Source organism: Cynocephalus volans, chromosome 2 (assembly GCF_027409185.1).
Source record: "Cynocephalus volans isolate mCynVol1 chromosome 2, mCynVol1.pri, whole genome shotgun sequence".
Lineage (NCBI taxonomy): Eukaryota > Metazoa > Chordata > Mammalia > Dermoptera > Cynocephalidae > Cynocephalus > Cynocephalus volans.
Window position 1 is genome coordinate 111,302,142 of NC_084461.1, and position 144,179 is coordinate 111,446,320.

The 144,179-nt window shown below is 40.3% G+C and overlaps 3 protein-coding genes across 3 annotated transcripts; 2 read left to right on the plus strand and 1 right to left on the minus strand.

The window, feature by feature from the left end:
- Nucleotides 1-33,065: 33,065 nt before the first annotated feature.
- ALDH7A1 (aldehyde dehydrogenase 7 family member A1) lies at nt 33,066-71,206 on the minus strand. Its single transcript, XM_063086653.1, has 19 exons — nt 70,966-71,206; nt 69,606-69,659; nt 68,992-69,057; nt 62,570-62,650; nt 62,132-62,255; nt 58,859-58,991; nt 56,754-56,798; nt 53,838-53,915; nt 51,504-51,601; nt 50,416-50,457; nt 48,363-48,457; nt 46,247-46,331; nt 44,869-44,975; nt 40,942-41,058; nt 39,603-39,700; nt 39,313-39,386; nt 36,460-36,535; nt 34,952-35,008; nt 33,066-33,227 (listed from the first exon to the last, which is right to left on the minus strand). The coding sequence occupies exons 1-18, from the start codon at nt 71,155-71,157 to the stop codon at nt 34,954-34,956; spliced, it is 1,620 nt and encodes a 539-aa protein (XP_062942723.1). The 5' UTR covers nt 71,158-71,206; the 3' UTR covers nt 33,066-33,227; nt 34,952-34,953.
- Nucleotides 71,207-76,080: 4,874 nt separating this feature from the next.
- Nucleotides 76,081-89,546, plus strand: PHAX (phosphorylated adaptor for RNA export). The gene is made up of 5 exons (XM_063086975.1): nt 76,081-76,178; nt 77,735-78,336; nt 78,921-79,041; nt 84,550-84,633; nt 88,217-89,546. Exons 1-5 carry the CDS (start codon nt 76,083-76,085, stop codon nt 88,484-88,486), a joined length of 1,173 nt encoding a protein of 390 aa, XP_062943045.1. The 5' UTR covers nt 76,081-76,082; the 3' UTR covers nt 88,487-89,546.
- Nucleotides 89,547-96,068: 6,522 nt separating this feature from the next.
- SPMIP10 (sperm microtubule inner protein 10) lies at nt 96,069-99,020 on the plus strand. Its single transcript, XM_063085429.1, has 3 exons — nt 96,069-96,154; nt 96,685-96,793; nt 98,811-99,020. Exons 1-3 carry the CDS (start codon nt 96,069-96,071, stop codon nt 99,018-99,020), a joined length of 405 nt encoding a protein of 134 aa, XP_062941499.1.
- The last annotated feature ends 45,159 nt before the right edge of the window (nt 99,021-144,179 follow it).

The window sequence follows — 144,179 nt, forward strand, 5'->3', positions numbered from 1 at the left end:
ATCTGGTGCAGGTGAATCTGAAGGTGAAGCCCAGGTCAGGTGCCTGCGTATTAATTACAAAGCATGGGAAAGTGAGCATCTGGGGCTTTTCAGCCTCTACCACCTTAATACAAATGTAGGGAATTCTCGTAACATAGAAAGGGGTTTCAGACGCTAAGTGGCTAAAATAATGGCAAATGTCCACCATATACCTTGCCCTCAAAAATTTGGGTATTACCTTTCCAGAGTCAGAAAAAATAATAATAAAAAGATTATCAGTTGTAATGCTATTTCTGTGCATTCTAACATTTTAATCAATGATTCAATATATACTATTCTGGTGAACAGAAATTACCAATCTTCCATAAACTGGAAATACGATTATAATTGTTGACCTCTCAAGCTTTGTGAACATTGAAGATGCCTTCCTACATATACTCACAATACTGTAAGGTATTTCCCAGGTTTTCATTTATGCAATTCTTTGAAACCATCCCAGACACACTTTTAAGATGTTTTTTCTTGCCTTCTACAACTCATCCTATTTCATAAATTCATGGAGTCAAACCAAAAAAATTCTGACTTAAATGTGAATTGTCTTCCATGCTGTTTTGATTTATGTATCCTAACAATGGTGAAATTCAGATGATGGTTCCTTGTTTATCTTTTTGTTACTGGTGATCCAAAGGACGTGGACGCTAATATGTCATACATAGCCCAGGTGATTTTGCTCTCAAGCATTTTTTTAAAAGTCAAAATTCTACACATCAGATAGTTATACTGTCAAAGGAGCCCAGTGATGTAATATTCCTTTCATGAGCTTCTTTTAAGCCTGTCTCTGCTAATGATGATGATGTTACCAGATTCTTGCCTTAAGAAAATAAACAAATAAAAATTAAGAAATAAATCAGAGTCATTGAATGAAGCATCTTTGACCACCGAATTTCTAGCACTTCTTTGTGTGCAGATGCTAAGCCCTTCTCTAATTTGAAATAAACTGAAGACCTGTTTACCTCTTGCAGTTTCTTTTATCTCAATGTTCCTAACCACTTTATGTAGTGTCTCTCTCTTTTTCTGTCTACACACACGCTCACTCACAGAGCACCCACCATACCAATAATTGCAGTATGTGGTAATGAAGAGCAGGAGGGAAAGATGACCCTTGCTTCCCACAGACAAGGCCACTATCTCAATGCGTATTGATAAACCATGCAACTGATTCTCCTCAGGTCTCTAAGAATACTTCCAGGAAGACTCACTTTGTTCTTTCTGAAAATGACCTTGATTATGAAAAGCCTTCTGATACGTGGAAGTGAGAGAGCATGGCACACAGAGAAGCATGCATCCCTCTATCCCTCTGTCCCTGCCACCACCACACCTTTTTTCTTCTTTTTTTGTTTTTTTGTTTGTTTGTTTGTTTTATTTTTTTGCAGAGAGCTCTGCCCCTATTTTTCAGCATATTATAGACATAAGCATGCCTCCTGTCCCCAAAAAAGTATAATTATGCATTGAGAATGTTGCTTGCTCCATTTCTGATTGCCCCTAGGCTACACGTGCATACATAATTTTAGCCATATATTTTGCTTTGTTTTCATCCCCCACCGCACATGATAATGGGGTGACAGAATGGCCAATACTCTCTGGACCCAAGCGAGTGTAGGCTCTTGCCCTCCCTCATTCTTGATCAGGCAGTAATCCCACTACCCCTTCACCCCCTCTCCATTTGAGGATTATGGCTGTGAACGTTATTACTTCCTGTCTGCACACATAAGGGCCACAGTAGGAAATAACACAAATCTTTCCCAAGACCTAGAGCTGGGGGTTGCTTGCCCCAGGATGAAAGCTCCCACCTGAGCATGGAGTCCAAAGCCAGAGATGCAGGAGCAAAGTAGGTTCGTTAGCTGCTGAAAGGAATATTTGTGCAGTTTTGTCTAAATAGCATTATCCTAACAGCATTCTGATTTGTTTTTAATTTTTAGCACCTTTATTGGTATATAACCTATATACATTAAACTACACGTGTTTAAAATGTATGATTTTGGAATTAACATGAGGCTGAATTAAGCTCAGTACCAGACAATAAGTTTGGAAAATAAAAACAAAACAAAAAATAAATAAATAAAATGTATGATTTGATTAAGTTTGACATAGGTATATATTCGTGAAACCATCACCACAACGAAGATAATAAACCTATCCATCACCCCCCAAAGTAATCCCTTTGCAATCCCTTTCTCATGCCCCTCCCTATACTTCCAACCCAAGCAACCGCTGGTCTGCTTTCTGTCTCTGTAGATTTGTTTGCTTTTTCTAGAATTTTATATAAATGGAAATACATACATGTACTCTTTTTTGTCTTGGTTCTTTCACTTAGTACAATTATTTTTAAATTTATCTATTTTTTGCCTATTTCAAGAGCTCATTATTAGTTTTCATTGCTCAATTGTATTCTATTGTATGAATATACCACAAATTGTTTATCCATCCGTCTGTGGATGGACATTTGGTTGTTTCTAGTTTTTGTTTATTGCAAATAAAGCTGCTATGACCATTCTGGTACAGGTCTTTGCATAAACATGTGCCGGAGACCAGCTCCGCAGGATTCGTTGGACCTGAATAGGTGGTGTGGATGGGATGAGGAAAAAAGAAAAAGGCAGACTACAAGTGTCTAGTCCAAGTGTGAACAACGACCACATGAATCTTGCTTTATTTTCATTTTTTACTTAACCTTTTACATGATGATTTATCTTTTAATCAAAACATTTATTATTTTATCTCTATAGAAAAAGAAAAATCAGAATGGTCCAAAGCACCCATGCTGTGATAAAAGCACCCTCTCACGCATCAATAGTTCACCCCAAAGCCTGTGGCTTGTGGCCAGGAAACTATACAATAGCAGCATGCTTGGCATTAAAGACCGTCAGACTTTTAGTTTAAACTATAATTCTTAACCTTCTTAACTTACAATTTAACCCTTTTTTTAATCTTACTTATACTTGCTACTCTTAATTTTAATAACATTGATTAGTTATGGTTAACAATTCAATATTGCTTATACCCTATATTGATCATTTTAATTTATAATCAAAATCACAATGTTTATACCTTTTATTTCCCTGCCAATAGACTCCAGGAACAGCACAGAGGACAAAGTGAAAAGTTAAATGATCCTACTCAAACTAACAAAAACACACTATATCATTCTTATTATTACTAAGGAAAGAACATGTTCTTGGTAAATCAAGTGAAACTGTGCGAGTGGGGAGAAACAAAGAAATCTGTAACTGGTTGATGATCAATTAGTTATAAACATTACTGCACCCAGACCCACCGTCTCCCTGGGGGAATGTGGATAGAAATCCAACGTAATAACTTCATTCCATACATACAAGAGCATGACCACAGCCACAATGGGTTAATGCACATATCACTAACAAGGAAGATTAATAACAAAATTAAATGGAGCCAACCCATACCGGGAACATGCATCAAAAACACCTTTAGTACTGACAATGCCTTTTTAAATAAACCAATTAATTTTGATGTATTATTAACATGTCCTTTGAGTAACTCCAGGGAATTTCCCAAAGCCATACTAAGCCAAAAGGTTAGGCTGTTTAATTCTGGGAAGCCTTGTCAAGCAACCAAAGGTGAACAAACAAGAACTTCCATGGAGCCGTGCCACACACATGGGACCCCCTTTTAGCCTGCAGAACAAGGGGTATCACTCCTCAGCCTCCCATGCCATTCCCTATAGCAGGATGGCTCACGGCAAACATGGGTTTTCATTTTTCTTGGGTAACTATCCAGGAGTGGAATGGCTGGATCCTATGGTACATATATGTTTAACTTTTTAAGAAACTGCCAAACTGTTTTTCCAAAGTGTACCATTTTGCATTCCCACCAGAAGTCTATGAGAGTACCAGTTTCTCCATGTCCTCACCAACACATTATATGACCAGTCTTTTCAACTTTAGACATTCTGCCAGCGGTGTGTTGTGGTATCTCCTTGTGGTTTTAATTTGCATATCCCTAATGACTATTGATGTTGAGCATCTCTTCATGTGCTTATTTGCTGACTATTATATCTTCTTTGGTGAAGGGTCTTGATAGAGTTTGGATGTATTGTCCTCCCAGAACTCATGTGGAAACCTGATCCCCAATGAGGCAGTGTTGGGAGCTGTTTGAGTCATGGGGACAGATTCCTCATGAATGGATTAATGCTCTCCCTGGGGGTGGGGCTAGTGAGTGAGTTCTCGCTTTATTAGTTCCCACGAACCAGGTTGTTTAAGAAGACCCTGGCACCTCCCCCTCTCTCTCTCTTGCTTCCTCTCACCATGTGATCTGCTTGTACCTGCGGCTGCCACTTTCCACCATGAGTAGAAGCAGCCTGAGGCATGCACCAGATGCAGCTGTCCCAGAATCATAAGCCAAATAAACCTCTGTTCTTTATAAATTACCCAGTCTCAGGTATTCTGTCATAGCCACACAAAACAGATTAATACAGGTCTATTTAAATCTTTTGCCCATTTTTTACTGGAGTGTTTCCTTTTTATTTAGCTTTGAAAGTTCCTTATCTATTCTGGATAAAAGTCCTTTATCAGATATTCCATTTGCAAATATTTTCTCCCAGATCATGGCTTTTCTTTTCATTCTCTTTATGTCTTTCAAAGAGAGGTTCTCTCCTCTCCAATGCTCTGCTCTGCAAATTCCAGCCAACCAGCTTACCACCCCCTCAATTTCTGCAGCTCAAGGAGACCCCTGGGCTCTGCCTGGGCTCCCCTCCCTGCACCGCAGCCTGAAAACTCTCTCAAGGTGGTAAGCAGGCAATCACAGGGCTCAGCTCAATAATTTCCCTTCTCTTGGCATCTCTGTGCTTCATTAGCTGAATCCAGTGTCTTGAACACCATTGTTTCATATATTTTGTCTGGATGTTTCTTTTGTTTCAGGTGAGAAGTTAAATCCAGCCCCTGTTACTACATCTTGGGTGAAAATGGAAGTCCCACACCAGAAAAAATTTCACATCCAGAATTGTGAACCAAGTAGAAAGAATTGTTAGCTTGGTAACAGAAAAGGAAAACAGCAGTAAGATAGCGTGGAGGTGGCGAAACTAGGTTTGGGGTACCAAGAGGGAAGTGGTAGAAACCATCAAAGCTTAGAAGAAGGGGCAGAGCCAGGTGGTGCTAGTGTCTGGGGCTGATTGGGTATAATGAGGCTGCTTTTGCAAATGCTGGGGACACTGCAAACTGGATTCAGCTTACACTGGAATAGGAAGAAGTCAAGAAGTTCTTAGGAAGCAAACAGGGTGGAGCAATTTTTCACCCTCCAGCCTCCCAGGCTCTCACTCTAGCGCTCCCTATTGGCAGAATCTAACAGGGAGCGGCTGGCAAAATGGAAATACGGTTTGAAGAATCTCAGCATTAGCCTTACAAATTGGAGTCTGTTGGGAAAATAGATCAATTTAATCAGGCCCTCTCGCCTTGGGGCAGGTTGGGGGTGGTACAGCGCATTCTTTGTGAATAGGTTGTGTGTGGATGGAGTTAGAGTGCGCCTACGCAGCACTGCCACTTTTGCTGGCATTAACTGCCTTGGGCGGCTGCCGCACATGCAGCCATGCTTTCCAACCTACGGTTTCCAGGGACCTGTTTGCCAGTTACCTAGCTCATAGACCTGTGTGTAAAGGGTCTGGTGACCCAGTCTGGCATATGAAGGGTTTGTGACCGAGTCTGGAACCAGCTTGAGGGGTCTGTGAGCTCCAGACCCAGCCCTAGCTCAACAATTGGCCCAGTCAGGGCAGGATTACAGGCAGGTAAAAGAGCACCACAACTGGCGTAGCCATGTAGCTTTACAATTGGCATCATGAACAGGATTAAGAGCTTTACAATTGGCGATGTCGGCAGGATTCTGACATTAGTCAGAGCACTACAAGTCATACAGAGGGTGGGCTTGGAGCTAAGAGATAATAATTTAGATTAATGACTGGCTATCATCCAACCTTTTGGCTACTCAGCACCCACACACATCCTTTTACACATATGAGGGGTCCTCAAAAGGTTCATGGAAAGATTCATATTATCTTTTGATTCTATTTTTCCATAAACTTTTTGAAGCATTCTCATGTTTGAACAAGAAACACAAACTCTATGTTTCTGCCTAACAAGATGCAACTATCCTTCATACAAAGGAAAATAGTCTCACTCTCTCCTCAAAATGACGAGAGGCGGAGTCCCAACATGTATTATATTCACTGAAGGCAGTCACACTATCCATCTCTGCGCTGTGTTGATTATTCCTCAAATTTGTGCTATCTGAATATTCTGTTTCCTAATGACTGAAATTTTAAGTTAGCCTCCAATAAAATTTGTATAAAATATTGAAAGTAGTTAATATACATATATTTATAATATATATACCATATATGCACTCATGTGCACCCACACACACGTGTGTGTGTACAAGTGCACATGCACAAGGAAAAGAAGAAAATACGCACAGCTGCTACAGTCCTCACTTCTGTAAATAGTCCTAAAGAAATGAGTTCCTTTTTCCATGTTCCTTCTTCCACTACCCATTTCATCTTCTCTTTGCCCTCAGACAGAACCTCAGTTGGTCATGATTATTTACTTAATGGGAGTCACCCAAACCTTTATTCCTTAAGGGTCTGAATTCTCAATAGTTCAGTCTTTCAGTTTTTCTTTCTTTCCTTCTCTCCTTTTTAAAATTTTTTTTTTATTGTTCTTTGTTGTTACTGTAGTTATTGGTTGCCTGTTGGTTCAACAGCATTGGTAAAGCAAAATGGATATCTAGCAGTCTTAGTTTCCAATTCAAAGGAAACATTTTCGTGTCCCCTCATGGAAGCATTCCTCCCTTGGGAACCAAAACCTTCAAACTAGCAGAGCTCAAAATGGCAGGAATGGGATGCAAGAATTCTGCAAATGGGTTATTAGTGGTAATAGTGAGAACAGTCATTCCTACCTCCAACCTTGACTCGTGGCTCCATGTTTTTGGTCTGTAGAAAAGGCACCCAATATTGGTTTCTGCTTCATATTACCTGCTGCATCCTGTAAGATACAGCCCCATGCCTTCAGGATGTGTCTCCTGACAGCCTAACAGAGTCTTCAGGAGGCCATGCCACTGTCCTAATAAGCCAGCAGCTTCTGGGTGATGGAGTATGTGGTAAAACTAATGAATTCCATGCACACGAGTCCACTGTTGCATTTCTTTTGTTGTGCAAATGAGTTACTTTATCAGAAGCAATATGGTGTGGAGTGAAGTCACCATGATGGTGAATAAGGCAGAAACATTACAGGCAAGGAAGGCAGATCAATATCAAGAACACATGTCTATTCCAAAGAAGACAAATCTCTTTCCCCTCCATGCTGGAAGAGGTCCAATGTAACCACCTTGTCGCCAGGTGCCTGGCTAGTTTGCAGGGAAATGGCACCGTACCAGAGGTTCAGTGACCATGTCTGCTGTTGCCAGGTTAGACACGCAGACAGGTCAGCCTTAGTGAGAGGAAGTCAGAGTGGTTAAATGCAGAACAAAACTTCATAATAATCTATATTCATTCTCTATTGAAAGGTTAACATTTGAACGGGTTATTTTAGATTGAACACAAAGTAAGAACTCTATTCCTTACAACCACACTTCTCAAAAAATCGAGATAGTCACAGTTTCTGGTCTACCTCTCCATCAGAATTAAACTTGTTAAAAAGCCATTTTTTTAGTGAATGCTCAAACAGGAAGTCAGTCAGAGCCAGTCAGAAGTCTGGGGGGTGAAAACATTTCCTAGATTGCTAAGCCTTAAATGGTTATGCTTACTCCTTCAGGAGAGAACAGAGGTGAATGCACAGTCTGCATTTTCTCTCCTGCACACTCCTTCATTTTTAAGGCCGTAGCAAATTTTCACTCAAGGGTTAAACTCACTCATGGGAAATTAAGCCATTTCTTGCTAAACTAAGAAATAAGAATAGCAGTCACAGGGTGTTGCTGGGGCTCTGACAAGGTTGATCTGGGTAAAATTGCGTGGAGGATCTGACGTGCTGTCGGCTTTAAGACAAGCATGTTGTGACCCAATTTGTTTGCCAGGAAATGGTTCCAGAGAGGTAGTTTACCAGAAGAAAATTGAAGGCAGAGTACTGATTGCACGATCAAAGCCGAGTGGCTGCTGAACTGAATAAAATGCTGTGCAAATTGTGAAGTCACAATGGAGAAAAGAAAGTTAAACAGGGAAGAAGGGAGATTAACCTGGCAATGAAACACAAGGTGACTGCTACCTGCCTCTCCCTGTCCAGCACTGACCTAGTGTGCCAAGCCCATAAATTGGTGTCCATCCAGTCTCAAAAGACTCCCCATGAGCAGAATCCTATTGGCAATCTTGGTCAAGGAAGTGAATAAGCTTTGGGTCAGCATACACATCCTTTTGTTTTCATTATTTTTAACTCTTGAGAAACCTTAAAAGATATTGCTAATTGCATTTTATACCCTTTCATATGATCAGTGAGTAGTACAGGATACTGACACTTTCCTGTAACACTGCAACATGAAATTAAGCTTGAGGCAGGTCTGTCTTGCATGCTTGTGACTGTATTGATCCTACTGCCCGAATGGATTTTTCTCTTTTTTTCTTTTTCTTTTTTTTTCAGTGGATGGCTGGTATAGGGATCCAAACGCTTTACCATGGTGTTATAACACCATGCCCTAATGAAGTAAGCTAACTGCCAGGCTATGAATGGATTTATGAACAAAGTTTTATAAGAAAATAATACTATATACAGACTCTGAGGGGCTTCAGTCCCCTTAAGGCTACTGATCTCTTCCTTCTACTTCGAATGTCAGGAATAATCATTAATTTCGAAGAACAAATGACATGAAAGTATGTCTCTGAAAATGAAATGAATTTGGTGGTCATTTGGAGCAATTCTAAAACCCTCTTGAGCAATTGATCCATTTCTCCTTGTGAGGGGCAAAATATTAAACTGGGTGGGAATCCAAACTCTATATCAAATTGTGGCCTCAAGAAGAAGGATTTTGGAAATATGCCCTCCCCTGATTTAGCCAGGGAAGGAAAGAACATGACAGAACCAAATCAGTATAGATCTTCCATTTTATGTGGAACCTAAAAGTTTGCTAAATTTTGTCTGCGGAAATGATGATGAGTATGAAATGAGGACAGCTGTAAAGCCCTTCAAACATAAAACTGTAATATGGTGATGGCACCGAGATAGCCGGTACTATATTTTCTCTGAGATAAGTAACCACAACGGCTTAAAAAGATCTGTGTGAAAGGCTGCCAGCTTTCTATTTGGTTCTCCTCCAGGTAAATATTTCCATATGTTCACACCTGCTACTGAAGTGGATGCATAAAACCAAGTACATTGTCTTCCTGGAAAAATTGGAGGTTGACTTATTTCTAAATCAATATTTTTATGGACTTTCGTTCCGGTAACTTCAGGCTTTTTATATGTGGAAGATTTCCTGACATTTGGGTAAAATCTGATAAATCAGCCCATGACATTTACAAAGGACAAAATATGTCACTCCCATCCTCTGCTTCCAACTTCACAAACAGCAAAGTTAAATAATTTTCTGGAGGCCAAGCAGCCAGGTTCAACCAATGGGGACTGACTTCAGCTTCCTTTTAAACCTGGAAGCTCTAAAAAAAACCAAAAAAAGAAAATAAATAAATAAATCTGGAAGCTCATCATGTGGGTGTTTATATTCATACACACATGTACTATCTAAACCCTGGCTCGAGGAAACGAACAAGCATGGGACTGAACTTTTCCTCCCATGAATTTGGTTTTCATTAAATATTTAGGCTCAGTAAGTAACTAGGCACTGCAATTCCCTGATGAGACCCTAATGTAATCAGCTAGAACAAATTTTCCCCAAGGTTGAAATACTTGAAGCTCTAGTTGCTCATTTTCCTAGGTATTTAAGTTTCACCTACCTTCTGAGCTGTTACAGGTGCACTGCTCTCCTGACTTACTCTGGCCTGTAGAAAACACAGGCCCACTGCAACCAATTTGCTATTTCCCTCATTCTGAATCTGAAGAATCCAAGACCATGGACTGGGTCTGAGGAGGAAGTCCTTGACTGGACTCTTCCGGTCAGTGCCTCGGTGCTTCCCCAGCTGTCTGAAAGGACTTGGCTCTCCCACCAAAACCACATGGTCAAGGAATACCCACCACAGAATCCTAGGGAGATGGATGTTTGTTGAAACAGATTCTTAGACCCCCATCAGATTTCCTGAATTAAAATCTGTGCTGGCGAGTTTGGAAATCTAGTGCCACTTACTTCCTCTAGAGAGTGTACACCAGAAGAAAGTAAAATGGTTAAATTTAAATTGGTTCACTAGCTACTAGTTGTAAACCGTGAAGCCCTTTTAAAGTGTAAGGGAACATTCATTGTGGGCAAAACCTGAGTCCAGCTGCTATGAGAAAATAACCCAAGAGTCTCTTCCCAGGAGGAGAGTTGGAGGGTTTTTAATACTGAGCTTCATGGCACTAATTTCTGAAGTTCAAGGATCTTTTCCATGTGGGCCTGTTAGCTCACTTGTTTAAAATGGTGCTGATAACACCAAGTTCACGAGCTTGGATTCCCATACTGACCAGCCACAAAAAAAAAGGATCTTTTCAGTAACTTCTCGTTTCTAACCATGTTTCTAAATATTCCTGGACTATCTGGTAGCTCAGTTGGTTACAGCATGGTGTTGTAACACCAAGGTCAAAAGTTCCGATCTCCCCACTGGCCAGCTGCCTAAATAAATAAATAAGCCAACTGAGCTAAATAAATAAACATTCCAGACTTCTGTAAGTCTGCCCTCTAGAAAAGTAGGGAGTATCCACATACTCACTCTAAAACATTGTACATTTTCCAGGCATCTTGACCACAGGTTGCCTTTTTCCCCCAGAACCTTTAAAAGCAAAGAGCCATAGAGCAGACAGGCAGTGAATTTCATGAGCACCAAGCAGAAAAGGAAATAGGAAGACGCAGCCAATATTATATTCTCCTCACATTGCAGATTCCTTTAGGCCATCCCAGATTTCTTTTTAGCCCTGAGGATGTGATCTAGGACTGTCTTTATGGTTACGCAATATGCTGACTTATAAATGGCAAGAACAGATCTAAACCATCATCGCTATAGAGCATGAATATCAATGTCCCTTGAGGGATGCTTGAGCACATTTCAAACCAGAAATTTCCTTTGCTGTGAACTTAGAAATGCATGTGTAAAGCAGATCATGAACTGAGAGCATCTCTGGGGATAAGGAAATGTCTGTGTTCCCAAACCAGAGGCAGGGGTCTTGAAACCACCACATCATTGACTCTCAGAAAGCGGAGGCATCCAGGTATTTCTTGCTCTTCTTCTGCACCTGTGTTGAAATTTAAATTGACTGCATCCACAGTCAATAGAATTGATAGAATTTAAATGTTAAGCATCTGAGATGTGCTTTCTTCTGGATCAAAAATGAGAATGCACTGAAATAGGAAGTCAGCTTTACGACAGGAAGTGGATCTCAAAGAAATGTGATTCAGATTTTTTTGAATGTACTCTATTTGGGGAGACAAAGTCCGCCACAGCTTGCCCACCTTATCCACTCCAACTTTCCCATCGGGAAAAAACGCTTGATAACAAAGAATTAGAGGAGAGAGACAAATCAATCAAAACGATGATAATACAGCAATTACACAAGAACATAACTACAAAAAGAAAACTGTACTAATAATTTTACAAATACATTATTTAACACAAAAATATCAACACTTCAAGATCATGTCCAACTTAATTTATAATTAAGTAATAGAGTGATATAATAGAGTAATAGAGTGAATAATTAGAGTGATAACATAATTTGTCATCCATACCATGACACTTCTGAGATTAAAAGTGATGCTATTGATAATTTTGCCAGGACAGCAGACATAAACTGGAATAGTCCCAGGCCATCTAGGACATACGGTCATCCAAGTGATAATTTACAAATAATATATCCTTCAAAAAAAGTGTGGGAATTTCAGGCATCTAGATGTGGTTGCTCAATAATGGCTCTGCAATATTATTGGTGGTAAAATACTGAAAGCAAGGCCTGAGTATCAGCAAGCAACACGCTAATTCTAGAACATAACATGACAGCCATGGCCTTCCTGCACGTCAGAGATTTAGGTCAACCTGACTTCAATCCATGAGGGTCTACACGTGGGGGAGTGCATCACCTCTCAAATCATTCAGTTCCAAATATTTCTTTTTTCTTTTCTGACGGCTGGCCATGCAGGGATCCGAATCCAAATATTTCTTAATTTCTTTTATGAGTTCTTTTTCATTTTGAGCTTTCTTTAGTAATGTTGTTGGTTTCCTATAACATGTTTAAGCTATTCTTTTGTTATTTTTTTTAAATTGGCAAATAAAATTGTATTATTTATGGTGTACAACATAAGGTTTTGAAATATGTGTACATTGTGGAATGGCTAAATCAAACTAACTAACATATATATTACCTCATGTACTTATTTTTTTAAGTGAGAATGCTTTAAATCTACTCTCTGAGTGATTTTCAAGTATACAATATGAGTGTGCTTCAAAAAGTTCATGGAAAATAGGATTAAAAGACTGAATCCATCCATGAGCTTTTTGAAGGTTTTCCTAATTTTATTGACAATCATGATAAGAGAATGTAGTCTGGATGACAGTGTTCCTTTTAGAATTTACTAAGGCATCCTATGCAGCCTAGTTCATGATTTTTTTTTTCTTAATATTTAACTTTCGTTCAGAAAGAGACAATTATTGCCCCACTTTTTACTTCTTTGTGGTGCCTGTGTTGCCACTTCCGTGTCTATGGTTGCTGATAACCTGAACACCACCGTCGTCATGGGTTTCCAAAAGATCCAGTATAGGTTCCTGAATGCACGAATGGACTGGCAATGTGCAGGCCCAGAGGAGAGCACTCAGTCCAGCCCTGTGCTATTGTTGTCCACCACACCCGTATCTCTCAGAGCCTGCCCCTTGCCAAGGTCCTTGCTCACATCGCAGGAACTTTCCTGAGCTTCACCGTAGGCAGCAGCCCCTCAGCCAATTTCCTCCCCACCTGCAGGCCCACCCTTTGTCCCTGAGGGCACTTCTCCACGCATTGCCTCCACAAAGATGCAGCCCTTCCTACAAGGGATTTAATTACCAACTGCAAAAAGAGTAAGATTATCTTCACAGATTGCACCAAATGATAGTTACTATAATTACCATACTTACAAGGTAAGTTGTAGGTAGTTCTCAAACATACTGAAGGAGATTGGTAGAGATATATAGCAAGAAACCAAAGTGTTTTTTACTGTTCTCACACAGCCCTCAACACAGCACTTCTGACACCAGCTGGGTGTCCTCTAATTCAATTCAATTCTGACATTATCTACCTGGAAAAAGTGTTGGATCCCCCAGGTTGAGGACTCCACCCCACAAGACTGCTCCTCACTTCAAATGCTAGTAGCAAACCCTAGGTTATGACCTGTGCTTCTGATTGACCAGCTATAAATCAGGGTTCCCATGATTCCCACCTCAGGTTTGATTACCTTGCTAGAGGGACTCACAAAACTCAGGGAAACACTTTACTTATGTTTACCAATTTCTTACAAAGGATATTTTAAAGGATATGAATGAACAGTCAGATGAAGAGATACACAGGCTAAGTTCTGGAAGGGTCCCAAGAGCCAGAGCTTCTGTCCCTGTGAGTTGAGGTGCACCACCCTCCTGGAACCTGGATGCGTTCTTGTTCACCAACCTGGAAGCTCCCTGAACCCAATTCTTTCGGTGTTTTATGGAGGCTTCATTACATAGGCATGATTGATTAAATCACTGGCCACTGGTGATCATCTCAACCTTCAGTCCCTCTCCCCTTCCCAGAGACAGAGTTGAGGCCATGAGTTCCAACCCTCTGATCACATGGTTGGTTCCCCTGGCAAATAGCAGCCCCCCCCCCCCAGCCCCCACCTCATTCTGCGGTTATCTAGGGATTTCCCAAAAATCACTTTATTAACATAAACTCAGGTGCGATTTTTAAGGGGCATGTTATGAACAACAAAAGACATGTCTTTCACCTTAATACTCAAGAGCTATTCTGGAGCTGTTTCAGGAGCCAAGGACAAAAGGTCAAATATTTTAACAAAAAATACTCTTATTTCTCTAGTCACTTAACAATTACAAGGATTATAGGAGCTGTGATCCAGGAATCATAGACAAAATCCAAAATATATATTTTATAATATCCCAGGGATTATGACATGCTATCTCAAAATATGCGACTTTGGCATAAGAACTATTTTGAGCTGAAAGCATTTGAGGTCCTAAAATCCCTGGTCTTTCTAAAACCAGAAAATCCCAGAAGAACTCAACTGTCATAAATCCCCTTCCCAGGGAAAAACACTAATCTCTGACATGAAGCCCAGCCATGCCCACCAGACACTGCCACAAGACTATCATATCTTCCACCTATTCTCCCAAGGACCCACTTATCTTTCCAAAAAGTCATTTGTTCCCCCATAAGTACCCTTTCTCCCCCTCCCTTTCTTCTACTAAGTTAATATATAAGCCTCCAAGTGTAACCACTTCTTTGGAATTTTCAATTCTTTTCTGTGAAGTCCTCTGTGCACATAAAATTAACATCAATAAGATCTATGTACCTTTTCTCCTGTTAGTCCATTTTCTGTCAGTTTAATTCACAGACCCCAGCCACAAACCTAGGAGGGTACAGGAACAGTTTTTCTTCACCTATGAAACCAAGTAAGGTCCATGAAAATTTGTGCCATTCACCAATTAGAACAACAAGAATTTTGCATTTTTAGGTCCTGGCCTAGCCAAAGGACCTTGACATTCCCAGAAATCCTAGAAGAGATGTACCAAAGGAAACAAAAGTCCCAAACCCAGTGACTTTGTGAGCTAGAAGGCAGTTATCAAGTGTTAAGAGCATGGAATCTGGAACCCAAATTTCTGCATTTAAATTTGTCTTCTGTGACTTACTAATGATGAGGTTTGACAGTTTCCTATCTTTTGAAGCATTTGTCACATCACCTAAAATGGGGTTAATGACTCACAATTCTGTGAAACTGGGGGACAAACCCTGATCTCTCCTAGCTATCCCCTGACCCCAGGGGAGGGCGGGGGCAGGGGGAGAAAGGGGATAGCTGAAGGAAAACTTCTTGACCAGGCAGGACAGGATGGATTCCTAGGAGTAGCAATAATAAGATAAAAGTAGAGCTGATTAAACAAACTTCCCTAATCTAAGACTTAATCTGGAGGTCAGAATGTCTGCTCTTTAGGCTAAGACTTAATTCAAAGGTCTGAATGTTTGTTCCATAAATAAATGTCTTATGGCTTAAGATTGTCTTTGCAGATAACAAACAACTACAACGTACTTTGAAGCACATATACCCTGGGTCCTAAGGCACCATGGAAAATATCAGTCAAGATGCCAGAAATGATTACGCTGAATTCACCACTGACCAATCAGATTCACACACAACTCCCAGGACTACCACTCATGATTTTCATCTGTAAATGCTTGTTACTCTAAGCTATTGAGGAACCCAGGGTCTTAAAAACTTCCTTGGCTACCATGTGTTCCCTTGAACATCATACAAATAAATTCTGATCTTTAAAGATGCAAACTTTGGCATGAGAGATATCTTAAATATTTGGGCAGCAAATGACGGGCCCCTCTTGGTTTGGTAACATCTGCAGGTTTCTCGGAAGTATTCAGTGAGATAATGAGCACAGTGACGGAGTAACAGTGTCACCACCTGCTTAGGGCTGCTGCTGCTCCTGCTGCCAACGTAGTGAAGGAGAGCCTGAGCCTCACTACCAGTGTTACAGGGGCACACTCAGCTCCGGCTGAGGCTCCCCAAAATTATATCAAACACAGGTCTGACCCCAGACAAAAGCAGACCACTAAAAGGTCAAATGCTGGTGAAAATAGAAGTCAGTTTTATTCAGGAATACCAGTGACCTGAGGAGAGATGTTAGGTTAAGCCATCTCCTCAGTAAACCTGAAGATGCCAAGCTAAAGCCATCTCAAAGACTCAGGTTTACTGGGAGAAATGAAAACAGGAGTGAGAGAAATGTCAGCTATGAAGGGTCCATGTACAAGGTCTCACCAAGGCCTCATCTGGTTTCTGCTCCCATTTTATCTCAGGGTCTGGGTAGTACGTGCAAGTGTGAAGCTTCAGGCTGGCTGGAAAGCAACTTTACATTCATGCAAATATGTCATCTTGCCCCATACCCAAGGTCCAAAATTCAAATCACCATGGGAAAGAAGGGCACTTGGAGAAATATATCCTAAGAAAAAAAAAAAAAAAGTGTCCTTTTTTTTCCCCTAAAGCTTATGTAGTTTTAGGTCCCAACATGCCTTCAGTCCTGTTCACTCCAACACCAGGAATGTTGTACACATATTCCCTCTTTATGGGGATTTCTTATTTGGTTAAGGATCACTTGTGTTGAAGATGAGTGCCTCATAATGGAACGGAATTAACAAACCTGAGGTTTCTTCTTACGAGTAACAAATTATATGAACATTGTCTTTCTTGTACAAATAGTAACAGGAACTTGTTACCAAGCACTTTTCTATACAATCCCACCTTCAACCCATAGAAAAAATATGATTTAAAAAAATAGTTTGAATGAAATACTGCCATTTGCAACAACATGGATGGACCTTGAGAGAATTATATTAAGTGAAACAAGTCAGGCACAGAAAGAGAAATACCACATGCTCTCACTTATTGGTGGGAGCTAAAAATTAATATATAAATTCACACACACACACACACACACACACACACACACACACACAAAAAAAAAACCGGGGGGGGGGGTGGGGAAGAAGATATAACAACCACAATTACTTGAAGTTGATACGACAAGCAAACAGAAAGGACATTGTTGGGGGGGAGGGGGGGAGGGAGAAGGGAGGGGGGTTTTGGTGATGGGGAGCAATAATCAGCCACAATGTATATCGACAAAATAAAAAATAAATAAAAATAAATAAATAAAAATAAAAAAAATAAAAAAATAAAATAAAATAAAAAAATAGTTCGGGCACATATTAGTATAAACACATTACAGATAAGGAAGCTAAACTCTGGGAAGTTAATGACTTTCCCAAGAGACTAAATTGCAGGGAAAACCACTTGAATTCAGGTATTCTGATTCAAAATCCAAGCTTCTTCCGAATATACCATACACCTCATGAGTATGTTCTAAACAGAGTATAATCCTTTGAAAAACCTTATGACTAGTGCGGAAAAAAACTAATTCCAAAAAACCACCAAAATTAGAATTATTGTAGATTGCATGTTATATCACATCTCATTAACCATCAAACATCACAAACAAACTATTACATAGACACAATTAGCACAACAATTCTTTAAATAGATAATTCACTTTGCTTTTTTTGTTAAATATAACAATAGCTCAAGAATTTACGTTTCACCTCAGCTTTTACAAACCCTTGTCTAGAAACTTTGAAGTAAGATAGATTTTTATCTTGCTTGAGATGACTTGCCTTTGCTTAAGGGTGAAGTGTTGGGCTCAAAAGCCTTTCCCAATCTGTTCTAGCTCTATGATCCTATGACTTTGATGAGACCAGAAGTTTAAGTTCAATTATAAGACCAATATTTGTGATTGTGGTTTTGTCACTGGTAACGTGCATTAGTATGAGAAGTTTGATACACATGCGAGGCTGTTATTGGGGAGAAACAAATTCATTACAAAGTTATCTTTGATAAGAATTAATTGATGTTCACACTGTTTTGAAATTACTATTTTCTGGATTTTAGGAAAATGTAAATCAATGAATGTATTGTTGCTACTTAATTTCTCATACATCTCCAGTCCTAACTCATAAAATTTAAACTTTCAGATTCTACTTCAAACATCCAAAACATTTTGTTTTGAGCTTAAAAAATCTTGAATTCTCCCAGATATCAATGAAATTTCTCATTTGTTCCATTCATTTTTACTTCCTTATAATTAATTTACATCACCTCAGTTATCCAGATTTCAACCCTCCAGAATACTCAAGCAACTAGACTACTGCAGAACCTGATAGCTGTAGGGAAAAAGAGAAGGCATTGGTGATAAAGGAGCTTGTAAGACAAAAGTAAACCAAACAACAAAAAAGAGAAGTGGCCAAAAGACTAACTAGAAACATGACTATTGGAAGTTTACCATAAGGGGAAGAACATTCTAGCTTTCTGATGACCAAGGCTGGCTCTTTGTACAAAGGCCATAAAGCAAAGGGGGGAGAGAAGATCATGAGAGAAAAAGAGCAGGGTAGATTAGACATGGCTGCTGTGCTGGAGAGGAAAAACAGTAATGGCCAGAAAGCCCAGCAGTGTTCATTTAGACAGCAGAAAAGAGAGCAGAGCCACTCTGCTGAGTGGGTCAATCACGCTTCTATTGTACCTGCAAGTGCCAACGCCAGAACACTGTGGCATGTGGCTTGGAGGACAACTAGTCCCACTGTCACCTTTGGGGGTAAAGGGGATCCATATCACTAGAGATGTAATGACTAGAATCTGCATAAATAAACCTTACTGAAATTGCCCTTATCTTTCATGAGTTTCCCTGTATACTTACCTTCCCACAATTTACTGCCATAGAAATTCAAAACCCTTTTCCTTTGTCTTGTCACTTCTCCACAAATTTATCATCCTTTGCTAAAATGGTATATGAGCTTCTGAGACTGATCACCTCTCTGGGGCTTTCATTTTATTCTGTGAGATCCACGCATATACATATGAAATACATCTTTATTTCCTGTTAATATGTGTTTTGTCAACTCAATTTGCAGGACCCCAGACACTAAACCTAAGAAGGTAGAGGAAAGAGGTTTTTCCCTCCCTGGATGAGAGAGACTCAGAGACCCATGGAAAGCCTATTCAGTACTGACTTCACACTGCCTTTGATAATAACTAATCTTTATGGAGCACTTATTATATCCAGCTCTAATGACTTTACATCTTTTACTCATTTTAGACTATCAATTAGGTAGGTACATTTATTAGCACCCTGTGTTAGATCAGGTCCTCCAAGAAGCAAATGCCCAGATGGGATTAAAGATGTCCACATTTTCTGCCAGATAACATGAAAATACATTGGAAATATACATATACATATAATAAAAATTATTCACTGTTTATCTAAAATTCAAATTTAACAGGGCATCCTGCTGCTTGCTTGTGTGTTACTACATCTGACAATAATCCTTTATTAGGGGAAATGCCTGGGTGAGGAAAAACAGAGAGGGAGCTGGACTTGGCTGGGAGGGCCTGAGACCATGATATAGGTCTGGCCCCAGTGAGAAGGCAGGGAGAGCAAATTTGGTGGAAACATCATGAAGGTATAGATTAGCAGGCCATCAAGGAGTCCTCAAGCTAGAGTAGCAAACAAAGGAGCTCTGAGTGGCCCAGGATCTGGCCTGCCTTAATATCCCTGACACACTCGTTGGCTAGAAGCAGCTATGGAGGCCTGTTCAACTGGGGATAAATTTCAGGGCACAGCAGCTGGGGCCCTTTATCAATTAATCTTCCTGTAGTGGGAGGTTTGCCAAGCACACCCTGATGGCCACCACACATCTCCATTTTGTAGGTAGTGAAACTAAGTCACAGAGAGGTTAAGTAACTTATCAAAAGTCAGAGCTAGTTCATAGCAGAAGCAGGATTTGATGCTCTGGTTCCAGAAGCTCTGCTCACAACCACTAGGCTAGGCTGTCTGCTGTCTAAGCCCACACCTTCCGCACCTTCAGAAACCATCTGAATTCACAACACTGTCCTTAACAAAATGATTGCATGTGCTACCCTGCAGATACAGTGTATAAAAAATAGTCTATAATTGTTTACATAGATGTCCATCAAAACACAGTATTAGGTTTATGAACCACCAAAATTAGGAGATCACTTCCCAAGCCTAGGCAACTATGGAGCACTCTGGAAAAATTACATATCCAGAATGACTCCTGAGCTCATAATGTGAGATATTGAGATTATTAATATTTCTTTTTAATAGCACAACAACATCAGTAAACTCTACTATTTTATTAGGCCCCTTGAATCTTAGAATACCTGAAATGTTTTTCCAGTATCTAGGACAAAGTGAGGCCAAAATCAAAATGAGAAGCCAGGTTAAGTAATCCTGTGTCACCAGATGAGGCATTTCTTATTAGTATGGAAAACATGGCCCAACACCATAAGTTTATTTTCTAAAAATAAATATTCCCAGAAAAAGTTTTCTTTTCAGAGAAGTAACTAGAGATTTGAAACCCCTGGGAACAAAAGCTCTGCCCAAAGCTGCCCAGGGCCTTCCAAGGGGCCTCAGAGGCTGAACCAATCGATCTCGCACTCGCTCCCACCCAGCTCTTGAGTTCGGCCCAGGCACTCTTAGCCCCTGGAGCACAGTGATGCTCTTCTAATACTCTGTGAGGCCGGGACTCACACAGCCAGAACCCATTGCCCTGGATCAGGGACCAAAGCCATAGCTCATGTGAACTTTGCACCCAGGAGTTGCAGGGGCCCAAACTTCCAATGTCTTAATAATCTTCTGAGAACAAATTCATTAAATTGTTTAACATTCCTAAGGCCAGTAAAAACTCTGGATTTTTCTAATGACAACTTTACTTTTGTGCTATTGGGCATTGCTTCTAAATTATCCCAATTAAACAATCTCCTGTGCTTGTGAAAGCTATTCAGTGGAGCAAATCTAAGCCCTGGACTCCCTTTATCTGTTCAAATGCTGCACCCAATATCACCCATTTTGGGTTCTTCTTATGGCTTCCCCAGATCCTAACTTATAGACAGTAGTTTTCCACCCTCTTTCTGGACTTCAGACTTGCTTAAGTAATACAAATTTCATGTGTCTTCTTCCCTCCACATGTCATAGATAACCTATTCATATTAATTTTTTTTCTTATAAATAATTCAGGAAAACAACTGCAAAGCATAACGGTCCCAAATCTTCTAAGTCTTGGACTGGCCTGGTTTTGCAGAGGATAGAATGGACACCACACACACACACACATGTGTACACCCCAGTCATGGAATGTTCTGGGCTCATGGGAATGCAGCTGAAGCCAGCTGTCCACATCTTAGGTTTCACCACAAAGTGAATTAAAAGGGAAATTCCAGCTGGGTGAGGGTTGAGGGTGATTTTTCCCTCAGATTGTGTGTGTGAGAATGTGGATGTGTCTTTTCTCACTCTCGACCAAGCATAGCTCTCCAGTACACAAATCTGAAAAGAATTTCTCTTCTCTGAGACTGCTGTAAGCCCCAGGAAATTACCCACCACATCTAAAATGGTTCTTGGGTTGTTTTGTTTGCTTTGTCTTGGGTAAGCCTGTCATCAAGTACCACCAAAAATATGCCAAATCATTTTTGCTGTACTTGCCTCTCAAAACATTGTCTTTTCCTGTTGAGTCTATGAAGTTTGACTTGTCAGGACTGGATATTGTAATTCTCAATGGTGAAACTCTAAAAGCAACTTATCTCCCAGCACTGGGACATGCTGTACTCCCTGTGGTCATTCAGAGATCATCAGCTGAAAATAGCGATGGTGTCCAAAGAGAACGCAATGATGCAAAGCAAACACAGTGTCTCACCAAATGCCCCTGATCTACCAGCTGCAGGTCCAAGAGATACATTCACATCAGTGCTTGGAGAAACCAGAGTACCACTCTGGCTAACAGCCGAGTTATGTGAGATTCTGAAGAAAGTAAAAAGAGATAGATAATGCGATTTTAAGGTGTTACAATTTAATTAATGATATTAATGTTGTGTACAAATTAGATTTTATCCCCTTCCAGGACTTCAGAGAGGGCAGGAGACAAGCCAGTAACAAAAAAAGAATCTTTCCCAGTCAGAAAAATGCCCATTTATGGGTTTTTACAGTCTCGGGGTAAGTACTTTCGAAGATGTATACACAGATTTTCTTTTTCCTAATATTCATGATGTTGGTAGAAATAGAAAGTCTAGTCCTCTTTCTTACAAAGACATTGAAAGGCTCGTTAGCAAGGAACAGGCAGAGCCACCTGGGTAAAGACACTCATGCTAACAAAAAGACTGTGTACCCAAATATACATGTATTGGTAATTGAAAAAAACATGCTGCAAATGATCATGTACATAGAATTTTCTATTTTTGTTTTTTAAATTACATATACAATTAGTGTCTCATGGGGCAGTATTCCAACTCTCTCCCATGTCCTACAAAAGGGTGTGGCAGGGGTCCTGGCCACATCACCTGCCTCACTCCAGGCTGGTCACACTGGCCTCTTTCCCCTCCTCCTGGAAGCACTGTCAAATACGACAACCTCCTTCCTGCTGCAGGGGGAAAGATTCTTCCTCTACCCATTAGGTTCTGTGGCTGGACCCTATGAATTGAACTGACAAAAGACAGATTAATAGGAGAAAAAGCATAGACATTTTATTTGATATTAACACTTATATGTGGCATGGGGGGCTTCAAAAAAAGAAATGAAAACCCCAAAGAAACATTAGACCCAGGGATTTATATACCATTTTAGCAAACAGCAATAAATTGTAGAGATGTGATAAGACAAAGGAAAAAGGGGTTTGGGTTAGGGGTGGAAATTGTGGGAAAGTGGCTAAGAAACATATGGAGAAACTAATGGAAGATAAGGTTTAGTAAGATTTGTTTGTACAGATTCATCTTGGCACCGATCCCCTTTCTCCTATGAGACTGTTCTCCTTTTCCTGGTACAGGGAGGGGATCTTTTCACGGGAAATTTATGCTCTGCTTTTATGTAAAAATAAAAAAGGGTGGGATGGAGCAGAGAACCCTTCCTGCACCTTCTGTTTCTCAATTGCCTTCAGCTCAAACTAATCAATATGTCAAAGTGGCATATTTTGGGGTGCTATATTCTGATCCCCTTCATTGCCCTGACTATACCTTGCCTGGACATTCATCTCCTTGCATCACTAATTTCCTATAGAAAAATAAATTATTATTCATTTAAAAATAAACAGGAACAACTTTTCCATAAAGCCACGGCTTACAAATCTGTTCATCTCAAGGTATAGCTCATAGATCACCCCCTCCCCACTATCAGCAAGTCACCCACAGCCACCACCCCATTAAAAAGACAGAATTCCTTGTTCCTTTATAGTGAAGAAAGGAAAATGAAATATGGTTTAGACAGGAAAGCACCCATTTAAGAAATAAAGGAATATTCCACTGTCAAGGAAGTTCTTATTTATATGAGCTAAGTTAAGTTGGTCAATAAAGAAATCTAAATCCTCTAAAGGTAATCAGGAAAAAGAAATTGGACTCTATGACATAAAAGTAACAGGAGAAAATCTTTTTTTTTTTTTTTTTTAAGGCACAATTTGATGCCCTCTCCTTATGTCTGGGAGTGAAAAAAAAATCCTAAGGTGGGCATCTCAAATTTCCTGCTTTGTTGCCAGTTGCACTTGCGCAGGTACATTGAGTCTAGCATGATGCACCAAATCTACCAACATTTTAATGTACTGAGGTTATTAGTATTTCCAAACCAAGGGGTAAAAGGAAAAACATGGGAAATGCCCCACGTTTGTAAGTGGATAGATATGAGATAAATTAACAAGGAAAATAACCTCAGCTACGATGGTCTAAGATGAACAGCTTTTACTAGCATGGATTTCTATGGTCATTCCAACTAGATTTAGATTTTTAATCACAATCTCTCCTTGGTCTTCATAAATGCAAGTGTTAAATCAAAATACTTGTTACAATTAGGTTTGGCTGCAAGTAATAAGCAAAACATCAACATTACAACAGCACAAACAAGTGAGGTTATTCCTCCATCTCAGAAGAGCCTAGGCATAGGCAGTGCAGAGCTGGCCCATCTGTGCCTAGAAGTCCTCAGGAGCCCAGCTGACTTCTTCACATGGACACACCCCCAGCAAGGAGCCAGGAAGATGCCAACAGGCAGCCATGTGCCCACGGTGAGAGGGAGAGCATGGAAGTCGAGGCAGGGAATGAGCCACTTCTACCATAACCAAATTCTACCAAACGTATGAAAAGAAGCCAATACCTCCTCAAAGCACCCACTTATTTGCTTATTCAACAAATGTTAACTGATTCTAAATGCTGTGCCAGGCACCTCACTAGACACAGGAGGGAAAGAGAGCTTGAAAAAGCTAGACAAGGTCCTGCCCACACAGAGGTTTCATTTAGTGAATGAAATAGACACTAAAAAATAAGGGTGCCTTGTAACTGTCTGGCACAAAAAGAAGTTCATTTGCCTTTGGGATGGGTTGGTCATGAAAAGCTTTCTGTAACCTTCCTTACTGTTGAGAAGTGACACACAGGGAAAAAAGAAATAATAATAAACCAGAAGTAGACCTGGTAACTGCAATACAAACTCTGAAGCCAATTTCCTGTAGTGATTACTTAACTATAAGCCACAGCGAGGCTAGTACTTTGCTGCTAAACGAAGATTAGCCAGGGGTATTTTGCTGGAGGGAATAGCTTGTCCAGTTAAAAAGCTCCTTTTGTTCCTGACCACTACTAAATATCCAAGCCCTTCAGTAAGTTAAGCAATTCTGTGGGAACAATATGTTTTCACAGATGGTAAAGAAAACATTACAGAGAAGACTCCTGTTCGGGGACAGAGAGGACAGCACTTTGCCTAGGTTGTTTATAAAGATGCAGGACTGAGCAGATGTGATGACCTCAGCCGTTGAGTCAGAGAGGCGTGTAGGTTGTGAATCTCAGAGGTAGGGCACGCTCCCCATGTGGACACAAAGTTCTGGGAGACCGCAGTGCAGAGTCCTGGGAAGGCTGAGCCAGCCATGCCCAGCATGGTTCTGTGCTTTCTGTGAGCAAGAATAAAATAAAATCTTCAAGGAGGTAAGAAGGCAATGTGTTCATGAGAAAGTCACAGTTACACATCATAGAGGTCAAAAAATAGAAAGGGTGAGTGAGGCCAGGAGGTGTTACACTTACCTGCTTTCACAGGAAATACTGGCATGATTTGTGATTTACTTTGCAGCTGAGGTGGATGGCAAAGGAAGGCAGAGAGAAGCAAAGCCCTTGTCCTGGTCTGCCTCCTTGCAGGGGGAATAAAAACTCATTGAGTTATTGCTGTGGGTTCGGTGGTCCAGAAGCCGTAGAAAATTTTCTGATAATTTTTCTTTAGAAATTCTTTTCTACTTCAGGCGATTAAGATTACTTGATCACTCTGTTTTAGGCATCTGGAGTTTGGATTTAAAACACCAGGGAAATATTGCAATGATTATGCCTAATTTTTAAGTTGGAACAGATCATTCAAAAGGAAAGAAAAATTTTCAATGAATCATGTTGATTGGTCTCATAACAGTTTATTATATTTTTTCAGTGAATGTGGTATAAAACTAATATCTGATGCCCCAACTTTGCAGAACAAAGTAGAGCAAGATACATCCCTCTCTGTATGTACGACACTGTGTGATATTGTCCCCTCATACATCTCCAGAAAAGATATGGCAGTGTGTCATCTAAGCCCTGAAAAAGGGCACAGGGCACAGAACATGAAAAGCTGCTTTCACAGGTCCTGTTTGAAACTGTGGGCAAAGTTCACCTTCCTATCTTACCACCAAATGTCCTCATGGTGGTAGCACACTCAAATGACCCACTAACAGGAACAAATATCTCCTCATTCCACTCAGGGGATTTCCACAGCTTAAAAACAAACAATGTGAGTATTCACCAGCTCAGTAAACAATTTGTATTCACCAGCTCAAACCAGGCAGAGAGAGGTTCAAACTCAATCAGAGGAGGTTCCATTGAATAGCAGCTCAATTTACTGCAATCCACGATCAAACCAGTCTAGCCACAGTTCTTAGGTCTGCAGGGTGGCAGAATACGCCACCCCTAAACATGCCACTTTGGCATAAGGATTATTTTGAGCTGAAGGCAATTGAAAAGAAGCAGATAAAAGAATAGTTCTCAGCCTTCCTCACCTTTGCCTAAAAGCAGAACATATCCGATCCTCGTACTGGCCAGGCACCAGCAACAACAACAAAAAAAAGCAGGAGATAAATTTACAAAGATTTCCCCAATCCTCTCTCTGCTAGGAAGGACAAAAGTTAATCATGGGAGACAACTTTAGACCCTTACCAGTCTGGAGATGGCATCAGAGGATTCTGTAACAAACTTCACTAACTAGTCTGTATCTACCATTAGTTTCCCATGTATTTGCCTTCCTGGAATTTGCTGCCACTGGAGATTCAAGGTCTTTTTCCTTTGTCTTGTCACTTCTCCAAAAGTTTATTGTTCCTTTGCTAAAATGTGATATAAGCCCAAGTTCTAACCACCCCTTTGAGTTACTTATTTCTGAGTCTTCCCACGTATAAGTGTGGCACACGTGCTAATAAAATTGTTTGCTTTTCCCTTGTTAATGTCTTTTGTCAACCCGAATTATAGGACCCCAGCCAGAGAATCTAGGAGGGTAGTTGGAAAAAGAACTTTTCCTCCCCTACAGATCCCTCTCAGAAGTTCCAGGCTAGGACTTCCTTAAAGGGACTCTGCCATCATTGGAGGCAGGTCTAGAGATCCTACCAGACCCCTAATGGCCCCACCTTCTTTTTCTCTGTTGATCCAGTCAAGTGCACTCTGAAAGCCCAAGCCCTGGACCTGCCAAATAGGGGCCTAACCGTCAGACTATGTGGTCTCCCCTAGACCCTGTTTGCCGAAGACATGACCTTTGAATCAGGAGTGACCCTCATTGGTCCAGACCTCTGAGCCTGTTTTAATTAAATGAGTGACCCAGAGACGGTCCAGGCCTAGACAAGCTTTGCACAGAAAGCAGGGAGCTGTAAGCACTTCCATCAGTCTCGCCATCTGTCTTGGTGCTCTACCTGGAAAGTTTTCACACCTCATGCTGCATTTGTACTTCACAATTGTTTGGGGAAGAGAAGTATGGTAGATAAGATTATCCCCATTTTACAGAGGAGGATATTGGGCCTCAGAAGCTATGTGGTATTTCCAATGTGACACGGCCCAGAGTTGGGAATCAAACGCCATGGAGGGAATTGTGCCAGCCAAATCAGGAACATAAAAATTTATTTTGAGCATGAAAATAAGTAATGTAATAAATGGGTTATAACTCATTGGATAAAATAGGAAAACATAAGTACACACAAAGATAAATAAGTAAATAAATGAAAAGTTTGAAGGGGGATGCGACATGTACATAGTTTCATTTTTATCCCCACCCCCCCCCCACCCCCACAAAAACCTATTAATTTACAAAGGGTAAAAGAAATACTTCACAATGGAGAATGCTGGCAGACACCACCTTAATCAAGGGATCAAAGTTAACACCATCAGTAAGGTCAAATGGGAGTCATGCACCACCTGATGAGATGCAGTGAATAGTGTCACTTCTGTGTCTGTATTGCTTGCAAGTTCAGCCTGAATCTCATCATGAGGAAACATCAAGCTGAGGGACATTGTATGAAATAAGTGGCCTGTAATTTCAAGCATCAAAGTCATGAAAGTCAAGAAAAGACTGAATGAAACTAGAGAGATATGACCACATGGATCCATTTGCTATAAAGGACATTACTTGGACAAGTGGCAAAAGTTAAATGGGATCTAGGATTAGATATTAGTAACATATCAAAGTGAATTTCCTGATGCTGATGGTTGTGTTGGAGTTATGTGGGAAAACGTCCTTGTTTGTTGGAAATACACACTAAAGTATTTGGGAGGATGGAGCATCAGATAGACAACATATTCTCAAGTAGTTTAGGGCAAAAAAGATCTGTGTCCTGTACTTGCAACATGTAAGTCTGTGATTATGTCAAAATAAAAAACTTTACAAAAGAAAAAAGGAAAGGGTCGTCAATTAAAAAGAGTTGGCAGGTGAGGAGGGCAACTAAGAGCTCCACAATTTCAGGGACACTATTCACATTCGTAAGAGCAGTGACTGTAAGACCAGGCTACTTGTATTCAAATCTCAGCCCCGTCACTTATCAGCTGCGTGACTTGGGGAAAGTTATTTACTCTCTGTACCTCAGTTTTCTCATTAATAAATGAAGATCATACTAGTATCTGCTTCCTATGGTTGTTATGAGAATTACATGAGTTTATATTTGTTGAGTGTTTTGAAAAGTGCCTGGAATATAGTGTTAGATTAGTGTAAGCAAAACAAATAGAATGTCCCATGAAGTTGTTCAGAATGGTATATAACCTCACACATATGCTCAGGAGTAGATGGAAAATAAAACATAATGACATTTCTTAATTTAAAAGAAAAGATACCAACCTGCAATTATACAATTAAACAATGCAAACATTGTTTTTTTCTTTTTGACATTTTGGGGCTTATGTTTTGTCCAAGTAATCAGCTGAAGCTCTGGCACTCTATGTAGTGAACAGAGGAGCAGTGAGATAGACTGTTATCAACAGTGCTGGGAAGTAAAACAGCTCAAAACAGTGGAGCATTGAGCTTGGCATATTTGTCTGCTGACCACAAAAACTTTTCTGTTGTGACCTCCTGGATACTAAAGAGTCAACACAACTCACTTCCCTGCTAAACTGAAACGTTTGTTCTGACCAACAGTGACACCTAGAGGTCAACACCATAAAGACAATTTGATGATATCCAAATCTTGGCCAGATGTCTAGAACTCTGTAATTACCAGGCTGTAAGGACCTTCAACAAGCAAATAGCAAACTTTGAGCAGTTGCTAGATCCCTGTTTTTATTTTCAGACCTAATCTACCTTGGAAAGTAAACTGCCTCTGCAATAATTTATGCATAACATGGGGGGATCCCATTTAAAATAAATCATAAATATAGGGTTAAATTTAAAAGTTAAAACACCACATGAAATAAACCACAAAATTTTGCTAGGAACCATAAAAATTTGAACAAATCAAGATACATACTATATACATAGATTTTTAAAAACCTGAGTATTATAAATTCTTCCTAACTTATAAATTTAATGGGATTCCAATAAAAATCCCAAAGAACTTTCTTTTTCAAAAACCTGAAAAATGTTTCCAAATCTTATTTAGAAAAATAAAATATTTAAAACTGCAAAACTACTGTGGAAGACACCCTAATAACAACAGCCAACATGTGTTAAGCCGTCATTATGCATCAGGCGCTATGTTACTTTTGATATTTTTCACTTCAATCTTTACTACTGTGTGACAGGTATTACCATCCCCATATAGTGGAAATGTATTGTTTAAGCTGAGCAGCGTCCGCATTTCTTACCTATATAACATGACTCCAATTTCTCATTTATTTTATAATTGACACATATTGATTGTACGTATTTATGTGATACGGAGCTATATTTCAGTACATGTATACCATGCGTGATGATCAAATCAGGGTAATTAGCATATTCATCATCGCAAATGTGTATCATTTCTTTGTGATGAGAACATTTGAGCTCCTCTCTTCTAGGCATTTGAGAACATACAATAAACTACTGTTAATTATAGATGCCTAGCACTACTACAGACCACTAGAACGTATTTGTCCTATCTTGCTGTAATTTTGTATCCAATAACCAACTTCTCTCTATCCTCCTTCCCCCTCCACCTCCCACTCTCTAGTAACCACAATTCTAATCACTACCACTAGAAACTCAACCTCTTTTTCTAGCTCCCACATATGAGAACAGGTGCATCACTCCAATTTCCCTTAGGGAAATTATCTGCCCTTGATTTCAACATCAGGACTATTAATCCAAGTATTTTGCTCTCCTCTAGCCAAGGGGCAGGTAAATTACCTCAAATGTAAATGATCCATGCTGGGCCAATTGCCTGATTCTTGCCTGAAATTTTAACTTTGAGTAAGAAACAAAAAGTCTCAAAACAGTTGAAGATCACTCATTCTGTCAGTGGTGTTCTGACAAGACCGGTGATTATTACCTGCTATCTAGCTAAAGCCTTGGAGACAAGGAAACAAACCCAGGAAACATCACTTCCAGTGGAAGTGCCATTGCCACTGCAGACAAAAAGGCAAGGAAAGGGAGTGGTGTTAGCAGCACCCTCTGTAGTCACAGCAGAGGGACACTGACAGGGGATGTGCTTGTAGAAAAAGGAATAAAACCACTGACAATAACTACCAAGGGCTGGAGGGGATGGAGTGGGGAAATAAACACCCTGACTTCTCTTCTGTTCTGATACTCTCCCACTGGCCAAACACAATCAAAAGCCAGAGGAAAAGGAAAGCCCAGATGAAGCAGTCCTGCCATCCATAGAGGTTAGCCCCGAAAAACACACTGCAGGAGAATGTCAGAGACAGATCAGGAGAGGCAATCTGAGTCTGGCCGGCTTGATTCCAAAACATTCCAGTTTTGCTCGAGACAGAATTGCTTTCTGCAGCTTGCAACAGGGAAGCCAAATAATATATTCCATATTAAAGGTAAGAAAATGAAGTTCAAAGAGGTTAGGTCATTTTCTGAAGGTCACATAGATAATATATGTAGTACTCCACAACAACTTAAATTTAATAAAAGAAATTTAAAAGGGCACAACTATTAAATCTATCCACTATGTGTGTGTGTGCATATATATACCAATTACTGAATCAGAATACGCAGCCTAAAAACATATCCTGGTATATGTAAGAATGCAGTGTGTTACAAAAGAGGCATCAGTGGAGAAAGGACAACTCATTCATCAAATTGGGGGTGGGGAATTACTTAGATATTTGAAGGTGAAATCAATTTAGATAAATCATAACATATACCCAAAGTCCAAGTGGATTAAAGGCTAAAATGTCAAAACATTTGTGGACATTTCTAACAGAAAGAAAAAAAAAAACAAACATAACATCCCAACATTTTAAATCCAGAATCCTATGTCCAATCAATGAGGGGATAAAGTCCCCCCTTTTTTTTTTAGATGGGAAAGATTTTAAATTTCTACCAAAACAATCATTGTCAGGAAGCTTCTGCAGGATATGCTCCAACACAAGAAGAGTATAAAGCAATAAAGAGGAAAACAGGATCCAGGGAACAGAGGATCTGACACAGAAGAGCAGCAAAGGGAAACACAAGGATAACATCTGTGCAGCAGCCCTAGAGAGCAGGACACAGGGCACTGGAGAGTTGATTCCAGAAAAATAAACAAAACAAAAAATGAAACTGATAGCTGAATAACTGGAAAATATTATTGGTAGGCATGAGACAGAAAGCAGATTGGTGGTTGCCAGGCACTGGAGGGTAGAGAGGAAAGAGGAATGACTGCTTAATAGCTATGGGGTTTCCTTTTGGGGTGATAATGTTCTGGAACTAGATAGAGTGATGGTTACACAATTTTTTAAGTGTACTAAATGCTATTGAATTGCACTTTAAAATTATTAAAACGGTTGAGTTTTATGATATATTTTACCCCAACAAAAGAGGAAAAGATAGATACAAAGCAAATTAAGCAATAATAAGGGCAACTTTTAACTCCAGGAAAAATAAAAGATGTCTAGATAAGAAAGAAGGAGTGACATTAATTCATTATTTGGCTTAGTGGTCTTTGTGTCATCATAATTAAACAATGATTATAGATGTTAACCAAAAGCTGTGATATTAACAGATTAGGGAATGGGGGTAAGAGGAGGTTTGTGTTTTGGGAAGTGGTAACAAGAATGTTAATCCTCAACTACCACATCAAGGAAACAGACAGTATCTAAATTTCTGATCTGAAAAATAACAGCATAAGCTTATTGAGAAGTATGGAGGCAAATAAGAGAACAGCAGAAAAGGTGAGGGAGGTTGCTCCGGTAAGTGGGAATCAGAGGTGGGGTAGAGAAGCAGGGAACTCGAGCTGCTGGTTTGTATTATAAGCATTCTAGCCCCATTTGAATTTTTAGCTGTGTGCAAGTATTTGATTTTTAAAAATACATCTTAAGCTAAAGGTGGGGGGGAAGCAGAGGAAAATACTTGTAACCTAACTTTGTAAACTTAAATTGAAAAATACTATAAAAGATCAATATATTTGACTATATAAAAAATTCAAAACCTCAGTGCATCAAAATGTGTCAAGTTTCTGGGACTGACAAGTAATAGCAGCCACCTGATTCCTAACCTCTTCACATATCTTAAACTTTAACACCAACAAACAGGGCTGGCCAGTTAGTTCAGTTGGTTAGAGCACAGCCTTGTAATAAGGTTACAGGTTTGAATCCCAGATCCCACACTGGCCAGCCACCAAAAAAAGGAGCAACAAACACCACAAATAAAACCAAACACGAGTGATTATGTGGGAAAGGTGGTAAGCATGGAGGGTAGAAACTGCAGAAATGGTCACTACTGCATGTCTCCAGTTATCACATAGTTAAAAAATCATTTCAAAGGAGCAGCCCAGTTTGCAGCCTTTCACAGAGTAAAGGCAACAGAACAGTCTTGAAGTGCCAGGGAAAAGAGGCAGAGCAAGGACATTGAGACCTCTAGGTCCCTTCAGCATTCCCAGGACAGAAAATGCCACAGAGAATGTTCTGTGGTTGCAGAGCAGCACAGAGAGGTTTAAGAGACTCCCTGAAAAAGGGAGGGGAGAGGACACAATAGCATTCCCACTCCCTTTGAGAAAACTGCTTCATCTGCAGGGTGTGAAGTCTTCGTCAGGAGTGCCTGCCTCCCACACCAGAAGCCAGCTCCTTCCACCTACTTCCTGTGGAATCGCAAGAGCCTGTCTGCTAGGCTCAGCCAACTGGACGCTCTCTCCAGGGACTGGAGAAGTACAGCAAGTTCCTAGGAAGGTTAGGGTACTGCAGTGCCAGAAGCAAGCATGCTCTCCACAATTCCACAGTGGAGGCTGGGAACTGTCCCCAGCAGTGGCTAGAACATAGGACTTAGGAGGGTGGGCAGCACAGTTGTGAAATGTTCAATATAACCAGTACTCAGCACCTTCAAAGACAGGGCAAGTAATCACACTTTCAAATGTACATTTAATCTTGTGGTTAAAAATATTAATGAGCAACTTTTATTTGTTAAATCAGTAGTGAAAAGGAACAAAGAGGACCAACTTAAAGGCAAAACCTTTTAATGAACATTATAACAAATTGAGTCCATTGTGCTAAAAACATGTAGAAAAATTACAAATTAGTTTCAAAGAAAGCTTTCAGAATTAGATTTACTGATCTTTTATACTAACGTTAGAGCTCCCAGTCACCCCCACCAACCAGCACACTGGAGATATTACTGTAATGTGACTACAATGTCACGGCTTCAGCAGACAAGCAGGAAGACGGGCAGCCTCCTTGAATACCTTATTAGAAAGAAATTATAAATGTAAAAATCTTTGAATTAAAATAAACACTGATACAGCTTGTATTCTCTAACACTTGTTTTAAAACAATATGTGGGGAAAACAGAAAAAAGAACATATTTCAATAATTTTGCACAATTTCACAAAATGAAAGTGACCGATTATTATCTAAAAATGTTTTAAATAGTGCTTAACTTTCCTCAGACAGTATTGCAGTCACTAAATAAAACAAGGCTAGAATACTTAAAACATTGTGACACAAAAAAGAAAAACCATAACAAATTTTAAAGTTAATGCCCAAATTGCATGATTTTCTTAAACTAACCCTTATTTTCGAAGTACATATCATCTCAATACAGGATAATTGACTGTATTTTTTTTCTTTTTTTTGGTGGCTGGCCAGTAAGGAGATCCAATCTCAAGTCTATTTTGAACTCAAAAATATGAAGGAAAAACTGGCTTTCAACAGGATCACTGCATGATATTTAAAAACAGCCCCCAATTCAACAATGGGAAGCAAACAAATATGCATGGATTAGAAGGGATGTTGTAACACCAAGGTCAAGGTGCTAGGGAGGGGGTGGAGGGAAGGGGTAGGCACTATTCAGTCGGCCATGGAAGATTATGAATACCTTTCCTTCCCTGGTACATTTTTAACTGTTCGGTTTTTCATTTGCTTGCTTTTTTACATCATAATTCAACCCCAAACTCTTTGCCAATTGTCCAGATATCTCCATATCCTGATGCATCAGGTTGTCTACAAATGTTATCTTCTTCCAAGGCTTCTGCCCTGGTCAAATCTGGCAGTAGAGGGGGTGGTGGCTGAGACACAGATGGGGATCCAGAGTGCCAGGAAGACAGGGGCCTCTGGACTGAACCAACCCAAAGGCTCCTGAGCAGCTTCTCAATAAGCAGGACTCAGACTCTATTTCCCCACTTCTCTGCAAGCACATGCTGCCACATACACTGAGGACTGCCAATTGAGAACAAATCCAAGGGCAACCGCAAAAGTTTAATGGCTAAAGAAAATGGTCTACAGTTGCATAAGAAATCCAGATGCACTTTCAATTCTGCACAGGCAGTTTGGGCCTCAGAGTTCCCCACAGGTGGCAGATTATAGAGTAGGAACAAAATCTCTATCTATCCTGCAAATATCTTCCCAGCTGACACAGCCACCAAGAGCAAGAGCCATAAATGGTGATGAATTCCCTTTGTCATTTTAAACACAGCAACAAATCATTGCACATGAATAATGTGCTATGGTCCTTGGCATATAAGGAACACACCTCTCTGTCAATCACACCCTTTCTAATACCTGCCAGAGGAGGGCGACGTGAATCAACACTCCCCACAAGAACTCTTTACTTGCTCAGGAAACATTCTGTATCTACTGTGAAGGCTTCTATTTTCTTCTCTATTCGGTTCTGTATTTTCCCAAATTCCTACCATGGCACATACTAATTTTTCTTATTGTAAAATCATTGACTATTAAAAAACCATACACAACTAGTGACATAAAAATCCATCCAACTCATCTTTTACTAAAGATGGCTTTATTGTGACAATTTTATTTGATTTTTAAAAAATAAGTCTCTTGATTTAGTCAGGGCTTTGGGGTCCTAGGAGATTAGCCACTGTCATATTCAAAATGATATTTATTCAAGACAAATACTGTTTTCTTCAGAAGCAGCAGCAAGACTTTAAGTAATGTTGGTCTAAAATACCTTCACTGAAACTTGATTCCTTGGGCCAGAGGAAGGTCCTTACTGTAGTTGATGGTACTAGGGAAGAAAAAGATGAACAAAAATAAATGAATGATAGTACATACATAATATAGAATTATTTTCATGCTATTAAAAAAGGTAGCAGATCTGTATATATTAATAAGGTAAAATATCCAAGTATAAGCTGGTGGAAAAAATATTTAAAGGGCTGGCAGTTAGCTCAGTTGGTAAAAGCACAGTGCTGATAACACCAAGGTCCAGGGTTCAAGGCCTGTATGGGCCAGCCACCAAAAATAAATATTTTTCTTATTTATTTATTTAGGATACAAAACTTATAAAAGAAAAAAAAGTAATGCAAAAGTCTGGAAAGACTCATATGTATCATACATGTTTTTATTCTTCTGAGCAGGGCACAAAAATACAGGGGCTGCAGCTTTCTTCTTTATATCTTCTCCGTAACTTGTATTGAATTATCAGGGAAAACACAGGTATTTCCATTTTAATAGAAACAAAATAAGAAAATATAATAATTTAGAAAATAAAAGCTCCCCTGTCAACTAGTCACCTGGTTGTCACCTGGTTTTTCTCCCAAGAGGAAAAGTATCCCCATTAAATGGGTTCCAGAAAAAAACATCACTAAATGTTTGCCTTTCTAGCTCTCAAGTGCACAAGAAAAGTAAAAGGGACATAACTGACTTCAAAGATGGGAAGCTGGCAAAGAGCGTGCCCGTGTTTGTGAACAAGCCACAACTAAAAGCACCTCAGAAATTCCTGACAGGAATACAGTCCCGAGGCTGTCAGGAACCAAAGCTGAGAGATGCAGCTGAGGTGAGAGCTAGTGAGACACAGTGAATGGGACCAGGATGGGTGTCCCTGGTTCCTCACCCATGGCTCTGTCTACAACATCACCCCACACAGACCTGACCCCACATACTCTGTTTTATTGAGCCTGGATAAAAGCTATTTCTACCCAAGGGGGAAAAAACAATAACAATAAAAGAAACAAGCCCTAGTCAAAATCTCCCAGAAGCAGGCTCCCAAGCCAGGTGCGCAAATGCTGAGTGAATGAGCCGCTAATCCACTTTCAAGGGCCGAACTTACTACTCCCAGAGCTGGTAGCCGCCAGCTTGCTAGCCAGGCCTGCAGGCCCCCGCCTCCTACTGCTGCTACAGCCCACAGGGGCGGGAACCGTGTCCACGGAAAACACAAGGATGGCTCCTTCCCTGCCAGTCGGCCCCACGTGCCCTGTTCCTACCCATCTCCTGGACTGGAGAGATAGAAACCACTCCCGAGAGTTTCATAGTTGGTGCTGGGCACTGGCTGGAGCTGGACAAGAAGGCTACAGAAATAATAGAACAAAGTGGATGCTCTGAGAGAAGACAGCTGTGGAACGCTAGAAAATTAGATCAGGTGAAACCGCACGGGCACAGAACAGAAAGCAGGAGAGTATAAAAGCACATTTCCCACAGTTTTAAGCCCAAATCCATCTCCCCAAAGCCTCTGCTTACCAAGTAGATCTCCTCATGTACTGCTTCCAGGCATCACTGCCAGATTCCCTGCCACCACCAGTGTGCTTTTCTCCTCCTAGAGAGATACAAAACAATGTCACATCTTTTGAGCAAGTTCTTCTGCATGAGCTCCTACTCGGTATCACTGAAATGCAGATGTCAGCAGGACACCACAGCTACCTGCCCAGTTTACTCTACACTGAGCCAAGAGCACCTCCTCTGCAAATAAATAAAGTCAGAGACCAAAACACATGGAAAAAAGAAACTAAGATGAAAAACAAAATATAAAGAATTAAGAGGAAACAGAAATACATCAGGAAGGAGAAGAAACTCTTAAAAAACACATACCATTAGGATAAGATATGAAAAATGGAAACCTCTAGGTAGTGAAAATATAATTTTATTTTCTCATTTATACTTTTTAAAATATTCTAATTTTTCTACTATATATATATATACACACATACTGCTTTAATAATAAAATATTTTAAATGCTATACTAATATCTTTAAAGAGGTTACAAGAAGATAATGATTCCATAAAATGAGAAAAGGGTACTATTTAAAAGCACACCATCAAAGTACAAGAAATAAGTCTTCATGTTGTTTTTAGTGATAGCAGAGAGGAAAAAATTCAACAGAAAGATTACAAGAAAAATTTGAGTCAATCTCCCATATAAAAAACAAAAAGACTAAAGAAATGAAAAATAGGAGGGAAAAGATAAAATCAGTCAATTCAAGAGACTACATTCAAATAATAGGACTTCTGGAAATTAAAATAGAGAAAACAGAATGGGAAAATTGTCAAAAAAAAATTCTACCAAATAAAAGAAAACTAGCAAAAACTTTCTAGAATGGAATACTATGAGTCCCAAGATCCTAATAAGGCCAATTGCTGGCCCACTGATGTCCAAAAATATTTTACATATTATTATGAAATTTCAGAACATCAGACATAAATAGATAGAAAATTTTTGAAAGAGGAGGAAAAAAAGATCAGAAATCAAAATAGATTGGACTTTTCAACTGTAAACAGTGGAAACCAAGAGACAAGTGAGTAATGGCTTCAAAATTCTGAGGACAAATTATTATGAATGGTGCAGAAAAAGCAGAGAAGGTACAGCAGGCCACCTTGCAAGGCTGCTGGCATCAGGAACTTGGCTGGTGAATGGTTCCCTGCACTAATAAAATTTTCCTTAAATGATAAGGGTGGCTCACTGTGCCTAAACCGTTTTTGCACAAACAACGTGGTTTATGCTCGACACCAGAAGGCCCAATACCTTTTGGGAATCTGGAATTTTGGTATGTACTGGGCAGAGGGTGCCTACATGACCAGCCCCCAGTGAAGGCTTTGGGCACTGAGTGTCTACCGAGCTTTGCTGGTAGACAACATTTCACACGTGCTGTCACAATCTGCTGCTAAGGAATTAAGTACATCCTATGTGACTCCACTGGGAGAAGACTCTCGGAAGTTTGTGCCTGGCTTCTTTCGGACCCCACCCCATGCAATATTGTCATATCATATATTGGGAAGATACAAGGAAAGGAAGGGAGGGCTTAGAAAGGTTCATCTATATCATATTAGAGGGTCAATACATAATGTCTAAAGTTGTCAAAGAGACAGCAGTTAAAACATACTATTTAGAAAAACAGGTAAATTCAAAGGTTTACTCTTTTCTTTTGATGAGAAGAATTTCAAAGTAGCTTCTGGGAAAGGAGAAAAGCATGGGCAGAGCTGCTTTTTCACTATAAGACTTTTTCAAAACTTTTTACATTAACTATGAAAGCTTCAATGAAGAACAGTCAGTTGGAGAGAGTGGGCGTGGGTTGGAAACAGGGACTAAATGCCTACAGAAGGAGCTGACGGACACTTCAGCATCCAGGCGACCACACAGAGGAGGGCAGGGCCGAGGGTCAACATCTGCACACTGAATAGTCATTGCAGTGTTTGGTCTAAAATTATAAAAGAATGTCACTAATTGTATAAACTTTTTTTTTTTTTTTTTTGGTCATTTTTTTCGTGACCAGCACTCAGCCAGTGAGTGCACCGGTCATTCCTATTAGGATCCAAACCCGTGGTGGGAGTGTCACCGCGTTCCCAGCGCCGCACTCTACCGAGTGCACCACAGGCTCGGCCCAACTTTTACAGGCATTAATGCGTGTTTGTTTTTCTCCTACATTTTAAAAAAAGGCAATCTGTTTTTACTGTACTATGGATCTTTTTTTTTTTTTTTGGCAGCTGGCCGGTACAGAGATCCAAACCCTTGACCTTGGTATTATTAGGCTGTGCTCTAACCAACTGAATTAACTGGCCAGTCCCATTTTTAATAAGTAAAACTTAATATATGATTATTGAGAAGAGTTTTTTTAAAAAATTTTACTAAGTTTAAGCATTAAAAGCTCATGATTTATTAGGAAAAAATAGGACTAGGGCATAGTGAAAGGAAACAACAGTATGTTATTTAGCGAATGATCATGTGTGTCGCATTTATTGTGCCCACTTTGCAAATAAAAACCAGAGTATTTCATGTAAAATTTTCTGGCTTTGAAGCAAGGGTTCTTAACCTTCTTTGGGTCTCAGACCCTACTATCTCCCCAAAAAACATTTCAGGGGTTCACATATCTCAGGACAAGGGCCTCTGCTCTAACCTGATACTGCCTATGAGGAGAAAATGCAGGACTCTGGACAATAACTTTGGATATGGGACATAAGCTCTTTCAGGCAAGTTAGATCACAAAAGATTATTTCAGAACTTAAGTAGTCTTTCACTTTCTTGTTCAAACTTTTCTAAAAGCTAATACTGCTTTTCCTTTGCCACCCCACAGAAAAAAGAAGACACGATTGTCTACATACCAAATGCACCTCCAATCTCAGCCCCACTTGTTGGAATATTGACGTTTACAATGCCACAGTCTGATCCTTTAGGGCTGTGTTTGAAAAGAGAGGCATGGTGAGAGCAATGTAGAGGAAATTAAGAACAAAACAAATAAACAAAAACAAATACATTTTAAAAACCCCAAAACGCAGACTCTCAATGCTGAAAAGTAGATGTCCCACTACAACGGGTTCATTTTTTTTTAAAGTCTACTCACCACACAAATCAGACTTACATAAATTTTCAAAATAGGCAAATAAATTTATACCCAAGCCAGCGGAAAATTCTGCCCAAATCTTTGGTGAAGATGCTACTTGAAAGTCCCTGTTTCACTTCATTATTCCATGCAAAGACCTCATCTTCATTCTGAAAGGACAGAGGTTGGAAGTTGTTAGATATTACAGTGCTCAGGTCAAAGTTCACTGATGTCAAACTCATTTTCTGTAGCTGGCCAGTGAGCCCAGTTGGTTACAGTGCTGTGTTATGACACCAAGGTCAAGGGCTCAGATCCCAACACCGGCCGGCTGCCAAAAAACATAAAGAATGCAAAAATAACTAAGGGTACATAAAATCTTATTTAAAAAAACCCAAAACACTCATTTCATGAGACTTACAAGTATAATTTTAGTGCACAAAAGGAAACCAAAGATTCAATATTTAAAAAGTAAAACTTCTAGCGCTTTTCCCCCTAATTATACTCTGAGAAATAAAAATCCGTACTTTCTTATATTCAAGCTAGTACGTATAACATTACGTGCAACACACTGATCCAACCACTTAACATGTAGGTATTTAATCCCCACCCTATGACACAGGTTTTATACTATCCCCATTTGCAAATTAGGCAACTGAGGCCTGGAGAGGCTAAATAATCTGCTCAAGAGCTCATAGTCATACACACAAACACGTAACAAAACATAAAATTATACTCTCTAGTCATCATATCTAAAACAATGATAGACAATTTAAAGCAAGATATAAAGAAAGGGTCATATAATAGTGAGAACTGCACCTTGTTGGTTAATAATGGCACATTTAAAACTTGATTCAATGTCTATAATCTCAAAACTAATCCTAAATATTTCTGGCAAGGTTAGGGCCTGTGTCCCATGCTAGGGAATAAAACACCTAATTATCTCCACCTGTTAAAACCTCCACAGCCTGTCCTCTGATGCACTTTATAACTCTATGTCTTTTTTATAACTCTGTGTCTTTAGACTGCCCCCACATCTTCTCATTTAGTCTGCTGACACATGCAGCACTCAGGCTCTCCAACCATCCAGTCCCTGTGTTCAGGAGAAGCTGCCATTATGGCCCAAGCAGCTCGCATAAGGTGGCACAGGAGATGAGGGCCACGTACTTCATCAACTCCAACACTGGTCCACTACCCACCTCGGTTTCTCTGGCAGCTGGCTTGGCACGCTTTATAGTTTTAAATTGTTTATCTCATCATATTTTATCCTAAACCTTCAAATTTCTACTATTCAGAGTGACTTTCTAAAACCTTCCTAAAACCTAATTGAGTGAAATTTAATACACCTTCATTTTCCTCTAGTCTTACCACTTGTTTCAACATTAGATTAAAGAGAAACAGAATCCATTTTTACCTTGAATTTAAAGACATAGAGAATCGGAGCAAAAGTCTCTGTGTGCACAATGGATGCATCATGGGCAAGACCTGTTACAATTGTTGGTTCCACATAATTTCCAGGGCGATCCATAACCTTAAGTAGAAAAATAAAATAAAATGAAAGCATTTTGTTTTCGAGTATCTGGAGTCAGAGGACACAATCTTTGCTTATACTTATGAGAAAAAAATAAACAGCATTTATAGGTGAATTGTTTCTCCAAAATAACTTCCTATCACGAATGAAAAGGATCTCTTTTGGTTCTAACTTAGTTGGTCAGAGAAAAATAGAAAAAAGGTGGAGTCAGGGATACAGAGCTGTGCCATGTGTCACAACCAACTTACACTGAAAAAAACACTGTTGCAACTGGTTATTTTTAAATTTACGTAATTTTAAATGGTAATATATGCCCATTGTGTCACAGGTTGAATAGTGTCTCCCCCTCCCAGAATTCATGTTGAAGCCCTAATGCTCAATGTGGCTACGTTTGGAGATAGGACCTTTAAAGAGGTGATTAAGGTTGAATGAAGTCATAGTGGGGCCCTAATCCAATAAGACTGGTGTCTTTATTAGAAGAGGAAGAGGGACACCCAGGGGGTCCTGGGAGACAGGGGCTGTGGACCCTAGCCCGGCCCCTGCCACCACCACCCATCCAGGCCAGCAACAGAGCCAGTTCAATGCCTGAGGGGTCCTGGGAGACAGAGGCCATGGGCCTTAGCCCTTCCCCCATCACACATCCAGACCAGACAAGCAACCAGCTGACGCCCAGGATCCTGATATGGTGGCGAGACCAGCCCCGCCCCCACCTGCAACCAGATCCTAGAATGTACTTATTAACCACATGTGTTTCTTTGGGGTGTGTGACTTTCTGCTCATGTCCTTCACCAAGTTTCTGCCCATATTTTTATAATTCATTTCTAAAAAGAGTTCCTTTTGCAATAAGTATGTTAATCTTTTGTGTGTTTAAATGAAAAATAATAATAAATAAATAAATCTTTCAACAACAAAAAAAAAAAAAAAAAGAAGAGGAGGAAGCGACTCCAGAGATCTCTCTGCCCGCCCTCTGGGAAAGGTCGAGTGAGGACACGTGGAGAAAGCAGCCACCTGCAAGGCAGAAAGAGAAGCCTCGCCAGAAATCAACCCTCCAGCACCTTGATCTTCAAGCCTCCAGAACCATGAGAAAATTAATTTCTATTGTTTAAGCCACCAAGTCTATGGTATTTTGTTATGGTAATCCTGACAGACTGATAATACACACTGTACAAAAACCAGGAACTCCAAAAAAGTATACTATTAGACACTCTCTTAACCAACCTCCATGTAACCAAATTACTACAGGTAAACTTATTTATTTTTTTACATTATAAGATGTTATGGAGCAGTTGGGAGGGAGGAGGAGAGGGGAAAGGGGAAGAGGATAAGGTGGGAGGAGGAGGAAGCGGGGTGCTTGGTCCAGGCTCGTGGCAACCCCCTCATTCCAGCAGGGGAGCCCACCGGGCTTCTGGCAGCAGCCTGGTGGTAGCTGGGCTGGATGTGGCCTTCAGGGGGACATAGCTGAGGTGCTTGGCCCTCCCCCCACCCGGGCTTGGGAGCCTGGGGGGCTTCTGGTCCTTGTAGATGTTATAGGTATTCTTTGGTGGCTTAGACCTTTACTGGTTCATATCAGAACTTTGTCTCCGATCTATGGGTGTTTTGTGTTTTCTTTCACTTCTGTGTTGGATTATTAGCTACCCACACAACTTAAACTCTGCACTGGAACTAATTTGTTATCCTTTGCTTACTTCTAAAATGAGGAACTTCCTGTGGAGACCAGCACTTGAGCCCTGTGGTTGAGCTAATAAATTGCTGCTGTGCTGCTGATTCCCTGGGGAAGGTTTTCTGTGCAGCTCAGGTTTTAACTGTAGACACTGTAAGCTCTTCTAGGTCTTATGAGGTTCAGTACACCTGGGTTGTGTGGAAACTCTGGTCTGGACCTAAGTCTTTTCTGCAAACTGCACCCCTTGCACTTCTATTCTCCTGACCAGTCTCCACTTAGTGGTCCTGTGCTGACTGAGGGAGAGATCAGCTGTCCATGCTGTGCCCCAGTGATCCCCCAGTGGGCCGGTCTCCATCACCTCCCACATTCCAAGTACTTCCCAGGTTGGGCCATGTGGCAGTCCCTTGTGATGACTCACTGGCCTCTGGGTGGTTCCTTTTTTCAGTTGTCTGTGGCCCCTCACTCCTACGTGGGTCCACGGTAAACCTGTTAGTGGTCTTGCTGGCTGGGGACCACCAAGGCCCTCTTCTCCCCTGCAGTCTCCAAGCAACTTCACACAAAGAGCACAGCAGCGGCTCTTGGTCCATGTGCTAATCAGGGCCAGCCTTGAAATGGTCGGGGCTCGAAGTGGTCCCTTCTTTCTCTCATCTTGGCTTCTCCTATACTCCGTAGGTGTCTTCTCCTCATCCTCTGAGCTCTAGCAGCCCCAGCTTGGCAGTTGTTGCTTTTTAATAGTTGTAAATTGGTTGACTGTGGAAAAGAGTGACACTGGGGACTGTCTATTCTGCCATCTCAATCGGAAGTCCTGATATCCCTGTTTTGTTTGTTTTTTACAAATTGAAGATTTGTGGTAACTCTGCATCAGGCACATATATCAGTGCCATTTTTCACTAAAGGCTTGGATGATCATTAGCATTTTTTAGCAATAAAGTATTTTTTAATTAAGGTATATTCTTTAGATGTAATGCTACTGCACACTTAATAGACTACAGTATAGTGTAAACTTTACTTTTATATGCACTGGGAATCCAGAAAATTCATGTGGCTCACTTTATTGTGGTGATTTGGAACCGAATCTCCAAGGTATGTCTATACACTTAACTACAATCGTCTTCCCTTCTGTAAAATACTCTGATGCCCTGAGCAAGATTCATTGGCTGTTGGTCGACTCTCCAGAGTGCCCCAAAATTCTGCTCTTACCTCTGAGCTGTATGTTTACCCAGAGTCTACTGAATTTACTCTTAATCCTGCATAGGCAGCTATATTTGTTATAGTATTACCATACTGCATTATGTAACGTAGATAAATTTTACACAAAGGAAAAAAAGGGCTTTTCTATAAAGATTAAGTTAAATGCTTTAGAGAAAACCCAATATAAGTAAAAAAAAAAACAAAAAACCACAAACATACATACACACCTCTGATTACATGTGTGTGTGTGTCAGTAGTAAGAATAGAGAGAAGGATTCTGATCTCAGATTGCTTTGCAATAGACTCAGGTCTCAGTGAATTTTAAATTCAGTGAAACTAAATTGTAGGCAATTATAGGTACAGATTTTGCAAAGACAAAACAACAAATTCCTACAACACATGAAGAAAATACCTTGGTCACACATCAAAAGAATCACAAACAAACGTAATTACATGTGTTCAATTAAAATAAAATGCTTACCGGATGTTTATTTTTTTGATGCCCTGTCTCAACTGAATTTTTAAAATAACCAATAAATACAGATTCTAATTGCTCTGAATAGAAAGTCTCCTACTGTACCATGAAAAGGTCTCCTTTCCATACAAATTCCTAGGGACCCAATTCAAAATCAACCATGACACTGAGTTTGTGTATCCTCCCAGAAATGTTCCATGCATTTTTCTGTTGTCATTCTTTAAAACATGTATTTCCCCCTCCTAATAGGGATAGGGAGAAGAAGGATGTGGAATGGGGACCCTTCCCCAATTTTCCCAGAGCCCTGCTTGTGCTAAGAGAGAGGCAGTAAAAAGCTAACTGGCTGGTTAGCTCAGCTGGTTAGAGCGCAGTGTTATAACACCAAGGTCAAGGATTCAGATCCCCATACCGGCCAGCCACCAAAAAAAAAAAAAAAAAAATTCATAAAAAAAAGCTGTCACCACTATCTCAGCACTCTCCTTACCTTGCCCCCAGAGACCACTGTGCCACCTTCTTTCTTTGCTTCTTCCACTGCTCCAAGAAACATATTCACTGCCTGTTTGGTGTGGAGCGGCCCATAAAGAACATTAGCTAGGGAAAGAAAAGAAATGATCTTCATTTTGGCCTCAATGACATCATCTTATTATCATAAACTGCTTTCCCAAAGGACAGGCCAATCCCTTCCTATGTCTGCTCAGTTTAGAGCAGGAGTGTCAGCAACCTTTTTCTGTAAAGGGCCAGGCGGTAAATATTTTATGCTTTGCACAACATATATGGTCTTCATTACAGCTACTGTAGTGAGAAAGCAGCCACAGGCAATATGTAAATGAGTGGGTGTGGCTGTGTGCCCATAAACTTTCTTTACAGAAACAGATTGTGGGCCAAATTTCTTTGCCAACCCCTGGTTTGGAGGAATGGCTATCAATTAATCAGAGCACTGCATTAAAAATATATTCATTACAGTGTGACCATTCTTTAAGAATGCCACGGTCTTAGTAGTTGGTGTGCAATTCAAGGGAGAGAGACTGATGCTACCCGAGGTTACAGCTGCAGGAAACTTGAGCATTGAAGGTAAGGTAACCACAGGACAGAGGAAGAAGGAAGCTCTGTGAGGAGGTGGCATTTTAGCAGGAAGCTCTGTGAGGCAGAAGAGCATTTTCAGCAGAGAGCAGCAAGACAGAGCCTGGAACGCTTGACGCACTGAAAACAGGTTGGAGAAGCTGGAGTTCAAGGAGCATGGGAACATATGTACACAGGAGGTCTGGTCAGAAGGTGGGCAGGGTAGGCAGCAGATGTCAGACCACAAAAGAGTGGGAGCCTGCTAACCAGAGAATCAAACGGAATCTAGATTTCAATCTAAAAGCAATGGCAAGTCACTAGAATGTTTCAAGGAGAGTGGATTATCTGATTACATTTTTTTAAAATCTCTCTGGTTTAACACCAAGGTCAAGGATTCAGATCCCCATTCTAGCCAGCTGCCAAAAACAAACAAAAAATAAAAATCACTCTGCTTGCTATGGAAGGCAGCAGTGGAAGCAGGAAAAGTCTGTTAGGGGACTCCTACAGCTTCCAGGAGAGAGAGAGAGGGGTAGTGCCTCGGACAAGGGTAATAGTAGTGAAGACTTTTGAAAAGCTCGGCAACTTTCATCCCATCTAAACAACACCTCCCAGTCCCACCCACCAGCCCACACCAAGCACCCAGGATCCTAACCGAGGAGCAGATGTGTCACCCCAAATGCCCAATAACCTGCTTCATGTGCCCTCAGGAAAGAGGAGGAAACCCCCCAAATTTAGAAGATCAGAAACACTTGTAACAACAGCTGTCAAAAAGGAAAATCTTTGAAACAGAACCAGACACTCACAGTCCCATGGGTTCCCAACACGGATCTGTGCATAGGCCTTTTTAAGTCTATTTACAACTTCATCATAGATGCTTTCATGTAAAAACTAAGTGAAAAAAGAAAAACATAGAAGGAAATGTAAAATAAATGCACAAATTTTTTAACAATGTACAATTTTTCTTAATAGTACTAATTAAGAGTTCTTAATAGTTATTGACATATCGTAATCTCTAAAAACATAAACAAATAGAAGCATGTTTGTTTTTTAATTACATGATTTCTAATTTTATTTATTTATTTACTTATTGGTGGCTGGCTGGTATGGGGAACCAAACCCTTGAGCTTGGCATTACAAGGCTGTGCTTTAACCACTGAACTAACCAGCCAGCCCCTAATTTCTGATTTTAATATTAACTACATAAAGATAATAATTTCCTCTAGGTGGATGTCAGAATAAAATCATAAGCCAGGTCTGTATCAAATTTCTAAGGACTTATTTGGCTAAGTTTCACAAATCCATCATTCCTGTTTCTGTTCTAAAGCATTTGACATCTTAATTGGCAGAGAACATCAAGTATAAGTGTAAGTCTCAATGAACACATACCACATCGGTTTGGTCAAGCCATCTCTGCTGCATAACCACATGCACTTAGCCTCAGAACACACAGGTCTCCAGAGTGAGGCCTTAATCAGGGAGCACAATCTTTGTACTCACTCTGGGTAGGATGTGAGCTCCCTGCTATGCTCCCAGTGGTGGAAGTGAACTTTCCCAACCATCCACTCTCTGGGTGGCTCTCCACGTGAGGAATAGATTGACATTATGAGAACTAGTCATAAAGAGATCCATAGTAATGAATATTTTTTTCCTACATACTGCTAACTGTATGGAAATTGATTTGGGCAATGACTAATAGTATCCTTTAATATTTAACACTAAATATAAAGCTTGGCTATGTGTACTTGCTGCAAGACTCAAAGGAAAAATAAAAGTTGGTTGAATAGAGAAACACATACCATTTCATATTTTACCATGTACTTAAGAGTATATTCATTTAGGGTACCCTTGTTTCCTTCTTAGCTTTAATGTAATACATGTTTAAGGTGAATAAATTTAATAAATTGTAAACACTAAGAATACTGCATCTTGGAGTTTTTGAGGACTTTCAACTGATTAATCTAAAAATAAAGACTGATTTTTATTTGTTGCAAAACACAAGGAAAAAATGTGAAAAACCTGAGAAGGGTAAAGACTGAGTTTTCATATATCTTTTATCCTATTCTAATTAATTTAGATAATGTCAACATTGTAAAAACTTTGTTCATACTCAATATGGGTAAGAGAAAAGACTCAAAGCTAATTCCTTGCAATCCAAGAATAGACTGTCTTTTAATTACAAAAGTTAAACTCAATAATAATAAAAGACAAATGTAGCCAAATTTTGTACTTAATCAAAATTTGCTTACAGTATACTACTGTAGAGTCATGAAAATCAATGTTGTACCTCACACTAAACTGAAATCCAGCTCAATATAAGTGTGGGGGGACTAAACTTCCCAAACTCCACTCTGAAGCTAAACCACATCTCCTTATATATACTTAATACTAATCTGTCTTATCTATAAGTATGCAGACTATTTACAGAGAACGCACACATACAGAGTCACTTCCTTTTCAGTAAACCATGTCACATCAAGTCAAATTTAAGACTTGATTTAAGAGACCAAAAATTGAAATCTTTAAAATGTTTTATTATTTAAAATATTTTTATAAAAAAGCATAAGCTGCCTATCTTTTAGCCAACAGTTTTAGAATTTTTCTAAGTTTTAGCTGGTTTTATTCTCTAAGTGACATATTATGGACTTTGTCCATATTGTTCTAGGAGCAGGACTGAAAACAGGTCTCCCCTCCCAGTCCAACCCCAATCAACTGGTAGTGAGACCAATTTTAGGTTGGGGTGGTAGAAAAAGCAGAGTCTCCAGTTAACTAACAACATCAGCTACGCACCCACAAGACAGTAGCAGGGCCAAATATTTTCAAAGCACATCCAGGGAACACATTTTCCTAGCAGTACTTCTATGACACTTCCCTAACAGAATTTGTTAGAAAGTGGGGCTTGAAAAGCAGGACAACACTCACCAGTCGCCTCGCGGTGGTACACCTCTGGCCGGCTGTCCCCACGGCGGCAAAGAGAGCTGACGGGACCACTAAGCTGAGGTCCGCATCCTCGAAAGCTTAGAGAAGAGAAGCACAAACACACAGCCATGAGCATGGCAAAGCAGGCACACAGGTATTTGCTAACTGGTATAAAACGATGCCTGTAGAAAGTGCAGTAAGACAACATCAAAACTATAACTGTAAAGTAAGCATGTTAACATCGCAGAGATACATCTCTTCATTAGGGGGAAAGGCACACTTTTCTTCCAGGGAAGATTATGAGAATAGAGCGATGAGCTCTTTGATCTTTACCTGGAGGTAAACTGAGGCTCTCACTCCTCTGACCCCTTCATCTTCCATCTCAGTTTCTGCCACTGCCTGAGCCTCCTCCTCACTGAGGTCTCTTCTCTGAGGCCATCACCCTCACTTTGTCAGCTTTACTTGCCTCTAGTCTCAACCCCAACAGACTTTGGACGGCAGCTCTTTGGTGCCCATAGACACTTAGAGAGGACAACGTAACCATTCTACCACCTCAATAAAAACCATGCTTTCTAGCAACATCTGGGCCTCGCTTGCATGAGTCAATTCCCTGTTGCCACCCTAATCTTTTTCCAGTCTTTGAAACCCTTCAGCTCTTGACTCCACCAGATGACCCAGCCTTCTACTTCAGGGACAATCTCGAAGTACTCAAGACCCTGCGGTGCTTCCTCTGTTCCTCTGAGGAGATCAATGCAAAATCACTTCCAAATTCCTCTCTACTTTTACTTCTTCCTCTTCTGCCCTCAGAAGAAAAAATTAGCATAATCTTTACAAGGTTAATCCTTCCATTTATATTATTTGTAATTCCCTCCTTCTTATACCTTCTGGAAACTTATAGCCACTGTTACCTCTTAAAACTGCCATTTTTCCCTCTCCAATCTAACCATGTTCTCAGACCAGCACAATGGTTTGTGCCAACAGACCAGAGTTCTTATCCACCTCCACCACTTTTTAGTTTCCTCATCTGTAAAATGGGGTAATAATATCTGGGGTACTAACGGGTGGCAGTAAAGAGTTAAGGAAAGAGCTGTGCTCTGAGGTCTGATGGCCGGGATACAAATGCCCGCAGTTGTCATTTGCTAGCCTGTCAGTTCAGGCACACGTTAAGTCTCAGAGTTAACCTTCAAATGAGATTAATAATGATATTTACTTCATGAGATTGTTGTGGGGATTACAGGAAATAATGCAAATAAAACAGCTGAGCACAGTACCTGGCAGATATCCAGGGCTCACCAAATGCTAACTATGTTTTTTAATTAAAGTCTCTCTTTAGATTAGAAGTTCATCTGGAACAAACCCTTCACCGTACACTTTTTATACCTCTGGCATTCACTACAAATACAGAGGCATTTAAATGTGATGATGATGGAAATATAAAAATTAGCAAGTTTTGCTTTTTATCACAAAAGCCATGCTTCTTTTAAGTTTCAACCTACAGATTTTCACTACATTATCCAGAAGTTATACTGGTAGACTACTTCCTTCTGTGCCAAGTTCAAACAGTTGGAAAAGTGAATTAAGTAATCTCCAAGCCTATAGGTAAGTGACTAAAAAAAAAAAAAATGCCTTAAGTATTCTTTCCCAATATAAAAGTACTCACTATTCCACTAAAGACAAAGTATAATGTTTTTGAATCTAAAGGAATCAGCAACTCACGTAAGAGTTAATTATTCTAGAGAAACGTGGTCAAGTCTTCAGAAAGTGGGAGTAGGAAAAACAAGAAATAATGCCATACTACAGTGCAAGTCTCACATACAGGTTCCAGGCCCCAGGTAATATTTTCCAGATGTGAGTATCTTTCCTTCCTAGTTATCTCTGTCTTTAAACCAAGCTTATGTCCTATCTGGCAAGTAAAATTCCTAAACATGGGGATTAACTAACTCCCAGGCACACACAACATGTAAAAGATGAGTTCCTTCACAAGCTCTATATATGCAGGATGGCTACTGAGGATGTTATGAACAGGAAACAAAACACAACAAAAGGACAGCCTTACCAACAATGGCATTGTTTCCTCCAAGTTCTAACAAACTTCTCCCTTTAAAAAAAAAAACACAAACACAAATTAATGCCTATTTCAGTATTTACCGCACACTGCTATATGGCCTCACGTTATAGCCCATCCCAATTACTTTTAACTTTATTTTGATTTATAAAGTAGCACAACTACTGGATCAATGTCAGATTTCCTGATTTTGGTAACTGTATCACGGTTATTTGAGAGAATGTCTGTATTCTTAGGAAACACACTGAAATATTTAGTGGTAAAGGGACGTGTCTTCAACTTACTCCAAACAGTTCAACAATAATATGCACCAACAGTGTGTGCACATGTGTGTGTGTGGTATATACATATATGTTGCTGAAGACAGAGAAAATAATAAAGCAAATGGAGCAAAATGTAAGCAATTTGTAAGTCTGGTTAAAGAGTGTACAGTATAGGAATTCCTTGTGTTAGTCTTGTAATTTTTCTCTAAGTTTAAAATTATGTAAGAAAAAAAGAGTTAGTGTAAAATGCAACAGCCACTATAGAAAACAGTCTGGCAATACCCCCAAACACCATTAAACAGAGAGTTACATATGATCTAGCAATTCCACTTCTGGGTATATAACCAAAGTGGTGAAAGCAGGGACTTGAACAGGTATTTAGTCACTAATGTTCACAGCAGCATTATTCACAACAGTCAAAAGGTGGAAGCCACCCAAGTGTCCATAAACAGATGAACAGAACTACAGAAAATGTAGTTTATGCATACAATGGATTATGCAGGCTTAAAAAAGGAAATCCTTTCACATGCTACAACATGGATGAACCTGGAGGACATTATGCTAAGTCAAATAAGCCAGTCACAAAAGGACGTGCTGGACAGTTAGCTTGGTTGGTTAGAACAAGGCTTTGTGACAACAAGGTCAAGGGTTCAAATCCCTGTACTAGCCAGCTGCAAAAACAAAAACAAAAACAAAAAAGGACAAATATTGGATGATTTTGCTCATATGAAGTATCTAAACCATAGACACAGAAAGTAGATTTCACATCCATATTTCTGAGAGAATTAAAATCCTCATTAGAAAGCCAACACTTACCAAACCTCTCCTGCACCATAAGAGCCACCTGTTTTCCCACCTGAGTACTCCCGGTGAAAGACAGCAGGTTCACCCGTTCGTCTTTGGCCATTGCTGTGCTGCAGGGAACAGACACGGTCACCTAAGCAGAGAAATCCAGCAATGGCAGCACCTAATGGGGCCCGGCAAAAAGCACTGACACAGGCCCTTGGAAAGGCTGTCAAAGCTACAAGGAAGTCTATCCTGGGGAGCAAGGGAAGGGTCTTCATGAAAATGAAATACATTTTTCACAAGGAAAACCATACAGCAGAACAGGCTAACCTCCTCTGTGAGCTCTTTGTAAACAGAAACCACATAGAGGAAGTTGTTAGCTAAGGAAGAAAGTCCCTCCTGTCCTGAGTGGGTGACTGGATAATACGATCTTAGCATTTCCTTGCTGAGCATTCCAGTTGTTTTGCAGACCCTTACCCTACTGTATAATTCCTTTTTAAGAATTAAAAACTTAAGGCTGGCCAGTTAGCTCACTGGGTTAGAGTGTAGCCTTATAACACCAAGGTCACAGGTTCAGATCCCCATACCAGCCAGCCGCCAAAAACAAAACAAAACAACAAAGAATTAAAAACTTAGGAGACTGTAGGCAAACATCCTAAAGTCTCCACGATGGCAGCTTATGACTTGTACAGGCTGCGCCAGGGTTTCCAGTTACTTCTCAGGAACGTAGATAGACACTATTGATATGAATGTCTTTGTTCATAGTTCAGTGCTTCGAAGGGTATAATGTGAGCCAACAGGGCAGCCACGGCATCAGTCTAATGTAGTGGGGCAGCATGATTAAACTACCTACATAGGCCCCCCAGGATCAGCCAAGCAAACAGGACCACTGATTCTCAAGGCAGCTGCTACTTTACGCATTCCTGTATACACTATCACAATTATTTCAGCTATTCCAAAGTCAATGTGAAGGACTAGATGCCCAGAGTGCAAGAATAGAGTAGATCAAAGGATACAATACTCATATTTTAAATGACATTTAGATAATACTTCACTATGCACATACAGTACATCGTGGCAATTGTATCTTCTCATATTTTCTCATCTCTGTGAAAAAGGAGCAACTTATTGCTCCTTTTTGAGACTTTGCAGTAAGTACGAGGGTACTTGAAAAAGTTTGTGGAAAAGTAGAATTAAAGAATAAAATGTATCTTTCCATGAACTTTTTGGAGTACCTTCCTTCAGTAGTATGGTAAAAGTGTTGAAAGGAGATTAACATATTAACCACATCAGTATGGGTTGTAAGATTTGACCCTTGCGAAACTTCAAAGTCTAAGATGGTAATAACAGCCTCAGTTTTCATCATGGTTCAGAGCAATTATAGTCAGCTCCAGTTTAAAGAGGCTGTGACATCATGCTAATTAAAAGAAGCCAGACACAAAAGGCCACATATTATATTACTCCATTTATACAAAATGTCCCAAATAGGAAAATCCATAGAAACAGAAAGTACACTAGTGGTTTCCAGAGGCTGTGGGAAAGAGAGAAATGGGGAAGTGACCAATAATGGGTATGGGGTTTCTTTCTGGGGTGATCAAAATGTTCTGGAATAAGAGAGTAGTGATGGCTGCAGAACACTGTGAATATTCTAAAAACCACTAAACTATACACTTTAAAGGGGAGAATTTAATGGTGTGTTAATTATATGACAATTTAAAAAAAAAAAAAAAAAAGACACTGTGTTCCCAGGATTCCCTTTCTTGGTGAGCAGAAGAATTCAAACAACAGACTAGGTTCTCAGGGGAAAGGGAGACCGCAGACTACAATTCCACAGCTTTACTTTGTAAGTAAACACCTTTATAAATCAAGTATCAGGAAGTTATGGATGTCCACTGTTCTAGCAGTTTGTTATCTCAGGATGTAAACACCTTACAAAAATATGAGGGTATTTCAAAAAGTTCAAGAGAAAATAGAATTAAAATGCAAAACTTTCTATGAACTTTTTGAAGACAGCTCTTAGTAGGTCTGGGCAATTAAAAAGACCATTCTCAGGGACTGGCCGGTTAGCTCAGTTGGTTAGAACATGGTGCTGGTAACATCAAAATCCAGGGTTCAATCCCTGTACTGTCTAGCTGCCAAAAAATTAAAATTACAATTACAATTAAAAAAAGACAATTCTCACTCATCCTCCAATAGAGTCTATACATTAATAAAGTAAGTGCCCAATCAGGTCCATATTAATGACTCCAAAGAACCATTCTCATCTCTTTGCTGTGCTGGGTTTCGTTATTCTAGCAAAGATGACTCTCATTGATCAACCTGAGGTCCCTTCAACAGAAAGGTGCTCTCGGCCTATCAACTTACCCGATATCTGCTCCACCACAAGTCAAGGAACAAATTGCACCAGGCAGCTTGTTGTCCTCCAGAACCTTGGCTATTATCCTAGAAAGGAAAAAGCAATTGCTAAATAAGGGAACAATTACTTGATTCTCCTTTTACAACTTTCTTTCCCACCCCTCCAAATATCAGACCTGGATTTCTCCTCATATATTAGAAGTGAGATTTTTTCAAACACTTAACAGCAAGACTCATATTTTTTCCTAAAAGAACCTTAAGAAAAAAATTAAAAGAGTAGAACATAAATAGAAGACTTAAAGCATTGCTCACATAGTTCAAATAATCACTGTTTTCAAGTATTTTCTACAAAATTATGAAGACACATCAGGTTCAAGGTGGCAAATTGATCACAGGGCTTTTTGTCTCCGATCACAAATTCATAAAAATGATGATAAAGAAATAAGAAAGGAAATGAAAAGGGACTAAGACCTAGAAAGATAAAGGAAATCAGAGGCAGTCCCCATCAGCAATGAGAGATTTGAACACATCTGCAGAACAGAGCTCAGTTAGAGAAATAGTGAAGGATAAAACAGAGAAGAGGAAGAGGTCCTCAAAACCTAGAGTAGATGGCAAAGGAGGCAGAGCAGGACCTGCCCTACAGAACCCTAAAGAAGCTCAGGACCAGCGCCCACTGGCTTCCCATCAAACCATTAGAGTCAGAAAATATCGGTGCCCTACAGACTAAAACACTGTGGACAAGCAAAGCTTTTTCTCCTACGACTTAAGTTACGACTAAAATGAGGAATACGGTTAAATGCTACTTAAATCTGATTTTGAGTTGTAATAAATGGCTCAAGTAGTTCTGGTTTCTCTGAAACAGAATTCATTTGGAGTTTCCAGAGGACCAATAGAGCGAAGGTTCTTTTCATCAGTCACCCCAACGTACTAGCTACTTTCCAATTGGTTTAAGTATCAAAAAGATCTAAATGCTATACCTTCTTCCATGGAAAAGATACCTAAGTAAGTTCCCCATTCCCAAAAATGTCCTTTACAGCAGTTTTCTTTTTCCCTCCAGTCCAGGATCTAATCAAGGATCATGCACTGCAGGTGCCATGCCTGGGACCAGGTTTCAGGTTGTATACTTCCTTCCAGGGATTTCAGGTATACATACTGTCTGCACAAGTAGACTATACTCTCTTTAATGGCAGGGATTTTGCTTTTTGCCTCTGGGTAAAAGTTAACAATACCCTTTCCCCTAATTCATGGGAATCTAAACTTGGGTTAAACTCTGTCTTCCCTTAGGTTACCTGATAATGTCAGTGTCAACAATGTTACTTAGACAACATGGTTTATGGTAAAAATGACCCCTGGCTGGTCAATTGCATCTGAACTGGGATAAATATCTATGAAGTATAAGTGAGAACACCTTGCTTATTGGCCTTCCCTGAGTACAGTGACACTTGTAACTGCATGTCCCTTGTGGAACCTGAAAGCTCTGCCTACAGAACTCTTATAAGAGATTTGGGCTCCTGTGGGGCATTAGACTTTTAAGCCAGGATAACCCCACTCCTGTCCCATGTGGCTCTCCTCTTGCACCTGCATGACTGCTACAAGGACATCAATTGAAGAGGAATACCTGATGCTATCCTCTAGGCAAGCTATGTTCCTGTCCTGTATCTCCTGAATAGACAGAAGTACCATATGTGGCCTGTGGTCATCTTATGAGTGTGAATATTTAGTTGAATTTAAGAAGACCTCCCAGTGGGCACTGCACCACCCTTGGTTAATTCCAGCAAAATTTGGTATCATTTTATTTATTGTCTTTCATTACAAAGTCAGATATTTTCAATTCTTTGAAAAATATCAACCAGCATATGAACATTTCAAGCTGTTTAAAGCAAAAAAAAAAAAAAAAGGAAGAAAGAAGCCTTAAAGCAAAACTAGTATCAAAATTAACAATATTTTAACAAACTACTTAATAACAATTGGCAAGTCGGTTCACTATGTCCACACTGTTATTTTAAAAAAACAAGATTTCAAAAAATTGCCTGAGGAATCTCATCGCTTTTACGTATTCTGTTTAATATTTAATTTGAGCACCCCTGCCTTAGAGTATATATTTCCTCAATATGACATATTCCTTTCAGTTAAATATTAACACATAGTACCTTCTCTTTTTTTCAGTTCACTTTTCAATTGCTAAGTCTCTGTTCCTAAATGATCTTCTAACATTAAGAACCCTCTTACATACAGACTCTACCTCAGCTCTCCACCAGCAATTCTTAAGTCAGAGAATAAAGACCATATAACCAATGGAACATCAAGGGTGCATCAAAACCCTACATGAAAAGGCATCCCTATTCTATATAGCCTCTAAATTCTGGAATGCTAAATTAGTAACACTGATTTTATGACCTAATCAGAGCTGTCAAGTTCTCAAATATGAAGAAATAAAACACTAATAATTTTTTAACCAAAGGATGCAATACATTTTAAATAGCATTAGATGAATCAATGCATTAGTATAATAACCAGTTCTTTCTGTTTTGTTAACAGTCTGTCAAGCAAAAGCAATAAAAGTATTAGCTCGGTAGAAATCTATTCTCAAAATCATTAACTTGTTGAATAGTTATAACATATAGCCCCGAAATTGCAAGTTTATATCCTCTCCACTGGAGATGCTTTTATTTTCCAAGTGACAAAAAATGTCTATAGGAGTTCAAGTACAACACTTATGTCAATATCTGGCATGTTTCCAAAGAGTTAAATTAAATGATATGCCTCTGAAAGAGCTCTGTAAACTGCAAAATGACATAAAAATGTTATTACAACCAAAGGAAAAAGAGGTTATCCAAATTCCATGCTTACATAAATGACACTTTCACTATTGATCATGCTTTCAAGATTATTCTATATCCAGGAAAAGGAAACACACACACTTACTTTGTGACAGCTACACTAATGAGGGAAGTTGTTGGAGCTCCTTTCCTTAAAAAGAGGGGGAAAAAAAGAAAGTAAGAAAGTAACTTAATTTGATGGAGACCATAAATAACCTTTTATCATCAACCAGAAGCAAAAGCCTTTGTGACAATAAACTCTGTCCAATTACACAACAAATGAGTGCAGAAACCGAAATAGAAATCCATCTTTCAGCTTGGTGTCTCTGGGACCTAAGGGACTACAAAACCTTCATGAACATAAAAAAAGACACCAAGCAACTCTGAAACGGCTTGCTGCACTGATCACAGGAACTTTAACATTAACCTCAGCCCATTACAGGAACTGAGTGAAGTGGACATCTGTCAACATACTGCATTCATCAAACTCTCACTGGAAGGCTCAGAGAGCTGAGGAAAACTATACAACTAGCCTTTTCAGATTAGAATGTGGAAAGCATGGGTTCCTTGGGCAACATGGTGCCAAATCATTAATCCTCCCAACTATGCCTTGTTTTATAGATAGTCTTTGAGTACATTCGATTGAGTCCCACCTTTAAGATCAATAAATAACTAGTGGAACAGATGCGAAATGGACCAAAGGTAGCACTCTTGATTTTCCTTATCTATGTTCTTCCACTGAACACAAAAACTAAAAACAAGTAACTGTTTCACCATCTATAATATACAGACATTTTTACTATTAAATATTTTATAGGGATGAAAAATTTAAAGCATCAATGGGAACATTGGCCAAGCACCTTGGAATCATTTGGGAGTTCACTATCAAATTTTTACTAAAGAAAAAAAAGTCAAACTTTACTCACTCACTCACTCATTCATTCATTCATTCATTCATTTTTAAAGAGATGACCGGTAAGGGGATCTTAACCCTTGACTTGGTGTTGTCAGCACCATGCTCTCCCAAGTAAACTAACTGGCCATCCCTATATAGGGATCCGAACCCATGGCCTTGGTGTTATCAGCACCACACTCTCCCAAGTGAACTATGGGCCGGCCCTAAAAGTCAAACTTTAAAAAGAAAGCTGTGACATCACAAGCCTTTTTTCCTCCTACTTGTTTAATATAATAAATCTGGTCTTTGTCCCCATTTTCTGGTACAGAGCTTCAAAACCCCTTGGAATTTCCTGAGGGACAGAAGTGTCTTTGTTATGCTAATGAGGTGATACAAGGTGGGCCCCTAGATGGCTTCAGGATGAGAGCTGGTCTCAAGAAGGACCAACCATGTCACTAGAGAATTAGCACTTTAAGGCACTCAACCATGTGGAGGAGAGGAGGAAGACTGAGTTTAATCATGATTTAATCAATCATGCCTACATAAACTCCAATAAAAATTCTGGATACTGAAGTCCAGTGGAGCCTCCTGGTTGGTGAACCCATTGATGTGCCAGGAGAATGATGCATCCTGACTCCCCAGGGGCAGCACATGGAAGCTCTGCATCTGGGACCTTTCCAGACCTTGCCCTATGTGTATCCCTTATAACAAAACTGTAATCATTAAGCACAGTGTTTTCTTGAGTTCTGTGGGTCTTATTATCAAAACCAAGGGTTCATAGGAACCTCCAAATCTGTAGATGTCTGGCCAGAACTGCAGGTGTCCTTGGGACCCCACTTGGGACTCGCAGCTGAGGTGGGGGCTATCTTGTGGAGAACAGAGCCCTTACACCTGTGGAGCCTGACACTAACCCTGGGTAATTAGAGTCAGCATTTCACAACTAGCAGATTTGACTTAATATGTTAATGGAAGAAGTATAGTTAAGTAGAAAACATTTCAACATACAGGTGAATAGCCCTTATCTGAAATACTTGGACCAGAAGTGTTTTGGATTTCAGATTTTTTCAGATTTTGGAATATTTGCAGATACTTAACTGGTTGAACATACCAAATCCGAAAACCTGAAATGCTCCAATGAGTATTTCCTTTGAGCATCATGTCAATGCTCAATAAGTTTTGGATTTTGGAACCTTTCAGATTTCAGAATTTTGGATTAGGGATGCTTAACCCGTATCTAAAATACTTTTTAGTAATAACTGAAAATGGCTACTTTTTTCACCTTCTTACTACTGGACAGGAAAATGAGTAGGTCTTACCAAAGGCAGACATTCCCACAGACCATTGAGATGGCATTGTTCCAGCCATATACCGCCACAGGGAAATTGAACGCAGTGATGATTCCAACCAGGCCCACAGGATTCCACTGTTCAACAAGTGCATGGCCAGGTCCTGGGAACAGGGAAAGTCATGGAACACGATGAAGTATGTTAATTTAATGCACATCAAGCTAATAAGAACAAAGTCTGAAATCTTTCATTTTCAGAACAAAGGTACACCAGACCAGAGGGGATTCCAGTGGATCACTTTACATAGCTATGGGATACTGGTACATTAATTAATGTGCAACAGAAGTCGTTATCACTACACTACCTTGTAAACTATAATGATATTCATTATGCCTCTGATCCTTATGGGAACTCTGCATAGATCAGGGCAGTATCAGTTCCATCTGGGAGACAAGGATACTCCAAAGAGGAGATAAAGAGGTACCCTAAGTGACGTGATTGCCGAGGGCAGACATGAGCAGAACATGGGAATAGTAACTCTTAGGCCATGTTTCCTGATGAAGCCAAGGGCCAACCTCTCTAAATTCAAGACAAGATGCTCATTTATAGGAGGGGGAAAAAGTTCTAATTATTACATGTACGTTGAATGAATGAATTGTACAAATCTTTACATTCACTATAGGAAAACTGAAAATACAAGCAAAACTATTTGTATTTTAAACACAAATTTTATTTATTTTTTTGTTTTGGCCACTGACCAGTATGGGGATCCAAACCCTTGACGTTGGTGTTATCAGCACCCCCCGCTCTAACCAAGTGAGCTAAGCAGCCAGCCCTCAAGGGGCTTATTTTAATCAAAGGTAGTTACAGCAGTGAAGAACCAGAACAAAGGAGTGGGATGGTTCACAAACCCTGGTTAAAACCACAGACCAACTAGAAAGGCAGTGCTCCCAGCCAGCAATCTTTCTGTCCACACACACTGCCAGCTAGGATCAGGGAACCCCACCAGGGGCAGTGCCTCACTCCCGGGCCCTCCGGTAGGCAAGGTATCCTAATGCCTGTCGAGATGACTCACTGGCACAGACTCTTCCTGGCAGGGCCTGCCTCCTCCTCTCCTGACCTCTCCTCTCCACCTTTCTCCCCACAGAGGCCAATGCAATCTGATGACATTACTCCATTGCTTACAACCCTCTGGTGTCTAGATCACTACTGTAGCTATCCTCAGGCTAAAGTCCAAACTCTTTGACAGGAAAAGTCCCTTCCCAAGGTTCCCTCTCCATCCCACCTGCTTCCCCTCCCCTCAAACTACACCCTCCGGCTGTGCAGAAGCAATGCAGTTCCTTAAATAAGCCACACTCTCCCCCCTTAAAAGCTTTCACATAGGCTTCTTCTGTTTCAAACAACCCCCTGCCCTGGCACTCCACCCCTCTCTTCCTTGAGGCCTTAACTTGGGTTCCCTTCTCTGAGAGGCATTCCCTGAGTGCACCCACAGGGATGGGTTAGCAGATCCCCAACTATGCGCTTACCGTCCTATCCTCCACCCCATCACCGTGCTTACCATGCTCTATGATGATTATTTGTTTGCCTATCTCCCACTCTAAAATGTAAGGAATTTATAAACTTATAAATCCCTTGAGGATAGCGACTATGCCTTATTGATCAAGTATCACCTACTAGATCACCTGGCACTAGGTAGACATTCAATAAGCACTTACTGAATTAACGAAGTCAATGTTACTCCAAAGCCTCTGCATAAATAAACTATACACTTTTTTAAAGAAAGTGTAAACAATTGAAAAAGACTTTAATTGGTGAGGCACACATCACAGCAGGTATAACTCAAAGAAGCTAATTGCTTACATAGGTATATGTTCCCAAATTGGCAGTTTACTAACTTTTTTAACTGCAAACACTTCTCTAAAGTGCTCAGTGACATAAAATTAATCTTGGATAATGGGAATTGCTATTACATATCTAATTAAGGACATTAACCATGCATTTAAAAAGACTCCCTCCCAACTCTTTCTACAAGTAGGGAATTTGCCCAACATTTCAAGAATAACAGAAAAGCATAATCTTTTTTAAAAAATATTTCTCTTCTTGATTATAAAAGTAACATAATTTCCATCATGGAAATGTTGGAAAATACAGAAAAACAGAAAGGCAATAACAAACACCAGTAATTGTGCTACACGGAGATAACCACTGCCATCACTTTAGCAGACGTCATCCCTCGTATTGTCAATGCAGGGAGAGTCACCTGCTTTGCTCCATCAACACTGCAAACATTACAGACCACATAAGCCCTTATCCTCATCACTGAAACCTCTTTACAGCACAAGGTTGGTCCTTGCGGCATAGTCTGTAACAGCAAAAGAGTGAAAATCACCCTAAATATCCATCATTTGGGAGCAGGCTAAATAAATTACAATATCCTTAAAACAAAGTAGACAGCCTTAAGAAAAGGTGAAGGAAGCTCCTTATTGTACCAATATGAAACAATTTCCAGGATAATAAATTAAGTATGAAAAAAGGACAGAACAGAATGTATAGTTTGCTACTGTTTGTGTTCCAAAAAGACACATATTTGCCTGTATGAGAACAAACGCTCTAAAAAGATACACAAGAAATCAGAAACATTAGCTGCTTCCATGGAGTAGCCAGGGAGGTAGAAGGGAAACTGTTCATCCTTTGCTCTTTATTCCTTTCTAATTTTCTGATATGAGATAATATATCACCTCTCCAGAAAAAAAATTAACACTAATATAATTTTAAAATAAGTAAATACAACTTTCCAATAAAAGTGTGGGATTAGGGGAAGACAGTCTTCATAAACATTATTTCTAGTACATGCTAATTAATAGTCTACCAAAAGTAGCTTAACTTTTCTCTTATGATTTGACATTTATGTCATTTCTAAATTTTTTTTTTTTATTGATACCACAATGAACATCTTTACACATAAACCATTGTCATATTTCAGATTCTTTACTCAGATTCTTAAAACTGGTTTTAAATTTAAGGCTCTTTAGATATGTTTCCAAATCGTTTTCCAGATGGGTCAAAACAAAATCTGTCTCACGCGTGAATTTGCCAAGACTGAGTTTTGTCTTTAAAACAAAACAAAAAGTTTCTTGATTTAATGTTTTCATTTGTTTTAGTGTGCATTTCATAAAAGATATTTTCACCTATTTATAAGCCACTTGCAATTCCTCTTTTGCAAACTTTTCACAGGCAGAGCATTTTTCAGAGCTCTCTATATCAGAGTACAAAACTCTTAGCTTAAGCGACTTCATAGCTTACTTTCAGAAGGCAAGATGGGTCCCCCAATCATCCGCGATAAGCCAACAGCATAATCACAAATATCCACATACTCTTGAACTTCTCCCACACCTTCCACTAAGATTTTCCCCATCTCCAAAGACACCTAAAAATATAAAAAGCAAAGCAAATTTTTTCCAACAGAATTCATATTTTAAACACTAAATCAAGGAGGGGGAAAGTAATATATATTTTGTGTCTATTTTGTGAAGGTAATAAAGAAAGTCTGTTCTTGTTTTTCTGAAGAATTTTAAAATACAAGAATTGTCTTTACTTTTTCCTGTCCATCATGTTCACCTTTCCTCTAAAATTTGAAATTTATAAATTGCTTTTCTTAAAAATCACAATGTTACGTAGAAGAGCATGGCAGTCTTAGCTGTCCATTCAAAGGATTATGTATATATTACAATAATACTTTACCAGGCTTCCTAGTGTTTGGATCTTCTCCCGCAAGGCATCACCAATCTGTCTTACTATTTCTCCTCGTTTTGGAGCAGGAATCTAAGAAAAGAATGGAATTTTAGTATCTGATTCAAAGTGTAAACTCGTGTCTATAACATGGTATTAGAGGTATACTGTAAAAGAACAAATTACAATCACATAAAAGATGATTTTTAGGGCCGGCCCCGTGGCTCACGCGGGAGAGTGCGGCACTGGTAGTGCTGAGGCCGTAGGTTCGGATCCTATTAGGGATGGCCGGTGCGCTCACAGGCTGAGCGTGGTGCGGACCACACCGTGCTAACGGTTGCGATCCCCTTACAGATCAGAAAAAAGAAAAAAAAAAAGATGATTTTTATGATCACATCAAGACTGTTCTATGGCTAGGCACTGGGCTAAAACAAGAAGCAAGGCATTCGTGGAGCTAATACTAGTGAGAGGCACAGAAAAGCAACAAATAATTATAAACTGCCATCGGAGCTATAAAGGGAAATGAAAAGGTGCTGAGGCAGAGAAAACAGCAGGATTGGAGGGTAAATGGATAAGTTACTTTACCCAAAAGAGTTGCAGGGGAAATCTCTAAGGAGGTGAGACCGAAGCTGAAACCTGAAGAATGGGAGAAGTCAGTCATAGGAATAATCTTCCCAGGGAAAAGAAAAAACATGTAAGAGGGATCCATGGAAAATAAAAGGCGCTCACTGGGAAAGCCAGTAGGTCTACATCTAGAAGCTTTTAGGGAGTCAGAATCTTACTCCAGGTGCAATACAAAGTCTTTAATGCTTTTTAAGGCACAGAATAAAACGATTTGCATTACCTTTTAATATCACTGCCTGATGGACAGAGAACAAATTAAAGGGGAGAAGAGTAAAAGCAGGGAGATCAATTAAGAACACATTATAGTAGCATTGGCAAAAGATTATAGTGACTTAGGCATAAGATTGCAATAACAAGGGAGACAAAAAGTGGTTCAGGATCTACTTTGGAAATAAAATTGATAGAACATACTAATGGAACAGATGCAGGAAACAGAAGATCTATGACGACTCCCAGATCTCAGGCTTGAATAGCTAGGTAGATGAAAGCGCAATTACTGGGATGAAGACAACTAGGAAGGAAGTGTCAGGGTTTGGAGGGGTGAAGAGTACAGGTTGGGATAATTTTGAGACGTGATTCATGTATGGAGACACACTTTCCTCAACAGTGACCATCATTCCCTTCTCTCCCCTCCAGCTCTTCTGGATTCTACCTCTCCTTCAAAAGGCAGCTACAAGTGACCTTCCCTAGAGCTGGAGCCAACTGCCCCCCCACCCCCATCACAGCACTGCTCACACTCCCTCTCACAGAGCCCTGGCTCAAGGGTCTCCTTGGCTTTCTCTTCTTCCCAGGTACATCACTGTGTCTTAGTATAGCTTTTCTGGAGCTAACTTGGCAATCTATTAATGTTTAAAATGTTCTTACCCTTTGAGTAGGTAGTTTGGCTTCTAGAAGCTGAGCTAAACCATCTAAATGCCCATCAGCACATGACTGGTTAATTACAGAACAACCATTAAATGAAGAATGAAGTAGATTTATATGGGAAAATGTCTAAGAGCTTTAACAGGATAATGGAGAATTACACTATAATGCACATGGTAAGCAAATTTTTGCTTAAATTTGGAGGACTATACACCAAGCTGTTAACAGTGGCTATTTCTGGGGAATGGAATTTCATTCTCCATATTTTATACGTCTGCAATGTTTGCCACTTTTATGATACACGCAGTCTTTTGGAAATAGGAAACAAAAACTTGTAGCATTAAATGAATCAGCACAGATCCTATATGTTTCCCAGCATATGGCATAGGTTTAATGTTTCAATTGAATTTAGCCAGCACATTTATAAGTTTAGACAAGTTGGTTCAGTTCAACTCATAATGGCTGGTACATGTGGCCTTTTATCTCCCATTTTGGGCACATTTTATTCAATCAGTCATTGAACAAATAATCATTGCCTACTTTCCATATGCCAGATATTGTGCTAATCCCTAGGGATTAAACTGCAAACAAGGCAGTTATAATTCTTGCCCACTAGAGCTGACGGTCCAGTGGGAGGTGGTAGAGGCAAGAAACAGGCAATTACAATCTGGTGGGGTAAATACCATGAAGGGGGAGCTGGATTGTACAACTAGAGCACCTAGGAGTATTAATTTAGCATTATTTGGGGGTAAGGGAGTGGGGAGGAAAGAGGCTTTTTAAAAGTTTAGAGTTTAGAGCTAAGACTAAAGCATGACTGGTGTTTGCCAGGTGCAAGGGTAGAGAAAGTAGAGGAAAGAATGGGGGATGGTGGGCCATAAAGAAAACATATGCAAAGGCTGGAGGGTAAGAAAGAATAGAGTAGTTTTGGAAAATTATAAGGAGTTCAAAGAGGCAGGAGAGGGAAGTAGGGGCCATACTGCAAAGGGTCATGTTAAGGATCCAAAGAACAGTGGCGAAATCACAAGAGGGTTTTTTAAATATGGGGAAAATCACAATAAATTTTAAAATATCCATATAGCTGCAGTTGCAGAAAATGGATTGGAGGGAGATAAGACTCTAGCAAGAAGACCATTAGGCCAGACAGGAGAAGGTGTCTGACTAGACTAAAAAAGACAGCAATACAGATAAATGTGATTTAAAGTGTTCAAGACTTGGTAATTGAGAATTGGTCATTGATCGCTGATTCTCCACCTTGACTACACATTAGTATCACCACGCATAGAATTTTTACACCAGACTCCATCCCAAGCCACTCAAATCTGGCATCTTTACTTTTTTCAGCTGCCCAGATGATTCTTAGGAGCAGCCAGGGTTGAGAAAACCAAGGTAAGTGTTAGATAGAGGGAAATAAAGGAGGCATAGGAAATGAGGAAGATAGCCATATTTCTAGTGTGAGTGTGACAGACCTAGCATGATAGGGCATTAACAACCCCAGATCTCCCACCCCAGACAGGCAACAAGCATCCTCGTCCCTGCACACCTCGCCTATGAAGTCACATTTAGAATGGATGTCAAAGACAGCCTTGTGAAGGGAACTAAAAGCATTGAGGGAAGAAAATAACACAAAGACACCCATGTTAAAAAGCTACCAGTTATCTGGTATTTCTTTTTGCAGTTAGAGGTGGCCCATTAACGGTTTTCTGTCCTCAAGGGATGGAAGAGACTCTGGCTCTTTCTCACAAAGGACAGTAAGGAATAATGAGGAAACATAGGGGATGCTGAGAGCAGAAACAGGGCATTGGACTGCAACTGGCTCATGAAGGAAAGCAGCACATCTTAGTATTCTTAACCAGATTCTCTGTGGTTAGCTTTACTTAAGAGAAAGAAATCGGTTTTTATACACTAACTTTCCATATACTTATACCTTGTTTTCATTTCCCTTAAAGAAAAATGTTCTCTCTGAAAAATTCTAGGCTTAACTCAAATGAATTAAATGAAACAGTGGTTTGCCCTAACACAGGCAAGGCCAGCCAAAAGGACGTGGGCCAAGCAGAGATAGCCCCACACAGGGAAGGAGCCAGGAGGGGATCAAGTTTTGGGCTGCTCTTGTTTCAGGCACCAGCTGCCTTCTCTAAAGTCACTGCCCTATTGGCAGGGGCCCCAGAAGTACAGTTAGGAAAAGCTCTGCTTCTTCCCTAAATTTCAAACTCACCTGCTTAACTCAAATGCTAACAAATGGGATCCCCAATCACCCAGGAAAGCAACCTGTCCCACCTAGCACCACCACTCTGTTAAGGGGATGGGGAGATGTCTAAAAAGCTCAAGAAGTATGAGAAGAGATGTTAGGTGCAGAGGCTGGCACTGTTGGGTAAGAGAGTGGACCCCAAATGAGATTCTGAATGTGAAAACAGCAACCACAAAAAAAGTGCAGCACAATAGTAAAGAAAGATATAATATCAGCTGCCACCCCTAGGGCAAAGCAAAGACAGATGAGAAGTCAGTTCAGGAAAAGCCAAGACCCTGAACTCACACAAACTCTTTTTTTCAAACATGTTTGTATTCACCCTGGGTAAAAACACACATAAATTGATGTTCCTGATCAAAAGACAGCATGGTAAATTGCAGGAACATTCAAAACAGTCTGTGCAAAGAGTGAATCCTAATGTAAATTATGTACTTTAGTGAATAATAATGTATCAACATTGGCTTATCAATTGTAACAAATGTGCCATACTAAAACAAGACGTTAATAATAGGGGACATGGGAAGATGGATGACGGAGTACATGGGAACTCTGTACTTCTGCTCACTTTTCTGTAAACTTAAAAGTACTCTAAAAAATGAAGTCTATTAATTTTAAAAACTGGATGTATAGAAAAACAATAATTTAAAAATTATACAATGACTTTTGGCTGGTATACAATGCAATCACAGGTCACAAAATTTTACACCCACCCTGTATGTATTCATAATAATCACAACTATGAAATAAACACATAAAAGACCAGAAGGAACTGCACCAAATCATAACTCTAATAACCATTTTGTATAGAGGAGGGTGGGGCAAAGGGACTAAATTGGATTATCTTATTTATTGCATCATCTTTTCAAACAAGAAATATACTTTTATGATAGGAAAGAAATAAAAGTATCACTTCTGGGCCTTTTAGCTAAGATCAAGTGACAAAATAAAAGTAGTTTTTTAAACAAGAAAATAAATGACACTGTTTTGGACACTATACTCAGGTTGGGTAATCTTTACTTAGCACACTATTTGTGGAAGTATTATTTTTCTGCTCAAGGATATTTTTGATTGTGTATAATAGAATCCTGAGCCTAACTTATATCCAGAATGAAAGTAGAGATGTCAAAAAAGGCTGTCTCTTGGCTGACAAGAAAGCTGCAGCCAACCCAGGGCTCTCCTGGACGGTCTACTCCTCTACTACCCACCCCATCCCCAACTCCCCTTGCAATCACTGATTCAGAGAAAACACTGCAGCTTAGCAGTCCCAAACCCAGCAGCACACCATAAGCACTTTAAATGATTAACCCCAGGAGGCAGGCACTCCAAAGACGAAGCACACTGAGGATGGGGGAGAGGGGAGATTGGGAAATCCAGACTATATCTGCCTTACTCTTCCCTCCTCAGGAGCCTGGCCCCCACCTAGTGTCAGGTCAGTGTGCCCAGTGCAGCACTAGGCACAGCCCTCGCACTTGCTCATCTAACTCCTGGTGGAAATTCAGAGACCCAGAGCCTGATCAAGGGAAGGAACAGGAACCCTTGCCCTAAGAAAGAGATGCTGCAGCTTCTCTTTGGACCAGGAATGTTGACCTATTGCTGATATACTCCCTCTCAGATAAATCTGGCAGGGGGAGGGAGGAGAAGCAGCAAACAGGTATTTTTAGCTTAGATTTTCCATTCTCTTTCTATTTGCTCAATTATAAATTCAAGTAACTTCAGTGGAGAATAAAGAGTGTTCATAGCTTGAGTGTATACTACATCAGAACAGAGTTTTAATCCATTTAAAATGACCCATTCCGGGTACCGGACCCCCCTGCCCACAACCAGGCACACCACCAGTGCCACGGGGCCCACCCAGAGTCCTGACACATGGAGCCAGGGACCAGACCCACCTCCCACAACCAAGCACACTGCCATTGCCACCACCAACTAGGTAAGGAGCAGGCCAAAAACATCACCTCTGTGTGGGTGGCCCACCACAGCCACCACAGTAACCACTGCTGCCACGAAAGTGGCTAGATGCCACAACCACCATGCAGATGGTCCACCAGCTACTGGAGTGCATTGACACAAGGAGAGTCACCAACAGGGACTAAAGAAGAGGATGTCTCTCTCCACAAAGCCCAGTCCAGAGTGACAGAAGAAGCATCTGCTCTATGATAATATTAGGGGACCTGAACACAACTCTCAGCACTGGACAGACCATCTAGGCAACAAATCAACAGAGTAACCATTACTCTTTCAGTAGGAGAGAAGAAATCTAGGGTAATTAGAGAAGGGAGGGAGAGGGGGTTGGGGAGAGATTGGACAAGGGGCATAAAGAATAGTATGATTTGTAACAATATATATGCTAATAATATTGATTTGATCAACATATGTCAATGTTGAACCCCAAAAATATGTATAATCAATTATGATTCAATAAAAATAAATTAATTAATAAGTAAAAAATAAAATGACCCATTTATTAAAGTCCTTAAAATGTCCTAATTAAAAAACAAGGAAAAAAAATTGCCCATTCACTGGAAAATACAGAAAAGTCACTATCCCAGGAATACAGCAGAGATGTGTCACAGCCCCCAAGGAGCTCACATTTCAACAAGAAAGTACTGACCTGCTTATCAGATGTTTATTTATCATATTACAATGCAGTAGGTAATCAGACAGTGGCCTCGTCCGAGCTTTAGACATAACAGGTCATACTTACCTCTGCCCAGACTTTCCATGCTTCTCTTGCTTTCTTTATAGTTTCTTCATAGTCTGCCACACTTGCCTAAATCAAGAATTAGAGAGAGAAAAGGAAAGGGAAGTGATGAACTTCTAGAACACATGCATATTTTTTAGAAAAGAACTGAAAAATCTGAGTACCCCTAAGATTTATGGTTGAGAATGATTTCCACAGTCTACACTTCCAAAAACTAGCCAGAACCCAGAAAGACAGTTTGGAATGCAGCTGTTCTTTAAAACCTTGCTTTTCAAAGTCCCTTCTGGGAACACCACCTGAGATACTTTAGAAATGCAGAAGTTTGGGCTCTAATCCAGACTTAAGGATTCTAACAAAATCATTCTAACAAAATCCTTTGGTAATTCAGAAGCATTGCCTTAAATGGTCCCCCCTCCCTAGTCCACTTTGTGGTCCACCTTTTCTAGGGCACACACACCCACCCAAAGAGAGGACAGCTTCTCCCAGACATTCTTAAACGTCAAATGAAAAAGAAACGCATTATCATTTGCATTTGTGATTTTGTTTCTTGCTCTACCTCTAAAGAAAGCTTGCACAAATTGCCTGTGAGCAGTTTGAATTTTAAAAATAACACTTACCTGTCGGACTCTTGCTATTGGCTCATTGTTAGCAGGACAATAGGTCGTAATAACCTTAAAACAAAAAGACCATCACACATAAAAAACATAATCCGTTCCGAATTGATAGAACAGACCAAATTGGGGGGAGAAGAAAAGAGAAAAAGTTAAAAAGACTGAGATATAATATCCAAACTCAGAACCTCTAGGTTAACTTCTGCGACAAATTACTTTACAGAAGTCAAGTCTTTCATTTTCGACCTAAACACTGGGAACCACCTTTCCGCAAAACCCACCCTTGGCATCATAATATTAGGTATATAAACAAAAGCCTTAATATGAACAGTTATTTTGCCTATTTTTCCATTAATGACGGTCTGGGGACTTATGAGTTTTACTTAGTCCTTCTCTCCCTTTCTCTGCCCACCCTCTGGTCAGAAGACGAAACGACCAAGGCCGGACAACTACGGGAAAGGCCTGTGTCCACACAAACTGCAGAGGTCTCAAGTCAATTAGAAAAGGAAAAGCAAGGTGCAGCTAAAAAGGCCTTCAGAAGTATTTTATTGAGGAACTTAATGATCAGATGCCACAAGAAAAACAATGAAGCTACCAGTTACACGGGGGTTGGGAAACAATCAGTCACCTGCATCACCTACAGCCACAGATAACCAAAATGAAGATGTGTTTCCTCTAACAAAGCAAGTTTATCATAAAACATTCAACAAACTTTGTTGAATGTTACATAAAATTTTCCTATAAAAAGCGTTCTTTTGTGTACAGCTCTCAAAAAACCCTGGGCGACAATAACCTTTTCTTTCCATGGTATTCTATAAAACACTGCATTGAGCAGTAACTGGGTGCCGGGCCTGGTGTTAAACTCTGGGCAATAGAGAAGTGCTGAAAACCCGTCCTCAAGAAGTTCACAAGCCAACGAAAACACGGCAGGATTTCAGCATGCCCGAGCTTGCAAACTCCCAAAGATTTCAGGAAAGAGGGCAACATAAAACTACACTGTAGAACGTTACCTGCGGGGCATGTCACATCTGCAGAGCCACAGTCAAGCTAAAAATTGAAATCAATTGCTCCGCTAAGCGTGTGACGTTTCTCACTTCAGATCCCAAGACTCTGCTTGCCAGAAGGTGGAAAGTTTAGCCCCCTACCAACTCCAAAATGATACCGATTCTCCGTAACACACAAGGACCTAAAAAAAATCTGTTTTTCTAAGGCACCCTCTATGAGAAAACTTCTACTGTGGAGTTCCTTAATTTCCCATCCAGTACAACGACCCACAGAGCCAGCGAGGAGTCGGCTGGGCCAGAGCCCGCCGGGCCTCGCGGAGCGAACCCCAGCTGCTGCAGAGATTTCCCGGGCGCCTGCATACCTCTCCCCGGCCGCCCCAGCTTCCATTATACACGCCTTCGTTCTCCTCTCGGAGCCCCAGCTCTTTCAGCCATGCATACTGGGGCTGATTGATCAGCAGAGTGGACATGAAGGCAGCAGGCCTGTTCCAAGGTCCTGAGAGCTTGCTGGTCTTTGCAGCGTGCACACACAGCGCGCGGGGAAGGCGCCACATACCGAGCTCCGGGCGCGCGCTGCGCCTGCGGGGGCAGCAGCCGCTGAAGTAGGGCCCCGCCCCGCGCCCGGTGGAGCTCACTGGGGACGTCCGGCCCCTCCCCCGGGCTCGCGGCCCGGTCGGCTCCGGGGCTTCCGGAGAAACCCGGAGCTTAACCCCCGCCTGGAACCATGGGGGTGCCGCAGGGAGGGCGCGAAAGGGCAATTAACATCTGATGAAAAACGCCGGGAACCGCGGGGCCGGCCAGCAATTCTTTTTAGCAGAATATTGGCTCTAAAGTACAGTAGGTTAGAGCAGGGGTTCTCCAACTGTAATGTGCATGCAATCACCTGGCTGTCCTGTGAAACGCACATTCTGATTCGGTGGGTCTGGGCTGGTGTCTGAGAGTAGGCGTTTCTAACCAGCTTCCAAGTGAGGGTGACGCAGCTGGTCCCTGGAGTAGCCAAGGGAGATTCTTTTGGTGGGAGGAGGAGGGTTGTTTGTTTTTATTTTTTTGATAAATTACTTATTAGGGTTTTCTAATTAATAGAAAAAATTAAATTATTGTATTTCGTTCTAAATAGCCTGCCTGGGTAAGGCCTTACATTTGAAGAACAAAGACAGTTTAATCAGTTTCTTTCATTTCTGCCTTCCTGCAATATCCTTTCCACCACCCATATCCTTACCATACCTCATCTCATTCCACAATAACTAGGCCTGCCCTATACAGGGGAAATACTAACATCTCAATCAGTATTATTTGGAATTGAGTTAAAAATATACAGTATATGACCTCTCAAGTAAATTGTTAGGTGTGTCAGTGATTCCTAGCCTATTTTTCAAAATATTGCTCCTCAGTACTTGCGTTTTGGCCTTCCACACTGCAGCCAAAGTCACTTTATGTTTCTATACAAAGCCTGTTCTTTCCTCTCTACCTGTGTCTTTGTTCTTGCTGTTCTCTCCACCTGTGAAACCCTTCCTTCCATCTCTGCATTCAAGCTTCAGCTTTATCTGTTCCACCCTGAAAGCGCAAATGATTTCAACAAACCCGAGGCATGTATCAAGCACCTACCAGAAACTGCAGTAAGTACTAGAAATAAATGAATAATGCTTCTTTTTGTAAATGTTAAATTTCTTCCTGTTGGGTCAAGAACCATCTGACTCATCCTTGCATTGCTCCACAGTTCCCAACTTTGTGCCAGGCTCATGTTCATTTGCATGAATGAATGAACAAGCAGACCTATGAACACACCTCAGGAGTAGCAAGCATGGATACTCTGTCTAGCATTGGTTATCTCTATTGACAACCAGCTACTGTCTTCCATCTACCCTGAGGACTGAGGCACTCATTTCCGTAATTTTAATTCTCATACATTTTAACTGATTTCTTATCACTTTCTATCAGCCAGCAAGATTCTTTGTACACATATTCCAAAACCACACCCTTTCTTCTCCTGCAGTCCATTGAACAAAATGAAAAAACATTTATAAGTGCTCTAAATTTTAGGAGCAACACACAACTAACCCTTGAGGAATGTTAACTTCCTTCTCTTCACTGTCAAGAGAAGAGGTTTATGGCTGTCCTCCTAAACCAGTTCTGGGAAGCTAGGCACCAGAAACTGCCCACATTGAAAATAGGGATTGCTTCTCTCTTCCACCTCCTTTTTTCAAAACTCACTTAGCCATGAACAGCAAGAGTTAGGAAAAATCAGAAATGATGAATTTCAATGGGGCAGAGCAGAAAGTGATAGCTTTAAATGAATCAGATAAAAAAGCACTTTGAAACTGCAAAGCCCTATAGAAATGTAAATATACTCACTGAACTCAGGGCACCTTGAACCAGTTCTGTATTTAAAGTGGCATAGGTCACAAATGGCCAATTCTGCTTTTCAATGACTTGTCAAAGGTGTCATAGGGAGGTGATTAAAACAAGGACTCTGGGGTCACAGCATAGATACAAATGACTTGTGCTTAGAACATCCTTAATGAATGCTAGCTGTCAGTTTTTCAAGGATAGCTGGCCAGGAGGCTGTGGGATGTGATCTGAACAGTTCTGCCTGCCCCAAGGCAACATTAAATTGGTGAAATCGCCATCACTCAGGATACCATTCCGGTTTTTTTTTTGGGTTTTTTTTTTTTTGGTGCTAAAGCCTTTACTGTAATAAACCAAATATATTTATAATTTATGCAAATGTTTAACCTTCAACAAAAATACAAAAAAAATTTTTTTCACAAGATTCAAAACCAGGAAACAATGTCATGGCCAATGTCCAATGGGTAAAAGAAATTTGCCCACGGGAACCAGGTGATAGGAAAAGGAAAAGAGTTTATTTCTGGCAGCCAGGGCTACGCAAGCCAATCGAGAAGCACAGCCCTGAGTTGAAACCTCTCGCAGCCTTTATCTTTAGCTAGGCGGGAATTTTTTGCGCCTGACACAATCTAGCCAATGCAAGCAAGCCAGAGATACATAAGCTAATTTTGTGGTTAGCCCTGTAGCCCCTCCCCACCCTGGATTCCCCATAGGGACTTTCCAGCCTAAAATGGTGTTGGTTATGTTACTTTGTTTATTCCCCCATTTATTTTAGCAAGCGATTTGTACAGAAGCAGAATGCATATATTAAGGTCAGTAGGGGTTGGGGTGTCCCTTAACAACAAGTTCATTGAATACACCACTGCTCTACAAAGGACAGAAGTGAGGTGAACTGCAAGAACAGAAAGGTAATCTCACACTCAGGCAAAGCATGACCAACAGACCACCCAGAAAGAAAAGAACAGGCTGGAATGTAGGTTAGCAGCTTCCACTGATACTATTTCGATCTCAAAAACTCAGAACGTGATTTGTCAATTCACTGGTAAGTGACACTATTGTCCTGGGAAAGCTCACATTAATCACTCTTGCAAAAAAATGATGCTACAGTCAGAATGCTGGATTATCATTTTATGGGGAAAATTATCTTCAGAGAGGACCAACCATTCACATACCTCAATCATTGCATTCTCTCCTGGAAACAAATGATCTATCTAGTTGTGTAATGAGTCCAGAATCAGAAGAGTTCTTGACTAACAGTACATGAGTCCAATGTTTAATGGCATCAGGCTAAGATAGCCTCCCCAATGTTTGAATTAATCTACAGAATCAGCGCAATCCCAATCAAAATATCAGAATTGGCAAACCTTTTCTCAAATTTAAAGGGAACTGCAAAGGATCTAGAATAGCCAAAAAGATATTTTTTAAAAAATTATGTTACCTAATTTGACCAATTTTTATAACAATTGTACAATTATAACAAAGCTGCAATAACCAAGAAAGGATCGTGTTGGAGTAAACATAGACATGAAGATCAGTGGAACCCAGAATACAGGGGTTCAGATAGTGAACCCAGAAATAGACCCTCATATATATGAGGGTAGTTTTCAAAAAGTTTGTGGTGAGGGCTGATTGGTTAGCTCAGTCCTTTAGAGCATGGTGCTGATAACAGCAAGGTCAGGATTTGATCCCTGTACTGGTCAGCCACAAAAAAAAAAGGTCCTGGAAAAATACGATTGAAAGATAGTATGTATCTTTCCAGGAACTTTTTGAAGTACACTCCTATGGTCAATTTTCAATGAAGGTGTCAAGGAAATAGAATGAGGAAAGAATAGACTTTTCAACAAATGGTGGTATGTTAATTGGATATTCACATGCAAAAAAAATGAACTTTGACTCCTACTTCATACTATATAGAATATTGAACTCAAACCCGACCATAGAATAGACCTCAAGGTAGGAGCTAAAACTCTAAAATTTCTAGAGAAAAACATAGGAAAGAAAGTGTTGTTGGAGGCTGTTTTATGCATTATAGGTTGTTTAGCTGTATCCCTGGTCTATACCCCCTATATATTAGTAGCACCCCCCACCCAAGTTATAACAATTAGAAACATCTCCAGACATTGCCAAATGTCCTCTAGGGAGCAAATAGCCCTCAGTGGAGAACCACTGGGTTACCCAAAGTGTTCTTAGGACACAAAAAGAATGAATCATAAAAGAAAAAAATTGATAAATTGGATTTTATTAATATTAAAAACTTGTTCTTCAAAGGACATTGTTGGGGTTGACTGATTAGCTCAGTTTGTTAGAGCGTGGTCCTGATAAAACCGAGGTCCAGGGTTTGACCCCTGTTCCAGCCACCCACCAAAAGAAAAAAAAAAAGAAAACAACCTGTCTTTTTAAAAATGGACAAAAAATTTAAACAGACTCTTCATCAAAGGAGATAACCAAATGGCAAAAAAGCACATGGAAAGATGCCCAAATCATCACTCATTAAGGAGATGCAAATTAAAGCCACAATGAGATATTACAATACACGCACTAAAATGGTGTGATGCTTAATTTTACGTGTCAATTTAACTGGGTACCCAGATATGTGGTTAAACATTATTTTGGGATGTGTCTGTGAGGGTGTCTCTGGAAGAGATTAGCATTCGAGTCAGTAGACTGAGTAAAGCAGATGGCCCTTCATTATGTTTGTGGGCATCACCTAATCAGTGAGGGCCTGGATAGAAGAAAAAGGCAATGACTTCAGGTACTGTGTAAAAGACTCCGCTGGAAGCTGCATGCAGAGCGGACTGTGGAGGAGCAAGAACGGAAGCGGGGAGGATAGTCCAGAGCATCCAGGTGAGGGGTGGGAGGCCAAGGGAGGAATCCCAGGCTACCGCTGTCTGGGCACATACTTATGTTCACCCCGGGACAAAGCTTGGAACAAAAGTGTTGGAGGCCCAAGGGGTTTTTTTTTCCCCTGAGTAGCTGGAATTCTTGCAATGGTTTTGCGTCATGGGTCAGTCTGGACGACCAGGCCCCATAGGCCGTTGGGGCGGGCCTCCCCACACGGGGGCGCCCCAGCAGCCGCCGCTGGCGGGCCTTCCCGCCGCCCGCCGGAAGTGCTCTCCATACCCGCCGCCGCGGGAACATGGCGCTGGAGGTCGGCGACATGGAAGACGGGCAGCTTTCCGACTCGGATTCTGACATGACGGTCGCACCCAGCGACAGGCCGGCGCAAGTGCCGGTGAATGTGAAAGGCAGGCGGGCGGGTGGTCGTGGGCCGAGCGCGTGGAGCCCCGGCTGCGGGCAGCGCGCGGGCGGCGGGGAGTGGGGGAGGGGAGGAAGGCGCCCGTGGGGCGCGCAGAACCCGGGCTGTGGGGGGCGGCGTTGGGTGGCTGCGAGGGTGAGCGGTGCGCGGGCGGGCTACCCCGGACCGGGAGCTAGGAGCCCGGGCTGCGGGGGCGGCGGCGCAGGATGGCGGCGAGGGTGAGGGGTGCGCGGGCGGGCTACCCCGGGCCGGGAGCTAGGAGTTCAGGCTGCGGGGACTGCGCGGAGCGGCGGCGGCAGAGCGTGCGAAGCCGGCCCAGGCAGCTCGCCGCGAGGCGGGACCCACGGGCCTCGAGGCCTCCTGGAGGCGAGTATGCGGCGGTCTCTCTTGCGCCGTTAGGTTGGCTTGGAAGGGCAGATTTTGCCAAAAATGTAGAACCTAGGGTCTTCGGCCCCCAACAGGCTATGGCACTCATACTTGCCCTGAGCAGGTCTGGAGATTGAGGCCCAGGATCGAAGTTCATCGCTCGCTCAGCGGATGAAGCTAGCTCTGTCCTGCAGTGCCGTGGCACTAGGTTTTCTGTTAGCTTCCCGGTTTTCTGAATGGGGATTTGTCTTGACTGCCGTGCGAAGTAGTATCCTCTTTGAGAGGGCTTTGGTGCCAGGCTGCCTGCGTTCGAATCCTGGCGCTGCCACTGTGTGCCTGCATCAGGTTTATTTAGCCTCACTGCTTTTGTGTCCCCATCTGTAGAATTGGCATGATATACCACTGATACGGTTTGTTGAAAAGATGCTGCACAGAGTAATGCCTGACAAATGTTAACTGTAATTGCTATTTGAAGATAGGAAGACTATCTTATCGTCTTAAATCACCCCTCACCCCCATTTCTGGCACATCATAGGAGTTCAACAAATACTTGGTTTAGTGTTTAGTACAAAAAGCAAGTGTGACTTCTTCTGCATGTAAATGTGAGAAAATCAATACCAAGATATTTTATTTTTCAGTCTTTTTCAGGTTGTTTTACTTAAATTGACCCAAGACTTGGTAAACTTAATGCCACGGACTGCAGTTTTAAAAGTATTATGTAAGGGATTTCAACCCATAGGAGTTTACCATCTAATCTAAAAGGTTTCAGTCGAGCCATAGATTAAAAAAGAGGAAAGAAAGGGACTATAATCATTGAACTAACTGCCAATAACTGTTATTTTGTATGTCATTTTCAAACATCTTGACAGTAAACGAAGAGACTGAAATCTTTTAAAGGTGAGAATTAAGAGCTTTCATAGTTTTGTAGAAGGAGGCCTTAGAACTAAGTGCTGCATTAGCTGTAGAAATAAGAATTTGTGGCTTTAAAATTGGCAAATTCCACGTGGAACTTTAGAAAAGTAGGGACTGGATTGGTATCAGAGATGTCTTTGAAGATCAGTTCTGTTTCAGATGTTCCAATTGAATATCTGATTTTTAAAAAATAGCATATGGTGGGTGGAGTTAATGTGTTTTGTAGAACTGATTGTGTTTTCTTTCACTTGCAGAAAGTACTAGGTGGGGACAGTGCTGTGAGGGCCTTCCAGAGTACCACAACAGCATGTGCACCAGTATCACACTATCGGACTGTTAAAAGTTTGGATTCAAGTGAAGAAAGTTTTTCTGATTCAGATGATGATAGCTCTCTTTGGAAACGCAAGCGACAGAAATGTTTTAACCTTCCTCCCAAACCAGAACCTTTTCAGGTTGGCCAGAGCTGTCAGAAAGCACCTGTTGCTGGAGGAAAGAAGGTTAATAACATATGGGGTGCTGTGCTGCAGGAACAGAATCAAGATGCAGTGGCCACTGAACTTGGTATCTTGGGAATGGAAGGCACTATTGACAAAAGCAGGCAGTCCGAGACCTACAATTATTTGCTTGCTAAGAAACTTAAGAAGGAATCTCAAGAGCATACAAAAGAATTAGACAAAGAGCTAGGTGAATATATGCATGATGTCAAAAAAACAGAATCAAAGGAAGATGAAAATGGGCAGGGTAATCTCAAACGGAAACGACCTGTCCGAGACAGAATAGGAATGAACTATAAAGGCCGATATGAGATCACAGAGGAAGATTCTCAAGAGAAAGTGGCTGATGAAATTTCTTTCAGGTTAGGATTTAAATTTGATCTACAAATGAGCACTTAATTAAAATGTTTTATATTTGTAGGAAATAAAATAGACTCCTATAAAATTAATGATGATGTTCCTTTTTGATTTTTTTTTTAATTTAAGGAACTAGCTCTGGGCTTATTTGGTTATATGACTATAGTTGTGTCTTCTCAAATTTGGACAGGCCTGATAGAGTAATTTTGCAGATTTTTGTGAATTTGTAAGCAACTCAATTGCATTTAGTGCCATAAAGCATTTTAACAGTTCAAATTTTGATTAACTTTTCATTAATTCTAAGTCTCTAATGAACAGTGTCACAAATTGAAAAAGATAGGGTTCAAGAGTAATATGGCCAGTAGGTAAACAAGTATTTAGTTTCCAGGCATGCCTGTCTGAACACTAGTATGGATTTTTAAAGTACTGTACTGGGGAAATTGGAGATTCAAGTGCTGGAAAGGAATTTAGATATTTTAGAAAAGCAAATTTGTTAGAATAGGACTTTCGTTCTAGTTGGAGATTAAGGTAGATTTCTTCAACTTCGTACCACAAATAAAGAGGTTAATTTTACTTTGTTCTTTATCAGGTTACAGGAACCAAAGAAAGATCTGATAGCCCGAGTAGTGAGGATTATTGGGAACAAAAAGGCGATCGAACTTCTGATGGAAACTGCTGAAGTTGAACAAAATGGTGGCCTTTTTGTAATGGTACGACTACTTCACTATTTGTTTTTCTATTGTTTATCATGTAATTTTTTTTTTTAAACAAAATTAACTTGCCTCTGTTGGGTCTCTTATTTATCATACATTATTACAGCGTGTTTCAGATTTTTAAAAAACTAAATAATAAAGACAATAAAAAAATTCAGTACAGTCCTTTTTGCAATTCCTTACAAAAAACATAGATAAATGGTAGTCTGTTAGTGTACAGTCAGCAGCACATCTGTTAGTTGATTCATTAAAGGTAGGGGCTGAAATTTTAAGACAACAGAGTTTGAGGGGAGCCTGGAAGCTCAGATTTTGAGAATATGGGTTTTGGAGTTTGGGTGCTTCTTTCAAGTTCTAGGTCTGCAACTTATTAACTGAGATTTGGCCAAATTATTTGACTCCTTGGATCCTCAGTTTCCTCAGCTGTAAAATGGGGATTAATCCTTTGTTGTAAGGATTAGACAAGATGATATACATAAAGTATTTATCACGGTGCCCAGCTCTTAGCAATGGTGAACAGAAAAATGTTACTTTTGGTTCACTTAATGCATTCTTGAAAAAGAGAGCAAAAAATCTTATTCTTGTTATGTGTAAAGTACAGATAATATATCTGTGTGTATTCAAGTTTAATGGGTACTGATGTGAAAAGGGGGAAAAGAAGTCTAAAAGGTCCTGGGGTGGGGGAGTGATGATGGGAAAAAAGGTTGAGAAACACTGTTTACTGTTTAAGAATGACAGAAAGAGCACTTCTCTGGCTGTGACCAGACCACAGGCAGTGGCAGTTGTCTTATAGAATGGATTTGCAGATCTCATTTAATTCAGCTTTCACGGGCCGGCCCGTGGCTCACTCGGGAGAGTGCGGTGCTGGGCCCGTGGCTCACTCGGGAGAGTGCGGTGCTGATAACACCAAGGCCCCGGGTTCGGATCCCATATACGGATGGCCGGTTCGCTCACTGGCTGAGCGTGGTGCTGACAACACCAAGTCAAGGGTTAAGATCCCCTTACCGGTCATCTTTTAAAAAAAAAATAATAATAATAATTCAGCTTTCACCACAGGGTGAGAATGAAAGTTTGAATGGCTTTCTTACTTGTTACTCATGAATTTGAATGGTAACATCACAAGAGAGTAGATGGATAAGTATGCTGTAGAAATGGAGAGAAAAGAAACCAGTTAGAATTGATAGCAAAGGGGCTGGCTTGTTAACTCAGTTGGTTAGAGCATGCTGCTGTTAATAATCAAGGTCTAGAGTTGGATCCCTGTACTGGCCAGCTGCCAAAAAAGAAAAAAAAAAAAAACTATTGATAGCACTGGCTAAGGAAGCAGCCTGTTAATATAAATTCCAGAAGTCAAAACAGAGGTTAACAAAACAAATTATGATCATGAAATCACTGACATCCCTGTTTGTGTCAGTGTTAAAATACTTTCATTTTATTTAACTAAACACAGTTGTAGATTCACCAATACTATGCTAATAAAACCTTATATCTGGTGAGCTAATACAAAACTACTGAATTTGGGAAGATGAAAGTCTAAATTCACTTTATTTTAATACATTCTTTCCTTGAACAATTATTTATTTATTGCCTGCTATGTACCAGGCACTATTCTAGAACAGGGAGCTTATGTTGTAGTTGGGGGTGAGAGGAAGTCAGTCTATAAACAGAAAATACAGTAACTTCAAATATGTTAGAAAGTGGTGTATCCTATGGGAAAAGAAATAGATCAAATGGAGGAGGGTACAGGGAGTATAGGAGAGGAGGACCTTGCAATTATTAAGAAGGTGACATTTGAACAAAGACTTGAAGAAGGTAAAGCAGTGAGTACTGCAGGAAGAACAGGCCAGGCACAAGCAACAGCCATTGTAGGAGAAAAGGGTGCCTGGCAGGGCCATCCTAGGGTGAAGTGAGCAGTTTTCTTGCTTCAGGTACAAAATTTGAGGGGATGCTGAGAAAACTCAATAATGAGGATAAATAATATTTGGATGCAACATTTTCAAAAATTGAAATTGGTTCCAAAACCCCATAATGGACAGAATTTTAAATAAAGATAGGTCCCAACCCTGTACTTGCAAGACTCCGCTCTCTCTTTTCACCCCAGTCTCTGTCTAGTGCCTGGTGTGAACAAGGGGCCAGTGTGGCTAGTGCAGAGTACTTCAGAGAGAGTATAGGATCTAAGGTCAGAGAGGTAATGTAGGGTCAGATCTAGGGGGGACTTTTTTGCCGTCATGAAGAATTTTACTTTTACTTTGAATGAAATAGCCCTTGAAGGGTTTTGAACTGGTAGGATACGCATTTCATTCTGGCTGCTTTGTGGAGAATGTACTGAATGGGGTAAGGGTAGGAGCGGGAAAACCATTTTAAGCAGCTAATGCAGTAATCCAGGTGAGAGATAATGATGGGTCTGAACAGGGTGGCAGCACTGGGCTGGGGAAAAGTGGTCAGATTCTGGGTGTACTTGGAAGATAGAGCCAGCAAAATTCCTTGATGGATTAGATGGAGGATGTAAGAAAAGGAAAAGTCTAGGATGACTCCAAGGTTTTTAGCCAATTTAAAGAGCAATATCTAAAAATTCACATTAGATCCAAAGTCTCACAAATCTGTTTAACATGGAAAGGTTTGTATAATGTTTAATGAAAAGATTGTTTAATGAAAAGACAGATTATAAACCAGTTTAGAATCCCATTTGGGGATGGGGGGTAGGGTTAAAATAAAATACATGTGGCATTGGCTGGCTGGTTAGCTCATTTGGTTAGAGCGTGGTGCTGATTACACCAAGGTCCAGGTTAAATCCCTGTACTGTCCAGCCACAAAAAAAAAAAGTGTGGCATATAAATAAGTAAAAAGATAATGTGTGCCAAAATGTTAAAATGGTTACCCATAGGTAGTGGGATTGTGAGTGGGTCTTTTTTATTTTTAACTGCCTGTTTTTGACCCTTTTTCTGCAATGAGCATATAGTTACATACAAAGAAAAAGTTCAAAGTATTCTCAAGCTAAAAAGTTGTTTGCAAAAATGTATATATTTGCTGAGTTTCTGATCTTTTAAAAACCCAGTTTGAGAAGTTAACACATTCACATAGTTCGAAAATCAAGGGCAGGCCGATTAGCTTATTTGGTTAGAGGGTGGAACTGATAACACCAAGATCAAGATCCCCATACTGGCTACTGCCAAAAAAAAAAAAATCAGAGAGAACACCAGGGGCTGAAGGGAGAGGGGAAAGAGAAATTATTTAATGGGTATACAGTTTCAGATTTGCAAGATGGAAATTTTTGGAGATCTGTTTCCCAACAATGTGAATATACTTAATACTACTGAACTGTACACTTACATATGGTTAAGATAAGTTTTTTGTTATGTGTTTATTACCACAGTAGAAAAATCAGAGTAAGAGTATGCAGTGAAGAGGCTCCCCTCCTTATCTTTCTGCCAGCCACTCAGACTCTTCCACACACATGTTTTTTTTACAGAAATGGTAATATACTGTACACACTATTCTGTGCCTTGTTGCTCTTTTTCACTTAAGGTATCTTGGAGATCTCATATCAGTTTATAAAGAGAGCCTCACTCTTTTTTACAGTTGCCATTATTCCAATGAATGGTTGTATCAATTTATTTTTTTAACATGGATATACACACACAGTCAGTCCTCATTATTTGTAGATTTTATATTTGTGAATTTGCCTACTTTCTAAAATTTGTTTATTTATAACTCCAATATCAGTACCAGTGACACTTTCACAGTCATTCCCAGACATTTGAAGTGGCAAAAAAATTTGAGTGGGTTTTTGTGTGTGTGTGTGTGTGACCGGTAAGGAGATTGCAACCCTTGGCTTGGTGTTGCCTGCACCGCGCTCAGCCGGTGGCCAGTGAGCGCTCACCGGCCATCCCTATATAGGATCCAAACCCGCGGCAGGAGCACCGCTGCACTCCCAGCCCTGCACCCTCCCAAGTGCGCCACAGGGTCAGCCCAAATTTGAGTTGTTTTTTTTTTTTTTTTTGTCTTTTTCGTGACCAGCACTCAGCCAGTGAGCGCACTGGTCATTCCTATATGGGATCCGAACCCGCGGCGGGAGAGTCGCCGCGCTCCCAGCGCAGCACTCTACCAAGTGCGCCACGGGCTCGGCCCAAATTTGAGTTGTTTGATGTGCACTTTCTCAGCTGAGATTGAACAAGGCAACACTGCCTGGTTTCAGCTCTCATACAATAAAAAATTGCCTTTTTCAAGATTTATTTAATGCCATGTTTTTCATATTTTGTGCTCTTTTTTTTCCCTGGTGATTTCGCTGTTTAAAATGGCCCCACAAGGGTAATGCTGCAGTGCTAACAAGCGTTTCTAAGTGCAAGAAGACTGTAACATGCCTTATGGAGAAATATGTATGTTAGTAAGCTTAATTTAGGCACAAGTTACAGAGCTGTTGGCCATTAGTTCAGTGTTAATGAATCAACAGTATATGTTAAATAAGGTGTCTTTAAACAGACATACATACAAGTTTATATATTTATCCATTGGCAAGAATGTTGTGACCAGAATGTTTCAGGAACCAAATCCTGCATTTCTCCTGGAGCACTGTTTCAGTATTTGCTAATTCAGTGTTTGCAACAACTTCATAGAACATAACTATCATGATTAGTGAGAAGCAACTATATGTATATATATCCTATGATTTATTATATATATTTAAATCTTTGACCTGTTTGGAATGTATCATAGTACAGGTATGAGGTATGAATCCAACTTAATATTTCCCTAGATGGCCACCCAGTAGCTCATATGCCAATTTTTTAAAATTTCTTTTTGGTGCTGGCCAGTACTGGGTCCAACACCAGTTATTGAACAGTCCTTTTTATTTTTGGTTTGAGATCCTATGTATATCATAGACTAAATTCACATGTGTATTTGGCTTTATTTCTGGATTTTCTGTTATGTTCCATTAATCATTCTAGTTTTATTTCAGTACCACCCTTTTAATTATTGAGACTTTATGGTGTACGCTTGTTTATTTATTTATTTATTTATTTATTTATTAATTTTTCTATTTTTGGTGGCTGGCATATAAGGGAATCTGAACCCTTGTCTGTGGTGTTACAATACCATGCTCTTAAGTGAGTGAGGTAACTAGCCAGCCCCCTAGGATGTTTTAATATCTAATAAAGTATCACTCACTGATTTGGCCAGATGACAAATAAAAGCAGGCAGTTCAGTCATTTGTTATGTCATTTGAGTTGAGTGGCCTGTTTTCTCTTTGTTTCTGTGTAGATTTTATAAATCATAGAATTTTGGAGTTGGAAAAGACTAATGATCACCTTTGACCTTAGTTTTATAGATGAAGAAACTGAAACTCATAATTTAGTGATTTCCTCATGTTACCCATTTCATAAGAGTCAGAATCAGGACTGGGCTTCGAGTCTGATATTCCTTGTATCTTTTTAGGTGTGTCTCTGTTAAAAGATACCTTGGCTGTTCATGGGAAGAGTCCTTGCAGTTTAATTTTTCTGTTCCTTTTTGCAGAACGGTAGTCGAAGAAGAACACCAGGTGGAGTTTTTCTGAATCTCCTAAAAAACACTCCGAGTATTAGTGAGGAGCAAATTAAGGTAATGATAATATCCTTGTCTTTTAAAATCTGTGATAATTTGATTTCCATTCAGTCTCTAGCTTCATTTTCTACTAGTCTCTATCACCTGCTCTGCCTTGAATGGGCCGATTATGTAATTGTAAAGAACTGCCTCCTCTTTTTCTTCCCTTTCAGAACCAAAGTCAAGATTTCTTTTATTTTTGTAGTAGTTTTTCGTGGTATCTTAACACATAATCACTTTTTCTATCCTCCTACATCTTTGTTAATGAAACTTTTTAAACATTCAGAAAAGGTGGAAGAGTAATAATATCCATATATCCCATGCATGAATACCCATATATCCTCCATCTAGATTCAACGGTTGTTAGTATTTTGACATTCTTACTTTACTCATACAATTTTTTTCTGTTCCATTTGGAAATAAAGAGTAAGCATAATGACGTTCAGCCCTATTTCAACAAGCATCTCCCAGTAATAAGAACAATTTCCTATATAACCACAGGACCCATTATCACTCCTAAGAGAAATAAAAACAATTTCATAGTATCACCCAACATCTAAGCCTTATTCCAATTTCCTGAGTTGTCCTCAGAATGTATATTCCTACCACCACCTCCAACTAGGATCTGATTTAGGTTTCCACATTTCATTTGTTATATCTTTCTTTTTTATTCTTTTTAACCCACACTTTTCTTCATGATTTATACCTTTTGAAGAGTTCATGATTATATGATAGAATGTTAGGTTATCTTATCATTCTGGTGATCGTCTTGTTGCTGTGTATCATTCATTCCTCTATCTCCAATATTTCTTATAAATTGAAAGACACTTTACTATTATTAATAATTTTTGTATTACAGTGAATGTCTTATATGGAATTATTCTACAGTGTGAGTTTTTTACAACTCAGAATTTGATGTCTTTTAATTTGTTAATTAGGGAACATGATTTGCACTTAACATTTATGACTGAGATTGAGAACCAGTCTTTTGCATAGGAAAGAGGTGATGCACATCTCACATAGCTGCTATATTTAAGTAGCTCTGTATTCTCTTTATTGTAACAGTGGGTGATAATGGTAATAGGAATGTACATTTTAGCCATATCATAATGCTAATGGTGAGAGATAAATAAAAGCCATTTATCTTGAGCTGATGCTCCATTTGAGCATATTTTGCATCTTCTCAGTGTTATTTCTTTTTCCGTAAGTTGTTTGGCTATTCACTTCCAGTCATTCTTTACAAATCTGTTACTGAAATTTCTGTAGGAAATCTTACTATTATTGCATGTATTAGTCTGTTTTTATGTTGCTTATAAAAGAATACCTGAGACTGGGTAATTTATAAAGAGCAGAGGTTTATTTGGTTTACGATTCTGGGACAGCTGCATCTGGCAGAGGCCTCAGGCTGCTTCTACTCATGCTGGAAAATGGCAGACAGCTGGTGGGTACAAGCAGATCACATGGCAAGAGGAAGCAAGGGAAAGGGGAGGTGCTAGGGTCTTTTTAAACAACCGGTTCCTGTGTGGAAATTCACTCAGTACCCCACCTCCCAGAGAGAGCATTAATCCATTCTTGACAGATCCGCCTCCATGACTCAGCTCCCAACACTGCTACATTTGGGATCAGGTTTCCACATGAGTTTTGGGGGAAGAACACATCCAAACTCTACCAGTGCACATTGAAATCTCTAGTTCTTACCTGCTTTTTTGCCTCATTGGAAAAATTACTTTGATGACATGATTTGTAACAATGTAAGTTTCCTTATTAACACAGCCATTGAGTGGTAGAACAGTTTATACTTTCTCTCCTCTCCTCCAGTATACTCCTTGACAAAAGGTGTGTGCTTTGAAGATACTTTCTTCTTGAGTTTTTGTTTGATAGCAAGATGTTACTCTTTTCAGAGAAATGGCATGATATGATGAAAAGAATTCTCTAAAATTCAGAATCTGTGTATTAATCTTAGTTTTGCCATTTAGTAGTTTTGAGCAGCTGCCTTAATCTTCCTCAGCCTTTAAGTGGGAACCTTAATATGTACCCTGCCAGAGGCAGGAGAGAAGAAAATAACAGTTTATTGACTGTATGCCTGGCTTTGGGCCAAATATTTACATTGTATAACTTATCTTTACCATTATGTATCAAGGTGGGTGTTACTGTGTTATGGAAAAGAAGAGTAATCAGAGTGATATGCCTGGGATCACAGGTTTTCACTGTATCAAATGTCTTTGAAATTTAGTTATTCCAATTCATTGTTGGAAGGGGATTTCAATGTCAATAGATTTTTATGTTAAACTACCAAAAACTTTGCATTATAGTAACAAAAAATAGAAACATTCAGAATATCTGATAATAGGGGAATGTTGATTTTTAAGGTCATTCTTAAGAGGACTATCCTATAACCTCTATTTTTGTGAAGGAACTTTAAGAAAATGAGAAAATGCAATAATACTGAATTTTTTTTAAAAAGGCTAAGTACATAAATATAAATTAAAATAAAAGAGGCATGGGACAATAGACTGGGAAGTGAAACATCAAAATGTTATAAATGATTTGGTCTGTTATGAGGGATTATAAATGTTTTGGTTTTTTAAAGATTTTTCTGTGTTTTTCTAAATTTTCTGCATGAGCATTGATTGATTACCTTAGGAAAAAACCTGAAAACAAAATTTTATTATAGGTAATTTCATATGTAACCTTATAATTACTTAAGTTTTGTTTTAGAAAACACACAAGTTCATGAAAGAAAAAAGCAGTAGTTAAAAGTTTATTTGCTATATTTTTAAAAAGCTCAGCTGTGTCTTAGCTCATATGCCTTATAAGTTCTGATAAAAGTGTGGAATATACTATAAAGCAAATGTACTTCACAGGGCCTGGTTTTCCAAAGCCTTGCAGTTTCAAATATTGACCTTGCAAAGGACAGGAAATTTTCCTCAGGCTACAGTCTCTGTTGTAAGATAAAGAATTGTAACACAGCAAGGTTTCTGGTTCAAAGACAGACAGGTTACTGATTGATATGTAAAGATACTGGGAAATTGCTGTAAGAAGAGAATGCTTGCTAAGATCAAGCTTTTGTTGGTGGATCAACTTAACTTCTTGAAAATTGCATTATAGAAGGTCACCTTGCTTGTCTTACTGAATGTTACCAGCTTCTATTGTTAAACTTGTTAAACTATACTTAGCAAAAATCCCGCCTATGTTCTCTTCCTATAACTTCCTGGTCTGGAGAATAAATGTGGAAAGAGAACCCCAATTCGTGGTTAATTTCACAAATCGAAGGAATGCCTCTATCTTGAGGGTTCCAGGAGATTAACCCCTTTTCAGGGCTTCTCACTGCTCAGAAGAGATGGGCTTTGAGTAATCTTTGGCAGCTCCAGCACCCAGAGGAAAAGGGGTGACAAATCCGTGGGAGGCAAAGCAACAGGCACAGCTGAGTTTCTTAGCATGGGCACTCACATATGATTGTGATGACATTTCAAAGTTAGTAATCTAATAATAATTGCTTGTTTTTTTTATGAGAAATGGAGATAGTGATTGTAAAGGCCTGCCTTGTACCATACTCAATAAATGGTATTTTTTATTTACTAAAGTTGTTCCTTCATTATAGGACATTTTCTACATTGAAAATCAAAAGGAATATGAAAATAAGAAAGCTGCTAGGAAGAGGAGAACACAAGTGTTGGGGAAAAAGATGAAACAAGCTATTAAAAGTCTAAATTTTCAAGAAGATGATGATACATCACGAGAAACTTTTGCAAGTGACACAAATGAAGCCCTGGCCTCTCTCGATGAGCCACAGGAAGGACATGGGGAAACCAAGTTGGATGCAGAAGAAGCCATTGAGGTTGATCATTCTCATGATTTGGACATCTTTTAGCATATTTTGGATATTTTGAGGACTAAGACTTTCTAAAATAACCTTGTGATAAACCATTCCTACTGAGATTGCTACATTTTACTTTGCACTGATTAATGTGAGAATACGGAAAAGAAAGATTGTTTCCTTGTTTTATATAAAAATTCTATGGGAGGCGAATGTGATTGATAAAAACCTTTAAAAATGTCTCATGTCTGACAAAATACTTAAATAGCACAGGATTTAATTTCTTCATCTGTTGCATGTGCTAATTATTATGAGAACTACTAGTTGATAATTAGTTTTGTCTAGGTCATTTTAACATTCAAAAGTTTGTTTTCTTTTTCCGATTTATCTTTGCAGTGAATTATGCTTTGGTTTCAAAACATTCCATTAAAAAATCCTAATGTGTCATATACATTGTTAAACTGTTGCAAATGCATTCAAATATTTTTTTCTGTGTTCTAAAAACTCATAGGCAATTTTAAGGATAGAGACTAAAAATAGGTTTATACTGATGGGTCTTCTCACTTATTTGTTTATCCAGAAGTAAATAAATGTCAGAAGCTTTTCAAAAAAGTATTCATTCTTAACATTAACTTTGTTTTTGGCATATTATTAACTCACTTGGTCATATTCTAAATACTGAATGTGATCTATATCTGTGTATTACCATGGACATTTGAAAAATTCCCAGTGTCAGCCTGCCTAAGACTGTTTTACCTTATGTTAAGGAAGTATGATATTTAAAATGTCACATCTGCATGGAGTTTCAGATTATTCATTTTTATTAACAAAAGAATTAAAGGTAGTTAACTTACAGTGTTCTAAGAGTTCACTGTAGTTTACAAAATATATTAAGCAAAACTGTGCTTAATATATTCAGCAAAAGTTTTGTATATAAGCAAAATATATTAAGCAAAAACGTATAATTCAGCAGCTTTAAACTATTATTTACAGGGAGTGTGCTTGAAGTCTTTCATTAATTCCTGAAAATATGATCATTGAAGTTGGATCTAAGAGGAAAGTGGTTATTGGTTGCTTTTTATTTATAAAGAATGCAAAAATAAAATTAGATTTTTGGCAGTCCTTAATGAGCTTCAAGTGACTTTATTTTTTAATCTGAAATATTCTTTCATAAAATTACTATAAGGGAAGAAAAATATTTTAAACAGGTAACTGGATATTGCCCCTAACAGATTATTTATGAGAGTTGATTTTAAAGATGTAGTGTACTAAGAAAGATAATCAACCTTCAGAATATTTAAATGCCACATATTCATGTGTATGTTGCTAATTTTTCTAGTGAAAGTTGTGGTTTTTGAAGGGCATTGATGCCTGATGCTACTTTATTTAAGATTGCCCTTTCCCTGCACTTTACTGTCTTATTTTCAATAGTTGTTTCTTTAACATTTGGAAACCACACAGATTTCTGGGTTATTGCATCTTACTGTCATACAGAAACCAGTGCTTCAGTTTTTAAGTTTCATATATTATGATTACTCTTCTCTAAACCTTTCTGGCTGTCCAAATCTAGGACATGTCCTGTAAGGAAAATAGAAAACGTATAGTCAGGATCTCTCACCTTGCATCTGTTACAAATGGGCAAGATTCAGCATATTCACTAGAAAGTTATAAAAGTAGCGTAACTGCACATGTATGCCCATTTACTGATTCAGCATGATTGTTGTAATTGTGTAATGCTTGGCTTGTAGCTGCTATTGTGTACTAAAAGTGTAAAGGTAACTGCTCTGAACTGCTGGTTAGCGGAGCACGGGAGGTCAGCAGAGCACAGAGAGGGCAGAGCATAGAGGATCAGCAGAGTAGGCAACAGAGCTCATGTCTGAGGATAAAGCATGTCTGTGAAGTTCACATCTGAAGAATGAAGTACATCTACCTTGCATAAAGCTGCTAGAATCTTCTTTCGATTACCTGACTCATGGCCTGCACAGGAAGGGATAGAAGGATCTGAGATCTCAGCCCGAGAATTGGTGTTGTCTGGCAGGATGAGCAGGTAAGGGAGCCACGAGCTCCTCAGGAGGGAGAGGAAATGTGGCTGCCCTCGAGCATGTGGTACCTGCTGGCAGCGTTCCTGTGGACTTGGGCTCCACTGGAAATGTGGGACCAAGTGGATGAGTCCCCAAGAGCATGGAGAAAGCTCTCAAGGTGCTGAGCTCCATGGTGAAAGATGAGGAGTCCCAGAGAGTGGCTGGTAGGATGGGCTGGCTGTGGCTCACTGAACGGCAAGCCAATATGGACCAGACATTCCAATATGTGGCATGGTTTCAAGAGTTGAAACATAAGGCAGACATGCTAGAGACTGAAGTACAGCAACAGGTCACCCCCATTCCTGAAGCCGAGGATGATGACAACCCTGAGGGTGAGGTGGGAGAACCTGTGCATCTCCTTGCATGACCTGTTTTGCATCAGACCGAACCCCTAGCTGTTTGGCTCCTACAGTTGTGGGACCTAGGAGTCAATAGCAAATATGCAGTGTGTGTTAGCGTTGGTGGGACACTGGCGCAGAATGTAGCCTGTACAAAGCAACCCTGATAAGTTTCCAGGGGCCACCGTTAACGTTGATGGCTGTGGAAGACAGACTATTGAAGTCAAAGCTGTGTCTTTGCTGCTGGGTATTGGACGATCGCCCCCTTGTGTATGTTCTGTGTATGTGTCCCCAGGGGCTGAGTGCATCTTGGGTGAAGATGTGCTTTATAGTTTGCATCTGCAAACAACAGTTGGAGAATTCCAGCTGTGGATCCAGACAGTAAAGCCTGTGTTGTGGGGATATGTGAAACAGTATCGCTTGCTGGGAGGACATGCGGAGATAAGTACCACGATCTTGGAGTTAGAAAAGGTTGGCATCTTCTGGCCTGCACATAGCTCCTTTTAAAGCTCTGGTGTGGCCAGTGAAAAAGCCTGATGGTACTTGGAGAATGACTGTGAACTACTGAGAACTGAGCAAAGTAGTGCCTCCTTTGCATGGGGCTGTGCCTTCAGTTCATGACTTGATGGATCAGCTGAAGATTCTGCTGGAAACTCGTCATTGTGTACTGGACCTTGCAAATGCTTTTTTCTCTCAGCTGATAGCCAAGAACAGTTTGTCTTTGCCTGGGAAGGAAGACAGTGAACTTTTCAGGTGTTGCTCCCAGGTTATCTCCATAGCCCAACTATCTGTCATGGTTTGGTGGCTGGGGACCTAGCCAAGTAGACTAGGCCCAGCATGGTTACAATGTTTCATTATATTGATGATGTCTGACTAACCTCTGATTCTCTTGCAGATTTAACCCAAGTGGTTCCGGTGCTGCTAGGCCATTTGGAACAATGTGGGTGGGCTATGAACACAAACAAAGTGCAAGGACCTGGGCTGTCTGTTTAATTCTTGGGAATTGTTTGGTCAGGTAAGACAAGTCATCCCAGAAGCCATTATAGATAAGATACAGGCATACCCCTGGCCAACAACAGTAGCTCAGCTACAGGCTTATTTGGGACTTTGGGGGTATTGGAGAGTTTTTGTACCCCATTTGGCCCAAATGGCACAACCACTGTATGCATTAATAGAGAAAGGAGCTCCCTGGGATTGGACTGAAGAGGTAGAACAACCTTACCATGCTACTAAGAGGGCAATACAGCAAGTGCAGACTTCGCAAGTGGCTGATCCCACTAAGCCTTTTGAATTAGATGTGCACGTAACCCAAGAAGGGTCAGGATGGGGTTTGTGGCAGAAACAAGACCGATTCCAAACACCTATAGGATTCTGGTCTCAGCTCTGGAAGGGCACTGAAGTGAGTTACTCTCTGATAGAGAAACAGTTAGCAGCTGTGTATTCTGCCTTGATGGCCACTTGGAGGAACTATTACAGGAACTGCCAAGGTCCTAGTAAGGACAACATACCCCATTCTAGGTTGGCAATGCATGTGGACAACCACCCCTAAAACTGGTGTAGCTCAGACTCCCACTCTGTCTAAATGGGGAGCATATATAGAACAGAGAAGTACTGTGTCTACAAGTCCTTTGTCTAATGAGTTGCAAACTGTGTTGGAACCAGTGGACGTTGTGGAGGAAATTTTGACACAACCTATACCCATGGAGGTGGTGACCATACCTTTCCATGAGGGAAAGGGACCCATTGTGGAGCAAAGCCTGGTATACAGATGGTTCCAACATGGGACCCTTAGCATCATGGATGGCTGTTGCTATCTAGCCTTAACTGATATCTTGTGGTGTGAAAATGGTATAGGGCAAAGTAGCCAATGGGCTGAATTAAGAGCAGTATGGATGGTGATAAAAAATGAGCCTGGGCCATTAACCATCTGTACTCACAGCTGGGCTGTATTCAAGGGTTTGACCCTTTGGATCTCTACTTGGAAGTATCAACAATTGCTGGTAGGTCACCCACCCTTTTGGGGGCAAGCTATGTGGCAATAGTTATGGGAATTAGGACAGGGAAAGGAAGTAACTCTTCTCCATGTCGCTGGACATTCCCCCTTAGCCAGTCCAGGCAATGATGAAGCTGATGCACTGGCTAAGATAAGATGGCTGGAGAGAGCTCCAGCAGCTGATGTAGCTGGGTGGCTACATCGAAGAATGCAGCATGCTGGCTGCAAGACTGTGTGGTCGATGACCCACTGAGTACAGCATAAACCTGAGAAAGAATGCCCCTGATGGGCAGATGTGCTCCTGATGAGCAGACAGGTGTCCCTGATGGGCAGATAACTCATGTGAGAGTGCCCCTGATGTGGTGGCAGGTGGATCTTGTGGGACCACTGCCAAAGTCAGAGAATTACTGGTCTTTTTGTATGGCTCTGTGAGGCCCCAGACCAGGTAAGCACTATGAAGGCATTGAGCAGCTTTATGGCCATGTATGGTCATAACCTTTTGAAAAGGGGGTTAAGGCTGTCTGCCAGCTCCCTGTCTTTGAAGGGATGGACATGTTGGTAGTGGCTGACAGGATCCTGAGTGAGAGACCCCATAAGGGCGGGTCCTCTCTGGTGGAGGCTCTGTTGTACAGAGCTGCAGCACATATTCAGTTGCAGGTCACTACTAAAGATGATTTCCTGAAACCAGGATATGGTAAGAATGAAAATATTCTCTTACTGGCCCCAATATGTTTACAACAGGGGCAGACAGTACAATGGGAATGGCCATGGAAAGTAGAAGCCCCACATGTATGCTGGGTAGGCCTAACTGGACCGTGGGGGAGAGGATTAGAAGAAGACTTGCAAGTCTCACCTTGGGTAACAAGTATCTGGCCTCTTCAAGTAAATGTAACATGGCCTGGAAAAGATAAATGCTCTATTTTAAAAGGTACATTTGTATGGATGCAAGGGTCAGCTGTCCTAGCTAAGGGAACATGCAGAAGATCAAACACATAGATTGTATGGTGAGTGACCATGAAGGGGTGGACTGTAAGGAAAATAGAAAAAGTATAGTCAGTATCTCTCGCCTTGCATCTGTTATAAATAGGCAAGATTCAGCACATTCACTAGAAACAGTTATAAAAGTAGTGTAACTGCACATGTGTGCCCATTTATTGATTCAGCATGATTGTTGTAATTATGTAATGCTTGGCTTGTGGCCACTATTGTGTGCTAAAAGTATAAAGGTAACTGCTCTGAACTGCTGGTCAGCAGAGCCTGGAAGGTTGGCAGAGCATGGAAGGTGGGCAGAGCACAATGGAGAACAGCAAAGCTCATGTCTGAGGATAAAGCATGTCTGTGAAGCTCACATCTGAAGAATAAAGTATGTCTACCTTGCGTAAAGCTATGAGAATCTTCTTTCAATTACCTGACTCATGGCCTGCACAGGGAGGGGTAGAAGGATATGAGATCCAGCCCAGCATGTCCTAACTGTTCCCTGTTGTGTATTCAGCTAATACTCTTGCCAAAAAAGCATATCTTGTGGTAGTTCTTCCTGCTCAGCCAAACATTTTTCCTACCTGCTGCTGGCTGGTAGGATTTATACTAATAACCCTCCTCCTCTCTGTCATAGTAATTTAAGTGCTTATCCTCACTTGTAACCTTTCTTTATTAAAATGAGTTTTTGTAATCTAAAATCCTGAAATATGATAAACCTTAGGGGATAAAATGAGTTGGATTGGTTTGGGTTTAAGCAAATTTGACTTACACTTAAAGTGTGTCTAAGTAATCAAAAGGTGGTGAAACATAAATGGGACACTATCAACCATGTGCAATATATAAAGAGGGAAATCAGCCAAGGTCAAATAGAGAATGTCAATATGAAGTGATTATTTATGAATAATTATTTAGTTCAACCTTTTCTAGTATGCTTGTGTCAAATTTGTAATGTCTGCAAACACCCCATTTTTTAATTGCTCATGATAAGAGTGATGTTTTAGTCAAGAAGGGATTTTAAAAAACACTGAAAATAGATCTGATCTTGACAGTCTTTTTTTTTTTTTTTAAATTTTATTTTGTCGATATACATTGTGGCTGATTATTGCTCCCCATCCCCAAAACCTCCCTCCCATCTCCCTCCTGCCCTCCCCCCCAACAATGTCCTTTCTGTTTGCTTGTCGTATCAACTTCAAGTAATTGTGGTTGTTATATCTTCTTCCCCCCCCCCGTTTTGTGTGTGTGTGTGTGTGTGTGTGTGTGTGTGTGTGTGTGTGAATTTATATATTAATTTTTAGCTCCCACCAATAAATGAGAACATGTGGTATTTCTCTTTCTGTGCCTGACTTGTTTCACTTAATATAATTCTCTCCATGTTGTTGCAAATGGCAGTATTTCATTCGTTTTTATAGCTGAGTAGTATTCCATTGTGTAGATGTACCACATTTTCCGTATCCACTCATCTGATGATGGACATTTGGGCTGGTTCCAACTCTTGGCTATTGTAAAGAGTGCTGCGATGAACATTGGGGAACAGGTATACCTTCGACTTGATTTCCATTCCTCTGGGTATAGTCCCAACAGTGGGATAGCTGGGTCGTATGGTAGATCTATCTGCAATTGTTTGAGGAACCTCCATAACATTTTCCATAGAGGCTGCACCATTTTGCAGTCCCACAAACAATGTATGAGAGTTCCTTTTTCTCTGCAACCTCGCCAGCATTTATCGTTCAGAGTCTTTTGGATTTTAGCCATCCTAACTGGGGTTAGATGGTATCTCAATGTGGTTTTGATTTGCATTTCCCGGATGCTGAGTGATGTTGAGCATTTTTTCATATGTCTGTTGGCCATTTGTATATCTTCCTTAGAGAAATGCCTACTTAGCTCTTTTGCCCATTTTTTAATTGGGTTGCTTGTTTTCTTCTTGTAAAGTTGTTTGAGTTCCTTATATATTCTGGATATTAATCCTTTGTCAGATGTATATTTTGCAAATATTTTCTCCCACTCTGTTGGTTGTCTTTTAACTCTGTTAATTGTTTCTTTTGCTGTGCAGAAGCTTTTTAGTTTGATATAATCCCATTTGTTTATTTTTCCTTTGGTTGCTTGACAGTCTTAATCAACTGCTAATGTAATTGTTAAGGGTTGCTATGAAGTTAGCAAAGTATTGTTACATCAGAGCAGCAGTGTCATCATAATTAGACTAGTGAGTTAGTGAAGTTCTGGACAAGAATTCCATCACTGCGACAGTGATGGCATCAGGAAAGGACACTTGTCCTATCTTACCCAAACTCACCAACACCTGCTCTGAAGAGAGTCCACATAAGCCTGCTAATAAGTGAGGACTTAAGGGTTCTGGGCTTTTTACTTACTTACATTTGTTTTGCAACCTGGGAGCTGTGTAGATAAGGACAATAACTTTGTACTTCCCCTTGTCATATATCTATACAGAAAGCTGTATATTCCAGAGGGAAACATGTGCAGGGAAAGCAAGTCAGACCTGAGTGTAGAGCATGTATAAACTCAGAAGCCAAGTTAGTTACTGTGTTTTTGTGACTAACTCTGGCTTTAGGCAATGGGTATGCCTGAGGCAAAACATGGTGCACTGCTTTCTCCATTAAAATGGACATCGTGGGCTAATTGCAAAGGACAGCATGCAGTCAGAGGTACAGATACCCAGCCCTGCCTCTTGATCATGGTGATATAAAGGGGTTCATTATCTATTAGTTGAGCCTCAGTGGCACAGCTCTGTGTCCTCAGCTATAGCTGCCCAAACTTCATGAATACAAACTGTCTATTCCCTAAAATGATGCTAAAATGGTTGTATTTAACCCACAAGATATCTTTTCTTCTTGCTTTCCTAATCAGGTATAGTGAGATTCATTTGCCACGCTTTTCATTAAGGCAAGGGATGATCCCAAGACGTTATGTTATGCCATGGAAAGAGAACATGAAATTCAGGAATGTGAATCTGAAGGTATTTTCCCATAAATATTCAGTTTTTATATTTTGATGCACTTTCACATAAATTTATAAGTAAAAGTTAAATAGCAGTATCTATTCAAATAACCCAACTGCAAACTTAAAACAGATATACCAAAGGATTTCAGGACTTCCATATCATGTGAACTTGCAGCTGTTAAGAAGCTCATCAAAAGTAGGTGCTATTAATATTAAAGCTAGAGTACAGAGCATATATTTTTAAAGTAGAACTGCATTTTCAGGTAGAGAGCCATGCAAACAGTTTGGCTAGATTTACAGATGACTCAGCCATTCACTGATCCTATTCGTTTAGTAGTTTTAAAACATTTTTCAAATCCAGATTAACCATTTACTTGTGAAAAGATAAGTTGTTTCTTTAAGGGAGAATAAAATATATTGTGGTAACGAGACTATGAGAGCAAATTTCAAGTAAGGAATCCTAGAAAAATGTGTTGTATAACTAATTTGCAAATTTCAAATGGATAAGCCGTTAATGTTGAATAAGAATATATTTTTCCAAGACAGAGATACTATATGAATATTATACATAAAAATATGGCTCAATTATTTTCCTATACTTGTAAAATGCACATGTACAATGTAATAAAATAAATGAAGCTACATTTGCCCTGGATGACTATTCTATATGTATTTTTATCTGATATATATTTTTTTAATGTATGGGCCAAATTCATTTATTTATTTATTTTTCTGTTGATCAAATCAATATTACTCGTATGTATATTGTTACAAAGTGTACTTATTTTTTATGCCCCTCGTCCAATTTCTCCCCATCTCCCTCTTCCTCCCTTCTCCCACCACTGTTAACCCTAGATTTCTTCTCTCCCTCTGAAGGAGTAATGGTTACTCTGTTGATTTGTTGCCTAGATGATCTGTCCAATGCTGATAGGTGTGAAAACAAAAATAAAACTGAGGAAATCAAGACTCAAGTATTAGACGTAAACACCAAATTTAAATATGTTTATTATCTTAATATTGGGCTGTATTCCATGTAATTTAGTGGCTTATAAAGTCAGTTTCAATCTCTTAAACAGCTTTAGCATGGCGTCATATTAGTATTGACTTTATCTTTTTCAATTACTAGAACAGGGTTTAAACTTCATGAGTTGAAATCAGTAAAGAAAAACTTTGTTTTTAATGAATCAAAACATTTTTTATTCTTGACCTTACTCTTAAGGGCTGTAATTAAGCATAATTATTCAGAGCTATTCCACTACTGCAATTTAGTTGACAATGTTCCTAAAAATTTTTAACATATAATTAGTGACTGGTATATAGAACATTCTACCTCACAGAGTTACCAGGAAAATTAAATAAGAGAATTAAAGGAAAGGAATGTGTCCACACTGAGTAAATGCTAGTAAATGCTAGCTTATGCTTTCCATCCTTCTATTTATTTATCCTCACAGTTTTTCTGGTAGGAGATGATAAAACTACATGTAACAACATTAAAGCAGTAACAGCCTACCAGAGATGGGGCTGCACCCTAAGACCAGGCCAGAATGCTATTCAGCAGTATCAAAGAATCAGAAGTAGATGTACACTTGTCAGTAACCTTAAACAGCTATTATTTTTATTCAGCAGCAGTTTTAACAGCAGCATCACTTTACATCTATTTAACACCTAATAGTTGGCAAAAACTTTTTTATTCACATGTTTTATTCAGTACTCAATCCTTTAATATTCTATTTTATATTTGAGAAAACTGAGACTTGAGGGGGTAAATGACTTGTACAAGGTCACATAAGTAGTGAAGCTAAAGTTCAGCGATCTGACTCCTTCACAGTGAGCAGTCTACACAGCTTTTCCTGGCAGGTAGTCAGGTAACACTGAATGACCAAGCATCATTTTTAGAAAAGGGATGTTGCTCTGTCCACCAGACTTTCCTTCTCAACAGGGATAGTTAGAAAAACTATTGGGAAAGTTCCACCTTAATCTAACAAGAAATGGTGTTTGATGTAATATACAGCAGATTTTTTATTTCCTCTCAGCAAGCAGAAGCATGTGGGATCCATACTGGCCCTTTAGAAGACTCTCTGTTTTTGAATCGCAGTGAAAGACTTTGCCATGGGGAAGATCGTAAAGTTGTCTTGAGGAAAGGCCCATCAGAAATAAAAATTGCAGATATTCCTTTGCATTCGCCTCTCTCCAGATACCAAAGCACTGTGATTTCCCATGGCTTCAGGAGGCGACTGGTCTGATGAAAGAAGAGTAAAGTGATAAAGTGTTTCAGTCTCTCTATTTTACTGCAATAAAAACCAAACAATAACAAAAAACAACTGACCATAGTGTGTCTAAAGCTATGCTTCATCCAGCCAAGTGTTCATATCTGATAAAAGCACCAAGTTTGTAATGGATTTTCATATAATCACAGACATGTAACCATCTCCACAATTTTATTTAATTGATTTATTTTTTGGCAGCTGGCTGGTGCAGGGATCCGAACCTTTGACCTTGGTGTTATCGGCACCAAGCTCTCAGTAAGCTAACCAGCCAGCCCCAATTTTAGAATATTTTTATAACCTGAAAAAGATACCTGTGCCTTTAGCTCTCTTACCTATTCCCCCATCAACCACCCTAAGCAACCTCTGATCTACTTTCTTTCTCTAATGATTTACCTATTATGGACATTTCACATAAATGAAATAATACAATTTGTAATCTTTTGTGACTGACCTCTTTCACTTAGCATAATGTTTTTAAGGTTCATTCATGTTATGGCATGTATCAGTAGTTTATTCCTTTCTATGGCCAAATATCCCATTGTATGCATAATACTACATTTTGTTTATCCATTCATCAGTTGATGGACATTTGGGTTGTTTCCACTTTTTACCTATTATAAATAATGTTTTTTGGGGGGTTTTTTGTGTGTTTTTCGTGACCGGCACTCAGCCAGTGAGTGCACCGGCCATTCCTATATAGGATCCGAACCCGTGGCGGGAGCGTTGCTGTGTTCCCAGCGCCGCACTCTCCCGAGTGCACCACAGGCTCGGCCCACAAATAATGTTTTTATAAACATTTGTGAGGAAATGTTCGTGTGAACATATATTTTAATTTCTCTTGGGTATATACCTAGGAATGGACTTGCTGAGTCATGTGGTATCTCTAAGTTTGACCATTTGATGAACTGCCATATTTTTTTCCAAAGTGACTGCACCATTTTACATTCCCACCAGCAGTATATGAGGGTTCCAATTTCTCTACAACCTCCCCTACATTTATTATTATCAACCTTTTTGATTCTAGCCATCCTAGTGGGTGTGACATGGTTTTGATCTGCCTATCTGATGACTGATAATGTTGAGCATCTTTTCATGTGCTTATTAGTCATTTGTATCTTCTTTGGAGAAATGTCTATTTAGATCCTTTGCCCATTTTAAAATTGGATTATTTGTCCTTTTTATACTGAGTTGTAGGATTTCCTTGTGTATTCTAGATATAAGCCTCTTATCAGAAATATGATTTGCAAATATTTTCTCCCATTCTGTGTGTTGTCTTTTCACTTTCATGACCATGCCCTTTGAAGCACAAAAGTTTTTTAATTTGATGAAATCCAAGTTTTTTCTTCTGTTGCTGTGTTTCTTGTGTCATTTTATTTTTTAGCGGATGGCTGGTCATATTTTTTTTTTTTTGGTGTCATATTTAAGAATCCAAGGTCATGGCGGCTGACTGGTCAGGTCTCTTGGGAGAGTGTGGTACTGATAACACCAAAGTCAGGGGTTCAGATTCCCCTACCAGCCAGCCACCAAAAGAAAAAAGAAGAAGAGGAATCCAAGGTCATGAAAATTTATCCCTATGAAGCTCCCAGGGCTGGCCAGTTAGCTCAGTTGGTTAGATCAGTGCAAAAAACACCAAGATCTGGGATTTAATTCCATACCAGCCAGCCAAAAAAAAAAAAAAATTAAATAAATTACCCTATGTTTTCTTTTAAGCATTTTATAGTTTTAGGTCTTTGATCTATTTTGAGTTAACTTTTGGATATGGTGTGAGGTAAGAGTCCAATTTTATTCTTAGGGATTACATTGAATGTGTACATCAGTTTGGAAATATTGCCATCATAACATATTAAATCTTTTCATTCATGAACATGAATACTTTTTTCATTTATTAAAATTGTCTTTGATTTTTGAGGAATTTTCTATAGTTTCAGAGTGTAAGTTTTGTCCTTTTTTTAAGTTTAGAAAACGTGTGAAATACATAAACCCAAAGACTTCCATTCAGAATACATAAAACACTCCTTTAAATCAACAAGAAAAAAATAAGCTATCAGATTTTTAAAATGGACAAAGGACAAGCAGGCATTTAACAAAAGACAGCATCCTCTCTGCTCTCTAGCAGTGTGAGGAGAAAGCATGCCTCTTTATCCCTATAGACTTCTTGTCTCCTGTGCAAGTCTTGGGCAAATCGCGTGCACGCGCGCGCGCACACACACACACACACACACACGCACGCACAGATGAGCAATAATTCTCAGAGACGATGCAAGTCAAATCTAAATTAAGGAATACAAACATTTTCCACTTGCTGATAACAAGTGTTTGGGTCCCCTTACTGGCCAGCCACCTAAAAAACTAAGACTCTTGCCCACAATAAAGAAATTTAATTTAGGCTCTGCAGATCTTTGCATCACCAAAAAAATTCTTTGAGGTGCTTTTCTTAGCAAAACAAAACAAAACAAAATTTAAAAAGCCATTTATACCTAGTCTCTCCCATCAGCAGCATGAAGAATTGGCAAAGGCTTTAAAATCACAGGGTTATTGCCCCAAAGATCACCAGAAGAAAAATGTATTGCCTTTGTTTGAGTCTTTGGGATTTCTTTCTCTGTCTCTCAAATATAATACTTTTCTTTTAATACCTTTATATTTTGAAATAATTTAAGACTCACAAGAAGTTGTAAAAATAGTACAGAGACTTAGCACATACTCTTCACCCAGCTTCCCCCAGTGATAATATCTTACATAACCACAGTAAACTGTCAAATCGAGGGAATTGATTTTGGTTACACACAACTAGTTCAGATACAGAGGTACAGAACTTATTTGGATTTCACCAGTTTTTACATGCACTCCTTTTGTTTTGGTTTGGAGTTTTAGTGTATACTTCTATGCAATTTTATCACAAGTGAAGTTTCAAGTTACTGTCACAACAACTGTCACACAGAATTGTCCCATCACCACAAGAAACTCCCTCATGTTACCACTTTCCTTTGGTCACTACTGTTTTCCATCACTATAATTTTGCTATTTCAGGAATTTGACATAAATGGAATCACACAGTATATAACTCTTTGAAACTGGCTTTTCTCAGTCAGCATAAAGACCTTGAGATCCACCCAATTTTTTGTGTGTATTATTAGTTCATTCCTTTTTGTTGCTGAGTAGTATTCCATTGTTCGGATGTACCACAGTTTGTTAATCCATTCACCCACTGAAAGACATTTGACTTGTGTGTCCAAGGGTCCCCAAGATTATCCCCAGGTTCTATACCTCACTAGGAGGACTGACAAGTCTCAGAATATCATCATGCTCATGGCTATGATTTATTACAACAAAGGGATACAAAGCACAATCAATAAAGGGAAAAGGTGCATGGGGTGAAGTCCTGGAGACATCAGGCACAAGATTCCAAGGTCCTGTCCTAGTGGAGTCACGCAGAACATCCTAAATTCCCCCAGCAACAAGTTGTGACAGCATGTATGAAATGTTGCCAACCAGGGAAGCTTGTTAGAGACTCAGTGCCCAACGTTTTTATTGATGGCCGATTGTACAGACCCCTCTGCCTGGCATGTACCAAAATTCCAGAGTTCCAGAAGAGTGCACAGTGAGCACTTTTGTCAGTTAAAGGCGAGAACCCTCCAGAAATCTGAATTCCCAGATGCTAGCCAAGGACCAACATTGCAAGCAGGCCTTTCCAAGGATAGCAATTCAGGCCTGCTATAGAAACTCTTTTCTGTACAGCTTGTTTCCAGGTTTTGGCAATTACAAATAAAGCTGCTATGAACATTCATATATGCACATTTTCTTTTGGGCACAAATGATATCATACCAAAGATTACTCAGCAACTGGCTAACATTTATTGAGAGCGATACTAGGGTACTTCAAAAAGTTTATGGAAAGATTCATAGTATCTTTTGTTGTTGTTATTGTTGGCTGGCTAGATCCAGGCCCTTGACCTTGGTGTTATCAGCACTGCTGTCTCACCAAGTGAGTGAACAGGCCAGCCCATGTATTATCTTTTAATTACATTTTTCCATGAACATTTTGAGGTACCCTCATATGCCGAGATGATATGCATCTTCTATGTATAATTGAATCCTCACAACAATTCCATTATAATCCTACCTTTCAAATGAGCAAAATAGGGCATATTGAAGTCAACTTGCCGAAATTTAAACAGTTAATGCCTGACACAATAGTTGAGCCCATATAGTATGATTGAAGATGCTGTGCTCTTAGATACTAGATTTTTTTTCCTCCTTTTTTAAAAGATGGTGACATTTCCTGATACCTGATACTGTGTCAGGCACTGTATTATATATATTATAATCATTTTTCTTTCATTACAATAACCCCTATGAGGAAGGTACTCTTTTTAGATTTGGTTAATTTTTAATTTTTTTCAGGACCAGCCCTTCACAAGATTATAACCTCTGTGAGTTTGTTTTCATTGAGCACAGTTTCTCTTTTCAGTATTCACAAACCATTTTCCTAAAGGCTGAAGCCTCATATCTTCAAATTATAACTCTTCTTGTTTTGGTCAGGATGATAAACTTATTCATACTTTGGTATTTTGGGGGAGCTGAAAAAAGTCTTTGCAAGTACAGGAAGGTTCAATGTCGTTCTTGTATCGGAAGACAATGATGGTGGTTGCACCACGGTTTTCTCAAGCAACTGCACTTGCGTTTTGCCCTGGGTGTTTATGAGGCAACCAGTCCCTGAATGGTGCAACCTTTCAGAGGAGAAAGAAGACTTTGGGAATCAAAGGAGTCACAGCAGATTCCAGGAGGACACAGGATTCAAACTATGGGCAAGATTTGAGGAGATGAGAATGGGAGCAGACTTTCTACATGTGGGAAAATTATAAATTGAGGCAACGAGGAGGGAAGAAAGCAGCTGTGTTTGCAGGAAGGTGAGAGGAACATCCTGAGCAGAGCAAAAGATTTCTGTTGGAGGAGAAAAGGAGAAACTCTTAGATAGGAAAAGCTTGTAAAAAACTTTAAATCCCAAAACAAGTGATTGAAACAAATTGCTGCAGATTAGAGGGTGATGTTCATGATCAAAACAGGGTTGACAAAAATTAATCTGGCAATAGTTCAAAGGATGAGTTGGAGGTGAAGAGACAGGGACACTGTTTGGAAATAAATCTAGGTAAGAAGTGCAAGATTAGGATGAAAGCTATGTGAATGGAGACTGAGGGGCTCCCTCGTGGCATTTTACATGGTGTGAACATAGTACACAAAAGAGGCTGGGCACGTGAGACAGGTCTGACCCATACTGGTAGGGCGGCACCACACTGGGTAGTTGTACGTTTGTAAATGAGGGCAGTAAGGCACTATTAAAGAGAGCCATTTTAACCCCAAGAAAAGTAATAAAACACTTCTACTAGAAAGACAGATGGTGATATGGAAGGGGAAAAAAATCGATTTGTGGGGTGGGAAGTAGTAAGAGGTGCAGCGCTTTCTTTCATGGTGAAGTATTTTAAGATAGCCATTCAGTATGACTAATCTATTTTCCCCTTCAGAGAGGGTTCATTTAAGTACAGCCTAATTAGGAGGGAATAGATAAGGCACCCAAGGTTGAGATTGGACTTGCTTTGCTGCTTTATAAAAATTCATGAAAGTGGCAATATCTAAGATCTGATACATTTGGGAAGAGCTATGAGCTGAGGTGTAGGTGTGTATTTTTATTTTTATTTTATTTTAATATTTTATTTATTGAATCAAAATCGATTATACATATTTTGGGGGTTGAACATTGAGATATGTTGATTAAATCAACATTACTAGCATATATATTGTTACAAATCATAATTATTCTTTATGCCCCTTGTCCAACTTCTCCCTTTCCCCCATTCCCTCCCCCTCCCACCTCTAATTGCTCCAGATTTCTCCTCTCCTTCTCAAAGAATAATAGTTACTCTGTTAACTTGTTGCCTAGATGATCTGTCCAATGCTGAGAGATGTGATCAGGTCCCCCAATATTCTCATAGAGCAGATGCTTCTTCTGTCACTCTGAAATGGGTTTTGTGGAGAGACATCCTCTTCTTTTCTTTGTCTCTGCTGGTGACTCTTCTTGTGTGAATGCACTCCAGTGGTTGGTGGACCATCTGCGTGGTGGCTGTGGCATCTAGCCTCTTTTGCAGCAGCCATGGTTATTGTGGTGGCTGTGGTGGGCCACCCATGTGGAGGTGCTGTTTTTGGTATTCTCCTTGGCACTGGCAGTATGCCTGGTTGTGGGGTGTGCTTGGTCCCCCTCTCCATGACTCTGGTCCCTGGGCAGGCCCTAAGGCACTGGCACCATGTGCCTGGTTGTGGGAGAGGGGTCCAGTGCCCTTCTCCATGTCCCAGGTCCCTGGGCGGGCCCTGAGGTATTGGCGCAGTGTGCCTGGTTGTGGGGGAGGGTCTGGTCCCCTTATCCATGCCTCGGGTACCTATGTGGGCTCTGAGGTGCTGGCGTTTTGTGCCTGGTGTGGGAGGAGGGTCCAGTCCCCTTCTGCATGCCTCTGGGCCAGGCAGGCCCCAAGGTGCTGGCACTGTGTCCCTGGTTGTGGGAGAGAGATCCAGTCCCCTTCTCCTTGCCTCAGGTCCCTGGGTGGGCCCCGAGGAACTGGCATGTTGTGCCTTGTTGTGGGAGGAGGGTCTGGTTCCTGGCTGCATGCCACAGGTCACTGGGTGGGACCCAAGTGCCTGGCTTGGTGTGCCTGGTTGTGGGAGAGAGGTCCAGTCCCCTCTCCATACCCTGGGTCCCCTGGTGGGCTCTCAGGTGCTGGCATGTTGTGCCTGGTTGTGGGACGGTGGTCCGGTCCCCGACTCCATACCCTGGATCCCTGGGTGGGCCCGAAGGTGCTGGCTCAGTGTGCCTGGTTGTGGGAGGGTGGACCGGGCCCCAACTCCATACCCTGGGTCCCTGGGTGGGCCCCAAGGCGCTGGCTCAGTGTGCCTGGTTGTGGGAGGGTGGTCCAGTCCCCTTCTCCATGCCCTGGGTCCCTGGGTGGGGCCCAAGGTGCTGGCTCAGTGTGCCTGGTTGTGGGAGAGAAGTTCAGTCCCCTTCTGCATGCCTCTGGGCCAGGCAGACCCCAAGGTGCCGGCACGGTGTCCCTAGTTGTGAGAGAGAGGTCCAGTCCCCTTCTCCTTGCCTCAGGTCCCTGGTGGGCCCCAAGGTGCTGGCATGGTGTGCCTTGTTGTGGGAGGGTGGTCCAGTCCCCTTCTCCATGCCCTGGGACCATGCGTGGACCCCAAGGTGCCGGCACAGTGTCCCTAGTTGTGGGAGAGAGGACCATTCCCCTTCTCCTTGCCCCAGGTCCGTGGATGGGCTCCAAGGTGCTGGCGTGGTGTGCCTGGTTGTGTGTGGGGGGGGATCCAGTCCCCTTCTCCATGCTTCAGGTCCCCAGGCTGGTCCCGAGGCACTGGTGCAGTTTGTCTGAAAGGGGTAGTGGGGTCTGGTCCCCAGATCCAAGCCTCCAGTTCCCAGGCAGGCCCCAAGGTACTGGTGGTATGCCTGGGCCGGAACTAATTTTTTGTCCTTTGCTTCTAACAGGGGGGAACTTCCTGTGGGAACCAGTACTTGAGCTGTGTGGTTGTTTAAATTGCTACTTTGCAGCTGTTTCCCTAGGGAAGGATTTTGTGCAGCTCAGGGTTTAATGGTTGACCTTATAGGTAATTCCGGCTCTCCAGAAACTCGGTGGATCTGTGTTCTGTGGAATCTCTGATCTGGGCCTGAGTTTTTTCGTCAAACTGCATCCCATGCAATTCTGCATTCCTGACCAGTCTCCTCTGAGTGGTCCTGTGCTGATTGGGGGGCAGATCAGCTGTCCTTGCTGTGTGCCAGTGTTCCCCTGGTGGGCACGTCTCCCCCACCCCCCGTGCTGCAAACACTTCCCATGGGACGGGCCCTACACTGGTCCTTTGTGGTGACTCACCAGCCTCTGAGTAGCTCCCTTTTTTCAGTTGTTCTGGCTCCTCGCTCCTGCATGGGTCCACATGAACCCTATTAGTGGTCTTGCTGTCCTGGGGGCCGCCAAGGCCCTCTTCTCCCCAGCTGCCTCCAAGTAACTCCATCTGAAGTTCACAGCTGCGGCTTCTGCCAGCTCCTGCTGCATGTGCTCATCAGCTCGAGCCTTAAAGCAGCCATGGCCGAAAATGCTCAGAGCAGCTTTTTCTTTCTCTCATCGTAGTTTCTTCCATCTTCATGAACTCCGAAGGTCTCGTCTCCTCTTCCCCTGAGCTCCAGCGGCTCCGGCTTGGCTGATGTTACATTTTTATAGTTGTAAATTTGGTTGATTTGTGGGAGAGAGTGATGCTGCAGACCATCTATTCTGCCATCTTGATTGGATCCAAGAGTAGGTGTGTATTTTTAATGAAAGCAGGAATGACTATCTAATCATGTCACTAACTCAAATTTCTCTTGTGTCTTAGTACAAATCAAATTAACACTGTGACTCTCATTTCTCCAATTGTTAAAAAGAAGCAATTTCCAGTATTGTAGAGAGTACTAACATTTATAAAGCATATGCATTTCACAGGGCCTATTTTCCAAAGCCCTGTAGTCTCAGGTTTAGCCTAACCTTTTGGAATTACATACAGGAATGTTAACCTTGCAAAAGACAGGAAACTTTCCTCAGGCTAAAGTTTTTGTAACACAGCAAAATTGCTGGCTCAAGGACAGACAAGTTACTGGACTGATATGTAAAATACTGGGGAAATTGCTGTAGGGAAAAACAGTGTTTGCTAAGATCAAGCTTTTTTTGGTAGATCAACTCAACCTTTTGCAAATTGCATTATGGAATGTCACTTTGCTTGTTTCACTGATGTTACCAGCATCTACTGTTAAACTATACTCAGCCATAACCCTGCCTACGTTCTTTTCCTAAAACTTCCTGGTCTAGAGAATAAATGCAGGGAAAGAACCCCAGTTCATGGTTAATTTCCAAAGGAAGGAATGCCTCTCTCTTGAGGGTTCCAGGAAATTAACCCCTTCAGGGTTTCTCGCTGTTTGGAAGATATGGGCTTTGAGTAATCCTTTGCATCTCTGTCACACAGGGGAAGAGAGGTGATAAATCCATGTGAGGCAAAGTAACACAGTATGAATTATTAATGCATTCAGAAATAAATAACTGTATCCACATGCTTGCAGGAAGCAGTGGAGTTCCCTGTGCTGCTCTGTCAGATGCACAAGCACCGTCTCCCACAACTCCTCCTTCTCCACGTTCCCCTCACACTGGCCTTCTGTGGTTCAAACATGATAAGCTTGTCCCTATCTCAGAACTGCCAGGAATGCTCTCCCTGCGATTTTCACCTGGCTGCCTTCTTCTTATCAGTTTTTAAATCAAATGTCACCTCCTCAGGGGAGTAGAGTAGATGCTGTTAGGTGCCCTGCCCATGTCCCCTTCAGCAGACTGTGTTCATCCTCCAGCTACTGTGGGGTTGGCTGCTAATGGCCCAGGCCTTTGTCCTTTTACGGAAGATTATCATTGGCTGACAGAAGCCTCCTCACCTGGAAGTGGTCCTGAAGATAATGGCTGAAAGGTGATGTCATCCATGCAGGGGACGGTCATGACCAATGACTAATTGTTGAAGGGATATAGCAGCTGCCTCGCCTATGGGTGGGACAACTTCTGGGGGGCAATTCATGATTCAGGGCTTGCCATGCAGTCAGGCTGAGGCCAGACTTCTCCTGCCAGCATACCTTTGCCTACCTTCTCCCCCTGCTGCACTCTACTGTTTCCACTCCCAGGTTTTTCCTTAAGATCACTGACACAAGAATCTCCACCTCAGGTTCTGCTCACAGGGAACATAGTCTAAGACAGCTGATGACAGAAGTGGTCCTAGGAAGCTAACTAGATCTAGACTTGGGCATTGGCTCACTCATCCACTAGGTAGCAATGAGAATCCCATTATCCGTGGTGGCGAAATACTGCTAGTCCTTGACACTGTTGATGCAGTTGCTAAGATATTTACCTGTAATTTACTAGGACAATATGAAGTTAGAACAAGTTGCAGTAAATTGCGGAATGGCTCTGGCATTTGAGATTTATTGGGAAAATGTGGGGGAACCTGGGCACACAGGACTACTCGCACTATATTTACAACTTCTGGTGAGCCTGTAATTTTTTGAAAATAAAAAGTTTAAAAATGAAAACAAATAAACTGCAATAACATGAAAACCATATTGTATCTTAGGTGAAAGGGTACACATTAGGAACAACCTCAAGGCTCAAGGCATACAGAGACAATTGTCAACTATGTCAATATCCCCATTTAATTTAACAGCTTGATCTCTGCAAACATCCAATAAATTGTGGCAGATGACATAGATTACCAGAAACCCAAGCAAATAGTAGCCCCAATTGAAGCTGTTGGACTGGATGTGGTATCTTTACTAGAAGAGATTAACAGAGGACATCGGTATGTGGCATGCAGCTATTAAATTGGCAACTATATTCTTCTCTGTGCTCGTCAGAAAGATGAATCAAAAACAGTTTGCATTCACGAGGAGTGGACAATTGTATACACTCATGACTTTGTCCCCAGACTATGTTAACTATAGAGGGTTAGAAATCTTGATTCTCATTTGATTTTTAGAATAGGGTTTTTAGGTAATGCAAATACAGGGCAAAAGCCCTCAATTATGGGACAAAAGCCCACAGACAGTGGGGCAAAAGCCCATCTAATCAATTCTAATCACTGTTTAGGGTTGGGATTATGTACTTTGACTATTTAACATACTCATTATTGTTAAAAGAGGTAGAAAGAATTGCTGTAGGGAAAAACGTGAAAAAATGTTTGCTAAGGGCAAGCTGTTTGTTGGTGGAAACTTTAGAGACAATTATCATAAGAATGTAACTTTTGCTTAAATCATTTGGGAAGAGGTTATATTTTGGATTAGATAATGATCACAGCCTGATCAATTTAGCTTTTCACAAATTGTGCTTTGGAATGTCACCTTATTAATTTAAATGATGTTACTAGTTTCCACTGTTTAAACTATACTTAGCTATAGATAACTTTTGTCACGTTGCCCATGTCTTTGTGTCCTTTTGAGATGATTGAATCAACTGATTTTTCTTGTGAAACTTCCTTGTCTTTACAATAAAAACATAAGCTAACTTTGAATCGGGGCTGCACCCAGTTTTTTCCTTCTAACAGAGGAGTTGCTGAGGTGCAGTCCCTTCGGGCTTCTCATTGCATTCATGTTGCTTTGAGTAATCCTTTTTCGTCTCCATTACACAGCGAGAAGTGTAACAGTTAACTCTCCTACTCTCTGTCACAATATAGTGCAAAGGCACTAGATCATGTAGGCACTCCACAGAACTTCACATTGGTCAACTATGTTGATATCATGATGTTAAGTGAATCTGATAAGAAGGAAATGGCAAATGTTCTTGGATGGCGATAAAACATAGGTACTCCAGAAGATGGAAGATAAACCCTAAAAAGATGAAGGAGCCTGCCACATTGGTGAATTTTTAGGGGTCCGGTGTTCTGGGGTGCCAGGACGTCTCTCTGGTAAAGGACAAGTTATTGTACCTTGCATCTCCCACCACTAAGAAAAAAGCACAGAGCATGGTAGGCCACTTTGCACTTTGTAGAGGCAGTCTGTATCATATTTGGGGAACACTGCTCTGACCCCTTTATTGGGTGATGAGGAATGTTACCAGTTTAAGTGAGACCCAGAGAAGAAAAGGGCTCTGTAGTAGATCCAGGCTACAGTACAAGAAGCATTGCCACTTGGACAATATGAGCCAGGAGATTCCAGGTCCTAGATGTATGTGTAGAAGGTAAAGATGCTGTGTGAAATATTTGGAAAGCTCAAATATGAGAGTTGCAGGGCAGACTAGAAGGGTTCTGGGGCAAGGCCATATCACCTGCAGAAGAACTATATATCACTCATAAAACAGCTTCTGACACACCAGTGGGACCCAGAAGAGACTATCTGATTATAAGACATCAATTGATCATGAAATTAGAGCTGCCCATCAGTAGCCGGGTTTTGTCAGGCCTCCTAAGTCATAAGATTGAGAATACCAGCAGCATTCCATCAAAAAAAGGAAATGGTACATCTAAAACTGGGCTCAGACAGGTCCAAAAAGCTAAGTAAGCTGTACAAAGTAGTTCAGGCTGACATATCACCCACTGCTCTCCCACAAACATTTTTCCTTCAACACACACCGGTAGCTTCATGAAGCTTCCTTGAGACCAGCTGCTGGAGGAAGAAAAATCCTGACCTTGATGTGCTGACATAGGCAGAAAGCATACTTGGGCTGAAAGATGATGACAGAGGCAAATTCTCCCAGTGGTCAGAACTTCAAGTGGGGCTCCTGGATATCTACTTTACTTGAAGATAAAAATGACCCAACGAAAAGATACACTCGGTTCATGGGCAGTGGCAAATGGCCTGGCTGGTCAGTCAGGGGCCTGGAAAGGGCAAGATTGGAAAAATCATGAAGAAGAAAGTCTGAAAAGACACATGTGAGTAGATCGGTGGGAGTGGGCAAGAAGTGCCAGTTAATGTCCAGAGAGCATCCACGCAGATGAAGCACTGAACAAACAGAGGACAGGAAGAGGCAGCTAGCAGATGCCAGCCAGCTTCCATCCTTAGCCATGCTAGCCCCTGCATAGTTAGCTTATGAGCAGAGTAGCTGTGGTGGCCGTGATGGGGGCCATGCATGAGTTCAATGGCTCAGGCTCCCTCTCATAAAGCTGATCGAGTTACTGCTGCGGCATAGCCAACCACCAGTAATGCCGAGCCCTCCATACCATACGACCCCTGGAAAAACCAACCAGCTACTTGGTGGCAAAATGATCATATCAGACACTTTTCATCCTGGAAAGGGCAACCATTCATCCTGGGCATGACTGTATTTATCACAGCTTCAGGACCGGCTGCATCAATCAGGGTTGTTATGTTTGTTCCATTAATTCTCCTTTTATACGTATCTAGAAATTGCACCAGCCAGAATCCTAGAGGACGTGTGACCAGATGGAGTGACATTAGCATGAGAAACTACTGGAGCCAAGTGGTACAATCTACAGAGGATAGACTACAGCAGATACTGTTGGTGCACTCCTAAGTCCCCTTTACAACAGGCTGGTGTGCCAGTGTTGCCTGCTAATGGCTTACCCTTGTGCACGCCCCAGAAGCTTGCCTTTGGCTGAGGAAGCTGCCTCAGCCAGAGATGACTGGGAGGTTAAAGCACTCCCCACCCCACAGACAGCTGGGGTCAGTGACTGACGGATGCAGGCGTATAGGTCCAGCTCCCTTACTTCTGGGAGGGTTCATCAAACACTTGTGCTCAGTGGACAGAGGCAGTCTCCAGTCACAAACTCCATTTCCCAGCCTCTCTTGCAACTAGATGGCGCCATATGTATAGTTTTCACCAATGGAATGTGAGAAGAAGTGAAGTGTATTTTCTCAAAACCAAGAAGATTAAGCCTTCTCTGCTTGTTCCTTCCCCATCCTCCTGCTGCATGCAGAGAATGGATACAGAAACCCAAGAGCACGGGGAAGCCATCAGATAAAAGGAGCCTGGGTTTCTGAATCACCACATGGAAGGATGCCACCAGTGAGGAACACTCTTCCCTTAAATGAGTGAGGAATAAATTTTTGTTGTGTTCAGCCACTCAAGTTTCAGAGTTGTTTGATACAGCAGCTGGCATTACTCTAACCAGTACACTCCCTGTGAACACTAACAGGATTCCCAGTGTACTGGGAAGATGGACTGGAGGCTTCCAAAGGTCTCTTCTGATACAGATTCTCTGGTCCATTTCCTCTGAGAAAGGACTGAATTATTTATCAGTTATTCCACTCGAAGTTTATATTGTTAAGCAATGTCACTTATTATCCCATAGTAAACATGGTAAAGTTCAAAAGCTACTGCATCAGAGGAAATGGATTCTAGTTCTGGATACTCTCCCAACCTGTTATATGGCCTGGCAAAAATAAATAAAATAAAATAAAATAAAATAACTACCTCTGAGCTTCAGTTACATCAACTGGAAAATGAAGTATGCGAGAAGACAATGTGACCTCTAAGGGCCATTCTAGGTCTTATATTTAATGATTCTTTGTATCATATTACAATAAAATCTCTTCAGAAAATGTTTAGCCATGGTTCTTTATAGGCTGGAAAGAATGGGAGCATAGAACTTGCACTAAACCTAACTGTAATGAACCCTTTAATTATCACATATCTTTTATTATTAGACTTTAAAATTTGGAAATCAGTCAAAGACACTAGGTTCTTTACTTTTGGCACAGATATAGGTAAGTTGACTTGCAGAGCTCAAATACTTCATTCAATTAAGGCAGTAATTGGGGACAATTTATGTTTCAGTGGAGTGGGAAATGGGACCAAGAAATTCTAGCGGGAAATGTCTGTGTTTGGCAATGCCAAGAAACTCTCCAGGGCACCTGGCCACGACCACAGTGACACATAGTCCAAGCTGAGAATAAACCCAACATTAAGCTACAAGCTGACTGAAGTTTCGCTTCCTTTATAAACAAATAGGAGTCATGGCTGTGTCCCAATAAAATGTTATTTATTGGTTTCAGTGAACATTTTTTTTTCAATTTACAAACCTAAAGAAAATCATTTAGAGGCACAAAATTATTAAAGAAAAATTCCCACAAGTTACCACAGGTAAATCTGTTTCCCTAGTAAACATAAAGTCTCCTGGCAACTTCTTTTTTTTTTTTGGCAGCTGTCTAGCCTGGGGAACCAAAACTCTTGACCTGGGTGTTAGAAGGTTGTGCACTAACCAACTGAGCTAATCAGCCAGGTTCTTCTGAGGTTCTGTTTCTCTGAATCACATAGATTTATTTATTTTTTGTACTGGGTAGGGCTTTTAACTAATCTCCTCTTGATGTTTGTGTAAGAAACCTAGGCCAACTGTAGATAAGGAGGGGGTTGGAAATTATCTGGAGCTTTATCTGACTTTTTTCTATACTGCCTGCCTTACCTGTTGTCTACAACCCATGTTTTCACTGGGCTGACTTTCCCACAGGTGAGGGTAACGAGCAATCCTCAGAGAGAGGAGGAAATCCTGGATTCAACTTAGGCTGTTGGATTATGCCTTGCTGAACAGCTGCAGCTTCAGCAAAGACATCCCATAAAGCACATAAAGGGACAGAAAAGACAGACGATCTCTTCAGCCCCTTTATCAAGTATTTTGCTCCATTCAGCTTACCACAAACCTGGCAAACCGGTGTTGGAGTGTTTATTCCTTGTACTCCTATTACTAGTATAAGGGAAACAGCTATTTCCTTAAGAACTGAGACCTAAGGCATTGCCAGCTTTCTCTGCTGAGAACCTGTGGAATGATCTCGAAAGCTTCTTACAGACAAATACATCAGACCACTAGAGGAAATACTGAAGAAACCAACAGCATCTAGGACATGCTGTTAAGGAATTACTATTGTATCACTCAGACTTAAAATCTCAGCGCCATCTGTCTCTCCTCTTCTACCTTCTCTAACCGATCACTTGCCAATTTATGTCTATTCAAGTGTACACAGGCTTTTTCATATCATTCCTTTCTGAAGCCATTGCCACTTATTTCAGGCTCTCTCAAGGACACCATAGCATTAGACTCTCAGCAGCCTTTCCAGTCCCAATGCATCTTGACATGAGAGTAGACTGAGCAATTTAAACCCATTTCCCATCATATTAATTTCTGCTCATTTCTTCTCACTTGTTCCTTACTGCATATGTAATTAAGTGTAACCTTACCTGGCATCTCTTAAAATTAAACTCCAACTTGCATTTTCTAACATTAATTCTCTAGTACCAATTTCACACACCTGACTCTACCTAGAAAAGCTTAAACTTTCTTACATATGTGTCTTTCTTCATGTTATGATTTCTACCCTGAAGGACTGTCTCTCCTTTCCACTCAAATTTTATTCATGCTTTTAGGAGAATCTTTTTTTTTTTTTTTTTTTTTTAAAGATGACCGGTAAGGGGATCTTAATCCTTGACTTGGTGTTGTCAGCACTACGCTCAGCCAGTGAGTGAACCGTCCATCCGTATATGGGATCCGAACCCGGGGCCTTGGTGTTATCAGCACCGCACTCTCCCGAGTGAGCCACGGGCGGCCCTAGGAGAATCTTAAATGTCTCTTCTTGACGACATTTACATACGGGTGGGGTCTGTTTTTTTCTTCACAGCTGCCACTGTTTCAAGCGCAGAGCCATTCACAAAGCTAGTTTTCAGTACACTTTTGTGGAAGTGAATTAGATACATAAACCCCTGGTGTACAATTTAAGATCATTTGCTCATAGTTAAGTGACAGGCACTGTCTGAGGGTTAGGGATACACAAGTGAACACGACAAGGATAAACTAACCTCATGGAACTTAAATTAGGGGCAGAATAAGGGAGGAAGACATTAAACAAATAAGAAACATACATGGAATGTTATATGAGATGTGAGCCTTGGAGGAAAGTAGGGCAGGAAGGGGGACAGAGAGTACCAGAAGGAGTCGGAAAGGGAGGTGAAATTTTAAATAGGGTGATTACAGACAGTCCCACTGAGAGGGTGACATTTGAGCAAAATCCTAAAAGGGATGGTGGGACCAAGAGAAAATCTTCCTCTTCACCCCTGAAGGTTCACTTAAAAAAAAAAAAACTGTCAAGATTCAATTAATATGAAGAAAAGACATAACGAATTTTATTATTTTAACATTCTGGGAGAAGGCAAAGCACAGGGGAATCAGAAAACAGTAATTTTCCAACTAATCCAGAAGCTTATATACCAGTCTTCATGGGGAAAGGGAGATAAGGGAGGTTCAGGCCTGAGAACAACAGCTGGTGACCAAGTTTCTCAGAGCTCTTGGGGAGGTGGCGTCACAGATGAAAGAAGGAAGGCAGAAGTTAAGCAGGAACAGAGACTGTTTTGTATGCAGATGAAAATATCTCAGATAATCTTCCAGCAACCTTCAGAAAGTACAGATAGGAGCTGAAGAAGACATATTTTTCTCTACAGATGTAAATTTCTTTCCACAAAAAACAGCCTCCTAGCTAATCTTGTTTTTCTAGTCTCCCCAAATTAGCCATCTTGAAATATGTCTAAGAAGTGTATTTGGGGATGAAATATTTTGCTTTCCCACAGAGTGAAGGAATGAGCGTCTGGCTACTAAGAGAAGCATTCCAGGAAGCAGCACGAGAAGTGCAAAGGCCCAGGAGCAGGACCTCGCTGTGTTGAAGTAACAAACAACAAGAACAGAGTGAGCCAGGCAGTGTGTGGTAGGACATGAAGTCAGGTCTCAGCAGACTGTAAACCATTGTGAGGACTTCAGCTTTTACCCTAAGCCAGATGGGGAGACTTTGCAGGATCTTAAGCAGAGGAGTGAAATGGTCTGAGTTATATTTTGTTTTATTTTTTAAATTTATTTATTCATATTATTTTTTTACATTCTAAGATGTTGCTGTGGAGCAGTTGTGGGGAGGGGACAGAGGGAGGGGAAGGAAATAGGATAAAAGGAGGAAGGAGGAGAGGTGGGGTTGAGGCCTGTGGTACCCCCCTCATTCCTGCAGGGGAGACCAGGGGGCTTCCAGGGGTGGTTCAGTGGTCATTGCTGGGTTGGTTGCGGATATCACGGGGGTGGCCGAAGCTCTCAGCCCACTGCCCTGGCTTGGGAGCCTAGGGTGCTTCCTGCAGCACCTCAGTGGTCTCACTGGTCTGGTTGCAGGTGTCAGGGGGACTTGGATGAGGCTCTTGGCCCCCCACTGACCTGGCTTGGGAGCCCAGGGCACTTGCTATGATGGCTCAGTGGTTGTCACTGGGCTCATTATGGGTGCTGGGGGGCATGGCTGAGGCTCCCACACCTCCCCCCTCACTGGCTTGGGAGCCCAGGGGCCTTCCAGTCCTTCTAGGTTTTATAGGTATTCTTTGGTGATGTGAGACCTTTACTAGTTAATATCAAACTTTGTCTCTGGTATGAGGATATTTTGTATTTTCTTTTAGTTCTGTGTTGGATTATTCACTGTTTCTACCACTTAAACTCTGCGCTGGAACTAATTTATTGTCCTTAGTTTACTTCTAAAATAGGGGAACTTCCTGTGGGAACCAGTACTTGAGCTCTATGGTTGAGCTAAATTGCTGCTTTGCTGCTGATGACCTAGGGAAGGCTTTTTGTGTAGCTCAGGTTTTAATGGTTGACTTTATAGGTACTTCCAGCTCTTGTTAGATCCAATACATGTGGGTTGTGTAGAAACTCTCATCTGGGCCTGAGTCTTTCAGCAAACTGCACCCCTTGCAGTTCTATATTCCTGACCAGTCTCCACTGAGTGGTCCTGTGCTGACTGGGGGACTGATCAGCTGTCCATGCTGTGCCCCAGTGTTCTCCCAGTGGCCTATCTCCCCCACCGCCCATACTCCAAACACTTCCCATGGGACAGACTGTGTGCTGGTCCCTTGCAATGACTCACTAGCCTCTGAGTGAATCCTTTTTTTCAGTTGTCTGTGGCTCCTTGCTATGTGGGTCCATGACCCTATTAGTGGTCTTGCTGGCCTGGGGTCCACCAAGGCCCTCTTCTTCCCTGCTGCCTCCAAGCAACTCCATCTGAAGGGCACAGATGTGGCTTTTGCCAGCTCCTGCTCTGTGCACTCACCAGCTCCAGCCTGAACACGGCCGGGGCTCAAAACAGTTGGAGTGGTCCTTTCTTTCTCTCATCATGGTTTCTCTTGCCTTTGTGAAATCCACAGGTCTCTCCTCCTCTTCCCCTGAGCTCTCCTCAACAACCAGCTTGGCTGTTGTTGCTTTTTAATAGATGTAAATTGGTTGATTTGTAGGAGAGGGTGACGCTGGGGACTGTCTGTTTTGCCATCTTGACGGGAAGCCCCTGAGTTATATTTTAAAAGGTGCTCTTTGACTGCTTGAGAGTAAACTATGGAAAGGCCAGGGTGAAACAGAAAACCACATAAGAGCCTCTACAATAACCCGTAATCATGGCTTGGATTAGGGTGGGGAAATTTACGAAAAGAAGTCAGATTCTGGAGATATTTTGAAGGTAAAGCTGACAAGATCTGTTTACGTATTGAATATAGGATGTGAGAGAAAGAGCAGAGCCAAGGATAGTTCCAAGGTTATCCTTTAGCAAGTAGGATAAAGTTGCCATTTACCAAGTTGTAATAGACTATGAGGGGAGGTGGAGGGAAGATAGAGATTCGTATTAGGTTATCAGTGATAATTTAAGATAGTTCTGATCCACTCAATATTTTAATCAGAATAGTCCTTTCTAGCATACGTTGGATTTTTATCTCATAGACTTTTCCCTTGGTACTCATAACACAAATCTCAGAAACCATAGAAGATTGATAAATCAAATTACATTTTAAAAATTAGCATGGCAAAAACTACCACAAGCAAAGTCTAAATACAGATGACAAACTGTGAAAAAGTATTTACAGTTCATATTATAATACTAGGTTTTCTAATGTGTAAAAAGTTTCTACAAATAGATAAGAAACAGCAACAACCCAATGGAAAAATGGACAATGGATTTGAATAGTTCACACACACACACACACACACACACACACACACACACAACAACAACAACTATAAATGCCCTTTAAACATAAGACACTCAATGTCACTCAAAATAGCAAGTTAAAGCTATAATTAGACAATATCCTCCCTATCAGATTGATAAAGATCAAAAAGGTTAAAAACTCAGGGCGTTGGCTAGGGTTTAGAGAAATGGCATTCTCATCTACCAATTTCAATACAGGGCAGTTTGGCAACATCTATCATTATTTTAAATGCACATGCTCTTTGACCAAGCAATTCCACTTCTAGCTATGTATGCTAGAGACGTAATCACACGCAGTATTTCTGAACAGACACATACACATGGTTATGTATTGCAGAATGGTATGTGTAAAACTACATGACTATGCCAGTTGTCGGGCTCTTTTGCCTGCCGGTAATCCTGCTGACTGGGCCAATTGTCAAGCTAGGGCTGGGTCTGAAGCTCACAAACCCCTCAAGCCCATTTGCAGACTGGGTCACAGATCCTTCACACGCCAGGCTGGGTCCCCAGACCCCTCACATGCCAGGCTGGGTCCCCAGACCCCTTACACGCAGGTCTATGAGCTAGGTAACCGACAAACAGGTCCTTGGAAGTCGTAGGTTGGAAAGCATGGTTGCATGCGCAGAGGCTGCCGAGGCAGTCAACTCCAGTCAAGGTGGTGGATTGCACGTGTACACTAACACCACCACCCCCAACCTCCCCTGAGGTGAGGCGGCCTGATTAAATTATTCTGTTTTCCCAACAATCCACCCCTTCAGGGCCCCTCGTGATTGTATGGCGTTTAGAATCTTCCGTGAGTTTCCCTTAGCTAGAATAGATGACCCTTACATTTACACATTACACAGATCCCTACCCAAAAGTCTTTGCTTGTTGCAGCACCAACTCAAAAGTCCAAAGTCCAAAGTCTCTGCTGGGACCAAAAGCAAAAGTCCTTCCAGCTGTGAACCTGTAAAGAGTCAAAAACAAGTTTACCTACTTCCAAGATACAGTGGGACAGACATTGGGTACACATTCCCATTCCAGAAGGGAGGAATAGAAAGGAAAAACAGTCCCCAAACAAATCTGAAACCCAAACAGGGCAAACATTAAGCACCCTGGGGCACCTGGACCCCTAAAGCATTGGGCAACCTTGCTCCTACACCTTCACCAAGTGCAGCCCATTGAGTTCCCTGGTGTCTGTGGCTTTTCCAGGCTGGCACTGCACATTGCCAGCAGCCCCACAGTTCTGGGTACCTGGTGGCAGACCCACCATCCTGGCTCCACTAGACATTTCCTCAGTGGGGGTTCTCTGTGGAGGTTCTGACCCCACTTTTCTGCTCCACATTGCTCTGTAGATGACCTCTGCAGCGGCTCCACCCCTGCAGCAGGTCTCTGCCTGAGTCCCCAGGCTTTTCCATACATCTTCCAAAATCTAGGTGGAGGCTGCCACACCTCCACTGCTCCCACATATTGCTGGCCTGCAAACTTAACACAATGAGAATGCCACCAAGGTTTTCGGCTTTTTTTCTTCAGAGGTGCTGAGGCAGGATTACTCCAGCCAGAGCGGCTGAGATGCAGGGAGCAGTTTGCCAAGGGCAGTGACACCTCAAGTCTGTCCTCCGGGACAATTCAGTCCTTCTAGGATGAGAGGGGTGCTTTCCCAAACTTCTCAAATGCCCTCAGGGCCTGTGTTGGGTGGGTCATCCATCCAGACTTCTCAAATGCATTTAGGGCTTTTTTCCCCATTGTCCTGGTTCTTAGCATCTGGCTGCCTCATCCCCAGCTCCTGAATTACTTCAATCAGCTCAGCTTACATCGTCTATTCACTCAGTCTCAGGCAGTTCTGCAGTGTTTGCCTACACAGTTCAAACAGCTGCATTCCCTCAGTCCACCAAGGAGTGGCTGTCCTGCCCCTGTGCATATGTGCAGCTCTCCTGTAACCACTGCCACCAAGACAGGTGTGTAGTAACAGAAACTAACTTTTCCACCTTTTTACCAGGTGAAAACATACTCAAAATTCTGCCAGGGCACCCATCCTCAGGTCATCTGCCCATCTGCATGTGGTGCTCTTTTCTCATTCTTTTCTCAGGTTTATATGGCACCTTTCAAGCCATTGGGTTTAAGTGGCACCCTTCAAGCCATTGCCTTCAGACAAACACAACATGCATTTACTATATAGTATCTAAAGCATGTTACACCATCCACCCCTGTGTCCCATAAATGTAGCAGCCAGGGGCTCTCCCTGTTTCTGCTGCTTTACTGTCTCAATTTCTTGTGCACAACAGGTCATGCCTGGAGATGCACAGTTTCCCCCAATTCACCACTGAGTTGGTTGTCTTCCCCGGTGTGAGAGGCATTAGTGGCCAGTAGCTGCACATTTATCTGTGCTTCTAACAATTCTGCTTTCTGCTGCAAATCTCAATCATTTTGCAGCACGGTGCTCAGCAGTCAGGCTCTGGTCAGCAGAAAAGTGGCCACCAGGAACCACATGCTCAAGGACAGCCACATTTCCTCCCCTTCCCAGGGGATTTTGCGTTGTAGTACCTGGTCTATGCTGCCATGCAGTACAGTGTGCAGCAACCAGATCCCAGTCAACAGGAAGGTGGCCATAGGGCAGAGCATATTCACGAGTAGCCATATTTCCTCCTTCTTCCAAGGGTTTTCAGCTCCTGTACCTGCTCAGAATCCTGTCTCAGACTATGCCAATTGTGGCACTATGGCTAATGTCAGAATCCTGCCAATGTTGCCAATTGTGGAGTTCTTTTACCTTCCTGTAATCCTGCACCGACTGGGCCAATTGTCAAGCTAGGGCTGGGTCTGAAGCTCACAGATCCCTCAAGCCCATTCGCAGACTGGGTCACAGACTCTTCACACACCAGGCTGGGTCCCCAGACCCCTTACACACAGGTCTGTGAACTAGGAAACCAGCAAACAGGTCCTTGGAAGCCATAAGTTGGAAAGCATGGCCATACACACAGTAGCCACCCGAGGCAGTAAACTCCAGTCATGGTGGTGGCACTGCACAGGCACACTAACTCCACCCACACACAACCTGCCCACAAAGAATGCTGTACCACCCCCAACCTGTCCTGAGGTGAGGGAGCCTGATTATTCTATTTTCCCAACAGTATGTAATAACAAAAGATTGGAAACAACTTATATATATAATAATAATAGAGTAATGGTTAAATAAATTGTGGTACATCCATTGTAAACATTCATTAAAAATAATAAGGCAGCTTTGCAAGACATACTATTAAGAGATAGATACATGATTAAAAGAAAAAAACAAAGTGCAGAATGGTTTGAGTAGTATGCCATCATTTGTGTAAAAAAATAGTAAGAGCGAGAGAGACGGAATATATGCATGTATGTATGTAACTAGATAGAATATCCCAGGAAATCTATATGGAAAATGAATAACTATGATTGAGTCTGGAAAGAAATTGGGTGGCTAGAGAATAAGAGGGAAGTAGACTGTTTTTTAGCTGTTTTAGATTGAATTGGTGGGAAACAGACTGTCAGACAAAAATGAGTGCGGCATGTGCATTGGGGAGTGCTCTCAGGAGATCCACCTGTGAGCAGGTAAGGAAGGCCACACCGGGCAGAGGGAGAAGCAGATCCACGATGCAGTTGCAGCTGAGGCCTCGGCCTCTACCTCAGCCTGCCCTACAGTCCCGTGATGAACTCTGGAGTTGGGATGGTCCTTCAGCATTGTCCCAAATTGAGGCAAGGAAAGCAAGACTTTGTATCCCCAAACCTCACAACAGCCAGTCATTGGCCTGGGGCTCCCCTCTGGGAAGCTTCCTGCAGCTGGGGACAATTCCCATTGACACTGTCCTCAGTGGGGCTATGGGTTCCTGAGTCCTGAAGAAGATTTGGGTAGAGTACCTTCAAATTTGTTCAAAAATAATCAAATAGAACAGCTTGGATGGGTTGGGCAAGGAGATAAGACTCTACTCCGAAATTATAGGAGGCTGACACTGAAAGCCACCATTTGAAAGTGTCTTTGGGGGCTGGTAGCACTCTTTTTTAATATACTACTCTGACATTGGTTTGACATCCTAGCCCTGCTGTCTCATCCAAGAGGATCTTTACTTTCTTTTAATGTCCCCATTCTCCCTCAGGATACAGAGGAGGAAAGAGAAAGTAATTTACCACTCTATTATAAATGCTACATTTTATTCCCCAGTCTAATTTTAGCTAGAGATCCTTAGCTACATATAATTTGAATCTATTACATTTTAAAGTAAGTTTGGTATCTCTATCAGTCCATTTCTGTTGCTTATAACAAAATACCTAGAATTGGATAATCTATAAGAAAACAAAATTTATTACTTACTGTTTCTGAGACTGGGAAGTCCAGAGTCCAGGGAACACATCTGGTGAGGTGACCCTACAGCAATACATGGTGTCACATGGTGAGAATGGCAGAGCTGAGAGAGAGAATTTCTCATGCGCTCTTCTTTTAAAGCCCTCAGAACCATGCCCCTGACCTTCATTATTAATCCATTCAGGACGGCGTGGTCCTACAATCTAATCCCCTCTTCAGGACCCCACCTTTCAATTACTTCCCACCCTCAACAGTTAGAGTAGGAATTAAGTTTCTAATATATGAACTTTGGGGGACACCAGTCAATCAGTCTACAGCAGTATCCTTATCTTTTCTTTGCAACTCTTTACTTTCTTAATTATAAAATTCAGTAATTCCCATAATACCTAGATTCTTCAACAAACAAATTAAAAGAGATTTAAGAAGCAAAAGAAATGGGTGAAACTTATTTGAATCCTTTAGCAATAAAACAAAAATTTAAAAAAAACTAACTGCAAATGAATATTTTTTGAGACAATTAGGGAAATTTAGACATGGACTGGATATTAGATTAAATAAAGTTTTTAAACAGATTTAAAGTGTTCTCATGACACAAAATCTTTTGGGAAAAAAGGAAATACATTTTAAACTTAATTCTTAACACAAAGTTTCTGTTTAGAGACTCCATTGTGATTTTTGTTACAAGATTATTTTACTTGCCCAACATCCAAAATCTTTATTTTCCCAGGTAATGCCTGGCACAGTTTGTGGTTTTGATCTTTCCAACGCATTACTTCCTCTTCACTTTTTGTTACTGGTTGGTATTTATTTCCATTCAGTAAGACATGTTTATTTTCATTTCTTGGCAGCTGGTCGGTATGGAGATCTGAACCCGTGACCTTTTTGTCTTAAGGCTGTGTGCTAACCAACTGGGCTAATTGGTTAGCCCAAGTAAGACATGTTTAAACAACAAGATTTGGTCAGTGTTCTGTTAGTAATGCATTACTTCTTTTTTTTTTTTTTTTTTGTCTTTTTCGTGACCGGCACTCAGCCAGTGAGTGCATCGGCCATTCCTATATAGGATCCGAACCCGCGGCGGGAGCGTCGCCGCGCTGCTAGCGCAGCACGCTACTGAGTGCGCCACGGGCTCGGCCCAATGCATTACTTCTTAAGAGATAACTTTTACTTTTTTTTTTTATTACAAAAGAAAGACATACTCATTAAAAAAAAAAAATCAGAAAAAAAACTCAGCAGAATATAAAGAGCAAAATAAAGCTTATATACAATCCTAGCTTCCGAGACAACCATTATTAATATTTTGTGGTCCAGTCTTCCAGATTTTATTCTACATATTACAATGCACAGATAGATGTCTTAAAATCAGATGTAGCAAACAATTAAGATATGACCCACTTGCTTTAATGTTTGGAGTAAACTGAAGCATGATCGTGACAGACATTGCAAAAATACGTGGCTTTAGCTTATATTAAAAGAGCATCTTGTGAACCTAGGAACTTAGTGTCATAATTTTTTTTCATAATTTACTAAGGCTAAGAAGAGTTAATGTATTGATGCCACTAATCCATCTAGATTTTGATCTCAAGGTCAAATTCGTTGTCACGGACAAATAATTGTCACAGAGTTTACCAACATGTTGGCAAGACTGTAGCTGTGCATAGGACAGGGCCTGATACACACACATCACATGATTTTATACAGATGTTATGGTAAAAGAAGGGTCTGATGAGATCTTCCAGATTAACCAAATATGTTCTTCTATGTCTCATTGTCATTTTGCTTACCACATTAATTACCTTTTTTCATATATTTTCTCCAAAGTGTTCATCCAGTTATTCTCTGAACAGAGGGTCCTCTGAAGTTACCTCATTCAGGACAGAGTAATTAAGCATGAAAATTATGATATGAAATATGGTCCCATCTTCCATATGAAATGCTACAAAATCCTACAGATGAGGTAGATTTAAACAAAGTGTCTTTAGATAGGTTGTGCTTAGAACAGAGGTAAAAATGGACTTGCTTGGGTAAAACAGGTAACAAAAAGAATAGAATCTCTCATTCCTATATTTCCAGTTAGTAAGGGAAGAACTTTGAGAGCTGATGGTTATCCAAGTGCCTGAGGTTTCTAGTGATAAATCCCAAGTGAATACGTCAGAGTTTTCCAGGGTCTGACCTTTCCACATGGAACTTTTGGATCACGAGACAGTTGTGAAGCATGTACGGCTTTGATACCTTAAATGTCTGGTTTCAAGTCAGACATTTGGAAATTGCCTTATACCTTTGAGATCTAGAGTTTAGTCTAGTCTACTTGAGTATCTTATTCAGTGATCATCAACAGAGCTATACCCCATTCTAAAGTATGTCTTGGAAATTTATAGAAATCTTTTTATCCCTCACAGTGATTGGAGGATGCTGCACTAGCATTTAATGGGTGAGGACCAGGGACTCTAGGCCACTTGCAGCATGTGGAAATATCTCACACAACAAAGAATTACCTTCATTTGTACAACTTTCCAATGTTCCACCAGAATAAACCCACTTTGAATATAAATCACTGGTAACTTTGTAGATTTTAATAATAAAACGGTTTTCATTGTTGCTTTTTAAAAAGTTACCCCAAAACCCCTGTAATTTAGTGGAAGGTGATTATGGAGAAGGAAACACAAATGGATTAAAGACATTGTCTACAAATATTGAATAATTTACTAACTCTGAACTTCCCTATGTATGATCACAATTCTAAAAAGTTGGTAGGAAATAAACTAGAAAAAAATCTTTAAAGATTTGATAGAATTCAGCAGTAAAGCCATGCAATCCCAGGCTTCTCTTTGTTGGAAGACTGATGATTACTGCTTCAATCTTCTTGCTTGTGATTGGTCTGTTCACATTTTCTGTTTTGTCTTGGTTCAGGCTTGGTAGCTCATACATTTCTGCAAATTTATTTCCTTGAGGTTTTCAATTTGGGGGGCATAGAGTTGTTTATAATAGTCGCTAATGATTCTTTGTATTTCTGTGGTATCGGTTGTAACGCCTTCTTTTTCATTTCTGATTTTTCTTATTTAGGTCTTCTCTCTTCTTGTTTAGTCAGCCTAGCTAATGGCTTGTCTATTTTGTTTATCCTCTCAAAAAAACAACTTTTTGTTTCATTAATCTTTTGTATCATTTTTGGGTCTCTATTTCATTTAGTTCTGCTCTAATCTTAATTATTTCTTTCCAGTTACTAATTTGGGGATTGGATTGTTCTTGTTTTTCTAGTTCTTTGAGGTGTAGTGTTGTTTATTTGAAACCTTTCTATTCTTTTGATGTAGCATTTATTGCAATAAACTTCCCTCTTATTACTGCTTTTGTAGTATCCCACAGGTTTTGGTATGATGTGTCTTTACTTTCATTAGTTTCAAGAAATCTTTTGATTTTTTGTTTAATTTCTTCTTGGACCCACAGGTCATTCAGGAGCATATTGTTTAATTTCCATGTATTTGTATAGTTTCCAGAGTTTCGCTTATTATCAATTTGTAGTTTTAATCCATTGTGGTCTGAAAAGATACTTGAAATGATTTCAGTTTTTAAAAATTTTTTGAGACTTGATTTGCGACCTAACATGTGGTCTATCTTGGAGAATGTTCCATGTGCTGAGAAGAATGTATATTCTGTAGCTGTTGGATGAAATGTCCTATAGATGTCTGCCAGGTCCAATTGGTCTAAAGTGTAGTTTAAATCCTGTGTTTTTCTCTTGATTTGTTTCCTAGATGATCTGTCCAGTGCAGAAAGAGGAGTGTTCAGGTCCCCTACTATTTTTCTTTTTTTTTCTTTTTGGCAGTTGACTGGTCCAGGAATTTGAACTAGTTACCTTGGTGTTATAAGACCACACTCTAACCACATGAGCTAACTGGCCAGCCCAGATCTCCTACTATTATTGTATTAATGTCTACCTCTTTCTTAGGCCTAATGGTGTTTGCTTTATATATCTGAGTGCTCTGGTATTGGGTGCATATATATTTATGATTTCCTTTCTTTCCCTCTTATTGTCTGTCTTTGATGTTTGTTGGTTTTCTGAGGTGGTGAGATGTAGTTTCTTTCTCTTTCCCATTTGCTCTTTTGTGTTACCAAAAATGGTTTTGTTCTCACTTGTGCATTCAAGATAGGGATTATTGGTTTGGGGTTTCAGATGTAGGACTCCCTTAAGGATTTCTTGTGTGGTGGTGAGTTCCTGCAGTTTTTGTTTGTCTGGGAAATGCACTATTTCTTCCTCATTTCTGAAGGATAGGCTTGCTAGGTATAGTATTCTTGGCTGGCAGGTTTTTTTTAGTATTTTGAATATATCATCCCATTTTCTTCTGGCCTGTAGAGTTTCTGTTGAGATGTCTGCTGTTAGTCTGATGGGAGCTCCCTGACTTGAGGCTTTTCTCTTGTTGCTTTTAGAATTCTCTTTTGTCTTTGAGCTTTGCCAGTTTGACTATAATGTGTCTAAGAGAGGATTTTTTTGGATTGAATATGGGATCTTTGATTCTCTTGGATCTGAAGATCCGTGTCTCTCCCTATACCTGGAAATTTTTAAGTTATTATTTCATTGAATAGGTTTGAAAAAGGCATTGAATGCCTTTTCCTTTCTCCTCCCCTTATGGAACACTCATGATTTGGATGTTTGTATGCTTAAGATTGTCTGCTAGCTCTCTTAGATTTTCTTCATTTTTAAAAATTACTTTTTCCTAGGGGCCAGCCCACGGCTCACTTGGGAGTGTGGTGCTGATAACACCAAGGCCATTGGTTCAGATCCCTATATAGGGATGGCCAGTTAGCTCACTTGGGATAGCATGGTGCTGACAACACCAAGTCAAAAGGGTTAAGATCCCATCACCGGTCATCTTTTTAAAAAACCAAATAAATAAAAATAAAAATTACTTTTTCCTTTTTTTGTCTGCCTGGGTTATTTTGAAAAGACCATCTTTGAGATTAGAAATTCTTTCTTCTGCTTGCTCTAACCTGCTGCTTAAGCTCTTGGATGTGTTTTTATTTCATCAAATGATTCTTTCAGTTCCATGAGTTCTACTACATTCCTTTTTAAGATATTTATCTCTTTGTAAATTTGCTTCTTCATATCCACTATATTTTTTCTCATTTCATTGTGTTGTCTGTCTAACTGAGTCTTCTTGTATCTCATTGAGTTTCCTTAAGATTGTTGCTTGGAATTCCTCTTTGGTCATTTAAAGGGTTTCCTGCTCTGAACCCTCAGTCTGGTCTGGTACTTGAAAATTATTGCTTGGGGTCTGGTAGTTGAGAATTACTGCATTCATTTGGTGGTATCATATGTTCTTTTTTTAAATTGAATCATAATTTTACGTATTTTGGGGGTTCAAGGTTGACATATGTTAATCTAATCTATTATTAGCATATATATTATTATAAATCATACTTTTTTGTTTATGTCCCTTATCCAATAGTTCCACATCCCCTTCTCCCTTCCCCCTCCCACCTCTGATAACCCATGATTTCTTCTCTCTTTCTGAAAGAGTAACAGTTGCTCTGTTGATTTGTTGCCTAGATGATCTGTCCAGTGCTCAGAGAGGTGTGTTCAGGCCCTCCACCATTATCATAGAGTAGGCACTTCTTTTATCACTCTCAAATTGGCTTTGTGGAGAGAGACATCCTCTTCTTTTCTTTGGTATCTGCTGGTGACTTTCCTTGTGTCAATGCACTCGAGGGCCTGGTGGGCCCTCTACATGGTGGTCGTGGCATCTAGCCACTTTTGCAGCAGCCATGGCTATTGTGATGGCTGTGGTGGGCCACTCACATGGAAGAGGTGTTTTCAGCATGCTCCTTGCCTGGTTGTGGGAGGAGTCAGTCCCTGGCTCCATTCCTCCGGACCCGGGCAGGCCCCGTACAGTGGCAGTGGGTGGGCCTGAATGCGGGAGGAGGAGTCAGTCCCTGGCTTCAGCCTCAGGACCATTCTTGTTTTTTCATATTTCTAGTACCTCTGCATTGATATCTAGTCATCTGGTAGAGCAGTTGCTTATTCTCTTACTCTGGAGTGGGATTTGAGGAAAGAGACTTCATTCTCTTTTTCTGAACTCTGCTGGTGACTCTCCTTGTGTTAATGCAGTCAAGTGCTCAGCAAGCCACCTGCATCATGGCTGTGGCTGCTGCCATGACAATGAGCTGCCCTTGTGGCTGCAGTGGCTGTGGTGGTGGCAGTAGTGTACCACCCACACCAAAGCAGTGTTTGCAGCAGTGGTGGGGGTGTAGTCCCTAGACACGCTCCTGCCTTCTGTCAGGAGGGCCTGCCTGCAGCTCCTGGTGAGGCCCCCAGGTGTGTTCATGTTGCATGGAGGCACTACATGAAAGTCTTCATATTGATCATTTCATTTAATGCACCAGCCAGTTTTCTTCCTTAAATTTGTTTTTTTCCAGGGTTTGATTCCTGTGCTGGTTAGCCACCAAGAAAAATAAGTAAATAAATAAATGTTTGATTTTCCTTTTGTTTTTCCCATATGAATTTAAGGATCCACATACCAGGTTGGGGGGAAAATGCTGCAGAGCTTATGGCAACAATTGCCTTGACTCAATAGATTAATTTTAGGAAAATTTCCTTACTTAACACATTGATTCTCCTCTTCCATGAACACGGTCTATTTCTCTATTAAGTCTTTTTTTACGCCCTTCAATAAAATTTCATAATCTCTGCAATGGTTTGAATGTGTCCCTTTCAAAATACAGGTGTTGTCAATGTGATAGTATTAAGAGGTGAGTCATTTAAGAAGTGATTAGACCGTGAAGGCTCTTCCTTCATGAATGGGAGTAGGTGTCGTTATAAAAGTGTTTGATAGTGTGAGTTTGTCTTTTTTTTTTTTTTTTTTTTTGGCCTTCTGCCTATTGCCATGTGAGGACACAGTGTTCCTCCCCTTCAGAGGATGCAGCAGCGTTCAAGGTGCCATCTTGGAAGGTGAGATTGTAATTTCACCAAACAATGAGCCTACTGGTGCCTTGATCTTGAATTTCCCAGGTCCAGAACTGTAAGAAATAAATTTCTGTTCTTTATAAAATTATCTGGTTTGTTGTATTTTGTTATCGTAGCACAAATGGTCTAAGATAATCTCCTATATGAAGCTTTATCTTTCTTAAGATGTCATCCTAATTATTTTATAAATTTTATTGTAATTATAATGACACGCTTTTTAGGGTGTTGTGTCAGCTTTTAAAATACTAAAAAATGATTACCAATTTAGTAATTCACTGTATTTTAAATGTGAAAGTTTCCTACTCCCTCAGTCAATGCTCCTCCAATTGTAATATATAAAATCCTCTTCTGCTAGAGAGCAGGACCGTACACATCTTGTCCAGAGTTCATAATTTTCAGTTGCTTTCAATAATAAGAATAGTTTCGTTTTTACATTTAAATTTTCATTTAAATTTTAAAACTTTCAATCTCAAACTCCATACAATTTTCTCTTTCTTATTCTCCAGTATGTATTTGTTTGACTCTAACTGCTTGAAATCTGTGTATGTGGAGAGACTAGGAGGAAGAAGGATATACAGCATCATCAGTTTTTTTCCACCTTCCTCTCTTACTGCCTCCGTGCATTGAATCAAGAACAAAGAGCAAATTTCTCCCTACTTCACTGGATGAGACAGTAATGTTCTCCCTTGGTTGATGATAACTACTCTTCTAGTTCATTTTCCATGTGCTCGGAGAGGACAGGAACATGCCCAGCTCACTTCATTCAGTTTACCAAGTATTGATGACCCTTTGCAAGATTTGGTGGTATCTTCAGTGAGTGGCATTCATGCCATATCTCTTGGATGTTCTTGCCACTGTTTTTCCCAATCTGTAGCAATGCAGTTCTTTGTGGTCTTCTATCTTATCCAAAATTCATGACAAACTCTCAAGCTAACAGGCATTCCCTGGATCCATTGAGTATTTGGGGACTTAAATGAGGTTGGTGAGGGATGGGTGCATAATCCTGGCCCCCTCTCCATGTGGCAATCTTCCAACACGCCATCTCTTTCATATTTCATTTTCTCTCATTCAGGTTGCAAAGGAGAAGAGCAGATAGTCCACTGTGAAAGCTGACATCCAATTGATGAATGAAATGCCAGTCTGAATTTTTTGCAATTACCCTCAGTATTTGAGAAGGTCGTCTTTTTATCCCCTATATTCCCCTTGCCTTTAGGGAAGATAAACATTCCCTTTTTTCTCCACAGGGTGAAAAGCATATAGCTTATCTCCCCCAGAGGCTAATATTGTAGATCATATTATTTGTTTACAATTATTTGTTTCCTCCCTGTTCTTGCTATGCTTCCCAGGCAAACTGGATTTCTCTCAATGTTGATTGGGGCTTGGCCATGTGCTTTGGCCATATGAATGGATATGACACTTGCCACACCCAAGCAGAAGTTTTAAAAACACTAGAGTGGGTTGTTTTTTCTTCTCTTGAACTTCTACCTTCCTCCATGAAAACAGTGTGTCCCAGATAGAGGCTGCTTCTTCAGCCTGGGTCCCTGAATGAGAAGACAGGAAAATACTCACACCTAAAGTCCAGCTGAGTTCAGCAGACCTACAGCTGACTCGTTGTCATTACTGTATTGCAGGCAAGAAATAAATACTGGATGTTGTAAGCCACTGAAATTTAGGGAGTGCTTGTTGCTGCAGCAAAAGCTAATTAATGCAGCTCCCAAACTTTCTCGTCTTTTAGTGCTTGCTTTTTATTGACTGGTTGGGGAGTGAATAATGGAAGGGCTGGTTTTGGCTCATCTCAGTAAGTCCTATGGGACATAATTAGTTCCCAATGCTGCAGTCTGCTGACCTTAAAATGTGTGCAACTTAGTGCCTTTTACCTCACTTTTGGTCTTCACTGCAGTAGTGGGGTTAAAAAGGAAAAATCCTATTCAAAATCTTGAAAAATTGCATTTTTCTTTTTGTTATAATGATATATAGAATTCCCCTCTGCCCTCTGTTTTTGTTTGTTTGTTTGTTGTTTTTTGCTTTGGTCTGTTATCCAGCAATCTTGCCAAATACCCCTACTAATTTTAATACTTTTCCTACATATATTCTTAATAATCTATGTGAAGAATTACTCTTCCTATATATATATAATGACAAATTTGATTTGTCCTTTTAAATCCTTATATCTTTTATTTATTTGTTTGTTTGTTTGTTTGTTTACTTTCTTGACTGGGCTAGGATCTTCAGTTTCATGTTAAATAGAAGCAATGATAGTAAACAACCTTTTCTTAGTTCAGGCATTATAAAAATATTTCTCTTCTTTTTTCTTTTAGGCAGCTGGCTGATATGAGGATCCAAACTCATGACCTTGGTGTTATAAAGGCTGTGCTCTAACCAACTGAGCTATCCAGCCAATCCAAGAATATTTCTGTTGTGTCACTCTTAAGTATGATGACTGCTGTAGGTTTTTGGAGATTACTGTTATAAGGTTAAGGAAATTTATCTCTAGTTAACTAAGTTTTTTTAATGTTTAAATTTTTTTTAAATCTTTTAAAACTGCTATAAAACTGAAAGTCTAAAATAAACAAATAGATAAAATGCTAAATTAAAAAAATATATATATATATGCTATTTATTTTTCTCATTGGCAATCTGTAAAACATGTATATTGTGTATTATTTGACCAAGTCAAAAACTGATTATTCTGTTCTCCTGAACAATTCCAGAACTTCAGTGTGCTTTGATTTTTGAATGCACTCCTCTCCTCCTTAGGTGTTATGGTTACCTAGTATTCTAGTACATCCCTCTTGAGCCAAGAGTTAGATAAAAGTGAGTATTTGTTTTCTTTACATATTTGAGTAGAGAGGCCTTTTTATTTTGTGATAGTGTTAGTAAGTCTAGTTTTATTCCATTGTGATTAGAAAATGTGGCCTATGTTATTTTTACCATTTGAAATTTGTTCAGGTTTTTTTTATGGTGGCCTAATATACAGTCAGTTCTCAATGGTCACTTGAAATGAAGGGTCTTTTTATGGAACCGCACTTAATATATTATGTTTCGTTGATTCTAAGACACAGTTTCCTTCATTTACCTTTTAAAATCCCTGATTGAGATTCATCTTTCAATTTTGGCATCTTATAATACTTCTGGCCAGATGGCAATCATAATGTGGTTTTTATTACTGGCACATGCCCAAACTTTTTGGCTCTATACATGTTGGATTTAACTGGCATTTTTAAAATGGTTGAAAAGATTACAGTATGTTTTGGCATTGAAATTAAAAGTTATTGGGTACACAAAGGCCTGGAAACAAAGCAGAAAGGTGTAAGTTTGATATTAGTAAAGTAAATATTGTTGATAGAAAAATTACCATAATTCCTTTTTGGCAGCTGGCCAGTAATTCTACATTTTCTTAGAAAAACAACCAAAGACTTTACAGACCTTAAAAAATTAAAGGACAATAACTATGAGTAGATGAAGTTGTATAACATTTTGCTCCTGAAATATGTGCAAGAGAATATCTATTGTACAGTAAACAAATCAACTAAATTTAGAAGAAATTGCCAAATCCCTCAGGATAGATGAAATAAATTTCATAACAAGCAGAGGATCATGAGACCTCTTCATGCATTTTGCAGGGCTATAATTAAGGTGTATGTCAGTTTAATTGATAGCATTTATTTTCTCAGTGCTACATTTAAAAACTGTGTATTTTACAATTGACGACATCTTACATTCAATGAGGTGTGATATATCAATGAGCTCTACCTTATTATGTTATTTATGCTATCTACATCCTCACTTTCTTTTTTGTTTGTTTACTTGATCTGCCTTCGACAGATCAAGACAATAAAAAATTTACAGAGATGCAAATTAAAGTCTTCTAAAGATTTGGGGAGAGGAGGCAGGGCAAGGTGGCAGACTAGAGGTGACCGGTGCTTCCTCTCACAGAAAAGGATCAGAACTACTAATAGGTAAATATTGATGGGAGAGTCTGGGCAACAGCATGGGAAAGCAGCAGGAGACTGTTGAGATCTCTATAGAGCCCAAAAGCTCATGATGGCAACATAGAGAAGAGAGAGAGGCACATGGCCTCAGCTACCAAATCTCTACCACTGGATAGGCACAGAAAAGATACTCCCTTGTGGGGAAAAAGTAGTAAGAGAGCCCACACTAATCCCCATTCTCACCACAGAAGCCTGCAGTTCCTACTTGCAAGGAACTGGAGCCAAGTGTGGAGAGCTTCCTAGAATACACACACTGCATTGCTCCAGAACAGGAGTGCAAAGTGTGCACTCACCACCCCCCACCCTCGTGACCCAAGCCTATGCAGGATGGTGCCATCTTGAAACCACAGCCTCTGCAGGAGCATGCTCTGCCCCACAGGCCAGTAGCCACTGAGTTTCCCAAGCCCTAAGGTTCTGCTGTCATCCCAACTCAGTCACATGTAGGCTACAATACCCTGATCCCAAGTCTAGGCTTATGGTTGTGACTCTAGTCCTGCACATTTGGGAAGCCAATCCCAGGCCGGCTGAACTGATGCATCCCCATATCCCTGGCCAGAGATCAGATAGGCAGACCTCTCCCCCCCAAAAAGTGGGCTGAGTTCTGGGCATACAAGCTCCCAACCCAGAAAAACAGCCCATGGGTACCTACCATAACAAACACACCCCAGGCCGGGGGAACTAAAGTGCATATGGACCCTACTGAGAAGTGGCCAGGTGTCCCGGTCTCTCCCTCAACAGTCCCTCTATTGGCCCTACCCACTGCCTGAGAAGCAGCTGGCAGGGGTGAGGAGCAGGCACCTCCCTGCAACCCCATCTAGTGGCCTCACCCACTACCCGAAAAGTGGCTGGCTAGGCCCCCTCTCAGCTGGCCCGCATTGCAGCCTCACCCACTGCCCAAGAAGAAGCAGGGTGCCCACACCCCCTGCTAAGAACAACAGCCCAGCTGTCACACCCCTGGTGGACTCACCCGTGAGTCTTTGAACCACTGCATGCACACTCATCCAAGTGAGAAACAGCCTGGCTAATGTGTCCTTGATGGGCCTGCACTAGGTCAGAAAAATCAGCATGATAACACTGCCAATGGCAAACCAATAAGAAGTAATGAGATTGAATCAGTAATAAAGTCTCCCAACAATGAAAAGCCCCGGCCCAGATGGCTTTAGTGCTGAATTCTACTAAACATTTGAAGAAGAACTAATACTAATATTTCTTAAACTATTTCAAAAAATTGAAATGGATGGAGTTCTTCCAAACTCATACTATGAGGTCAGGATTACCCTGATACCAAAACTAGGCAAGGACAGAACGAAGAAAGAAAACTACAGACCCATATCTCTGATGCACATAGATGCAAAAATCTCCAGTAAAATACTAGCAAACTGAATCCAACAGTACATCAAAAAGATTGTACACAATGATCAAGTGGAACTTATCCAAGGGATGCAAAGATGGTTCAATACACACAAATCAATAAACATAATACATCATGTCAATGGAATGAAAGAAAAAAATATGGTCATCTCTGTAGATGTGGAAAAAGCATTTGATAAAACTCAATATCCCTTCATGATAAAAACTCTTAAAAGAATAGGTATAGAAAGAAAGTATCTAAATACTATAAAGGCTATATTTGACAAACCCACAGCTAACATCATACTGAATAGGAACAGGAGAAGGATGTCCACTCTTACCACTTTTATTTAACATAGTACTGGAAGTCTTAGCCACGGCAATTAGGCAAGAGAAAGAAATAAAAGGCATCCAAATGGGAAAGAAGGAAGTCAAATTGTCCCTGTTTGCAGATGACATGATTTTATATAGAGAGAAACATAAAGACTCTAGCAAAAAACTAGACCCAATAAACAAATACAGTAAAGTTGCAGGATACAAAATCAACATACAAAAATCAGTAGAATTTTTATACATTAACAACAAACTAGCAGAAAAAGAAATCAAGAAAGTAATTCCATTTACAATAGCAACAACAAAAAATAAAATACATAGGAATAAATTTAACCAAGAAAGTGAAAGGTCTCTACAGGGGAAACTATAAAACACTGATTAAATAAATTAAGTAAGACAAAAAAAAAAAAAAGTGGAAAGACATCTCATGTTCATGGATTGAAAGAATCTACGTTGTCAAAATGACCATATTACCCAAAGCAATTTACAGATTCAATGCAATCCCCATCAAACTACCAATGACATACTTCACAGAAATAGAAAAAACAATTTAAAAATTTATGTGGAACAACAAAAGACCCTGAATAGACAAAGCAATCCAGAGCACAAAGAACAAAGTGAGGGCTATCACACCCCGACTTCAAAACAGCATGGTACTGGCACAAAAACAGACCCACAGAAACAATGGAACAGAACAGAGAATTCAGAAATAAATTCAAATACCTACAGCCAACTGATTTTTGACAAAGGAACCAAGAACATACATTGCAGAAAGGACAGTCTCTTCAATAAATGGTACTGGAAAAATTGGAGATCCATATGCAGAAGACCCCTACCTCTCACCAAAATTAACTCAAAATGGATTAAAGGCCTAAATATAAGATCTGAAACTATAAAAATTCTAGAAGAAAGCACAGGGGAAATGCTTCAGGACATAGGACTGGGCAAAGATTTTACGAATAATGCTTCTGAAGCACAAGTAGCAAAAGCGAAAATAAGACGAGATTATATCAAACTAAAAAACTTCTGCACAGCAAAGGAAACAATCAACAGAGTGAAAAAACAACCTGTAGAATGGAGAAAATATTTGCAAATTATGCATCCAGCAAGGGATTAATATCCAGAATATACAAAGAACTCAAACAACTCAACAGTAAAAAAACAAATAATTCAGTTAAAAAATGGAAAAATGAGCTTAATAGACATTGCTCAAAAGAAGACATACAAATGGCTACTAGATGTATTTAAAAAATGCTCAACAACACTAATGCAGAAAAATTCAAATCCAAACCACAATGAGACATAATCTCACCCCAGTTAGAACGGCTATTATGAAAAAGACAGAAAATGACAAATATTGGTGAGGATGCCGAGAAAGAGGAACTCTTGTACATTGTTGGTGGGAATCAATACAATCATTATGGAAAACAGTACCTCAAAATACTATAGATGGGACTACCGTACAATCCAACGATCCCACTACTGGGTATATATCCAAAGGAAAGGAAATCAACAAGTCAAAGGGATGCCTGCACTTCCATGTTTATCGTGGCTCTAGTCACAATAGCCACGTTGGAATCAACCTAAATGTCCACCAATGGATGACTGGATAAACAAAATGCAGTATATATATGCAATGGAATGATAATCATCCATAAAAAAGATTCTGCTATTTGCAGCAACGTGGATGAGCTTGGAAAAACTATGTTAAGTGAAATAAGCCAGGCACACAAAGAGAAATACCACATGTTCTCACTGATATGTGGAAGCTGAGAAGGTTGATCTCACAGAAGTAGAGAGTAGAACAGTGGCTTCAAGAGAAAAGTAAGGGGAGGGTACAGGGAGGGTGTGGAGAGGGTGGTCGACAGATACGAAACGGTAGAGAGGTAGGGAGAACAACATCTAGTGTGCTACAGCAATATAGGGAGAATACATTCAACAACGAATTACTGTATAACTTCAAGTAGGATGTTAAATGTTCCCAATACAAAGAGGTGGTAATTGTTTGAGGTGATGGATATGCTAAATACCCTGATAGGACCATTGCACGTTATATAAATGTACCCAAATATCATAGTGTACTCCACAAATGTATACAATTATGATGGGTCAATGAAGAGAAAATAAATTAAAAGGGAAAAAAAAAGGTTCAGAGACAGAAGTAGATGAGAGGTTAATAGAAATCAGGAGGGCTGGGGAGAATGAGAAGTTATTGCTTAGTGGGTATGGAGTCTATGTTTAGGAGGACAAAAATGTTTGGGAAATAGATAGAGTTAGTAGTTACCCAGCATTGTGAATGTAATTAATTCCACACAATCGTATGTTTAAAAATGCTTAAGATGGCAAACTTTCTGTTACATATCGTTTACCACAAAAAAATTGGAAAAAATAAAATTTATTCTAAAAAAATTAAAGTCTCTTGATATAAGTGTTTCTACTTTGCCTTGGATCTCCTATCATTTCTGCTTTTTGAATATTGGTACTATGTAAAAGGCGAAAGATTTATGCGATCTGAAGAGAAACCAGAGTATAAGGTACTATGTAAAATAAGTGTATACATATCCCTGGCTGTTATATATCATCATTGTATATTGCATCATTTAATATTATCGGCACACCTATGTGATATCATTTCATGCTTATATGGTATATATGGTATGAAATCTTTTCACCTGATATTAGGATTGTAACACCTGCTTTCTTTTTATGTGCATTTGCCTAGTTTATTTATTTTTTTTTTATTTTATTATTATTTTTTTTTTGTCCTTTTGGTGACCGGCACTCAGCCAGTGAGTGCACCGGCCAGTCCTATATAGGATCCGAACCCGCGGCGGGAGCGTCGCAGCGCTCCCAGCGCCGCACTCTACCAAGTGCGCCACGGGCTCGGCCCTTGCCTAGTTTATTTTTGCTCATCATTTTATTTTCAATCTTTGTGAATCACTTTGTTTTAGGTTTCTTTCACAATGTAATCTGTTTTTATTGCTTTTGGTAATTTCAATATTTAGAGAACTTTGTATTTTTGTGACCTTTATAATTAAAAATGGTGACTTTAGAAAATATATGTTTTTGCAAATCATATATCTGATAATGGAATTGTATCCAGAATATATAAAAGACTTACAATTTAGTAATAAAAAGACTAAAACCCCAATGTAAATATGGACAAAGGATTTGAATAGGCATTTCTCCAAAGAAGATACATGAATGGCTAATAAACATGTGAAAAAATGCTGAACATCATTAGTATTAGGGAAATGGAAATCAAATCCACAATGAGATATCACTTTATACTCCCTATGTTATGGACTGTATGTTTGTGTCCCCTAAAAATTCATATGTTGAAGTCCTAACTCCCAATGTGACTATATTTGGAGATAGAGTCTTTATGGAAGTAATTAAAGTAAATGAAGTCATAAGGATAGGGCTCTGATTCAATAGGATTATGTCCTTATAGGATGAGGAAGAGTGACCAGAGCTATCTCTCTCCTGGCACACAAAGAAGAGTTATGTGAGCACACAGAAAGATGGTGGCTGCCTACAAGCCAGGAAGAGAGCCCTCATCAAGAGTTAACTCATCTGGCACCTTGATCTTGGACTTCCCAGCCTCCAGAACTGTGAGAATAAATTTCTGTTGTTTAAGCCACCCAGTCTATGCTATTTTGATATGGGAGCTGCAGCTGACACATCCTAGAATAACTATAATCAAAAAAACAGATAATTACAGATGTTGTTGCAGATGTGAAGAAATTGAAACCCTCAGATATTGCTGGTAAGACTCTAAAATGATGCAACCACTTTAGATAACAGTTTGTCAGTTCCTCAAAATGTTAAACATGGACTTTCCATATGATCCAGCAATTCCACTCATAGGCGTCTACTCAAGAGAAACATGTAGGGAAGACATATGTACACACAAAAACTTGTACATAAATATTGATAGCAGCATTATTCATAATAGCCAAGAAGTGGAAATAACCCAAATGTCCATCAACAGATGAACAAAAACCAAAATGTGGTATATCCATACAATAGAATATCATTCATCCATTAAAAGGAATGAAGCATTGATACATGCTGCGACATAGATGAACCTTGGAAACATTATACTAAGTGAAATTAGCCAGACACAAAAGGACAACTATTGTATGATTCCACTTACATGAGTGTTACCTAGAAGAGTCAAATTCATAAAGAAAGTAGAATAGTAGAACAGGAGCTGTGGGGGAGGAATGAATGGGAAGTAGATACTAATGGGTTTGGTCTTTTGGAGTAACAAAAAGGTTCAAAATTATATTGTAGTGATGATCCACAGCTCTGTGAATATACTTAAACCTATTGAATAATACACTTTAAATGGGTGACCTTTATGGTTTGTAAATTATACCTCAATAAAGCTACTGAAAAACAAAAAGAACAGATAGTATGTTTTTTTCATGATAAACATATTAGGAAATTATGTTATTAGAAAAAACTATAATTTAAGTTCTATAGCTTTCAAACATGGAAACAAGAAAGAAAATACCAAGCATTGGCACGACTGTACAGGAACTGGGATTCTCATGGATTCCTGGTAGGAGTATAACTTAGTCTGCAAACTTAGGAAAACTTTTTGGTAATGTCTATGAAATCTGAACATACACATCTCCTATACTAGAAATTTCATCCCTAAGTATACACCCAACAAAAAATTCTTATATAAGTCACCAAAAACATGCACTAGAATTTTTATAGCAGCATTATTTGTAATAGTCCTAAACTGGAAACAATTAAAAAACCCATCAATGATAAAATGAAAAAACAAAATGTGATATATTCACACAATGAAGTAATGTTCAGAGTAAACTAAGCAAATGGGGAAAAAAATAATAAGTCTGGGGTGGGGGAGTGGAGGTGGGCCAGGGAGGAATGTTGTATAGAAAACGGGGAATATTCATAGTATATCACCTGGCTTAGCAGTGAATATTATTCACATAGTCATGATGAAATACTGAATATTTATCTAGGCACCTAACAAGGAACTTTAATTGGAGACAAGGGGAATGAGAAATATACTTGTGTGTCACTAACTCATGTTAATTCCTTATCTCCTGTAGTGTGAAATCAATAGATGACACATAAAAGTGGTATTATAAACGTATTATTTAGAGACACAGAAGTAAGTATCAAGAGAATGAGGGAAAAAAGATAAAAGCATTGATCCGGGAAATGGGAAATGGAAGTGGGATGTGGATGGGGTGAAAGACTGAGGGGGTGGGGACAGTTGGAATTTTTTTTTTTTTTTTTGCATAACAAACTTTATAGAATTATTTGACCCTTTAAATTGTGTGTATAATTTTTGGTTAAAAAAAGAATATATGGTCAACTGATTGAATGCTGATAAGAGAAACAGAAGTCATAATTACATTTGGCATCATGGGCTCTTTGGTAACCACTAAAAAGAACAATTTCGGTCCACTAACAGGAATTAAAATAGAGAGTGATAAAAATTAACAACACTCGGCCAATGTTATTTTTACCAAAAATTGCACATATTTCAATTAAGTGTGTTATCTTTGTTGTGATGGGTTTTTCCTCATCATACTTATGCACAGAACCTAGAGGAACTACTCATATAAGTATTTTTAGTTGCTATTAAGTACAGGTTATCCATTGCCATTCTCTCTAAAGTCATCTGGTTGTAGAACACTTCAAAGGACAAATAATGTGTAAGCTCCATCCCTCTCCGCCCACCCTGTGCTCACTGAAATTCTTCTCTGGTACCTTGAGGACCTCTCCCAGTGAGCTAGATATGAGTCAGTCTTTGCTTTAGGGAAAAGGTTCCACTATTTGCACGCTGAAGTTATAAAGCCACTGCTCTAAGTGAAGACAGAAAAATTCAGATACACATTTAGTTTTTCCCACCCCTCAGATCAAACTACGTTTCCACCGGAGGAAAGGAGAGGAAGAGAGGAGAGACCACACAGGAAGAAGTGAGTGGAGGAAGGGCATCAGCGCTGGGCGGGAACAAGGAAGCCGGTGTCAGTGGCAGGTCAGCTCCCGAGGCGTCCAGTCTCCGCGGGAGGGCGGTTCACCGCTCTGTGAGTTGCCTTGTTAAGGATCCCTGTGTGGTGACTCTCCCTTTGCCGTCTGACACCCAAAGCAGTCAGCTAGCACACATTGCTTGTCTATCAGGAATGACAACCCCCTTTCCCAACAGTAGTTTTTCCACCTCCCGACCTTCCAGCTCCATGTGCTCAGGGGCCTTTTCCTAGCTCAGTAGCTCTCATCTGAGCAAGACTGCGCCAGACAGAAGCCGGGTGCAACCTCCCGCTGAGTAGCATGGGGGGGAAAGGCACCTTCAGTTGCAATCACAACTGGGGCTGGCTCATCGGTAGGAGGCAGAAGGTAAGGGCAGGAGAGGATGGAAGGGGACCACATTTACTTCTCAGCTCACATTTCCCAGTACACCACCTATCTCTGCAAACATCCCCTCCAGAAATTCCACCCAGGAATGGGCTTCCAGGTAAGGTGGAGAGGCGCCAGTCCCTGATGTCGCCTTGCCTGTCTGTGCACTGGTGAGTGAAAGTGTCTTTTCTAACAGGGTGACTACATTAATATCAATACTTTTACTTTATTTCTCAGTATTTTTTTCAAAACTCATTTTATTTCTTTACTTTTAGAAAAATAAAATATTTCAAGTATATAAACACCAAAGTTGGCTGAAAATATTCCTTACTCTTCCTTTTTAGCATTATGTGTGAGGTAAAGTTACATCCAGCTCAGGTCCAAATGTGATTTAAAATATTTTCAATTCCAAAGAATGATGAAGTATGAAGTAATTTGTTTTGGGCGGATAAACTAGCTTCAGCTGAATTAATTGTAAGTTTTTTTTTTAATGATTCAAATATGTTAAAAAATAAAAAACAAAAGCTAGAAACCTACATATTTGTAAAAACTTGACAAATTTCTCATCCTATGCTAGATATTCAATCACCAGCAGTTCCAAGCACTGTAATCTTAGCCCTGACACTTTTGTGTAACATTGATTTCTGAGGCTGTAAGTGCTTATGTAAGCCAAACTTAGACAAAAGAGCAACAATTTAGAGCTTTGAAAAATCCTACAAAATTTTCTAAACATCACTAACACTTATTGTAATTTTAATCGTTTTCAAAATCTTAAAGACTAAAAGGTGAATTATAATTTAAAATTTTAAGACCTAGGCTTTGTGATAATAAAAAAGAATTTCCCTGATAGTTTTCAAAAATATTAAAGCTTTCAAAAGTATTTAAGCTTAATACACATACTCTACTGCATTTTCCTAAGACTCTATTAAGTCTTCAGAACTGAAATAGTAAAGACATTGTGAAATTGAATTTAAATTTTATGTGAAAACCAAAAAACACTTACAATCCTTATGCTGCTTTCACATTTGCATAGGAAAACATATTTGCTAAAATATTAGAGAATCTGACACCCTCTCTGACATTTAAATGAACTTAATCATTCATTTATGAAAAGATACAATGTGTGACTGAAAAAATTAGACTGTTTTGAATCTGGAAACATGGATTTAATAATAATGGATGGACTTACTCTTTCTGTTGCTAGTACATGCCCCTAAGGACAATTGATTCTCACTAGAGCACAGCAGCTGCCTTGAGCAAAGCAAAAGCAGGGTTTAGCAATACCTCATCTGAAAATGATTTTGGGAATGTAGCCAGCAGTTCTATCAGTATACACCCATTTTGAAATTTACACACACACACACACACACACACACACACCAGTGTGATTTTGGCCTGCATTCATAGAAAAGCATACATAATAGTATCTCTCTTCCTACCCAGAAGCATGACGTTCAATTCTGGGTGTTGCAAATTATAAGGACAATTGCAAAGTTTTCATGGAGGGAAATAGGAGAGTGAGAGTGAAGGGCTTTAACACATGTCATGCAAGGAACAGTTGAACAAGCCAACCTGAACATGTTTAGCTTTGAAAAGAGATGTCTCAGGTATGCTGGCTGCCTTTAAATTTTTGAAGGGTATTTTATGGAAGATGAACTAGACTTAGCCCATATTGCCTCAGGGTGTAGAACCTAGACCAAAGGGTGGACCTTACAGGGAGACAAATTTAGGCTTAATTTTCAAAATACCATTTTATTAATGTTTTCCAAACATAGAATGAGGTGTTTCAGAAAATAGTGAGTCCCAGTCTCCAGATCTGTTGGAACAGGCTGGTTGACTCAGCAAGATTTAAACATTGGGTGTGTCTTTAATGAGATGATCTTTAAAGTCATTCCCAATGCCCAATGTAAAGATTTCAGGATTTCAGAGCAATTGTGGAAAAGTTCTGTTCTCTTCAAAATGTAACTGAGGTATCCCATATGACAATTTGGGGTGCAAGCAATGCCTCCTGCTTGCATATCCTCAGATACCTGCAATTTCAAGGTCTAGCCACTGGGGCTCCCTCCCTAATATGTTAGGAATTCCCCAAAGTGCTTCTTCATTTCAAGGGGCAGTCCTGCTTGCTCATGTTTCATTGCCCAACCCCCACACCCCTCACTCCCACCTTGGGGACATCCACATCCAAAAATGATTGTTCTAGAGTCGAAGGAACCACCATGCTGCTGTTGCTACAGCCAGAGAGAGAAGGCCTGGATCCCAGCTGAAACCCAGAGAGCAGTGATTT

Excerpts from the sequence above, each read along its gene's own strand:
- ALDH7A1 (XM_063086653.1), bottom strand. The coding sequence starts at position 71,157 with ATGTGGCGCCTTCCCCGCGCGCTGTGTGTGCACGCTGCAAAGACCAGC. Across the intron at positions 62,256-62,569 it reads TCCAAACACTAGGAAGCCTG|GTGTCTTTGGAGATGGGGAA; the intron begins GTAAAGTATTAT and ends TTATATTTTTAG. Across the intron at positions 39,701-40,941 it reads TCTATGTCTTTAAATTCAAG|AATGAAGATGAGGTCTTTGC; the intron begins GTAAAAATGGAT and ends CTGTCCTTTCAG.
- PHAX (XM_063086975.1), top strand. The coding sequence starts at position 76,083 with ATGGCGCTGGAGGTCGGCGACATGGAAGACGGGCAGCTTTCCGACTCG. Across the intron at positions 79,042-84,549 it reads ATGGTGGCCTTTTTGTAATG|AACGGTAGTCGAAGAAGAAC; the intron begins GTACGACTACTT and ends TCCTTTTTGCAG. Across the intron at positions 84,634-88,216 it reads TTAGTGAGGAGCAAATTAAG|GACATTTTCTACATTGAAAA; the intron begins GTAATGATAATA and ends CCTTCATTATAG.
- SPMIP10 (XM_063085429.1), top strand. The coding sequence starts at position 96,069 with ATGGCATCAGGAAAGGACACTTGTCCTATCTTACCCAAACTCACCAAC. Across the intron at positions 96,155-96,684 it reads CCACATAAGCCTGCTAATAA|GTATAGTGAGATTCATTTGC; the intron begins GTGAGGACTTAA and ends TTTCCTAATCAG. Across the intron at positions 96,794-98,810 it reads TCAGGAATGTGAATCTGAAG|CAAGCAGAAGCATGTGGGAT; the intron begins GTATTTTCCCAT and ends ATTTCCTCTCAG.